The 138,536-nt window shown below is 34.3% G+C and overlaps 12 protein-coding genes, 1 long non-coding RNA gene and 2 other non-coding genes across 25 annotated transcripts; 7 read left to right on the top strand and 8 right to left on the bottom strand.

Moving 5' to 3' along the window:
- The first annotated feature begins 25,619 nt into the window (after positions 1-25,619).
- On the top strand, positions 25,620-28,444 carry LOC145642223 (uncharacterized). The gene is made up of 5 exons (XM_081693330.1): positions 25,620-25,758; positions 25,906-26,053; positions 26,185-26,292; positions 27,680-27,754; positions 28,058-28,444. The coding sequence occupies exons 2-5, from the start codon at positions 25,920-25,922 to the stop codon at positions 28,287-28,289; spliced, it is 549 nt and encodes a 182-aa protein (XP_081549456.1). The 5' UTR covers positions 25,620-25,758; positions 25,906-25,919; the 3' UTR covers positions 28,290-28,444.
- A 1,044-nt stretch (positions 28,445-29,488) lies between these two features.
- LOC145642224 (auxin transport protein BIG-like) lies at positions 29,489-50,112 on the bottom strand. Its single transcript, XM_081693331.1, has 14 exons — positions 49,768-50,112; positions 49,557-49,663; positions 48,139-48,304; positions 41,977-48,041; positions 41,234-41,851; positions 40,926-41,106; positions 40,059-40,293; positions 35,418-39,974; positions 35,116-35,338; positions 34,600-35,004; positions 33,203-33,346; positions 31,499-32,524; positions 30,871-31,374; positions 29,489-30,461 (listed from the first exon to the last, which is right to left on the bottom strand). Exons 1-14 carry the CDS (start codon positions 50,018-50,020, stop codon positions 29,676-29,678), a joined length of 15,270 nt encoding a protein of 5,089 aa, XP_081549457.1. The 5' UTR covers positions 50,021-50,112; the 3' UTR covers positions 29,489-29,675.
- A 1,920-nt stretch (positions 50,113-52,032) lies between these two features.
- On the bottom strand, positions 52,033-52,105 carry TRNAV-UAC (transfer RNA valine (anticodon UAC)). Its single transcript has one exon. It is a non-coding gene; the product is annotated as a tRNA-Val (tRNA).
- A 144-nt stretch (positions 52,106-52,249) lies between these two features.
- On the top strand, positions 52,250-53,574 carry LOC145556513 (thioredoxin-like protein Clot). The gene is made up of 3 exons (XM_081618171.1): positions 52,250-52,503; positions 52,781-52,935; positions 53,116-53,574. The coding sequence occupies exons 2-3, from the start codon at positions 52,791-52,793 to the stop codon at positions 53,370-53,372; spliced, it is 402 nt and encodes a 133-aa protein (XP_081474297.1). The 5' UTR covers positions 52,250-52,503; positions 52,781-52,790; the 3' UTR covers positions 53,373-53,574.
- A 3,230-nt stretch (positions 53,575-56,804) lies between these two features.
- On the top strand, positions 56,805-58,168 carry LOC145556514 (thioredoxin-like protein Clot). Of its 2 annotated transcripts, none has more exons than XM_081618173.1 (3): positions 56,805-56,909; positions 57,327-57,478; positions 57,720-58,168. In XM_081618173.1, exons 2-3 carry the CDS (start codon positions 57,334-57,336, stop codon positions 57,974-57,976), a joined length of 402 nt encoding a protein of 133 aa, XP_081474299.1. In that variant the 5' UTR covers positions 56,805-56,909; positions 57,327-57,333; the 3' UTR covers positions 57,977-58,168. The 2 variants fall into 2 exon arrangements, with proteins under 2 accessions (XP_081474299.1, XP_081474298.1); XM_081618172.1 differs by lacking the exon at positions 56,805-56,909 and adding an exon at positions 57,016-57,077 and having other exon boundaries at positions 57,318-57,478.
- Positions 58,169-61,022: 2,854 nt separating this feature from the next.
- LOC145642225 (uncharacterized) lies at positions 61,023-63,547 on the bottom strand. The gene is made up of 2 exons (XM_081693332.1): positions 63,179-63,547; positions 61,023-62,417 (listed from the first exon to the last, which is right to left on the bottom strand). Exons 1-2 carry the CDS (start codon positions 63,366-63,368, stop codon positions 61,336-61,338), a joined length of 1,272 nt encoding a protein of 423 aa, XP_081549458.1. The 5' UTR covers positions 63,369-63,547; the 3' UTR covers positions 61,023-61,335.
- Positions 63,548-66,917: 3,370 nt separating this feature from the next.
- LOC145556515 (AUGMIN subunit 5-like) lies at positions 66,918-76,475 on the bottom strand. Of its 7 annotated transcripts, none has more exons than XR_014091879.1 (12): positions 75,702-76,474; positions 73,871-74,413; positions 73,489-73,630; positions 73,082-73,252; positions 72,490-72,699; positions 70,918-71,103; positions 70,228-70,387; positions 69,578-69,764; positions 69,079-69,211; positions 68,008-68,317; positions 67,489-67,654; positions 66,918-67,250 (listed from the first exon to the last, which is right to left on the bottom strand). XR_014091879.1 is itself a non-coding variant. In XM_081618175.1 (10 exons), exons 1-10 carry the CDS (start codon positions 76,166-76,168, stop codon positions 68,189-68,191), a joined length of 2,322 nt encoding a protein of 773 aa, XP_081474301.1. In that variant the 5' UTR covers positions 76,169-76,475; the 3' UTR covers positions 67,735-68,188. The 7 variants fall into 7 exon arrangements, 2 of the variants coding, with proteins under 2 accessions (XP_081474301.1, XP_081474300.1); XR_014091881.1 differs by having other exon boundaries at positions 66,920-67,250; positions 67,489-67,576; XR_014091880.1 differs by lacking the exon at positions 66,918-67,250 and having other exon boundaries at positions 67,307-67,576.
- Positions 76,476-78,188: 1,713 nt separating this feature from the next.
- Positions 78,189-83,366, top strand: LOC145642226 (E3 ubiquitin-protein ligase At3g02290-like). Its single transcript, XM_081693335.1, has 5 exons — positions 78,189-78,430; positions 79,233-79,604; positions 81,302-81,725; positions 81,895-82,004; positions 82,912-83,366. Exons 2-5 carry the CDS (start codon positions 79,461-79,463, stop codon positions 82,936-82,938), a joined length of 705 nt encoding a protein of 234 aa, XP_081549461.1. The 5' UTR covers positions 78,189-78,430; positions 79,233-79,460; the 3' UTR covers positions 82,939-83,366.
- Positions 83,367-84,000: 634 nt separating this feature from the next.
- LOC145556516 (uncharacterized) lies at positions 84,001-92,070 on the bottom strand. 2 transcript variants are annotated; one of them, XM_081618177.1, is made up of 8 exons: positions 91,915-92,058; positions 91,474-91,629; positions 91,281-91,400; positions 91,130-91,173; positions 90,894-91,019; positions 84,554-84,638; positions 84,414-84,470; positions 84,001-84,316 (listed from the first exon to the last, which is right to left on the bottom strand). In XM_081618177.1, the coding sequence occupies exons 2-8, from the start codon at positions 91,612-91,614 to the stop codon at positions 84,239-84,241; spliced, it is 651 nt and encodes a 216-aa protein (XP_081474303.1). In that variant the 5' UTR covers positions 91,615-91,629; positions 91,915-92,058; the 3' UTR covers positions 84,001-84,238. The 2 variants fall into 2 exon arrangements, with proteins under 2 accessions (XP_081474303.1, XP_081474302.1); XM_081618176.1 differs by having other exon boundaries at positions 84,004-84,316; positions 91,474-91,637; positions 91,915-92,070.
- Positions 92,071-92,601: 531 nt separating this feature from the next.
- On the bottom strand, positions 92,602-95,767 carry LOC145556517 (uncharacterized). The gene is made up of 8 exons (XM_081618178.1): positions 95,623-95,767; positions 95,064-95,225; positions 94,844-94,963; positions 94,699-94,742; positions 94,483-94,608; positions 93,759-93,843; positions 93,024-93,080; positions 92,602-92,931 (listed from the first exon to the last, which is right to left on the bottom strand). The coding sequence occupies exons 1-8, from the start codon at positions 95,728-95,730 to the stop codon at positions 92,854-92,856; spliced, it is 780 nt and encodes a 259-aa protein (XP_081474304.1). The 5' UTR covers positions 95,731-95,767; the 3' UTR covers positions 92,602-92,853.
- A 1,059-nt stretch (positions 95,768-96,826) lies between these two features.
- LOC145642227 (ultraviolet-B receptor UVR8-like) lies at positions 96,827-102,011 on the top strand. 2 transcript variants are annotated; one of them, XM_081693337.1, is made up of 9 exons: positions 96,827-96,932; positions 97,534-97,801; positions 98,572-98,765; positions 98,854-98,901; positions 99,661-99,733; positions 99,953-100,124; positions 100,565-100,996; positions 101,086-101,277; positions 101,667-102,011. In XM_081693337.1, exons 2-9 carry the CDS (start codon positions 97,549-97,551, stop codon positions 101,770-101,772), a joined length of 1,470 nt encoding a protein of 489 aa, XP_081549463.1. In that variant the 5' UTR covers positions 96,827-96,932; positions 97,534-97,548; the 3' UTR covers positions 101,773-102,011. The 2 variants fall into 2 exon arrangements, with proteins under 2 accessions (XP_081549463.1, XP_081549462.1); XM_081693336.1 differs by having other exon boundaries at positions 96,853-97,105.
- Positions 102,012-102,870: 859 nt separating this feature from the next.
- Positions 102,871-106,770, top strand: LOC145642229 (uncharacterized). Its single transcript, XR_014115662.1, has 2 exons — positions 102,871-103,789; positions 106,485-106,770. It is a non-coding gene; the product is annotated as an uncharacterized LOC145642229 (long non-coding RNA).
- An 83-nt stretch (positions 106,771-106,853) lies between these two features.
- Positions 106,854-114,010, bottom strand: LOC145642228 (agamous-like MADS-box protein FUL-L). 2 transcript variants are annotated; one of them, XM_081693339.1, is made up of 8 exons: positions 113,237-114,010; positions 109,912-109,996; positions 109,039-109,103; positions 108,331-108,430; positions 108,097-108,138; positions 107,960-108,001; positions 107,731-107,843; positions 106,854-107,281 (listed from the first exon to the last, which is right to left on the bottom strand). In XM_081693339.1, exons 1-8 carry the CDS (start codon positions 113,422-113,424, stop codon positions 107,170-107,172), a joined length of 747 nt encoding a protein of 248 aa, XP_081549465.1. In that variant the 5' UTR covers positions 113,425-114,010; the 3' UTR covers positions 106,854-107,169. The 2 variants fall into 2 exon arrangements, with proteins under 2 accessions (XP_081549465.1, XP_081549464.1); XM_081693338.1 differs by having other exon boundaries at positions 109,912-109,999.
- Positions 114,011-124,365: 10,355 nt separating this feature from the next.
- Positions 124,366-129,709, bottom strand: LOC145556518 (agamous-like MADS-box protein MADS2). The gene is made up of 8 exons (XM_081618179.1): positions 129,517-129,709; positions 126,241-126,319; positions 125,909-125,970; positions 125,663-125,762; positions 125,194-125,235; positions 124,835-124,876; positions 124,563-124,708; positions 124,366-124,465 (listed from the first exon to the last, which is right to left on the bottom strand). The coding sequence occupies exons 1-8, from the start codon at positions 129,699-129,701 to the stop codon at positions 124,366-124,368; spliced, it is 756 nt and encodes a 251-aa protein (XP_081474305.1). The 5' UTR covers positions 129,702-129,709.
- On the top strand, positions 126,380-126,452 carry TRNAE-CUC (transfer RNA glutamic acid (anticodon CUC)). The gene has a single exon. It is a non-coding gene; the product is annotated as a tRNA-Glu (tRNA).
- Positions 129,710-138,536: the final 8,827 nt, after the last annotated feature.

Raw genomic sequence — 138,536 nt, forward strand, 5'->3', positions numbered from 1 at the left:
CTTTTATTTCTTTGTTTACTCCTTATTTGTGGTGGCCATCACATTCATCTATTCACTTTTTCTTCCTTTTTTAAATAAATAATCTTTCTCTTTGCATAATCATTAACCACCCTGTTTCGATCATTTTTAATACTCCGTATGAAGGTTTTTTAAATTTTTTTTTTTAAAAAAATAAAAAATAAAATTCCTAGTAGGCTTTTTTTTCATCTCCTAATATTTATTTTTATTATTATTATCGGAATCAAAATATATAAACCTCTTATTCCGTAACTTCTTTCTACTATATAGATTAAAATTGATCTATAATCAATAATAAAACATATTTCGTATTTCAAAGAGTATATAAATCGATCTTTGGCTTCAACGGCATCAACCAAGCTGATGGTTGAAGCCCGATATATACGCTATCATTACTGATGGTTGAAGTGTAGAATTGGTTTATATACTCTATCAATGCTATTATCAATTGAATTAGCTAAAATTTAACTTATTAAAAATTATTTTTACCTACCAATGTTCTTATAAGGTGAAAAGAACATGTGTTTTGTTTACCCATATACAAATATACAATATATGTATATTGATAAGGGATAATGCGTGATTAATATACAGTGTTGATCCAATGAGGATATACTATAGGAGGAATAACTATAAATGTAAATGATTCATGTGCATGTGATTTTTTTTAAAACACCGTTGCTATGCGTGCTTCAAAATAATATTCTCAATACTTTTTAATCGTATGCATGGATTATGTCTAGCATAATCTATCTAATATTAGTTGATATGTCCATTAATAGATAATAAAATTGGAGTAGTGACCAACTGATTACCGACCAAAATATTTATTTAGCAAAAGTATTACTTATACATTTTGCAATACTAGAATTGAAGGAAATTCTAAAAGCAATGCTATAATAATACATTCTCTTATATTGAAACTAGCAATTGAGTAAAATCACGTATAAGGGTTTATACTTTGACTTGCAATAGAATGGGACTTATTGTTCATTATTAAAAAAATTGTACCCAAAGGTATATCTCGTGAATTTCTTATATATATATATATATATATATATATATATATATATATATATATATATATATATATATATATATATATATATATATATATATATATATATATATATATATATGTTTCGTTTATTTTACTTTCACTTATTTTAGGTGTAATAAGTTTAAATCAGTAATTCAGCTTAGTTTAGTTCAGTTAAGGAAAAATACTTTTGACAATGGTTATCCAAATATGTATAAATTACAAATAAAATAAATTTTGATAAATAATAAAGTATAATTTAGATAAATTTATATAAGAATATATAAGTTTAGATGAGTAAAAATCAGATAATTAAACACACCCATAATCAAAGGATATTTAGTGCATTATTTAAAAACCGTTCTATATATCTCATCCATCGTAGAACTTTCCCCGTTAAAATAACAAGTACTCCGTACTTAACTAGGCGGCTATATAATGCACGGGAAGCAAAATGTTGAATATAAAACGGACAAATGAGATGTAACTTTCTTACACGCGATTTGGTCGTCGTCACTTATAATAGAAGCTAATCAAATTGAAATTTAAAGCGTGTTTGACATTTGACAAATATGAACGTTAGACTCATATCATAATCTTGTGTTTTACTGTCTGTCTTATTTGTCCTTGTATAATTTGTAGAGAGCAATAATATTACATCAAGTCGTATTCATTTCTTATAATATAAGGTTGTAATATTTAATTTACTCAGCCGTCACAATCTATTGTTGCCGTGTTGGTAATTTATGGTCAAACATTTATGTCATTTGTTTTAAACTATTTACGTTAATCTAATCCACATGCAATACTTGCTAACTAATACGAGTATATATGATTTACTTTTTTTTTTTTTTTTTTTAAAAAAAGGGTGTTTATCTTAATATGGAGTACTACTTTATTACTTTACCTTTGTTATTTTTACTTTTCTTTAAGAAGAATATTATTGTCAATTTGTTAGAATGACCTATTTGTCGGTCAATTATTGTTGACAAATTACCAAACTATAATACCCCAAAAAAAGTTTTTTTTTTTCTTAAAAAATGTACTCTAATAATTACTACTTCGTATTATTCTTCCAACTCCAATAGTAATTAACTATTTTTTTTTAATTTTTTTTAATTTATTATTATTTTTATTTTTTTGTGAAAAAAAAAAATTACTATTGGAGTTGGAAAAATAATATTCCATTCTACAAATCAACACACTCATATAAGTTGCATTGCTAGCAAAACCTTAACTCAATAAATATAGTTGTGGATTATATATTTATTGAAACATTAAGCTAAAAGCTAAGATATTGTAGCCACTAGCCAGTCAATCATTTGAAGATTATGTGGTTTGAAAGTATTATACCATGATAATATGATGTCTATTCCCAAAAAAAAAAAAAAAAATGATAATCTGATGTGGTATTTTTGTCATTAGAAAAGTTCCACAAGTTCTAATGTAGCAATAAATTTAAAATTTTGTCATATAACACTTAAAATATTCAAAAGTTACATATAATAATGTAATATGATTGAAATGGAGGTAGTTAAAAAATCTTTAGAAGCAACATAGTGACAAACTCTTAAAAGAAAGGGAAAAAATGGTAACCTAATGAACAAAAAAAGTACAACTTAGATTTCACTTCACTTTCTAATTTCTTTCTGTTATAAACAATTCTCAGAACAGGCCCTATGTATCTACTTTTCTTCTCAATTTTTTTAAGTAAAATAAAAGGAAATTTTGACAATTACCACCTTCTGTTTAGTCCATTTTAGCAATTACCACCTTCTATTTTTTTATTTGAAAATTACCACCTTCTATTTTCAAAAAAATCAAAAGTTACCACTTTCTTGCCTCCCAACTACCACATGACGTCATTTTGGGCTCATTCTTTCCCTTTCCTCCCTATTTCCCTCACATTTCTCATTCCTAACTCGATTCCCATCCCCCCCCCCCTTTCACTTTTTTTCCCCCAAACAATCAAAAACGCTTCAATTCACTCCTCCAAATCAAAATTGACGAACAATTATTGGTGATTTGGGGAAAAAAAGTAAAAGGGGAGATGAGAATCCAAATAGGAATGAGAAATGTGAGGGATATAGGGAGGGAAGGGAAAGAATGGGCCCAAAATGGCATCATGTGGTAGTTGGGGGGGCAAGAAGGTGATAACTTTTGATGTTTTTAAAAGTAGAAGGTGGTAATTTTCAAAAAAAAAAAATAGAAGGTGGTAATTGCTAAAATGGACATAATAGAAGGTGGTAATTGTCAAAATTCCCAAAATAAAATGACTGATTTACAAATTGCCTGATTAATTAGTCTTCCTCATAAACTGATAAATTTATCATTGAATGATCAATTTTCATCATTAGGAAGTCTGTTCATAAAAATTAAAACTGTGAAAATTCCTTAAGTTACAATAATGTCAAATCACAGTCCTACCATTAAATTTGCAGCCCACTTACGTGTCATAGTCTTAATTATCAACGTGGCCTCTCTATAGCTAGGGGTTTTTTTATTTTAGGGCCATATATACCCTTATTTCTATTTATAGTATGTGGTTTTGTGTCGGTGACATATGAACCATGCTAGCTTCAGGTTGTTTGGCCTTTTTAACTTGCCAAATTTCGTTTTTTACACCTATAAAAGTTGAATACGTATAATGCCTAATACAAGTATTTGTATAAAAAAAATGTCTTAATATAAGGCCATAAGGGTATAAAGAATAATTAAAAAACATTAAAAAAAAAAAAAAAAAAAAAAAAAAAAAAAAAAAAAAAAAACAGATCACAAGTACGTAGTATAAAGTAAAGTGTAAGGAAAAAAGTTAAACAACAAGAAATAGACACATTCCATAATACGGAGTTTTTTTTTTTTTTTTTTTGAGAGGGTGAGACTAGCTAAATTATGAAATAGAGAGAGTACTTAATGTAATTTGTGAATAGATGATATAAATTTAGGTTTTAGGCTTGGAAATATGGATACTTCAAATATTCTTTGAGGTTGACCATCAATTTCCCACAACAATCATTAATAATAATCGTGGTAGTTTTGTAAGAGATATAAATATCACATGATATATTTTTAAAAAGTTTTGTGAATTAAAACTTTATTATATTTTCCATATGACAATTAATTGAGATCCGCATCCTTTAAAATTAAAGAAAGAAAAATGAAGGTGAGAACGATCTTCTTTCAAAAAAATAGAGGAGAGAACGATCTACTACTACAATTAGCTGACGTATTGCAACAAAATAATGATGTATAATGTCACAAGGAGATGTCAACGAACCATACATAATTCTTTGGTTTTGGGCGTAGCTAATTGTTTTGGCTCTCAAGTCGATCACTTAAACTATGCTCAAGTTCCGGTTTATTCTCAAGTCAAGTTATGAGTTGCGAACTTCCGTCTTTTAATATCTATAATACAATTAAGTCGAGTTAATTCATGTTTAAGCTCAATATATTGGGATGATCAAGGGATTTAATTATTGTGTCACCTTGACTCCTCCATAGAAATTAACTTTTATTTTAGCGAAATATTACTGGTGTGACTTTGTCACTTTTAATCTAGTTCTGTTCATTGTTTATTTAGATTTCATTGGGCAATTCAGTTGAGCTCAACAATTGTCACTACAACACTAACTTGAATTATATTTATTGATTCTTTTACGAAGTATATAAAAATGTCAATATTTAGTTTGATATGGAAATATAGTTTTTGTTGTTTAACTTCGTTGTCGATCAATGCACTAATCAAACTTAGCCTTAGGTTTTCCTTCAATAATAAATTATACTACGCGTATCTGTTGCTTCTTGATCATAAGGTCATTTTAATGCCCCATACTCTAGCTCATTAATTGCGCATATTATACAAGCTAGGCAACCTTTTGGTACCTTGTCACAAACTCAAAAGAGTTGTCATGTAACTTGCGGTTATGTTTGATGCTAATATGCTATGTGGCAAATAAATTCATCATAATATAATATGGTACTCTGTATATTAGGACAAAAATAAACTTTATATATGTTTACATTCCTCATGCCCTTATTTACAATACAACCCGACTTGTGTGTAACCACTTACAAAAATGCAAAGTAACCCCCTATAACATTGACCAACAAACCCCTATGATACTAATCGGGTAACCCTTTTAGCACTGACCGAGTAGAGTAACCCTATAAAAGTGACAAAGTAACTCCTTGTGAAAAATGACCTTTTAAGTGGTGTCGACTTTTTAAAAAAGGACCTTTTAAGTGAAAACTTGTGAAAAAAGATCTTTTAAGTAATCTTTATAATGGCTAGCCACATGGTGTGGCCAACCACATATAAGAATTGTGTTTACAATATATTTGTCAAAACTAGTTCAAGAAAAATTATACTCTTTATTTGAAGAGATTTACGTTAAGGACTACATATCTTAATAGTCCATATATCCAATTATTTGCATTGAAAATGTAAATCTTTACTTATAATAACATCAATCATTAATTAAAAATAAAAACTGTAGAAATTTAACTTAAATAATCTGTAAGAAAGACCAAGACAAAGAAATAAATATATAAGTTTACACAAATAATTAATAGCTTGCTTAGAAGTTAGAGGCAATTATACAGCATGTCTTATTTACATGCATCATTTATCACATTGACGTACAATTAATTAAGTTGGAGGCAATAACTCAACAAACACTCAGCTCAAATATGGTTACATTTGAAATTACTTAAAGTAATTAAACAGCTAATCACAGCACATAATTGCTTGTACATGTGATAATTCTTACTATTATTTATAATAAAATTCATGTAATTATTTATAGTCTAAAGTTTTCCCAAATTGTGGAGGCTAAGTAAATTTTAACATATACAATTGAAGTCAATGACATTACTCACACCAACCATATATTCTGTTGTTATAGAAAATTCTTAATGACTTTATAATATAAAATATAGTTATTAGCACAACACGGCACTTTATTTCTGGAAATATTGATAATATTTTCATAACAATAATAAAAAATAATACACCTTAATTAAGTTAGTTCTTGGAATATCATATGATTAGAAAGGTTGGTGATTGACTGACCTTTGGATTTGTTGTATTGTACAATTGTACTATAGTATAGTTTTGGATGTATGTATGTTATATATAACTTGCAAGTGGACAAATGGACAAATCAAAACTCTTTAAAACTTTCTAAATGAATTAAAAATAAAGATTATGAGCCCTACAACTTAAGTTCGTGAAGTTAATAGGAGAGAAAGTAAGAGCCAACTATTTTTTTCTAGAGAGGTCCTACCTCTAGGGGTGGCGGCCGAGCAATAACGGGAGGATGTCCTAAGATGAATAGATGATAATGGTGTGCTATGTGTCTATAATGAACTACCAACCTCGAGATTGGAAGGCTATATCTATCGGATTGTTATATTTGACTCCAACACAAACAATTCTAGAATTGTGTTGGTGATCATAAAATAATTAAACTGGTGTTTATATTAAATTTTAAAGAACATTATATGACCCCAGTCTGGATGCATTCCCTACCACTACTTGAGTTTTTGACACTGGGTCCCAAAATCTCTGATCTTTACCCGATTTAGTTCTTTGAAAAACATATTAGAACTCGGAAATGTTATGCATTAATGTGTTTCCTAGGGCTCTTAGAGGTCCTTGGAAGGCTTACTTGGTGCTCAGAATTATCTCATTCATGCCTTGCCCCACTCCTAGCTCTCGTTATCATGTCTTTAGATGCATTGTCTTGTATTGCCTTAGCTTGGCCTTGTGTTATTGCCTTGCCTTAGCCCTAAAGCAAACCAATTCAATATGCTACTTTAATTTTTATTTCCAACAATAGGTATTCTTAAGGTTGAGTAGTTCAGTTCGAGTTGAGTTTAGTGTACTAGCTTGAGGTGAATTTCACAAAGTAGTTCATGAATTGGTCCAAGTCATTGTCATCAATAATAGTTTCAAGTTTCTTTTTATGTCTTATAAGGTTTTATAATAGCTAAATATCTATCTAAGAATTCTAAAACAAGTATACTAATAGAATGATTAATAACTAATAAATCACTCAGAGTCTCAAAATATCCTCCAAATATTGACCCTTTATGTAAAATTATGAACCAAATTTCTTCCATTGATACAGTATACATAGATAATACTAATTTTATATAACAATTTTAAAGTTTTAAGCATCAACATTTAACAATTTTAAAGCTATTTCTCTAATTCGATAGGGATTTATAACCTGTCTTGATTTTGATATAGATACTAATAGAATCACAAATCACTTTGTTAAATCAATACCCAAGATATGAAAGGTACGTGATGACATGAAATATTGAGTTTGGACAATATTAAATGACGATTTTTAAGAGGCTTAACAAGAAAAAAATTTAATTAAAAAAATAAAAAGTCCATTAAGAATTTGACACATGGACAATTGTGGAGAATTATTATGGCTTATTGTCAACTTCAACCTTCATATTTCCAGCAACTATTGCTAATTTACTAGTGCCATTTCCATATGGACGTGGTCTCTACTCTCAAGTTGTTATTAGACTTTAATTAATTTAAAGTCTTATGAAAAATAATGTCAATAATAATAATAGAATTAAATAGAAGACACAACATGTATGTTCTAATGTTCTTCTTATTCTTCTATTACTCTTTTGGTTTCATTATGACAATTTTAAATTATAATTGTCGTCTAACATCATCATATGTAGCACCAAATTCAATGCTTGACAAAACTAGTTCGTATTATAATTATTTATATACCTCAATCAATATTTTATTTACTAAACAAATATAAATAATACTTCATTCCAGCAAGCTAAACATGGAATAAGTCATGTTAGATCTACTAAATTTTGAACCTTTTGCTATAATTATTTAAAACATGTAATTATCCTTTAGATCGATGTTGATTGATTTTTGGATCTTAATTACAAATATACTCTTATAAATATTTATAAGTAAACATCAAACCTTTCATTCATACTTGGGTATTGTAATTCGTTGATATAATTGTAATCTTGAGATTAATATATTTGTTTATTCAAAGCTTGTCCACTAAATATGAAGTATATTACATCTTATTAGCATTCTTAAGTGTGTGTTAAAATAAAAACAAAAAACATTCTTAAGTGAATACACCCATAAAGAGCACTAGAATCATATCATATTATATAACTAATATAAAGTTAAACTTTTAGTCAGGCCACGAGACAGCGACACTTGGCATTCCAACTTTTTGTTAAGTGTCGCGCCACGTTGGATTTACTTAGATAAACTTCATAAGATAAATTAATTAGTTTCAATCAAATTTGGATGAAATTTTAAAAATTATTAGTTGAGAGTTTTATTTTCGAAAAAATACCAATATTTCATAGGCATAAATTGAATTATAATTTTATTCAAAAAAAAATTAGATTATAACTCTAAAATATTTCATGTGTATAAATTGAATTATAATTTTATTCAAAAAATTATTAGATTATAACTCTAAAAAAAAAACACCTTTTTTTTTTTTTTTTTTTTTTTTTGGTGTTTTAGAGAGCCCATAAGGGCAGGGGTGAAAATTGATCCCAAGACCTCCTAGGTTGGGAGGGAAGCTCTAACCACTTGAGCTATCCCTCACTCACATAAAATACCAATATTATTATTAGTCATTTACATGTCTACTACATAATTAAATCGTTACATAATCACATTAATTCCTAACTAATTTCATATTAAAGATGTATTTTAAAATTAGACATAGAGATTAATAATTTATTTCAAAATTTAAAAAACAACCCGGCCATCACACGGGCACAAAACTAATAACTAATATATAAAGCTAAACTTTTAGCCAGGTCATGAGACAGCTACACTTGGTGTTTTAACTTTTCGCCAAGTGTCGTGCCACGTTGAATAGATTTAAATAGAGTTCATAAGATAAAAAAGTTCATTTAAAACTCTATTAGGATAGAATTTTAGGATAAAATTGTTAGTTTAGAGTTTTATTTTTGATAAAATACCAATATTTCAAATGTACAAATTGATTTATTATTTTATTCGAAAAAATTATTAGATTATAATTCTCAAAATTATCATATAAATTTATTTTTTTGTATCATAATATTTTTTGGAATGTAGGAAGTAGTTCAAAGCGTAAAATATCCATTTATAATATATATTAATCGGTTAAAATAATATATATACTTCACAATCTAATAGAAATTTATTTCTATGTAGACCTGTCAATTAGGATCGGGTCAGGAGTTATCTCGGATTAAAAATTTATCTTAAAATTCAATAAACAACTCAGGCATCGCACGGGACACAAAACTAGTATATATATAAAGGGAGTTTTATCCCGAGTTTTTAGAGAGCCACGTAAGATTTAATTTTTTTCAGCGTGCCATGTAGGATAATAAATTTTAGTGGTAGCCCCAATTAAATACGAGATTATTAATTTCTTTTAGAATAAAATAATTTATATGTCACGTAAGCAAAATTAGCGAATGAGATTTCCCAGTTAAAATTAATTAAATATAAAATATTATCTTTTGATATCAGGAATTTTATCAAAATATATAACAAATTTTAGCACATAAATATATATATTAACAAATTATAAATTTGATTTTATAATTATTAGTTTAGAGTTTTATTTTTGATAAAATACCAATATTTCAGATATACAAATTGATTTATAATTTTATTCGAAAAAATTATTAGATTATAATTCTCAAAAATTATCATATAAATTTATTTTTTTGTATCATAATATTTTTTTGGAACGAAAGAAGTAGTTCAAAGCGTAAAATATCCATTTATATTATATACTAATAGGTTAAAATAATATACTTCACAAACTAATAGAATTTTATTACTATGTAGACCTGTCAATTAGGCTCGGGTCATGAGTCATCTCAGATAGGGTCATTTTTGGTTTTGAGTCAAGAAATGTTCAACACTTGAACCCTTGCCCAAAGTTTTGGGCTCGGGTCAACCCAATGGTGCTTGAACATTATTTTATTTATTTATTGCTTTTTATTTTTATTTTTTTAATGTATTAAATCGAACATTTTCACCAACATTATTATTAGTCATTACATGCCTACCGGATAGCAAATCGTCACAAAAGCACATCAATTCTTAACTAATATTGTATCAATTATATATTTTAAAGTTTGACATTTGGATTAAAAATTTATCTTAAAATTCATTAAACAACTCGGGTAACGCACGAGGCACAAATCTAGTATTTAATAATATTTTTTTATTGAACTTACATCCGTCTCTAACTACGGCATTCTATTTTTCAAAAATAATAATATGACTAAATTATTTATCTAGTAACTGTCATGATTTATTAGTGTAATTGAATATTGGGATAACTACTTCTAAAAATGCAATAGAACCTATGTCACAAAAAAAAACATTGAATTAAATTAAAGATGGTAATAGACTTATTGGCATGAGTTTATTTAAAGGATGTTTTATTGATATATTTGTTTATGTATTAATTATTATTATTATTATTTTTATTAGAAAACCTACAAAGTCAATCAATTTACAAGAAATTGGGGGAAGCCGAGATACAATTTGGGCCCCACCCCTCTAGCTATAGCAAACCCGATCCTGCTGAAAATGTGAGCAGCTGCACGAGCACCAATACCCTGACTCTTAGCGAACACCTGTACATGCTTCAAGAACGCAATAGAATCCTTCTCTAATTCCCCTAACGAAGAAAAAGAGGAAGGAAGAAAACCATAGCCAATAGCCCTGCAACGTGCCCCATACTTGTCCCGCTTCCGCTGAGCCACTGCCGACACAACACAACCAGGAACGAAATCAGATAACCTCGATTGCGTCAAAGGTGAAGACCCCGTCAATTCAACACATACATCAAGGCCTCTATCCCAAGAATAAAGCAACACATCTGCTGGTCGTAGAGCCCCGTCGTTACCTTCAGACAACCCAGCCCCGTCTATTATTATTATTATTATTGTTATTGTTATTGTTATTGTTATTGTTATTGTTATTGTTATTGTTATTGTTATTGTTATTATTATTATTATCTCAAAAACAAAAGTCATACAACCTACAATAAATTAGTGGGAAGCCGAGATACAATCTGGGCCCCCATCTTTTTACTCGCAACAAAGGAATATTTTATGTCTCATAAATAATACCCCTTTGCTGCAAGTAATAAAAATCGGAGGTAGTTTTGTTTATGCTCTCACATCTTATTAATAAACAAGATGAAGCCCGTGCAATCGATACACATTTTGTCATTATTTTTTTCAAATAAAATATTTTACTAAATATATATTTATCTGATAAATTTTGTGGTATATGTTGGTGGTCACACCGTGTGGTCGGTACTGTCAGGGGTTACTCTCACTAGTAGAAAAATACAAATAGGCAACCCCCTAACGGCACCGGTTCAGGCCAAACCGGTGCCAAAAACCGGCCTTAAAATGGGCAGGTTTTTAAACAAAGAGAAATGGCACCGGTTAAGCTCAAACCGGTGCCAAAAATAAAAAGGGCACCGGTTTGAACCGGTGCCTTTACGAACCGGTTCTTTAATTATTAAAAAAAACCGCCCATTTAAACCCCCCCCCAAACCCTAAAATTCCTGCCCATTCTCTCCCCTCTCCTCTCCTCTTTCTCTCTCCTCCTCCTCTCTCTCCTCCGCCTCTTTCTCTCTCCTCTCCTCCTCTTTCCTTCTTGCTCACCATCTCCTTCCTCTTTCCTTCTTGCTCACCATCTTCTTCCTCTCCACTAGAAGACCAAAAACAAATCGAAGACATTTGTTTTTTTTTTATTTCTATTTATGGGTTTTGTTTTTCAATTTCAATTTTGATTGTGTTGTTTTCGATTTTGATTTTGTTTTTCGATTTCAATTTCAATTTCGATTTTGATTTTGTTTTTCAAGTTGCATGCAGTTTTGGGGTTTTATTTTCGCGATTTTTAGGTTTTTTTCTTGGTTTTTTTTTTCCATTTCAATTCTCTTTTAATTGGGTTTTTTTTTTTCCGATTTTCATTTTTTTTTTCGATCTCTGGGTTTATTTTATTTTTGTTTTCACGTTTGTTTTAATCAATTTCGATTTTGATTTTTTTTTTTCTGACTTCAATTTTTTTTTTCGAAGATGGCTAGCTTTCTTGCTTGCTTGAAGTGCACGCATGCATCATCACTCCATCCTAAAAGGCTTCCGCTCCTTCAAAGAAAGCGAGTCGCGCTAGAAGAAAGATTCGTACAATTTTTTTTGTTTTCTGGGATTTTTCGAATACTGGGTTTTTTTCGATTTTAATTTTTTTTCGATTTCTTTTTTTTTTCTGGGTTTATTCGAATTTTGTCATATTTATTTTTTGGGTTTTTTTTTAATCGAATTTAAATTTATTTATTTTCTGGGTTTTTTTAATCGAACTTAATTTTATTTATTTTCTGGGTTTAATTCTGTTTTAACTAATAGATGTTCTGGGTTTTTTTTTTTCTTTTCAACTGATTTTCTTTTTTTTTTCGATTTTCTGGATTTTTTTTTTGAATTTTTTTCGCAGCTTAATTAAATCATTTTAATCGATTTATTTTGGTTGTTTTAATTGGTACAGGTACATGGATTTAGATCTTAAATTGAAGAATCAAGATGCAAGTATATTGATTTAGATGTTGTATGGGTTTTTTTTTAACTTTTTTGATTGTGAAGTTGTAAATTTTTATTTTGATTTATATTGTAATTTTTTTTTTTGATTTATATGTTGTAATTTTTTTATTGATCTATATTGTAATTTTTTTTTTTGATTATATTGATTGTGATGTGCCATTTATATTTTGTATTCTCATTTAATTTTAGTTTATTTAATTTTTAAGTTTTAAAAAAAAAAAATAATTTTTTGACACTTTTGGCACCGGTTAACCGGTGCCAAAAGTGGTGAATTAATTTTTTTTTTGTAATTTTAGGCATCGGTTAACCGGTGCCAATTTCAAGTTTTGGCACCGGTTTGAACCGGTGCCTTTTTAAACCACTTTTTGGCACCCCCCCACATTGGCACCGGTTCAAACCGGTGCCTTAGGCCGGGTTTGAACTGGTGCCAAATTCATTTTTTCACGTAGTGTCTATCGGTTGGACAAGGGTTACTCGGTTGGAGAAGGATTACTCGATCGATCAAGAGTTATTAGGTTAGTGTTTTGATATGTCTCAGCCGGCCACACAATATGATCACCTACACAGAAAACGCGCTAATTTTTTTAATAATTAATTTAAAAGTTTAGATATAAAATAAATTGCATTTCTTTTTTTTCATTGGCTAAAATGTAAAATTTTCCTGGATGACGCCATAAAATATCTTGAAAAAATACTTATTTATGTCATTTTTGTAAAAATTAATCATAATATTGGTTCCATTAATCACCCAAATAAATCATTTAATTTTTTTCATGATAATCACACTGATATCTTTAAAAAAATTACAATCATATGTAGCGTTTTTTTTTTTTAAAAAAAAAAACCAATTTTACATGGCATTCTCCTATTGTAGTGCTTTAAAACTTATAATCTTACTTGGCACTTTTTTTATTATTATAATCCTACATAGCGGATTATAATCACTTCCCATGTTTCATTATTTTTTTTATCTCATCCATTTTTTTAAAATAAATTGAACGTGAATTTCATTATTTTAATTGTAATTTTTTTTTTTAATAAAAAACTCCCACAAGATTATTATCCGAATATCTCTTTTCAATAATTTTTAATTAGTTCCACAACAAACCCTACCAACACACAATAGTTTTATTCAACTCACCTATCTAAATCATTATAGTCAAGTCACATCACTTACATATACTTATGTGACATCATTATAAATATATGACATCATTATAGTCAAGTCACATCATATTATTACACTTATATGACATCACTATATATATTTCATGAATTTAATTCAAAATAGAGTCAAAACTCATTCTTGGTACTTTATGGACATGTTTATCGGGTTCTTATGGTTTCAAAGCTCCTTGTATGACCCCAGGAGTCAACCAACACATTCAGTTCATTTTTAGAAAAAATATCAAAAATAACCCAAAATCATGTATTATAGCCTTCAATTTTGGCCAATTTTCCACTTATTTTGACCTGAAAATAAAAATTACCGAGATGTTTACCATGGTCCCTAATATCTTCCGGGAGTCCATTTGGGTGGGTAAAACCATCCAATATGCTTTTAAATGGTCAATTTACCCGTTCGCACCTTGCACCGATTTCGTGAACTCAAGCCTACCACGGATATTTATGACAACATATAATGATCATAAATGGTTCCAAACGGCATTATATGACCTTGAGATGTATCCTCTAGGATCTCAACACTTTTCGCCACCGGGCCCCGTAACCTCAAAATTTCTCAAAAATCGTGAATAATAGCCTTTAATTTTGGGGATTTTTTTACCTTTTTTCGCCCAGAAATAAAAATTACCGAGATGTTTGCCATGGTCCCTAATAAACTCTAGGAGCCCACTTGGCTGCGTAAAACCATCCAATATGCCTTTAAACGGTCAATTTACCCATTCGCATTTTGCACCGATTTTGTGAACTCAAGCCTACCACAGACATTTATAACAACATATAATGGTCATATAAGATTCTAAATGGCATAAAATTACCGTGAGATGTATCCCTTAGAATCTCAACACTTTTCGCCACCAGGACCGTAACTTCAAATTTCCTCAAAAAGCGTGGATAATAGCCTTTAATTTTAGGATTTTTTTGACCTTTTTTCACCCGAAAATAAAAATTACCGAGATGTTTAACATGGTCCCTAATATCCTCCGGGATCCCATTTGGGTGGGTAAAACCATCCAATATGCCTTTAAACGGTCAATTTACCTTTTCGCACCTTACACCGATTTCGTGAACACAAGCCTTCCACGGACATTTATGACAACATATAATGGTCATATATGGTTCCAAACGGCATTATATGACCCTGAGATGTATCTTCTAGGATCTCAACACTTTTCTCCACAGGGCCCCGTAACCTCAAAATTTCTCAAAAAACGTGAATATAGCCTTTAGTATTGAGATTTATTTACCTTTTTTTGCCCAGAAATAAAAATTACCGAGATGTTTGCCATGGTCCCTAATACCCTCCGGGAGCCCATTTGGCTGCGTAAAACCATCCAATATGCCTTTAAACGGTCAATTTACCCGTTCGCACCTTGCACCGATTTCGTGAACTCAAACCTACCACGGACATTTATGATAACATATAATGGTCATACATGGTTCCAAACGGCATTATACGACCCTGAGATGTATCTTCTAGGATCTCAACACTTTTCGCCACCGGGCCCCGTAACCTCAAAATTTCTCAAAAAGCGTGAATAATAACCTTTAATTTTGGGATTTTTTGACCTTTTTTCGCCTGAAAATAAAAATTACCGAGATGTTTACCATTGTCCCTAATACCCTCCGGGAGCCCATATGGGTGAATAAAACCATCCAATATAATATACCTTTAAACGGTCAATTTACCCGTTCGCACCTTGCATCGATTTCGTGAACTCAAGCCTTCCACAAACATTTATGGCAACATATAATGGTCATATATGGTTCCAAACGTAATTATATGACCCTGAGATATATCCTCTAGCATCTCAAGACTTTCCGATACCGGGCCCCGAAACCTCCAAAATTCTTCAAAAAAACGTGTAATAGCCTTAAATTTTGACAATTTTTTACTTTTTTTAGGCCGAAAATAAAATTTGCCGAGATGATTACCATGGACCCTAATATCCTCCGGGAGCCCATTTTGGTGGGTAAACCATCCGATATGCCTTTAAACGGTCAATTTACCCGTTCGCACCTTGCACCGATTTCGTGAACTCAAGCCTACCACGGACATTTATGACAACATATAATGGTAATATATGGTTCCAAACAGCATTATATGACCGTGAAATGTATCCTCTCAGATCTCAATACTTTTCGCCACCGGGCCCTGTAACATCAAAATTCCTCAAAAAACGTGGATAATACTAGGATGATTATTTTCTTGCAGATGTACACTTATATTTGCATTCCACCTTTTTAAAATTATTGTAAAATATATTTAAGAAAAGAAATTGTGCTTCACATATTGTTCCATCTGCATTAAAAAAAAAAAAAAAAAAAAAGGGTTTAATATTTCTAGATAAATCTTATCATTTGCAACTGAATCATTTCTTGTCGTTTATATATGAAAAAAAAAAAGGAATTATGCTGTGAAAATCTTCAAAGCATTCAAGTGTGCAGTATACACATTTAAGTTCCTGTGATTGATTGTTTTTCCTTTTGATTTAGCTTGAAATGAATATGTTTGTGATTGAATTTGTTTTGGCTTTCAATTTCACCATGATTAGTGAGTAGATTAGTTGCTAGGGAGAACATTTAGTATGTTAAATGAGCCATAAACAATGGTCAAGTTGACTAAAGAAAATATGTTTGATTGTTAATTAGTGTAATTTTTCTCCATAGTTTGTTGATTCTTGATTTCTATAGTTGTTAATTGATTAGATGGTGATGTTAGGGTAGTTGTTTGGATATGGATTCGGTTGAATTTAAGTCGGGTCAATAACAAGTCGTGTTAATCGAGTCGGGTTAATATTAGATCGGGTTGGACTCTGGCTAACCCAATGGATTGGAATTCAGGTTCTATACAAATTTTATCGAAAAGTACTATGTTAAAAAAATGTAATCTGGAAAAAGCTAAGTAATATCTACAGCCTATTCGTAAACACAATTTTTTTTTCTTTTTAAATAATAATAATAACAACATATGAAGTATAATTTTTATTTTTATATTAAAAAAAGGCATTACATGTTTTTTGTTAAAAAACCAAAGAACATGCCAGTAGCTCGTAGTGAATCGAAGAAACGAAAGCTGGAGGAACATGAGGATCAAGGCTGGGAGGAATTGGGTGAAAAGATTCAATTGGAAAAGACTCCATCACGTTTGATGAAAGCACATATCCTTACACTAACTTGAGCAAATTTAGTTTTGCAGACTTTAATATTTGAGTCATGATGACTCCTCACCATTACTCACCCATTTCTTGATAGGGGGTAGAAGAAGGAATGCACCAAAGAGAGGTGGGATTTATGAATTGGAGAAGGTTGGATCAATTGCAACATCAAATTGATCAACTAACAAAAGGGCTTTCCATCTTCAGTCGCGATTTCAGCTTCATATGCAACTGCGCTTTCAGCTCCTGCTACCACAACATCTACATCAGCAAATTTACTGTTTCGGAGTCAAAGGGAAGAAGAGAAAAGAAGAAGCATCTTTATACGAAAGTATATATAAAAAAAATAATCAAAATTAGCCTTTAATTTTGGAAATTTTTTACCTTTTTTCGCCCGAAATAAAAAGTACAGAGATGTTTACCAAGGTCCCTAATATCCTCCAGGAACCCATTTGAGTGGGTAAAACCATCCAATATGCCTTTAAATAGTCAATTTACCCGTTCGCACCTTGCACTGATTTCGTGACTCAAGCCTACCACGGACATTTATAACAGCATTTATAATGGTCATATAAGGTTCTAAATGGAATTATATGACCATGAGATGTATCCTCTAGGATCTCAACACTTTTCGCCACCAGGCCCCGTAACTTCAAAATTCCTTAAAAAGCGTGGATAGTAGCCTTTAATTTTGGGATTTTTTGACCTTTTTTAACCCGGAAATAAAAATTACCGAGATGTTTACCATGGTCCCTAATATCCTCCGGGAGCCCATTTTGGTGGGTAAAACCATCCAATATGCCTTTAAACGGTCAATTTACCCGTTCGAACCTTGAACCGACTTCGTGAACTCAAGCATACCACGGACATTTATGACAACATATAATGGTCATATATGTTTCCAAACGACATTATATGACCCTGAGATGTATCTTCTAGGATCTCAACACTTTTCGCCACCAGGCCCCGTAACCTCAAAATTTCTCAAAAAGCGTGAATAATAGCCTTTAATTTTGGGATTTTTTGAACTTTTTTCGCCCGGAAATAAAAATTACCGAGATGTTTACCATGGTCCCTAATACCCTCCGGGAGCCCATTTGTGTGGGTAAAACCATCAAATATGCCTTTAAACGGTCAAATTACCTTTTCGCACCTTGTACCGATTTCATGAACTAAAACCTTCCACGGACATTAATGAAAACATATAATGGTCATGTATGGTTCCAAAGGTCATTATATGACTCTGAGATGTATCTTCTAGCATTTCAAGACTTTCCGATACCGGGCCTCGAAACCTCCAAAATTCCTCAAAAAACGTGGATAATAGCCTTAAATTTTGACAAAATTTTTACTTTTTTTAGGCCGGAAATAAAATTTTCTGAGATGATTACCATGGACCCTAATATCCTCCGGGAGCCCATTTGGGTGGGTAAACCATCCAATATGCCTTTAAACGTCAATTTACCCGTTCGCACCTTACACCGATTTCGTGAACTCAAGCCTACCACGGACATTATGACAACATATAATGGTCATATATGGTTCCAAACGGCATTATACGACCCTGAGATGTATCTTCTAGGATCTCAACACTTTTCGCCACCGGTCCCCGTAACCTCAAAATTTCTCAAAAAGCGTGAATAATAACCTTTAATTTTGGGAATTTTGACCTTTTTTCGCCCTGAAATAAAAATTACCGAGATGTTTACCATGGTCCCTAATATCTTCTGGGAGCCCATTTGGGTGGGTAAAACCATCCAATATGCCTTTAAACGGTCAATTTACCTTTTCGCACCTTACACCGATTTCGTGAACTCAAGCCTTCCACGGACATTTATGACAACATATAATGGTCATATATGGTTCCAAACGTCATTATATGACCCTGAGATGTATCCTCTAGCATCTCAAGACTTTCCAATACCGGGCCCCGAAACCTCCAAAATTTATCAAAAAAAAAGTAGATAATAAACTTAAATTTTGACAAAATTTGACTTTATTAAGGCCGGAAATAAAATTTTCCGAAATGATTACCATGGACCCTAATATCCTCCGGGAGCCCATTTGGGTGGGTAAAACCATCCAATATGCCTTTAAACGGTCAATTTACCTTTTCGCACCTTACACCGATTTCGTGAACTCAAGCCTTCCACGGACATTTATGACAACATATAATGGTCATATATGGTTCCAAACGTCATTATATGACCCTGAGATGTATCCTCTCAGATCTCAACACTTTTCGCCACCGAGCCCCGTAACATCAAAATTCCTCAAAAAACGTGGATAATAGCCTTTGATTTTGGGATTTTTTTACATTTTTTCGCTTGAAAAAAAAAATTACAGAGATGTTTACCAAGGTCCCTAATATCCTCCGGGAACCCATTTGGGTGGGTAAAACCATCCAATATGTCATAAAACGGTCTATTGCACCGATTTCGTGAACTCAATCCTACCACGGACATTTATGACAACATATAATGGTCATATATGGTTCCAAACGGCATTATATGACCCTTAGATGTATCCTTTAGGATCTCAACACTCTTCGCCACCGGGACCCGTAACCTTAAAATTTCTCAAAAAGCGTGAATAATAGCCTTTAATTTTGAGATTTTTTTTGACCTTTTTTCGCCTGGAAATAAAAATTACTGAGATATTTACCATGGTCCCTAATACCCTCTGGGAGCCCATTTGTGTGGGTAAAACCATCAAATATGCCTTTAAACGGTCAATTTACCCGTTCGCACCTTGCACCGATTTCGTGAACTCAAGCCTTCCACGGACATTTATGACAACTTATGATGGTCATATATGGTTCCAAACGTCATTATATGACCCTGAGATGTATCTTCTAGCATCTCAAGACTTTCCGATACCGGGCTCCGAAACCTCCAAAATTCCTTAACAAAAGTGGATAATAGCCTTAAATTTTGATAAATTTTGACTTTTTTTAGGCCGGAAATAAAATTTGCCGAGATGTTTACCATGGACGCTAATATCCTCCCGCGGCCCATTTGGGTGGGTAAAACCATCCAATATGTCTTTAAACGGTCAATTTACCCGTTCGCACCTTGCACCGATTTCGTGAACTCAAGCCTACCACAGACATTTATGACAACATATAATGGTCATACATGGTTCCAAACCGCATTATATGACCCTTAGATGTATCTCCTAGGATCTCAACACTTTTCACCACCAGGCCCCGTAACCTTAAAATTCCTCAAAAAAACGTGAATAATAGCGCATTTAATTTTGGGATTATTTTTATCTTTTTTCGCCCGGAAATAAAAATTACCGAGATGATTGCCATGTTCCCTAATATCCTCTGGGAGCCCACTTGGCTAGTTGGCTGCGTAAAACCATCCAATATGCCTTTAAACAGTCAATTTACCCGTTCGCACCTTGCACCGTTTTCGTGAACTCAAGCCTACCACGGACATTTATAACAACATATAATGGTCATATATGGTTCTAAATGGCATTATAAGACCGTGAAATGTATCCTCTAAGATCTCAACACTTTTCGCCATCGGGCCCCTTAGCTTTAAAATTCCTCAAAAAGCGTGGATAATAGTCTTTAATTTTAGGATTTAGGAAAATTTGTCAATTACTACCGCAAGTTAATACTACTTTGTAAATTAATACCGCAAATTAAAAAAGTTGTGAATTACTACCGCAAAAAATTTTAAGATGTTGCGATTACTACCAAACCCCCATTAAACCCAAATATGACGTCATTATGGTTAAAGCCCTTAACCATGACGTCATTACATCCTTAAACCATTTTCTTTTTTGGGGGGCTGGTTAAAGCCCTTAACCATGGTCAAACACGGGTTAAAGGGATATAATGACGTCATAGTTTGGGTTTAATGGGGGTTTGGTAGTAATCGCAACATCTTAAAATTTTTTGCGGTAGTAATTCACAACTTTTTTAATTTGCGGTAGTAATTTACAAAGTGGTATTAACTTACGGTAGTAATTGGCAAATTATCCTAGGATTTATTGACCTTTTTTCGCCCGGAAATAAAAATTACCGAGATGTTTACCATGGTCCCTAATACCCTCCGGGAGCCCATTTGGGTGAGTAAAACCATCCAATATGCCTTTAAACGGTCTATTTACCCGTTCGCACCTTGCACCGATTTCGTGAACTCAAGCCTTCCACGGACATTTATGACAACATATAATGTTCATATATGGTTCCAAATGTCATTATATGACCCTAAGATGTATCCTCTAACATCTCAAGACTTTCCGATACCGGGCCCCGAAACCTCCAAAATTCCTTACAAAAACGTGGATAATAGCCTTAAATTTTGACATTTTGACTTTTTTAGGCCGGAAATAAAATTTTCCGAGATGATTACCATGGACCCTAATATCCTCCGGGAGTCCATTTGGGTGGGTAAAACCATCCAATATGCCTTTAAACGGTCAATTTACCAGTTCACACCTTGCACCAATTTCGTGAACTCAAGCCTACCACGGACATTTATGACAACATATAATGGTCATATATAGTTTCAAACGACATTATATGACCCTGAGATGTATCCTCTCAAATCTCAACACTTTTCGCCACCAGGCCCCGTAACATCAAAATTCCTCAAAAAAAAACGTGGATAATAATAGCCTTTAATTTGGGATTTTTTGACCTTTTTTCGAACAGAAATTAAAATTACAGAGATGTTTACCAAGGTCCCTAATATCCTCCGGGAACCCATTTGGATGGGTAAAACCATCCAATATGCCTTTAAATGGTCAATTTACCTGTTCGCACCTTGGACCGATTTCGTGAACTCAAGCCTACCACGGACATTTATGACAACATATAATGGTTCTAAATGGCATTATATGACCCTGAGATGTATCCTCTAGGATCTCTACACTTTTCGACACTGGGCCCCGTAACTTCAAAATTTCTCAAAAAACGTGAATAATAGCCTTTAATTTTGGGATTTTTTTACCTTTTTTTCGCCCGGAAATAAAAATTACCGAGATGTTTTCCATGGTCCCTAATAACCTCCGGGGTCCCACTTGGCTGCGTAAAACCATCCAATATGCCTTTAAACGGTCAATTTACCCGTTCGCACCTTGCACCGATTTCGTGAACTCAAACCTACCACGGACATTTATAACAACATATAATGGTAATATAAGGTTCTAAATGGAATTATATGATCGTGAGATGTATCCTCTAGGATCTCAAGACTTTTCGCCACCGGGCCCCGTAACTTCAAAATTCCTCAAAAAGCGTGGAGAATAGCCTTTAATTTTGGGATTTTTTGACCTTTTTTCCCAGAAATAAAAATTACTGAGATGTTTACCATGGTCCCTAATATCATCCGGGAGCCCATTTGGGTGGGTAAAACCATCCAATTTGCCTTTAAATGGTCAATTTACCCGTTCGCATCTTGCACCGATTTGGTGAACTCAAGCCTTCCACGGACATTTATGACAACATATAATGGTCATATATATGGTTCCAAACGTCATTTTATGACCCTGAGATGTATTCTCTAGTATCTCTAGACTTTCCGATATCGGGCCCCGAAACCTCCAAAATTCCTCAAAAAAACGTGGATAAAGCCTCTAATTTTGACAAATTTTGACTTTTTTTATGCCGGAAATAAAGTTTGCCGAGATGATTACCGTGGACCCTAATATCCTCCGGGAGTCCATTTGGATAGGTGAAACCATCCAATTTGCCTTTAAACGATCAATTTACCCGTTCGCACCTTGCACCGATTTCATGAACTCAAGCCTACCACGGACATTTATGACAACATATAATGGTCATATATGGTTCCAAATGGCATTATATGACCCTGAGATGTATCCTCTCAGATCTCAACACTTTTCGCCACCGAGCCCCGTAACATTAAAATTTCTCAAAAAAACGTGGATAATAGCCTTTAATTTTTGGATTTTTGACCTTTTTTGCCCGAAAATAAAAATTACCGAGATGTTTATCATGGTCTCTAGTACCGTTCGGGAGCCCATTTAGGTGGGTAAAACCATCCAATATGCTTTAAACGGTCAATTTACCCGTTCTCTCTATTTATTTTCGAATTATTTTCCCACAATGCATTAGTAGAAAATAAGTGATGGGAAGCCCCAAATGACACATATTAAATGGTTAACATCTGACTATATTCTAAACAAATGACACATTTTTTTTCAACTATTCATATATTAAATTTGATATCAGTTTTTTTAGTAACATATTAGAAATAAATTTTATCGCAAAATACATGGTTAAATAGACGTAAACAATAATAGTATAAAGTTTTATAATATCAACTTATTTATATATATTTTTTTTGTCAAAAAAAAAAAACTTGTTTATATTTGTTACTTTCATTTGTTTAATTATATACTACTACCTACATATCTAAGGTTTAATACTGTATTGACATGTGTGTCAAATTTGATTGTATCATTTATTTTGAAACAAGAGAGTGATTTAAAATGCATTGGTAGTAAAATACTATGAGAGATGGTTTCAAACATCGACTTATATAGTGTTATTTTGAGCTTCTGGGCAAAGAGAGAAGACTAGGTGTCAGTAAAGCATATTGAGTCAGCAAAGCATTATTCAACAGAGCTAAGCAGGACCTTAATATTCTGAGATCACATTCGTGGTATAATTTTATACCACGGTGTAAATATTCAACCAAAATATGATAATTTTTGCTACAATGGTGGTGTAAAAGTATACCATGGAATGGTATATACCATCCTATGGTAAACATTTGCTTTGGTCCCCGTGTAACATGAACCAACCAGGTCACGCCATGTGGCCTGATTATCATGTATCTTATATATTTTCAATTGCATTTTAAGAAAAAAAAAAATAAAGTAAATAATTATGAAAAAATTACCAGTGTTCATAATTTTTCAAGACCTAGATAGTTAGACACCCATATTGATATAGTTTTATACATTTTTTCGAATTCGCTTTTTACTACCTAAATTGCTTATTTTATTTAATTAACTTTACAAACTTTAATTAGTTATTTCCATTAATAAAATAAAATAAAATATAATTATAATTAAATTAATTATATAATTATCAATTAAATTCTACTAAAAGCGAATCTAAAGACACACTTGTCAATATATTATTAAATAATTTCCCGCCAAAAGTTCCTTCTAAAAAAATTATTGTTATGTAAGGAAAAAATAAATTATATCTAAATTATGACATAATTTGTTTTATATAAAATATAAATCTTTTCCTAAAAGATTAAACTATCCATTATAAATTTATAATTATTACATGTATTTTAAATATTTTCTCTTACATGCTTTTATTTTTAGTATACACTATAGTTTTTACAAAAACTTTTGCATGCCCCCGGTTTACAATAATTTTATTGTACATCGAGCATTTTGCAAAAAGTGACCCTTTTTCTAATAAAAGTGACCCTTTTTTTTTTTACAAAATTGACCCATATTTTTATAAAAGTGACCCCTTTTTTCACAAAAAGTGACCCTTTTTTTCACAAAAAGTGACCATTTTTTCATAGAAATAACTCTTTTATTTTCACAAAAATAACCATTTTCATACATAAACGTTACCCTTTCTATCCACAAACGTTACCTTTCATACATAAACGTTATCCTTTTTACCCACAAAAGTTATCCTTTTCATGCATAAAAGTCACCCTTTCTACCTATAAAAGGGTGAAGTAACTCTTTAATGCACGTACAAAAGTGACCAACCCCATAAAATCACATAAGAACTTACAAATAATACTTGTAATTTTTTTTTTAACACTGAAAAATTAATGAAACTAATTAAAAAATATACGAATAAAAAGATTAAAAAAAAATCAAATCGGAAATAAATTCAAACAATATAAGTTCAATTTCGTCGTTTAGATTAGTAGAATTGTTTTCTTCTTCATAAGCTTAACATTTACCATATTAATCTAAAACTGAAGAAGAGGAAGAAAAAAAATACTCAAATTTGGCTTTAGAAAAACGCAAAAAATTGAGATAACAAATTTGATGGAAGAAAAAGATTGCTTGAATCACCAAAAAAAAATGGAAGAAAGAAGTACAGTAGTTCATCAATGAAGAGGAGAGAGGAAAAATACAAGAAAAAGAATCTTTGAAAGTAGGGAAATGGGGTAAAAGAAGTACTTTGAAGGGATGAGAGAAAAAGAAAGGAGAGAGAAAATGGAATATTGAGTTAAAAATGAGTTACTCACAAACCCACACTTGCTTTATATGGTCCGATTTACAATGGATTTATTGTAAACCGGCTTTTTTTAAAAGTTTGTGTAGTTTTTAATACTCAAGTCATTATATCAAAAAATTTATAATAAAATTATCAAAAATATTTAACAAACGTGCATTGCACGGGATTTAACCTAGTTAATACATATAGGAAAGAGAAAGTATGAAGGAGTGAGAAAGTAACAGAGAGAGATGGATGGTATAAATTTTTATACCATGAGAGAGAAGGGGATATTGGAGTCTCTTTGGGAAAAAAAAAAAAAAAAAAATCAAAAAATCCTAACTTTTATTGTTTACCCTAACAAAAATCTCCTTCACGCCTAGTTTAGTAGTTTCACTTCGCCTCGAGTGACTCTTCACACTTTGCCTCGTTGCCTGTTTCTTATTCTCTGAACTTCGCCGGAGTTTCACCGGAGCTTCATCGGAGATTCATCGGAAGATTCAGTCATCACTACTAATCAGGTATTCATTCTCTCTTTTCCACACTTATTCCCATTTCTCAGCCTTTCCCATTCTCTTTCCCCACCTCATAATTTGGGGTTTAGGGTTTAGGGTTTATGTTCTGATTTTTAGGGTTTTGCACATTTTCAAATTCTCTCTCTTTCTCAGCTAAATTAGGGAAGATGAGGAAGCTCAAATTTCATGAACACAAGCTTTTGAAGAAATTAAACATCTTAGAATGGAAAAGAGAAGGTGGTCACAGAGAAGCCTCTGTTATGCAGCGATACCATATTACTGACCGTGACGATTACAAGAAGTATCAATCGCTTTCCTCTTTTGTATTCTCTTAAATTCTTGTTCTGGGTTGCAATTTTTGATGGGTTTCTCTTAATTCTTGTATTTTTGTTGTTGTTGATTGGTCTCTTCTTTTCGGGTGCCGAAAAACAGATATAATAGCTTGTGTAGGATGACGCAGAAATTGGTTAGCATTTTGAAGCAGATGGACCCGAAAGACCCTGATCGAATTGAGATGACTGATAATCTCTTGGAAAAGCTGTGAGCTTTCTTTCTTGTTTTCTCTTTGATTTTTGGTGGTATTGTATGGTGGATTTAATACTTGTTGATTTTAATTTAATACACTGTATCATGTTGCGCTTTTTTTTTTTTGCACTGTTGAATTGGTTAGTTGTTGATTGTGGAATCATACAATATTTGGGGATTCGAGTTCGTAGTGTGTGTAATTCGGAACTATTGGTGTTGTTTTACAACCAAGAGTCGAGTTACTGCTAAATTGAATGGGATTTCGCTGTTTGATTAATATTGATTTTAGGGAATAGAATGATGGTTGAATAGAATGATGGTTAAGGAAGTCTTGTTTTGCTCAATAGTGTGTAGCAATCGTTCTGTGATTAATATCCAGGTGTTTATCTACTTAGCATATATCGTGGTATGATTTTAGTTTGAGGTTTGCAGTTAATATCATATGATGATAGATATGTTTAGGGGATTAATTTGTAGTTTGTTGTTAGAAACTTGCCATGCCATTGGTCACTGATCATGAGTTATATGGCAATTAAGTATTGTCATGATGCTTCTTGAGTGATGCTGGTTTTAAGGATTGAAATGGAACGCATTACTAATCCACTTGACAAATTGTGTTACTCAATGCAGCATATCATAAACTTTCTAGATGATAAGATGTGGTTTCCTATATTAGTTAGAACCCCAGGTTACCTGCCCTAGGCAATCATCCTCACCCCCAAAACCACACATACACCCCTCTCCCCTCCTCCCCACAATGGGTTGCATTTAACCAAAGCTAGTAACTTGGTTATATGGGACCACTGTGCTATCCCTTAACTCTATTTATTATATATATACTACATGGTTGTTTGTAGTTTTCACATTCTCGCATTGTCATATTGCATGATTGTTTCAATAAATTGTAATGTGAGGATATGGTTCTCAAACTCCATGATAGATTGATAGGGGACCAGGCCAACTACACACGGCCAAGTTGACTTCACAACAACAACAAAGCCTTAGTCCCAAAATGATTTGGAGTCGGCTAACATGAATCGCCTTAAGGAATTGTCGAAATTGACTTGACCCAGACCAAAAATTATAGTTCAGGCTTTCTGTCTATGTATTGCTGCCATTAGTGTGTGATGATTATTGTATCCATTAGTGTAACGGACAGCTGCCTGGCATCAAATGTTTGTCCTTTCACTTAGTTTGGATTGTATGGAATTATGAATGATGTATCCAATTATTGTTTCTCATTGTTATTCATATTTGTTCGAGCCTTGTACTGCAAAAGTGAAAGAAACCACAATGGTAGAGCTGTTTTCATGTGAAAGAAAACATGTCTTCTATTTGTATGATGTTGTTAAGATGCAAATTTCAAGTTTGTCTCACATACCATTGTATTTCTTTTTTACAGATATAATATGGGTGTAATACCCAACAGGAGAAGCTTGGCTGTTTGTGAACGGTTGAGTGTGTCATCTATCTGCAGGTTAATACGCGTTTTACTATGTATACCTGTTACTGGATCCATGGCTTTTCTATACTTTTGTTGCTCTATTTTGTCTAAAGAAGGGATTGCATAAGGGCATAAGGCTGTATTCATGGTTGACACAATTCAAATTTCTTGCAATGGAAACCAAAAATTATACTATTAAACATTATTTTCTTGGCTGACACCTTGAATTCCTTGCCCAAGGAAACAAATACCGCTATATGTGTATATAATAGCATAAAATAAAAAAAAGTAACCCTTGCATGTAAAGATCCTGAAGTTCCCCTTTTTTGTTTGCAGACGGAGGCTATCATATATACTGGTGCATTTGAAGTTTGCAGAGTATCTGAAAGAAGCTGTGACATACATTGAACAGGGACACATTCGGGTGGGTACCGAGACAGTGACAGACCCAGCTTTCCTTGTTACCAGGAATATGGAAGATTTTGTGACCTGGGAAGATTCATCCAAAATAAAGAAGAAAGTATTACAATATAATGACAAATTGGATGACTATGATCTTATGCAGTAGTGACTAGTGAGCTATGGTGAATACTCATGGTTCTTTCTTTTTGTGGGGTAGTCCTTAATTTTGAGGCCTTATTTTTTTACTTTGAACTTTTATGAAATTGCTGTACTGGTTATAAGTAGAAGAAATCAAATCATATATGAAGTATTATTGTTCAATCAATTTGTGCAGTTGTATGCAGTAAATTGACTGATTTTGGATTGGAACCAAATTGTGTAAAACAGTGGACCTCAATTGTTTTGGTTAAATACTACTCTAGGTCCATCTATTGAAGTTTTGGCTTAATGGTCTATTTTTACCACTCAACTGTACTTCATTTATGATCAACGTATGAAGAATCTGACTACTTTCTGGGTAGGGACGGCAATCTAGTCCGGATCCGACCCTACTCCGCCCCGATCCGAGGTAAAATATCCGCTCCGAGTCCGAGAAAAAAGTAATCCGAGTTCGACTCCGTTAAAATAATCCGACTCCGAGTCGGAGGAGGGTCGGAGTCGGATCCTACAAAAAATCCGAGAAAAAAATCTGACTCCGACAAATGTCCAACTTTAACGGATTATCCGACTCCTACTCTAATAGATAGTGGATTTTTGTATGGGTCATGGTGGCATTGGGTGTGGGTTGTAAAGGCCCAAATAGTCCAACATCTCAAAGTATATTGAATAATGAAAAAAAAACTCGGAATCGGGTCAGATCGGAGTCGGAATCGGAGGTCGGATATTAAAGTCGGAGTCGGATGTCGGAGTTGGATGTCGGAGTCGGAGTCGGATTTAACCTCCGACTTCCTGTCGGGTCGGAGTCGGATTTAGCATAATCCGCTCCGAGTCCTACCCGTTGCCATCCCTATTTCTGGGCCTTAATTCCTGTAATCTTTTTTCTTAATGTCTTTTTCACTCTCAAATACGTTTACTAATGTCTTTTAGTCTGATAAATTCATATATTAATGGAACACGAATGCTTCCAACGTCTATTGGTTATTAGTCATCCCTTTCATCCAAGGCAAATTCAACAAGTATTACCTTGGTTTTGTGTCAACCGTGGTAGCTACTATCCTGTGAACTGGTTGATAGAGAGCACACGTAGATTCACAAATTGATGTGGCTCGCACGCGTGCAGATGCACAAGTCGATGTCAATTAAAAAAAATTCCAGCATTTCGTATAAAAGCATACTCAACAGTCAGGAAGGTTGATAGATGGGATATTCCATAATCAGCTCAGCAAATTGAGACTTCATTGATTATAAGATGAAAGATTCAAATGCAGTTTATTCAATGTACCAAAAATCGACGTGAACTTGTAATAATGTACAGCAAAAGCCCAGAAAAATAGAACTCTTAACACTTGAATTGTACATCAAAAATACAATCTGCCGATATATACGTTTATCTTCAGCTCTTCCCTGCATTTATAGCTGCCTGCACAAATTCTTCACAGCTTTTAAACCCACCGGATAACACATCTGCTAAGGCACCAATAACATCAAAGGCTTCCTGCAAATCCCCAACAGAATTCATATCATCCAACCATGATAAAAGCTCCTTCGGAAGACTGATCATCTCCTTCATATTCAATACTTTCTCCTTCATTACTACTTCCCAACTCTCCAAGCCATTCTCATCATCCCCTTCTTGTGATGTTCCTTCACCTTCAGAAGATACCCCAGCAGTGGACTTTCTGGGTTTGAAAAATTGATGGAGTTGTTCAATTAGACCTGTGTAGACAAGCATGGGTTGAATGATAGGCAGTAGAGCATCGCTACCGCTCGTGCTTGATATTTCCGATTTCGTTGACCCCGATCCTCTGGGCAGAGATTTGCTGTGTGCATGTTGCATGTATGCGTGGTGGATCCCTCGCTGAATGAAGGCACGTCGGTGTAGGAGCCAAGAGTCATAGGACTCAGTAAGGAGAGAGCTCACCATCATGAATTGTACAGTTTCTTCAGTTCCACCAGAAGAAGGCTGCAATGGAGATGAGGGCGAAGGTCGAGAATCTGAGGATGAGGTGAGATATGTCGAGATTGTCCTTGCCATTGATCGACGCTGAGAACCGCTGCCTTGATCTAGCAGGTGACGAGCCATCTGGATCATAAAAGGCAGAAATTTGGAGTTGCTCTCTTTCCCACCACCTTTGCAGTCAGAACTGAAAGATGCTCCTGTTGCAAAACGGGCCAGCATCTGTGCAGGGAGCAGAAAAATGGTCAAAAAGGGCTACAAGAACAAGGAAAACATATATGATGTTAAACTCACTTATAAATGAGGGATTTCTTTTTTCCCTAGTGTGAAGCACACCAGATGTAAGTAATAGAATATCGTGTCCAAGGACTAAGAACTCAATGACTTCAGGAGGCAAAACTATGTATCCATCTTAAAAAGTTAACCATAGCCCAGGTATACGTCATTACATCTCTAAAAGCAAGTTGAGATTATGAGTATATACGTCATCACATAAAAATTCGTGGCAAGATTTAATAATTGGTCATTGCAACTGCATGACTAGTGAGATTTCCTATCCTCAAATCAAACTTTAGGAAACTGAATAATAACACAAGGAAAAGAAGCTTGAAGGCATAAACAGTGGCCGTACCAGAACAATGTCATACATCAACAACCGAAGGCGACTTCCATCAGCACGTCCCAGAGCATTCAGATTATCCCAGTACTGGTCAACATAGCGAACATATTGACCCAATGGAACAGCGGGGCCTCTAATAGGAAACAATGCATTACAAAGAGTCTCATTGTTCCTGAGGGTAGCCCCTTCCCACTCTTTCTTGGGATTCTTTAGAGCAGCATCTGCTCTTTTAGCTTCCTGATGACACTGAAAATGAATAATGTTGAAATGACTCACAGTCGTGTAGACACACTCTCTTCTATCACTCCCTGAAGTACCAACACCTAGGTTTACCCGCTTGCTGTAGGTGTAAAGTCCCATCAGATCATTGGGCCTCAAACTGTAACCCTCTCTGCATACCATACATGCTAGGCCATCTTCTTCTTCCTCCACATCTTCCAAACCTTCAAGATTTGGTCGAGAAACAACTATACGCTCTCCACCATCAGAAGATAACTCCCGCCGCATTCCTAGTCCCTGTAACAAGCCACAATGAGTCAAGTTAGCTACCTAACAAAACATTTATAGCCATAACAAAGAAACAAGCCTTGGAAGATGAAGCAAACAAAAGATGTTCCCTAAGTCACCTATCATAACATACCTGCAGCAGTTCTTCCCTTTTCCTAAGAGCACGGCGTCTCATCTCATCCTTAGTGGCATGCCGTAACTTAAGAATTTTCTCACTTAAGAATCCGTCTCCATTCCCCTCTTTGTCAGATAGTGTATCCAGTAAATTCTCAGCTCTTGCCCCAATCTCGTTCTCCCCTGATACTCCTTCCAATGCATGGAGCAAAGGCAGGATGCCTCCGACATCAATACAATTTTGAGTGGTCAAGTGACCCATGGATAATCCTCTTAGCATAGATAAGATAAGTGGAACAGAAGGAAGTTGCAAACCCAGTGTCCACTCTTCCATAGATTTATAGCCAGGAAGCCCAGCAACTGCAAATATCTCTCTAAGGTGCTGAACTGCAACTTCGGTAATCCCCCTCTCCAGTACAATATCCTTCAACCGCTCACCACAAGAGCTTGTTTTGAGAGACTCGGAGACCCTGACAAAGTTCTCCACTGCAAACCTCTGATTTACAGCTTGCTGTGCAATGCTCTCATCTTTTGGATTGTCTTCATGCTGCTTTTGTAGCTTGTCAAATTCTGTCCAATTCTGTAAATAAGGATCAAAATGCTGGACAAGAGCTTCCATGGCTGCAGGTTCACCGTAGGTCAAATAAGGCAATATTCTAGCCACCATCTCAGTGTTTCTTTGTTGTTTACTTGATTTCTTCAGGCCAGAGGTATGAGATAATCGTTCCAAGAACATTAGTACAATCTTCTTGGCCTGTTCACCAGCACCACTCTCCTCACTAGTGATGGTAAGACCACCCTGTGTAATGTTAATATTATCACTCTCATTAGCCTCCAAGGTCAGTGCTTCAACAATCAAAAGGATGCCTTCAGCAGACTCCATAGCATCAACAGAGAAAGCACGTCTTGCTGTTTCAAGTAGTAGACCTAAAGCTCCCAATTTTAATAAGGCTCGTCTATTCTCCCTTATCTTACAGCAATGCATCAGAAGATTGAGCACTACAGTCAACTGCTCATGGTTGGACTTCAGATCATCTCGCAAGCGCTGTACATTTAAAACAAGTTCAACTCTTATCATCATGCATAACTTCAAGAAAAATCAATTTGGTCAAATTAAACACTGCTAATATATGTTGAAAATAAAATAATCAAGATTTAAAAAAGAACACTAAAAGAATATTTTATGACAGCTGAGTATACTGAATAGATGCATAAACCCTCAAAGCAAATTTCACAGCAAGAATTGCACCGTTTGTTTGAAGCAACATTTAGCAAGCACCAAGCATTACTTCAAATTCTACATCAGCATATTTATCACTCATTTAAGAATTGGGTGAAAAATGACATTAAGTCCAACTTATGGCTGTAGCCTAAAAGTAGAACAGTAGAGAAGCAGCTGACTAGCTGAGCATAGAAAACAATCTACTTGACGTCAGTTATTTGCCTACAATAGTGAAGCATATACCGCACAAGGAATAAAGTTATTTGCCTACAACATTCTTATTGAAGCTACAGTCAACTAGATGTTCAAAGAATAACATCTTGATTCATACCAAGGCCATTACCAATTTATTTGCAATTTTTTCTTCTTATAATTACTCAATTGTCTCAATCCTATCAGCCCCATAAAAATTCTGCGTAAGATACTTGACGACAATCCAGACAAGAAAAAATGCGAGCGGTCGGAAAGAGAATCATTTAAGTAAGATAAATTTTGACTTACCTTAATCATGTCCAATATGATTTCCAGCCCTCCATACTCCCTAACTGCACCTGCTATTGCAAATTCAACCTCTGGATCTTGAGACTCCTCTCTATCTTCATCCAGCTCTTTAATCATTGGCTCTGTGGCTTCACCATCCAATCCCTATCATTGTTTCAAAAAGCACAAGAAATTACAGATAAGATTAGTACTGCTAACAAAGCTTAGAACAATATAATCTATATCTATACTTATATATTAAAAACCGTTCCTAAAACAGAATATGTTCCACGTGTCACCTTTTTTAAATTCGACATGTCGGCAATATGCGCCACATGTCATTATAAACATGATATGTCACTTTCACATGTATTAGATTTGCATCTAAAAAATGCTTATAACAAGACTTGAACTCAAGACCAACAAGTCTTAAGAGTCTTACCATCTTAGCCATTTATTAAATGTGTTTTTTTATCCAACAAAATTAAAGTTAACTTAGATAAGTTAATTTGTGTCATATTATTCTATTTGTTTCCATTATGTGATGATAGAGTTTGACAACTAAAAAATGTTTATAGCAAGACTTAAACCCAAAACCAACAAGTCTTACTATCTAAATAGCCGAATTTGATTAGCAAATTAAACAAGTACAAACTAGCAACCCGGGGCATCGCCCGGGCCACACACTAGTTTTATAACATATCAATGTGGGAACATGGCATTTTCAAGCCCTTTTAAAAAGCTCAGCTCACATCTACTTTAGTTACTTTTACTATTTTGTCCATCCTACTTCACATAGTTACATTATTTATACGTTTTTATACTCTCTTACTTTATCTACCTATTTCTATACACCCATCCACCTTTTTACTCCATTTCTCTTACTTTATTCACTTTTTTCTTACACCCAGAAAAAAGAGTCTACAACTCATGCATCCTTCTCCCATTGGTTTTGTTTCACAATAGACAAAGGACGATAAAGATGGAAAATAGAGGAAAATCAGGATTGATTATCTACGCTGTATGTGTTATAAAAATTGCAGCAAATGGGCAAAAATTGGATGATAATAAACCAAAGAGAAAATAAAAATTTTTAAAATAAGGTCAGGTAGATGTTTTCTTTTTCACCAAACCCATCATCATTGACAATTTCTATACAATCTAGCAAAATGGTTTAATAGACATTCGGGGCTTAAGTACTTTCATTAAATACTAGAAGAAGAAGATTTTTAGTCAGCTAATCAGAAACTCACTCTCATGATTCCACAGGTTACTAGGGAGGAAGTCACAGAGACAAACTAATAATTTTACATGAATATTTTCCACTAAATTCATCAGTTCCAAAATTTTAAGATATATGCAAGAGACAGTCAAACCAGCCTCCATCAAATTAACTAACAGAAGGAGGTAGAGCTAACCTGAAGACGGTATGTCACTATCATAGGAGAACAATCCCTTGTAGAAGCAGTAGCACCAGTGGGTATCATAGTCGCACTAGTTACAGTATTTGAAGATTGAACATTGGCCTTCTTCCACACTTGCTCATAAACTTGTGAAACACTCAGATCTAGAGAAATAATATTCCCAGCAACTAGCAATTCCATTCCATAATCATCCTCTACAAGCCCGACCATATCCAACTGATTGCAAATTTTATTTTTTACATCACGCATCAAAGGACCAACCTCAGCGCTGGAATAGGGATTTTTGGTCATGGAACCCCTGATAAATTCTTCCTGAGTGTGGGCCTTATTAAGAATCAACAAGTACACAGACTCTGGTTTTGATGGACAGATCAGATTGCAAAGCTGCTCTAAGATAAACTGCAATAGATACATTTTAGATAGAGACATCATGAGCAAGTTAATTACATGGGTTTCCAGAAATAATAACAAAGAATGCTACAAAGGGTTAGGGGGGCAGATATGCTTTACCAAGGAAGTTTGTCCTTTCTTTTCATCTCCATGAATTTGCAGGCCACAGATACAAGCACGTATGAATTGTCGCTTATTCTCACTGCTTTCCTGCAGAAGACTGTCCAGAAGATCTTTCAACAGACGATTGCAATCACTAATTAGCTTTGTCTTTTGGACCACCAATCCCCGAATGACAATCAGGGCTTCCAAAACTTCGGAGAGCAAGTCGTCTCGCATAAATCTGAAAGAAGACAAATAACTTAAGGATTAACAAAGTCAGTTACCAATGAATTTCAAAATTAAGAAGATTTTTTAACAACCTTGCTCTAATTTTTGGGATCTCCAAAAATTTTCCAAGAAGCTCTATTAATTTGTGAAGTATGAACCCTTGTGAAATATCAATATGCAGACTCCTCTCCAGGGATTCTATATTTATTACTTCTTGGGTAATCAGCTTGCATATAGTTCTCAAACATCCCCTGACAGTAAGGAATAAGCGAGCATCTTCTGTCTCTATCATCTTGAAGAGCAAGTCAAAATATTCCACAGCATTTTCAGCAGCGGAGAGAGTCAAGGGCAACCATGCCATTAACAAGTTCAACAAGCGGAACCGTCTAGTTGAACTCTGAGCACAGAGCAGGTTAACCAACATACACATTTCTGATCTTATTGATTGCGAACAAGCACTTAATATAAGTCCTGAAACCCATGATCCCAGTTCAAATGATGACAAGTTACTCCGAGAACAAGCACGGCGTTTCCATCTAAGTCCATACTTCAAAGCTAAGAAATCAGACCTTTGAGATCTTGACTTGTGACCAGAACCTCTGGATGCCTGTGAAACTTTGCACTGCCTCCTGACAAAATCAAGATATGATGCTCCCCTTTCCCATTCTGAATAACTCAACAATTGAATGTCTTGAGTTTTCTGTGAACCATTCCAATTTCTCTCCGATGACTCTAGTGTAGACTTGCTCCCATTGGCTGGGGCACCCAAGGTACTAGGAACATCTGAGCTATTGTCATCTTTTGAAGGCTGAATATTAGAAGACTTTCCGACTGTTTCTTTTTCCAGCAAGTCAGGTTTTGGAGGCGTACAAGCCTGAGATACAATTCTCAGGCAAGGAAGTATCACATGTTCTGATATGACTGGATGATTTGAGCCCACTTTTATTGAGGTAAATAGCAACTGAAAAACAACACGTAGCCTAGACTCCCAAAATTCATCAGTTGACGAACAAACCTCTGAAAGCAACAACATTTCTTCTCTGGTGGCCACAGCAATGTCCATGGATCGATGATGTTCAATGCAGTACAAAACTTTCTTCTGTATCAGATTATTCAACTGACTGACAGCATTTACATCGCCCTCTGAAAAAGCACAAAGAACAGCTCTTGCTTGTGAGCGAGCAGACTTTGGACCTTGATGAATGTTATTCTCAAACAATTCCGTTAAGATTCCCAATGCAACAAGCTGTTTCTTAGAACTGGGATGCTTTGATAGGACTTGCAATACCTCAAGACACTGAACAACAAATGTGGTAGCACAACCATAGCAACTGCTTGGGGACCTGGACACCACAAATCTTGAAGCTTCTGTAGTGTTAGCATAGTGTTTTTGGTGCAAATAATTCATCAGAACCCGACGAAGACCTTGCAGAGTCTGGACGCTTTTGCTCACAGAATCAAAGGCTGCCTTGCACTTTTCGCCATAAAGTACACCAAGAAGTGCAATTTTACGGTTAATCTTACAAGAAGGTCCAGGCAATGAAACCATCATCTGCTGGACAGAATCCTTTTGCTGTGAGTCTATGTCGCTCTCACCAATGCTGGATACAATCTTTAGTAAAGGTTTTTTGAACCCTAAAAGCTGTTGATATCTCCTGTGAGCATTTTCTGATTCAGATTCTATTGCTGCAAGTCCTCTCTTCATATCTTCATCATTTTCCATGTTATCAAAAGTAAAGCTAGGCTTTGCCATGAAGTTAAACTCAAAACGGCCATATTTGCTGTAACCACATTCATTACACAGAAATGAGTCCAGATTCTCATAGTTGATGTTACGGCATTGCCTGCATTGATATGCATTCTCATGGCAGTTGCCGCAAATGCCATGGCGGTCAGTGACAGGCCGGCTGCATCTTGGGCATTGCAAAGGCTCCATTGATGAAGCCTGAAGATTTTCGTAGAACGAATCAAGTTCAATCATGAAATTGCAAGCAGTAATAGGAATAGGGAAATCCACTTTCAGCTCTGTCTGATTAGATGCGAGGTGGCAACTTTTGGCACGCTTCCACAAAGACCAATTATTTTTCAACTCCGATAAGTCCGTTACAGGCCTGTTATTGTAATACAAGTTCAGAACCTTCACAGATTTGGACTTACGAGCATCATGAACATTCATCGTAACCGATTGGATGGTGTAGCTGCCCGTACATTTTACTATTATACGGTTGTCGGTGAACTTGGTCTCAGATTTTAGGCTCTCCAGCTTCATCCTGCTGTAGGGCACCTCAGGAGAGCTACAAGAAACACAAGGCTCACTCTCAAGATAATATCCATCAAATTCTACAAGACCACTCAATGTATTGTATATACGAGAATTGGGATGATTAGCCAGTAGTTCATTCTGCATATGAAGAGTCTCATAGAAGCACTGGATGACATCAGAAGTCAAACATTTATCTAAAAGTTCAGCATTTAGCTGCTTTGAGCTGACATCAGGGACCTTGCCCAGCAACCATGTCAGCAATTCCGTATATTCAGCAATGTTTGGTCCATACATCGGCAAACACTTCACTTTCTCAAAAAGCACCTTTAACATATTCTCCTTGAACAACTGCTTCCCATGCTGCCAGATGCCGTGAAGAACACACTTTGCTTCAGAGCGAACAGCACTCGAATTCCACTCCAGCAGGAAGCAATCAATGAACTGCCTCAAGACTTCACCATCCTTCTCAGTGAAGATGTTGACAGCCACTTCCATGTCCAAGCAAGATTTTTCAGAACTAGACTCCAGACCATCATCTCCTTTCTTTTTCTTCTTCGAATCCTGTGGCTGAGCAGCTGATTTTATTGAGCCCACTGAAGCATCCCCTGATTCACCTTTCTGAGAAGAAATGTTCATATCCTTTCCAGTATAAAAAGCTAGATTCAGGAGTTTAAGTGTCTGGATAACAGATTCCTCTCCAAGATAGAATATCCACTTCAACAAAAGTGGCAAAACATCTGCATGCCTCAAACAATACTTCTGCCAGTTTCTAGGACGTGCAGCAGCAACCTCAGCCATGGTGCACAAGCATTTGATAATTTTAACACTTCTCTCATATGGTACAGGATTCTGAAACCCACTCGTCTTGTTAACATGTTTGTGCAACCTCTTAAGTTCACTTGAGAACTGCCAGGAGTCCCGAACACTGTAATAATGAGACTTGCTTCCACATAAATGCAAAAAGAGTCTTCTTGCATACCTTCTAACAAACGTTGTATGTGGATTATTTATATAACTACAAAGAACATCTTGGTATCCTTCTAACTTCAAGTCTTTGCTGGAAGACATCTTGTACACCTTCTCTTTTTCCCCAGTTTTGTCGTGCTTTTCAGGGCGAACCAGACTGTAGACCAACCGAAAAGTGTTTTCCAACAAAAGTCTATGGTAGTCAGCAAATAGGTCTGCTCTGTGGGCTTTTGCATATGAATCAGAAAAGAAAGGAGAAAAATTGCCTGCTGGTAGCTCTCTCCGAACACTTAAAAGAGCCCCACACCCAGAACCAGGGTGTGAATTAGATGAACTTTCAAGATTACCAGCTGATGACTTGAAAACATAAACTAACTGCTGCAAGATATCCATGAGATAATTAACAAAAGATTGTTGGCGAAGAATATTACAAGCTCTCAGCAGCTGCGAAGCAAAGTCATTCTTATCTTGCATGTTTGAAGATAATGAAGCAGCAATTGAAGCAGACAACGGATTCTGAGTATAACTTTTATCAAGTGCATCAGATGATCCACCAGATTTCGGACCAGAGCCATCGCTACCAGGCTGGTGCCAGTTTCTTAGCATTAAGGTAAAGAACATAAAGACTAGGATTGTGATTTCACCACAAGAAGATCGATTTCTGGCCACAAATGGTTTCTTAAGATTAATCTCATCCAGAAACCACTTAATCAGTTTCTCCAGATCTAAGCTTTCAGGGTTTGAACTGTGTATAAAAGGTCCACCAACAGCAGAAGATAGCCTGTAGAAAAGTTGCATGACGGGAATAGCTCGAACACCAGAGGTTGTCTCCATCCAGCCTCTCAACTGTTCTAAGAGCTCAGAAAGAAGCAAGGAATTCACAGCTCGCTTAGATGCAGAGATCGAAACAGGATCCAGAACTGAAGGTGAGAAATCCTCAAGCTCATCAGGTTCTAGCACATGAATAGATGGTGTAGAGTTTTGCACATTTGAGTTCGATGAAGTAGGTAAAATGCTTGAATCACTTAGCTCATCAGCTGGAAAATGGATTTCATTGCCTTCTCCACCTAATGTCTCCACCTCAATTGGGATTGCCGTCATTGGATGATCTCGGCAATGTGGTGGAGGAAGCCGATCAGAATCAAGCACTTCATAGCATGCTTCGCATAAATCAAAATCAGGACAAATGGTGCAATGCCATCTTCTCCTTAATATAGGGACAGTGGAGCAACCATCACAACAATATTGTACCGAGGATGTGATAGAATCTTCTTCCATCATAACCTGTGCATTGCCTCCAGATGCAGTTACTGCACTAGGATGAGCAGATGCAGAAGTAGCATTGTCTGGCGCATCATCAGTAGCCAACATAGTTTGTTTTGGAAATGGAACCTGGAGCAATCTTGAAGAAATTGCCAGGCTACTCATTGCATGAAGGGAAATATGTCAGTAGTTTATACTTAAATGCAAACTAAAAGGCAAGAGGCAAAAGAACATTGTTTACCTGCTTGCTGTTTGGACAGCCTCATTTGGAGAAACTAAGAGCTTCTTTAACAACACAACTGCAGCAGAAACAGAATGTCCACCTGCCTCCTTCCCATTTAAAGCCAAACATTCCGCATAACAATAAATGAGTTCCACAGAAGATATAACAATATTATTCATGGTCTGCGTGTCTGGCTGCTCTATCTCCAAAATTCCCCACAAGACTTGCATAAGACCATCTACTACTTCAGAACCTGCAATATCAAAATAAATTCACACTATCAAATATCAGGTTTACAACTAAGCTATTTTTGTATGACCATGAAACCCTTTAACCTAAATATCCCCAAACTTAAGTGTAAGGAATGAAATTTGCACATACTGGCAGTAAAATAGATTGATCACAAAACAGCGGGCAGAAAGTTGTAGTAGACATGTGGAGTAAAGAGCTAATGTATCAAGCAGTCAAGAGCAAAACTAGAGACAACAACAATCCAAGAAAGTGAACAGAGGGAAATTGCTCTAGGAAAGGGCAATGTATAAAATTTGTCTTAATTTCGTATTTTCATGCCTCCAAGAAGAAGAAAACAGGATTTTAAAAAGGATTAACAAATATAGAATTAATAGACATACTGTAAGTTAATCAACAGAAAACACCTATACAAATGCTTTCTAGTAGACTTCATGTCAAGACTTAAGCATAATAAATGACTAAAATCTCAACAACATGATGACTGCAGCATAATGTAATGCTAGGGAGCTTCGGCTGCAAGAATGTAAGCTCAACAACCAACTAAAGTGTTACAGTAATAAATAAAAGGCAACCACAAAGACTAAACACAATATAAATAAAGAAGAAGCAGCGAATTTACAAAACACTTCATACCATTTGTCTCAAGAAAAGCAGCCAAATTTGACCTTCGATGTAGAGCAATCTTAGATACAGCACGCATCTGAGCAGTAAACTCCTCAATGATCCATGCAGACGTAGAACCACCAACCCCCAACCTTGACAATAGCAAAGCAGCAGATTTTACCACTCCGAGAAGGCGCATACTATCCTTAACCTGAATAAAAGTTAATTCTGTACACATCAGATCATGAGACACAAATCTATTTTCTAATATTAGCATGAGATGTAAGATGAGAAAGAAAGGCATGGAAAAATATAGTGCTGTGTGAAAGGATTTATACTTGGTAGTAGTCTTCTCTTTTTGGGAATAAAGCCTGCAAGATACGGCATGCAGAAGACTGCAGTAATAGCTCCCGGTCACTTTCGAAAATTGTTTCTAGCAGCTGCTTGCACTTGAGCAAGCTTAATTCTGGTTTCACATCTTCAACATTGGTGCACCCCAGAGGCTTGCACAACAAATACAACTTAGATAGAAGTTTAAACCCGTCTGCTAGTACTTGTTCCTCAGGAGGTGCAGACTGCATAGAACGAATTTTTTTCCTAGAAGGCGTAGCCCATGAATTACTTCCAAGTACACGGGCTTCCATATCAAGAACTGCATCCATTTTCTCTTTCCAACCAAACTCATCTTTTGGGCGTCCATAAACCTCCAGGGAATCTATTCTAGGCAATGCAGAGCCATTAAAAGTAGGTCCAACAGAGACCGTGAATTCCTCATCAGCAAGGAGAGACTCAGCAACAGTAAATGGAATGTCATACCAACACCGCATGCCTTCATCAAATTTAATCACCCTCTGAAAAATGGTCAAATCAGAAGGGATGTGATTTGCTGAGGTGTTTCCAACATGTACACGGATGCCAACCATTACTATGTCAGGGTTTGAATTTGACACTGTAATCTGAACCGAAGAACAAAGTAGTTTATTCACGGGCAATAAAGTTACAAATATCGAGAAGCATAAATAGACAGGAAAATTAATCTTTAAAGTGCTTGAAGAATTACTGCAAAGCAAAGTGGTCATACCTTAAATCCAGAAGGGTTGGGGCTTTCAAGAAACCCATCCTCAGATGCTAAGCTCTGCTTAGCTCCTTCAGAATCGCCATTTCTGACAGCATCACCACCCAGTTTCACATCAGAAGTGATGCACACAGTTTTCTCAAAAAAATCAAGAGGAAATTCAGGATTTACACCAGAGTAAGCCTTATTACTAAGGATGGTTGGACCCAATTTTTTAACTTTCTCAGATGTCGCAGTTGACCCGAAATCAGTTCCAGATTGAACATGTGAAAATATCTGAAGGCTGCCATCATCATGCAGGACAAGAGAATGAAACTTGTCTTTGGATATAGGTTTATATGCAGTTGCACCAACCACAGGTGAATTTGAACCAACTGCATGTCGTACATTCTGAGCGTAAATGTCCTTAGCCCCTATGGACACAGCAAGTGCAGAATTTGCCCTCCAACTTGAAAAGCATACAAATAATCCACTACCAGAAACCAATTCCTTCCAATGATGTAACCCAGCAGGTCGCCGCTTGTCATCTTGTTCATCCTCATATACAGCAGAAATCTCAGTTAAAGAGCTCGCATCAGAGTTCAGCCGACCAATAAACGTACTTCCATCCTGATATGATACAAAAAGTAACTTATAGGTAGATGAGAAGTACAATGACGACCCTTTGACATTGACATCTCTATTGGGAATCTCAACCTTTTCATTTAGTTGTTTGGTCCCCACGTTAACTTCAGTTGACAGCTCAAGCTTGAACAAACTTCCCAGTTCTGAAAGCACGATGAGATACACCTTACCCTGAGATGCCACAGACAGCACAGCATCCGTGATCATTTGATCCGACAACGTGAAGTAATGCAAAGGGCTGATATTGTCCTGTGAAAGATCATAAATCTTAACAAACCTATTAGTGACCACCATTAGTTGCACTTGAGAGCCCGGGACCCATTCAACCCGCCTGATATAAGCACCCTGAAGAGCTAGTTCAATGGCAAGACGATCTGTAACTTCACCCCGAGGACTAACAGTGAAGACCTGGCAGTCTTCATACCCAGCTACAGCTAGATAATTCTCAACCAAGGGGTTAAAAGCAAGATGTACAATTTCAAAGCGAACTACATTCTTGGAGAGAGGCTTGACATTAGTCTTGTCAGCCGTCACAGGTGCAACGGTGGCCTGTCCAATCAGCTGTCCAACATCAAATATAGCAACTTTGTCACCTTCCCCCACAGCAAGCCTACCACGACTGCTCACACTGAGCAAGGATTTCATAAGAGAACCACTAGAAAGAAGTGATCGAAGTTCCTTTGCATTGGAGTAGTCTGCTTTAATCTTTAGATCTAAGGAACCGCTTTTGTAAGCTTTCTTCAGCTGCAGAAGGTCAGATCCATATAATAGTACTTTATCTTCTCCTAAGACCAGACTTTTATCCCTCGAAAGGTTGCCATCCCTTCTCCTTGTGATGGAAGGAAGAAGCGAATTGCAAATTTTAAGCACCTGCGCCTCAAGGTCAAGTTCTTCATAAAGGCGGGGAATTGCACCTTGGATGTCATTGGGAACCGAAAGCCTCAGAGAGTTATCCGCTTCAATAAAAACATCTTCATCAGGATCTGAATCACTATCTGGCAATTGATCTCCATCCTCTGAGAAAGGCAATAACGGTTGGAAATTGCCAGCACCCCTAGCTGGTGCAGCTTCAGTTCCAGTAAATTTCCTTGGCTTCAAACACTGGCAAGTACTCCCTCTAACACCCCCAGCTCCACAATCACAGAAAAAACGACTGGAACGTGAGTACACAACACGATGACCACGGTGACATACTTTTGCACAAACAGAACAACAGCCTTTTGACACAGTTAGATCACACGTATAGCAGAAATACCAATGTTGTTCCATGAAATTGCTGCCACTAGAAGTAAATGTGCAAACTTTGGAAGCAAGGGCTCGTTCACTACTAGAATCCTCTTCATCTTCCTTGTCTATGCTAGCTGCCTCCCCATCAGAGGTTCCATCATCCTCATCTTCGTCAATAGATGCTGCATCACACTCAAAAGGCAATGAACTACCATCCTGATTGGCACTTAGAATCAAACTCTCAGAATTTTTTCTAGAACTAGCTGGTCTACTAGCTATAGATCCCAGCCCATGACTGCTTCCAGACAAAGATTTCCCAGTACTTTTAGTTGGCATAGTTGTTAAAGATCCAGATTCATTCAAGATAGTCTCAAAGAAACTGAAAAGGAATTTCAGCCCCTGTAGCTTACTTTCATCAACAACCAGTTTCTCCATCAAAGAGAGACTACTCTGCAGCAGTAATTTCATTGATGCTTCGTCTCTTATAAGTTGGGTCACAAAACCAAAATAAGATTTTGCAGCATGAATATCATATATTTTAAATGCTGACTCCAACGAAAGCAGCAAAGCGTTAAACAAATGGTTGTATAATTCTCTTGAAAGCGAGTCATCAGGAGATACAAGGCACAAAATGAAGCTCATGGTTGATTCTCTGAGGGTCATTGAACTTCCTTTAGCACATGTAACTGATGAAAGACTACCAGAATCTTCTGTAGGAAAACTCAACAACCTCTTTTCAAACCACTTGGACAGACAGCTTAGATCCACCCCAAGGAATTTCTTTTGTATCCTCTGTTTCACATAAACACCCAGCTCCCCCGATAACACATCAATAAAGAAATTGAGAACCTTTGCATTAACTGACTCAGAGTAGCAAGTATCCAGAGAGTCAATCAGAATAAGCAAATCACCACGCTGTGAACCATAAAGGTCAACAACCTTTTGAGGAACATCTTCAGCACCAAGATAAAATCTGAAAACATTGATCCCAAGGGAATCTCGCTGTAGACTTTCCATCATATCAATGGCTTTGACAACTAGCTGTTCAACCTTAACATGGTTAACATTTCCTCTGATATTAATATCCAAAAGAAATCCTTCAATTTGCTTCATCAGGAACAACAAGCTATAATCCGGCCCTTCTGCACCAGTACACCCACGGCATATATCTTCACACTTGCCACTCAAGTTCTGTAAAACCCTGTCATATTTTACTGTCATCACCGAACCAAGAATTTCATGAAGCATGTCAGTCTCCACAGAAATTTCTCCACTTGTACCTCTGATTTTGAAGAGCAAATCAAAAAGACAAAGTATTCCTCTGATACTGAGAACAGAGGAAACAAGAGCACCACTAGAGGCTTGAGGGTGTGCAGGGAAACCATGGAGCATGCTTTCAGAAGATATAACACACAGTATGTGAGAGGCCCTCTTGCTGATGACATTGTCAATTTTTGGAAGGAGGTCACAAACAGACTCCAGCCCCACATGAACAAGACCGTTTTTCACCAAAATCTCATCCTTCATGAGCTCGTCAAATTCAGTATGTTTGAGAAGCAAAAGAGGAGAGCAATTCTGGGCATGTGACTGGTTTTCACTAATAGTGAACAAGAAGGCCCTCTGATATATTTTGATATATTTTGCCAACAATGAAGACAGGCTTTTCAGTATCACTGGGACCTTGTTAGTCTCCAATATCACAGAGATGAAGCCGTGAGCAAAAGCAACAAAATCTGAATCAGATGCATCTTGTGTCCAAACAAAGTTGGCTCCAGAGACAGAATTCTTAACACAGTAGCTCCCAAAACCTGCATAAAGGAAAGAAAGAACCAGGGAAAGCCACTGCCCACTTCTCATCGAGTCCCAACCGAACTCCAGAATGTCATCGGGCATGGAAACAGAACACAAGTGTTGAAGCAACCCAATGACAATATCTACAAGGTTCACATCCCTATTCACAAGATCATAGTGTCCCTGTCCCAGCAGCAAATGGCTAAAAAGAAAAAAATGTTCAATACTTGATGTATCAAGGTTGCATTTGGCACTCCAGACAGAAGACAGATGATTTGGGGACAACTCAGCAGCAGGCATATCCCAGCAAAGCAGAAACATGTACCTCTCAAGAACCAAATCCTCAATAATTGCAGCCTTCTTACCCTTCCAGAACTCTAAAATCAGTGAAAAGACAACATATATATCATTCCAACTCAAAGACGAATGTACATGGGCAGCATCAGAACTAAACAGCCTCGCTGGCACAGATTCAAAATCAATTAGGTGATTAAGCAGGTTACCAAGGAGAGGCTCTTCTTTAATAAACAAATTCATAACATTATTGACTATCAATGAGGACCACGATATCACAGGATCATTGAGATGGTGACAATGGGATCCAACAAATCGCGCTGCATTCAGCTTGGATCTGAAATCCATGAGAAATGATGTTGGACAAGCATGCATATTCAATAGCATGTGTCGAAAAATTACAATCAATCGAGAAACTATCAAAGCCCAGCATGACAGCTGCGAACTGCTCAATCTTTGCGAAGTGTAAGCAAAGGTCTTTATATTGGAGAAGATAAGGTCTACCAGGGCAACCTTTTCACTTTCAGAAGACAGATGGAAGGCCAAAAGAATAATCTCCATGTGGAAGACATTGGGCAGAGTAATGAGAAGTTCCCTAAGTTCAGGGCAATTAGAACGCACATCTTTTTCTTTTTCAACAACAAAATTCACAAACTGCTGGTAGACCTTAATCCTCAAATGGCTGCCAGCTGAACCAACCCTGCAGATTAAAGTCTGAGCTAGCAAGATAAGGGTTTGATCATTGTAAACGAAAGAACCATTTTCGACTTCCAAAATTTTAAGGACAATGTGCTCCTCCAGCACATCAGAGAGAGAATGCCGCTTGAGCAAACCGTGGAGCATCTCAAAGCATACATCTTGAATTTGCTCTATCCTCCTATGCTCATTTACAGCAGTATCATTGTCAAACCCCTCAGAGTAAGATGTTTGAGGGCCAAGCATTGACAGAAGAGAATCAATATGATAATTGCTAAGCTTCTTGCAAGCATCCTCATAAACAGGGGCAACCCATTCAGGAGAGAATATGCAGGACCTGAGGAAAATGGATAATTCTGCAGCAGCTTGTATTATCGTGTTGTAGAACCCGGTGAGTGGATTAACAGAAGGTGCTTGCTCATACCCATCATTTGATCCAACTGAACGACCACCCTCAGAAAAGAGATCCCCAAAGAGCGCTTCATCATCATGGCAACCAGTGTTCTCCAAATCAGAAATGGAGCTGGTTTTTGCACCAGAACAAGATTTCTCAAGTTTTGGTTGCAATTTCCCTCCCTCGGTGTGCAAGAAATAAAGAAGATGTATTAGATTATCCACCCACTGAACTGATTTAGGAAAAATGATTTCCAATAGTTCCTCGACCGTGTAACTCTTTGCCAACATAATTTTGTCAGACCGAACATGACAAACACCTCTGGCCTCAGAATCAGAGATACTAAGTGAGAGGTTCACACCAGAATCCTTCACTGCATGCATCTCACTAACTTGATTTTTAACATCTCCAATGAGTTTGACAACATAAATAACACAGCGAGGGAAGTATATCAAAGGAGGTTTCAAATTATTGACTGACTTGTTGTATCTCCATACACTAAGATCCAAAAGATCAAACATAGAAGCCAGTAGAAATGCCCTAACATTTTGAAAGACACTCTTACCGCAGTTAAGTAGTTGTACCAAATGTAGAAACTCTTCAAGGATATTAAGCACAACACCTTCATAGTAATTATCGGAAGTTAAATTGATACTTAGAAACTCAATCCCTGGTCTAAACAAACCAGGAAGCATGTCAGCAAAATCAGCTATACTCTGCAGCAATTCAGAGTCCAGTTCAACAAAAGGGACACTCCGTGCAAGATTTCTGAGTAACTTCAGAATATTCAATGAAAGAGACAATTTCCGGCAAATGCTCAAATCTGCCATTTTAACATCCAATGTTTCTGGAAGCTGAATAAGTTCTTTACAATATATAATGAGCCGATGGATGCATCTTAAGCGAAGAACAGCCCACTGCTGTGAAGAAGACACTAACTTGTTGAAATCCTGGGAAAAAGAGGAATCTGTAGGCGATTGTATGGCATTTTTAATTTGCATGTCTGAAACTAATGTCATAACAAGCTGATCAACAGGTTGTTCACCTTCACATACAACAATCGAGAAAATCAGAAACGTTAAATTGATAAAATGCAGAAATATAGAATGCAACGACAATATAAAAGTACAAAAGCACCATACCTTGCAAGTTCCACCGAGTGTGCTTTTCTGACAGAGAACCTTTATCATCAAAGGAGACAAGAGGCAAGCCATCCACAAGGAAATTGGCTAAGCCAGACTGAGATAAATCAGATTCATTATCAATCTGACCCAGTAATCCTGTTTCCAGCAACTTTACTGCAAGATTCTGGGATGCATATGGAAAAAAAGCAGGTTAGTGCTTTGTCATTCAATCCAATACACATAATGTAGAACAAAATCCTTAACAGAAAATAAATAACATAATATTCCTTTCTCCATTCCACTGAAGATGGTAGAAATGGAACATGAGAAAGGAAAAGAACAAACACTTTTCAGCTTCAAGTGTGTACAAATATTATGTATTGAAAGTTTCACAAAGAAAGGAAATGCTTATATAATATGCAGTGTCATGATAAACAGTCAAATGCAAGTTACTGATTATCCAGCCACTAATACAGTAAAGGTACAAAATAGAAAAGAGATGTGTGATATCCATGAACCTCACGAAATTAATTGCCATAGAAAAAACCTAAGAGCAATATATCTTTAATAATTTAGTTTATCTTTAAACAAACCAAGGAAATACCACTTCACATAATAAGCCAAAAGGCAGATATCATAAGTCACAGAATTCTTCTTAGAACGCTTCTAATACTTCCTAAAATTGAACTACTTCACCAATTAAGTTACAAAATGATGTTAAGAAGCAAAAATGATACGCTATCATGAACAAACACAGCACAATTATGACATACAAACAATTTTATGTGCTCATGACATTTTTAGGATTATTCAGTAATAATTGCTACAATAGTAAATCTTAAACATTCATCAAACATACTATATATCTATATGTTGACTAGATGTACACAACACGGAAAACATTGAATGTTCCTAAATCCATATTGAATTTTCCCTCTTCTTCTTCAAATAATCCTCGCATAAATAAAATAAAAATCGCCATCAACCTTCCAAAATTTTCAAAATCGTTAAAATGGAATCAAACAAAGAAAATCACTCACTTCGTGTGTAGCTCACAAACTATCTCTTCTCTTTCATCAATTACAAATAACAGAAAATTTCATAACATTTCCCCAATAACAAGGAAATAGATGCACATTTCTACCACAACAGTTCTCCAGAATTCAGCATATGAACTACGCATAAGCTTAAAACAAAAAATAAAAAATGACAAATCCGAAATGCCATAGCATTTACCAAAAGGCAGACTACAGCATTTAAGTTCAATTTTTCTACTATTTGTTCTATATATATATATATATATATATATATATATATATATATATATATATATATATATATATATATATATATATATATATATATATATATATATATATATATATATATAAAATAAAAATAAAAAAAAATATTGCAATACAAAACAATTCACTGACCTGCAAGCTCAAGTCATCACTGTTAATCTTCGATTTCTCCAAGCAGCACAAAGCGAACTCCATTGATTCATGTAAAGTAGCAAAAACCACAGGCTCAACATGCTCAACTGCTCAAAAAATCCACAGAAAACAACAAAATATATGAAAAAAATCAAAAAAAAAAAAATCCAATAATCGAAAATTTAAGTGATCGAATTGAAGAAGAAAGTACCTGAAAGAGATCGATTGGCGGAAGCAATCAAAAGAGCGAGAGAACAAACAGAATGAATCTGAGAATGACTCCAACTCTGAAGACCTAACTTGTTATCAAAATCATCGTCATCGATCGCTTCAACGCCGTAATTGAGGATAGAGTAGAAGTGGTGCAACCCTAATTTAAGTGAACCAGAAGTTCGAAGTCTCAAAGAGAGATCGTTTTGCGGAGCCGATAGAGCTTCGACGAGTTTGGCGAGTTCTTCCGCCATTGATGCACCTTCAAAGAGCGATCGGATGACAGAGAATTGACGATCAATTCATCGAAGTAGCGAGAAGAGGGGAGAGAAAGCTAGAGAGAGAGAATTTTAGAGAGAGAGAGATTTGTGGTGGTTTGATGTTGTCGTGGAATGGGAGAGGAGAGAGAAAGACAGGAAGAGAGGGAGGGAGAATTTAGAGGAGGTTTAAGAGAGGTGGTGTTTTTAGATGCACTGAACTGGAACAACGGTGGAAAGAAGAAATGGGACTTTTATTTTCGTTTGAGTTTGATTTGGACAAGTTCTTTTGGGTTCTTTTGGTTATGTTAAACTGTTTAAGTTTTCTTGATGAAGGAAAGAAATTTATAGAGTTAATTTAACCGACTTTAAATCTCTTTAATAAAAGTCTCATTTTCTTTTTTCTTCATACGTTTTTTAAATAGTTAATAAAAACTGAACTGAACTTTTATAAGAGAAGGAAGTTAGGAGCTAAATTAACTGAACTGAAAATAAACGTATGAGAACATACCCTAAATAAAAACAGTTAATAAAAGTCTAATTATTGATTGAGAATAAGGGCATGTTCTATTCAAAAAAAAATAAAAAATAAGGGCATGTTCTCATAGACTGAACTGAACTGAACTGAATATTTTATAAGAAAAGGAAGTTAGGAGCTGAATTAACTGAACTGAAAACAGACCCTAAATAAGTTTTGCCCTTTTGAGTAAAGGTGATTAAGAAAAAAAATGGGGAGGTACATTAATTAAAAGCGAATAAAACATTTATAAAAGGTGAAATGAGACTTTCATTTGAGAACAAATCTTTCACGTGAAATGAGAAGACATTTACTTGAAATAAATGAAGTACATAATTCATATTCAATCTTGACAAAAAATGGAGAAATCAAAAAGGGAAAAAAAAGAAATTGAAGAAGTTCATCATTAAATTATTTCAATTTTCATAAGTATTGGGAGAAAAAATACAATTTAATCTTCTTGAAAACAATTAGGGTTGCATTGGTCTTCGTACCCTATACATTGAGGGTATTTGTGTAATTACCAGGTTAACCCCAAACAGATTTCATTAGCGTTGTTTTGCATCTCTTCCATTAACATCACAAATCTCTCTCCTCCGATCCATCACACGAATTTGATGAACTTCAATGGAGAATTAGCTAGCTACAATGGAAAATTGAAAGTAGATGACATACACTACCCTTTAGGGTTAACCATGCTCTATATTTCACCACGTTTTCATAGAATTTTCGTTTGTTTGCCGCCAAGATTGGTGGTGGCCGACCCGCTTGTTATTGTTGGTGGTGTTGTTGGCGAATTTGAAAGTGGTGGTCAACCTGTTCGTGTAGTTGGTCGTGTAGTTGTTGGTGTTGTTGTTAGAGATAGGAGAAAGAAGAATAAGCTAGTTAGTTGTTAGAGGGGGGAGAAGATGAAGCTAGTTAGAGGAGGAAGAAGGTGATCTGAATTAACGTCGTTAATATTGCATCTTTTATCACACATGGTCACACTGTAAGTACATGATATGTCGCATTTTACTGTTGTCAAAATTCACCGAATTGCCACTAAATAAACAAACTGCTCTATGAGCTTTTTCAAAAAAAAAAAACAAAAAATGTTTATCTCCAAAATAAATGGGGGGTTTCCCAAGTATTGCTAACATACAATTGCTCTCACTCTATTTAACAAAAATGTCATCATTTGCTTCCCCATCAAAATACATAGCATGATAGCACTAGGCCAATAGAGCATCCAACACAAACTTGGTACGAGAGCAACCCTAACACAATTGGTAAACTTTGAGAATATTGAGATATGTCGCCTTTTCAATTAAAGCATCTTTCCACTAGAACAATTTTTGGCTTTCTTTTCATGAGAATTACATTAAAAAAAAAAAAAATCATAATAAACCATTGCACTACACTCTACATACCAAAATGATTATTACGGATTTACAGTGTCACGAAGATAAGTTTGCCAAAAAAAAAAAAGTATAAAAATAAAAATTAACAAAGTTGTTGCTGCCCAGGATCGAACTGGGGACCTTTAGTGTGTAAGACTAACGTGATAACCACTACACCACAGCAACTGAATAATGTAAAATCTGTGTCTTTGTTTGATAGAGACCAACCAAATTTTCAGATTTTTTTTTTTTTTTTTTTTTTTTGGAATTTTCAGACATTTTACATGCCATGAATTGACCCGAATTTAAAGTCCACAATGGTAGCATTAGTAGAATTTGGGCCGGCATTTCCCATGAATTGGGTTTCGAAAAGATATCCAGATTCCAGAGTTCCGAATCAATCTATTATCGGATTAGTTAGAAAAATAAAAACAGGGGAAAAGCTCTGGTGGGAAACAAAAGATTTTGATTCCTGAAATTGTGCGCTTGAAACATCATAAATACATTTTCGTTTTTAGGGTTTTTCTCAGAAATTACTTGGGAAATTCACCGATTCTACGATCAATTTCTGGAGTTTTCTCGAGGTAAATGCTTCTTCATGCAATTTAACCTTTAAAGATTTCATCTTTTATCAGTTTTTTATTGTACAAAACCTATTGTATAATTCTCTTTGATTTTGGTTTGTTGAATGGATTGAATTCTTGTGTTTGATTTATCTAGGGTTTTTGTTTGTGTGAATTGGTTGGAATTCTGGTATTTTGTTGGGCATACTAAATTAAAATCATCTGCCATCATTCTTAATTTTTTATAGAAGATAAGATGCATTCTCATTATTCTAATAATTTCTAAGAAAATTATCAGGCATAAAAAGATGGGGTTGAAGATAATGGATGCTACAGTGGCAAGCTTTAATGGGGTATTTGATAAGTTTAAAGAAGAAGCTGCTAATAACAAAGCTAATCTCATCCTCTTTTTGGCTGACAATGACCCTTCTACTAATCTCAGTTGGTGTCCTGGTAATTCTCTATTTTTTTGCTTTGATTTTGATATTAGGTGTTACTAATGATTACACATTATAATTATGATTCCGATGTACACCTTTGATCATTAATATGACAGTACTTCATAGCTCTTAATCAGTCGTACGCTCGTATATATAAAGATTGTGTATTGTGTGTTTGTGCCACTAAGTGCAGATTGTGTGAGAGCTGAACCAGTGATATTGAAGAAGTTGGAAGAATACGGAGAAAATGTGGCACTTTTGAGAGCTTATGTAGGAGATAGACCAACTTGGAGGACCCCTCAGCACCCTTGGAGGGTAGATTCAAGGTTTCAGCTCAAGGGTGTTCCAACCCTTATTCGCTGGGAGAATGATGCTGTTGCTGCGCGTCTGGAAGACCATGAGGCTCACATTGAATCAAAGATCAGTGCCCTTCTCGGCGAATCCAAGTGATCAAATGTACGTTGTTTAGTTGTAGATGCAGAGTTTTTAAGCTAATGCACACACTCCCTAATAAACTTGCTTAGATGGTTGTATCTGAGTGACAGTCTGAACAAAAAATCAAATCATAAGATTCATAACTGATGTCTGGTTGCCAGGCTATTCTGCTTTGTAAGGTTGTTACTAGCTAATAAATGTTCAGCGTTACATTTTATCCTAAGAAAATAATCACTATGAGCTCACAAGCTGTTCATCATTCTTTGGACTTAAGATCTGAACATACGTTGGAGGGAAAAACCATGCTAAATTGAGACATTAAGTTGTTAGTGTGCATCTCATTTAGAAGCTTACATCATCTATCACTTTGTAGTATGTGGCTCGTGGTTCATGCTAGTAAACCCATTTTTTAAATGTAAACATGCCTTCCTTAAAAGAAGAGGTAGAATAAAAATACACTAAGAATTACCATGTGGTCTTTGTTGATTAATTTATTAATTTTCCTAGAAAGACATTTTATGCTGCTAATGTAACACAGATAATGTGTTACTTCGGATGCGAATGTGTGCTGGTGTATCAGTATTACAGCTTTTGTGTGAGGCTTTGTTATGGTGGGCAGCTCTGCAGCTGTTTAGCAATGCTGTTGCTGAACTATGGCTGAGAGAGTTTTTCAGTGAGGTTGCTAAAGTATATACTGTTATTTCCAAAATTTAAAATTAATGCAAGATTAAACATTAAAAAACTTTGTATATCTAAAACCTCAAAGGCCTGTAAATTTTCAGTTTGATTCTGCTAATTTCACATCTTCACAGCAATGAGCCTGCAAGAAGTTCTAGTTATCAAAAAGCGAACAACTATCTTGATTATCAAACACTTGTTATTTATGAGAAATCACACACTGTCTTTATTTAGTTAGCACGTCTTTTAAAAGAATAAATGAAATCAATCCACACCATGTTAAAATTTCAAATTACAGTCGCAGTAGCGGCCATGCTCTTGGTGACAGGAGTTGGCCGAAAAGGTGGACAATAATGAAACAATTTGAACCATGGGAGCGAAGTAGATACATTGGACTTGAAGTCAGCGAGTAATTGCACATTCTTGCTTTTCAGGTTCACAGAGAGTAGACATAGTTCCTTAGACAACACGTATAGCACGTCTCCATCATAGGGATCAAAACCTTTGATAGACATGCACACATCGCTACAGAGCCAATTAATACTTGTAAGATCCACAAAGTGCTTTATACTCCAAGTACGGTTATGGCCATTGGTGTAGTCCTTCATATCCCAGACAGTGAGTGTTTGAGTAGAGGCGGTCACGTAGCTCCAATGATAAAGCCGCAGGTTCTGTTCAACATTTGCTATGCATATTCTACGTTGATCAACTGGTGAAAGTCTCTCATTGTACATCTCATTGAGTTTAGCTTCCTCGGGAAGATCAATAAAATCGCAGTGCTGGGGGTTCTCTTTGTCGAATGGATTATATACCATTATCATGTTGGTGCACCAAAAAAGCGCACCATCCAACGTGGTGGTGTATTGACCAATTTCTTTATCTACCATTCTCACCGAAACAAAGTCTTCTGGGGGGTGCACAAGAAATTTACACCAACTGCTAGTATCAGAAGAGAAGACGTAAAACGTCATAAACTCGCTACATCTTACAAAGTTACGTCCGCGCCTACTAGGCGCGGAGTTTCCTTAACAAGCACCACTTTGTAATGGGCAGGATCATCGACACTACATACGATGTCATTTAAATCAGTAATGCCGTTGGAATCAGTAATAGGGTTATACGAGAGACAGGGCGGAGGTTTGGGGAGTCTATAAGATTGCTTAGTTAAGGGGTTTGATACGTTCAGATATAACGAGGGAGTATATAGGCCAAAATCTGACACGGTCAAGAGTAAATCATTAGATACACAAGATATTATGTTCATAGGCCATTGTTGATTGAAGTGATCTAAGGATATTAAGGGTTGGCTCTTAGGTAAAGCTTGGGCCTCTATAGTTCGGAAATCATTATTGATCGGAATAAAAGGATCAAAACTAATGCTACAATGATTGACAAGTTGTAGATGATGGTTACCTTGACGTTGAGATGCATCATATTGTCGTCGATAGCAATCGTTAAAGTGTGGATCAGAAATCAAGGCGAGCCAACGCTTGGAGACGAGCTTACATTGATGGACTGATTTCACTGGTGCTCGAATAAGAATCTCCATTAAGGTCTCATCACTTAGATCTTCTAATTCTGTTTTTCTCCTCTTCACACATAAATCTTCTAATTCTGTTTTTCTCTTCTTCATATTCATTGCCATATTTTTTACCAATGCAAATAATTTTTGGTGCTCGAGTAATACTTTTGTATAATTGTATGTGTTTGTTGAAGGCAGGAGGGGTATATATAACCTCAACTACACCGACTCTTTTAATTCTAAATATCAAGTCTAACAAAAAACAAAAAAATAAAATAAAATAAAATATCCAAGATAAAGTCCTAATATAGCTATATTTAGTAATTACATAAAATTGCCAATATCTGTTTCCTAATTGTTGTAGATAACTATTGGTTTGGGAAATATGTTTACTTGTTTTCCAAGTACACGTCTTTTTCGAACTATGATATTTGGCAAGTCTCGGCATTGTGATTGGACATAATATTTTAAGAACAATAAAGGTGTATGAACTATAAAGTCAGTAGTAATAGGCTTCCTTGCAAAAAAAAAAAAAAATGTAGTAATAAGCAATGACAATTAAGATATTTTATGTGGAATTGTGGATAATTCAGAAATCCATCAATGTTTTAGTGTTCGTATGTACAACATTAGTCTAAAAAATTACTCATATATTTTTTATTTAATATATTATTGTAAAACAAACTTGTACTCGTAACGATTACGAGAATATAAAGATTATACAAAATATATTTTTAAAAAATTACATAGGTTTAACCTAGTAGTTTAAAATATTACTCCGTAATGATAGAAGATTTACATTAACTAGTCGTGAAAAAAGTACGAGTATTTAATTAATGAACTTCGTAATAAAAGATTAAAAGTAGGTAAGTAGCTATTACGAAACCTGATATCTAGATAAGTTCAAAGTCATAATGTCTACCAACAAGAGTTGACTCAAGTGAAGTGGTAAGCAACTTGATGTCACTTAAGGGAGGTTTCAAGTTCAAGCCTCTAAAAACTCTTGTTGGAATACTTACCCACCATAAGCCAGGTGTGTTACCCGAGTCGAATCCGGATGTAGTTGGAGCTAAGCTCCGGTGAACCGGATGAGCATCCCAAAAAAAAAAAAGAGTCATAATGTGTAGCATTTGGGCCTGTATTTTCCATAGTTTGAGTCTTATTCATATCCAGATTTCCGAATCCATCTGTTATTCGGATCTAATAGAAGAATGAACAAAAACAGGGGAAAAGGCTCTGGTGGGAAACAAAAGATTTTGAAAACATAAATTTTCATTTTTGGGGGTTTTGCAGAAAATATACTTGGGAAAGTCACTCAAGTTTACAATCAATTTCTGGGTTTTTTTCTAGAGGTAAATGCTTCTGCATGCAATTAACCCTTTTAAAGATGTCATCTTTTTATTAATATTTTACTGTATAAAACCGTTGAATAAGTATAATTCTCTTTGATTTGTTGATGGAATTCTTGTGTTTAATTAATTCACTCAATTTTACAATCAATTTCTGGGTTTTTTCTAGAGGTAAATGCTTCTGCATGCAATTAACCCTTTAAAGATTTCATCTTTGTGTTAATATTTTACTGTACAAAACCGTTTAACAAGTATAATTCTCTTTGATTTGTTGATGGAATTCTTGTGTTTAATTAATTTAGGCTTCTTGTTCGTGTTAATTAATTGAAATTCTAGGGTTTTTGACTTCTTGGGCATTCTAAATTACAATTTGTAAATTTAAATTTCTGCCATTATTTTAATTAATCTCAGAATTATCAGGAAAAAGATGGGGTTGAAGATAATGGATGCTACCGTTGCAAACTTCAATGGGGTTTTTGATAAGTTTGCAAAGGAAGCTGCAAATAACAAAGTTAGTCTCATCCTCTTTTTGGGTGACAATGATCCTTCTACAAACCTCAGTTGGTGTCCTGGTAATTTATATACAGTACTTTATTATTATTATTATTATTATTATTATTATTATTATTATTATTATTATTATTATTATTATTATTATTATTATTATTATTTTAAATTTAATGGTGGTACTGGATGTTAATGATGGTTGCACTTAATGGTTTTCGTGTCCAATGTACATCTTTGATCATTAATACGACGTAGCTCTAAATCAATCGTATGCTCATATCTATATTGTTGTGCCACTAAATGCAGATTGTGTGACAGCTGAACCAGTGATTTTGAAGAAGTTGGAAGAATATGGAAAAGACGCGATGCTTTTGAGAGCTTATGCAGGAGATAGACCAACTTGGAATAACCCTCAGCACCCTTGGAGGGTAGACTCAAGGTTTCAGGTCAAGGATGTTCCAACCCTTATTCGCTGGGAAAATGATTCTGTTGCTGCTCGTCTTGAGGACTATGAGGCTCACATTGTATCAAAGATCAGTGCTCTCCTCGGCGAAGCCAAGTGATCAAATGTATGTTGTTTAGTTGTAGATGCAGAGTTTTTCAACTAATGCACCCACCCCACCCCTTAGAAATAATAAACTTGCTTAGTGGTTGGGTTTTAGTCTGAACAAAACTCGAAACATAACTGATGTCTGGTTGCCAGTCTGCTGAGTAATATAACAATGTTACTAGCTGATTAATGTTTAGAGTTTGCATTTTATCCTACCTAACATTTATTGTTAATATTGAATGATTAAAAGGGATATAATTATGAGATCACTAGGAATTCGTCACTGAAAAGTTGTCTGATCATACTTTGGAGGGAATATCTTACTAAATTGTGAGATTATGTTGTTTGTGTGCATCTAAAAGGTTTTGCGGGGCTAGGGTGGTTTTTGCGGGGGAGGGGAGGGCGGCGAGGCTTGGGGGAGGATCGGCGGTGGTCGGGGGAGGAGTGGCGGTGGTCAGGGTAGGGGCGGCAGTGGTCTAGGCTGGTTTTCCGGTGGTGTTGGTAGGTGTGAAGGTGGTGATGTGGTGGTGTGAAGGTGGGTAGGGAAAGGGAAGGGAAAAGTCTAGGGGGGGTGGGGAATGAAGTTGGAAGGATTTGGGGTAATGAGGAGGGTAAAGGGAATGATTAAAAGTGCTAAACAAACATTAACAAAGGGAATCGGGCCAGTTGATTCCCATTCCCTTTCCCTTTCCCTTTCTTGGTTACCCCCAACCAAACTACCCCTACGTAGTCTAACAAACTAGATAAATTTTTCATTCAAATTCAGGATACGTCTTGACTTACGGCTTTAGGTTTTTCGATAATTAAGCAGGCTATTTGCCCAAAAATGGTTTAGCAGTCCAAACACATTTTTAGTATTATTCTATTTAGAAGACAAGAGGCAAGGAAGGATATTGGCATGGTGAAGTGTGTCAAAGATAAGAACCAAATGGTCCTAGTGCAAGAGGAGGGCATCAAGGACAGGTGGAAGGGGTACTTCGATGAATTATTTAATGGAAGTAATGGAGTTGTGATAGGAGATACCTCTATGAGTGATGAAGAAATCAACATGGAGTATGTGCGAAGGATTAGGAGAGTAGAGGTGGAGATTGCACTGAGGAAGATGAAACCTAAGAAGGCGGTTGGCCCTGATGGGGTACCGATAGAGGTGTGGAGGTGTTTGGGTAAGATTGGTATTGATTGGTTAACAAACCTTTTCAACAAGATATGGACGGCTACAAGGATCCCACAAGATTGGAGGAAGAGCACCTTGGTCCCGGTTTATAAAAACAAAGGAGACGCTCAAGATTGTTCTAACTATCGAGGAATTAAGCTTATGAGCCATACTATGAAGTTGTGGGAAAGGGTGATTGAACAAAGGTTGAGGGCATGCACAAGCATTTCAGATAACCAATTTGGTTTTATGCCTGGGAGATCTACTATGGAGGCAATCCATTTGATAAGACAAATGATGGAGTTTTATAGGGTAAAGAAGAAAGATCTTCATATGGTCTTTATTGATTTAGAGAAGGCATATGACAAGGTGCCAAGAGAGATACTTTGGTGGGCAATGTTGAAGAAAGGTATCCCACGAAGGTATGTAGACCTAGTTAAGGATATGTATCGGGATGTGTCAACAAATGTGAGGACATGCGGAGGGTTGACAAAAGATTTCCCTATTACAATCGGATTGCATCAAGGGTCTGCATTAAGCCCTTTTCTTTTTGCAACGGTTCTAGACGAATTAACTAGACCAATTCAAGATGAGGTTCCATGGTGTATGCTGTTCGCAGATGATATCGTTTTGGTGGATGAGACTAAGGATGGGGTTAATGTCAAGTTGGAGCAATGGAGGCAAAGGTTGGAATCTAGAGGGTTTAAGCTAAGTCGGAGTAAGACTGAATATTTGGTATGTCGTTTTGGCACTCAGAGGGGGACAAGCAATGAAGTGGTGAGTTTGGATGGAAAGGATTTGACCATGAGTGAATGTTTTAAGTACCTAGGGTCGATCATCCAGAAGAATGGTGACATTGATCAAGACGTGACCCACAGGATTAAGTCAGGGTGGCTTAAATGGAGAGCGGCCACGGGAGTGCTATGCGACCGCAGCATTCCCTTAAAGTTGAAGGGAAAATTCTACAGGACTGCCATAAGACCAGTGTTGCTTTATGGTACAGAATGTTGGGCTTCTAAGAAAGAGCATATTAAAAAGATGGAGGTTACGGAAATGCGCATGTTAAGGTGGATGTGTGGAAACACTTTAAGAGATAGAATCAGAAATGAGGTTATTCGCAAGAAAGTAGGTGTGGCGGGCATTGTAGATAAATTAAGGGAAAATCGTCTGCGTTGGTTTGGACATGTAAGACGGAGACCCGAGGGTGCACCGGTGCGAAGAGTGGAAGAGTGGGACCATGGAGGGATTAAACGAGGAAGAGGGAGACCAAAGATGACTTGGTTGGAAGGAGTGAGGAAGGATATGAAGTGCATGGATTTACGTGAGGATGAAGTTTTGGATCGTAAGGGATGGAGGAGAAAGATTTATGTTGATGACTACACGGAATAATCAAATTTGGTTCATGTTAGCCGACCCCACTTTTGGGATTAAGGCTTTGATTGATTGATTGATTGATTGATTCTATTTAGCAAATGAAGCAATGGAATGAATATGATATATTGTGTGATCATATAATGTACTAGTATAAGTGTAGTGTTCGTGATAGTTCTCTATTGTTATGCATACAAAAGATAAAAACTCATATAGCCCCTTTATATAGATTACTATAGTTTCCTCGAAAAAAAAAAAAAATATAGATTACTATAGAATCCTAAGTTCCTAACCCTTCAATTCTTACGTGAGTAGGAAACTTTTTCCTAGACTAAATTCAACTAAATAAGATGTAGTTATAACTAGATCGAAATAATAGAATCCTATATCGACCAAGCTAATGAAATTGAGCAACAACAAGCAAAAAAAAAACACACTTGGACTCTGCTAGGCCACGGACTAGGCTGCCCTTCCTCATTTACGTGTTGGACTTTCAGGCTTGCTAAACTGTTAACAGTTTCCCTTCCAAGAACACTTTACTCATAACTTGGATGACTTATTTTTTCAATATTATAGGAAAATTTTAGCTCATCAATCCTTTAAAATGATTGAATTAACAAAACTAACACAAGCAGACATAATGTAATTTGAACAAAAACATGCTAACTTTGAGTAAGAAAACATGTTACAGTCTTACAGACCTATATATGTGATAATGTGAATTGTGAAGTAGGCCAAATCTTTTTTGTTTCCCTTCCTTGTACAAGAGAAATTAAAGTAGGGATGGAAATGATAGGAGTAGTAGAAGATATGGATTACAAGAATTGTACATGCTAGCTAATAGCTGTTCAAGGGTTCACTGTCTTGGTCTTAACCGGGGGAATGCCAGGGAAGAGTGGCGTGGGTGGTAATGGGATGATCGGAGGAAGGGGGAACGAAGATGCGGGTGGAGGTGGTAAGGGTGTGGGAGTCAACCCAGGAACTGGTGGTATAAAAGGCAATGGAGGTGTTGGAGGCAGTAAACCTGGTGGTGATGATGAGGGTGGAGTCAATCCAGGAACTGGTGGTATAAAAGGCAATGGAGGTGTTGGAGGCAGTAGACCTGGTGGTGATGAGGGTGGAGTCAATCCAGGAACTGGTGGTATAAAGGGCAAGGGAGGTGTTGGAGGCAGTAAACCTGGTGGTATGGTCGGGGGCTGTAATGGGTTCGGGATGAGTGGTGGAGCCGGGGGCTGTAAGGGGTTCGGCAATAGAGGTGCTGGCTGTAGTGGGTTGGGTGGTAATGGGATAGGACCTTGTGGGGAAGGTAGTATTGGTGGAATAATTGGAGGGAAAATCTGTTGTGGTTGTCTCACAAGACCATTCTCCACCTTGTTGTCCTTGTAAGGCCCCACCGATGTATCAGGAGTTGTAGCTGGGAAAGGCGGTAAGAGTGGGACCGAGGGGAGTTTAGGAAGTGGTGGAAGGTTAGGCAAATTTGGCATGATAGGTGTGTCTGGGTTAGTTGATGTAGGAGGGTTTGGTGTAGGATTTTCAGGAGTTGGAAGTGTAGGAATTTGAGGGTTTATGCTTGGAATTGTTGGGTATTGAGGGTTTAGTAAGCCTTCAAGAGAATTCAGCTGAGACCGTTGTTGGTTACATAAGCCGGGTTGTTTAAGTGGTTTGAAAGAGAAGAAGCCAGCAGAAAAGATGTGTTTCCTTCCCTTTCGGTTCTTCAGATGAATCGAAGATGAAGTAGCAGTCGAGGCCACAGCACAGTATGGCTCGCTGCTCTTAACCAACTTAACGGTACAACCTTCAATCTTGTTGACATGTTTGCTGACCGTGAAGGGTAGCTGCACCTTAAAATTGCCCTGTTTATCAGTTTTCACCTCTTGGTAAAATGCTGGCCTTGAACTCCCTTGTGCACATTCTACTGCAACAGTTGCACCTGAAAATACCAAATTTCAGAAATAATGCAGGGTTAATGGTTTTTTTTCTTTATCCTTATCTTAATGTATTGGAATGAAAGAAACAAACAACTGGAGAAAGAGCTGTATTTACACAAACAACTTAAAGTCTGATTTGGCTGCTTATTGCCTAATAATGCACCTGTCTTCTCTAGGCCATGTTACTATTAACCAATTTATCATAACTCAGAACATTGTTTTTCCACCCTTTTTGTCCTTTTATTATTACCAAAACTAAAGAATCAAAATATCAACATTGAAATGCTTTGTGCCCCTAGTTTTTCAAGATAGGCACCATCCATAACCAAAGGTGCCTCAGCTCTATCCTCCATGACTTCTGAACATAGGACCGTGACACAGCTAAACGGACATAGCATTAAAACTCGGCCATGATATGAAGTCCAGGGACATACACAGTTTTGTTTAAAACTTAAACAGGAGGGAGCATAAGAAATACACATAAACATAGTCTTTCACTCCCACAAAAAATACAGCTATACTCGAATATCTTTTCCAAAGTCAATAATATGCCGCCTAAAGTCTTAAACATATGAAAAAGTCTATGTGATCGAGCAACTAACAGGGGGTGAAATGTCATTAAATAATAAATTCTCTTAATGAACTAACTGTAGTTAAAATAACTTTTAAGGTCGTGCTCAACTGTTGGACAATTAACCGGACTCTTAAGAAACTCGAGAAAGTGACCAAATTATAGGATAAAATGAAGGGATTAGTGATTTACCTGAGATGTGATGGCTGCCAGCTTTGGAAAGGTCATCTTGAAAGCAAGTATCACAAAAAACAGCACCAACTACAACTGCAGAAGGCTTCTTCTGATGATGATGATGCCTTGCTTCTGAGCAGCATGTAACAGAGAGAATCAATATTATTACAAATGAGAAGGGACACCAATTTCTGAACCCTCTCATCATAAAATTAAACCAGTCCCTCTGAAACTAAGTATTATAACATAAAGCTTCAGCCTTTTTTTTTAATTTTTTTTAAAGCTATGCTTTTTATATTTATTATTGTATAAGAAGAGCTTCTAAACTTATAGAGAATGAAACTATGAAAGAGCAAGTGTCATCTATTTATGTTATTCATGCTGAGGCCAGTCAACTACAAACTAGATGCTGTTAATGCTACAGTAAATCATGCTCCTCATATTTTTTTAATTCCTATTATATTTTATTTTATTATTGGAATTATGTAGGTTTTACTACATGCTACATTTTACTGAAAGTTAGTAGTTCTTTTATTGGTGGTGTACATTGCAATAGGTAGAAATCCCAGTTGGTTCACGAGATAAGTTGAGTAAACCACATATTTCATGAGTTTTGACTTGGGACTTGTAGGTTAAAAAAGCTAAAGTGATTAGATTGATTAGAGTAATACTTCATATCACCATTTTTCATCATTTTTGTTTTTCGGATTCTCCAATGTTGTTTACTCCATCCCCTGAGATAGCAGCTAGTCATGTCTACTATTTTAGAATGTCCGGAAAAAGTTATTCCATTATATTCTATATTAATTTAGGAATCAATGAGCAAATGATCGCAGGCCACATTCACACGTACTTTACATTAAATCAGTTTGTTCCCTCTTTTGTAAAAGACAGTCATTCATAATGCATTTCTTCCATGTATCTTCTTTTTCATTACTGTTGTACAACTCTGAGATTTATCCTTTGTAGGTTTACAGCATCAAATATATGTGATGCATTTCTTCCATGTATCTTCTTTTTCATTACTGTTGTACAACTCTGAGATTTATCCTTTGTAGGTTTACAGCATCAAATATATGTGATGCAGTGAATCGACATCTAGTTGAGGTTGAGGTTACAACGTATGTGAACAAAATACGATCAGAGGCCGAAAAAATATTAAATTCTCTGCTTGTTATATAGATATGGTGTATTTCTTGATCGAGGTATTTTATGAATAATCCGAATATCTTTTAGAGTCTTGAGCTTATGCTCCATTCCATTTAAATAAAATGAACTTCTACATATCATCGCAAAATAAAGAAAGAGGTAAGCCGAACATGTTACATGTACAAACATTTTTTGTACATACTTAACCAATTAGCATACTTTGCATTAAGTTTTACTCCGATATAGAGGTTATAGATTGAAATAAGGTACAGAAATATATGGTGGATAAGGATCCATTTTTAGATAATTCTTATCTTCTTTAAGGAAAAGGGCAAATAACACACATAGAAAACCATTAGACCACCCTAAGGCAGACAATAAGTCACTTCTTTTTTTTATTTTGGTATTTACTTCGTAGTTATTACAAAAGATACAAAAACATCTTCAATTCTTGTGGCATTTTGCTAAAATAAAAATCTTGTTTTCAGTTTATGCAGAATATTACTGATTATTTGTGTGATTCAAAATACATGTCTCAAGCACCACAAATTTTATATTGGTAAAAAACTAAACATACGACATATTTTTTAACATAAGTATGCACCGATTGCTGAATTGGGTGGGGGAATTGATAAGTAAATTTACGTACGAAGTATATTGTGTGGCTCAATTTTTTGGTGTGTGTCTTTTAGTGATAATTTAAGATGACATTATTCCTCGAGCAAATAATGCAAGATTGTTGTTGATCGGCCAAAAAAAAAAAGTTGTGAGATACAACCCTTACTATTAGGTTATATATTTGAAGTCGACGTTTAGAATTATGTAATAATTTTGTATACATGTATGAACTAAGAAGTACGGAGTACTTTGTAATGTGAAAGAACTAAAAAGAGCAACCCTTTTAGTCATTCTAATTTAGTCTATAACCATCCAAAGGTCAAAAGAAAAATGAATCTTTAATTAATTAATCTTTTAAAATCACAATAAGAACATAAGTTTGTGTATATAAATTAAAAGAGGGAGATGATATTAATGAAAAGAGGCATTTCATAAGTACTTTCAACAAATTCATACAACTATTTATGGTTTATTAATGATATTTAATTATTTATCTACTTCCTTCCCTTTATATAAGTGCATGGAGTAATTTTTAGAATCAAGCTAGCTAACCAGCTAATAATTTCACAAATCAACCTTTTTTTTTGTTTTTTGGGGGTGGAAGAGGGGGGTAAATCCCTATTGATTTATGTATTTAATGCCTAATAGTGGTTGTAACTTACATACAAGGCTTACATAAAGTAAAGATTAGGTAAAATAAAATAAAATAAAATAAAAAGATAACTCTTTAAAATCTAGAAAATGATTCCCTTAAAAAAAAAAACTACCACACATACAATTTTGAGTTATAATAACACTAATCGACACTTGATAATTTCTTCCTAAACTATTTTTTTTTTTTGATTCATATGAGCCACAAGGGCGGGTACAACGGAGGGGGGGGGGGGGAATTCCAGCATATGCTGAGGGCAAGGATCAATCCCGTAACCTCGAGGTTACGAGATGGGAGTGGTACCATCAAGCCAACTCCACATCCTTATTTCTTCCTAAACTAATACTTTATACAGTACCAATGTACAAAGTACCTAATGATTAATTGATCATCGTTATCGCTTATAATAACGTACATTAAAACCGATTAAACATCACTAAAAGAACACTTATCACAAAATAATTCTAGTAACAACATTTGATAGTGATCAAGAAATTAATGCTGATTTTGTAAAAAGGGAGCTTCCAATTCCATAGTTCACGGGTGTCCAAAAAAGTTGGCCACCTTATCTCACAAACTCACGGGTTGAATTAACTAGCACCTCACGACATAACAAATTACGTACTAGTATGTCTGCTCTTCTAAATGAATGTTGTTTTTTCTTTTGGATCATGAACATTCTATTAACTTTGGCTTTAGGATAACGAATATATTCTGTTATTAATTACACATAAAACGACGTGTGTTTGTCAATTAATTAAATGCTGAATGTCATTGTATTACAAATTTATACGACTCCAAATGATGTGATAACCAATAATTAATCATAAACAATATCTTCCTTCATTATCATGTTATTCCAATATCCAAATCGTCACGAAAAAGATTTATAATTTTTTTTTATCAAATATCTTCTTAAATGGATTTGTATAGTGTTCATTCTTATTTGAGAGAAACAACTCTCTAATTATGATACAGTATTAAAAAATCTAACTTCCTTCGCACACTCACTTTTAATTGCAACACTTGAAAATTTACACTAGTCATATTCTTACATTTGGCCTTCTTTATTGATTTATATGTTAGGCAAAATATATTATGTGAAATCTTGTTAGATTCGTTTCAATTTAGATCCTTATAATATCTTATTTTAATTTTTTCTAATCAAAGATATGAAGCGTTAAAACCGTACATTGACAAATGTGAAATTCAAAGTGTTGCAACTAAAAGTGAAAAAAAAAAAAAAATCGTGAAAATTAAATATTATATAGAAGCTGTACTTACAGCGTCTATAATTAACCAATCCGTTCCCAAAAAAAAAAAAAAAAAAAAAAAGAAAAAAGTACTTATCTTTCAGATAAAGGCAGCATGTGACATTTGTATTGCAATAAGATTACATTGGGTTGCATCACTGTTAACCCAGTTTACATCGGTTTTCAAAGGGTAGGCCCGCAAGGGAGAAAATATGGTTCATATTTTTTAGCCCTACAGACGCAAAAGGCCAAATGATAGAGCTATGTGATGTAGTTTTGGTCTATGAACACCTTAACAACATAAAGATGGAGCGAGATAAGACTTGAGTGGCTACCTCATCAGTCCAAAATAAACGCCTCAAGTTAAGAAACTTATTGAACACCATAAACTCGAGGATAGAAAACATCATCTGTCATTCTAAAAGATTGTTCATATTCAGGCCGACTGCATGATCACCGAGATAAACTTAAAGTTGCTCAGTCTATAGATCATACATTGACACGATGCATTGTTACTATATGTGTGGAAGATGGATAATCCCACAAGGTAGGTATAGTACCCCCTAGTTCGTACTTGTACTGAAGAAATCCAGGACAATCTGTAACTAAAATGACAGTTCAAAAAACCTTTTGAAATTTAGTAAATTATGGGGTACCTGTTATTAAAAAGCTTGCAACTGATCATCTTGGCTCAGCTGTTGCCATGTTCTTCGCACTTCACAGGAGCAGCAGCTGTAAATTCCTCTGGTAAACAGCAAATGATGAGTTGCTCATCACAGGATCCCTTCAGCAGTAATGTCAATAGTAATAGTTTAAAGAAGACTTTATGCAGAGAAAAAGGAAAATGTGTGAGAGTTATGATTTACTTAACAACAGATAGCAGAAGCATTAAGAATGGTAAGTACAAAAAGAATGGCATTTCATTAGCATTAGAGTAAACTGAGGTCTACAAGTACAATTCTTTACATTATAAATCACGCAACACTGCTCTACTAAAATAGAGAAATTAGGTGAAAAATACACTGCCCTTTTAGTGGCATTTAAAGTTGTAAACCCAGCGTAAGAACTGATACAAAGTTTATACAAGGGGATAAGATGCTGTACAATAAGGAGGGTTGAGAGAGAGAGGAAAAGGGAGGGGGGAACAGAGAGTGGGAGGGAGATATTTCTTGTACCTCAGATTTGGAATGAGATGATTCTACCCACAGTCTCCAAGAACTTAATATCTGGTATAATTGCACAAAATCTGTTAGTTCAAGGTTTCAAGACACCTCTTAGCCGAAAGTTGGATTTGCAAGTGGCTAGTGGAGAAGAAAAATGTCACGAAGTTGGTCCACTGAGGATTATCAAAACCACTTATAACAGTTCCTTGTCATAAAATGCAAGAAGCTGCTTCACGTGATTAAGCCAAGCACCAACGTTTTGACCATCAACTGTAACCCAGTCAACAACAGTTGAGGCTGGTTGTTCCCACCACTCATCAAGCTGCAGAACACATCAAAATTGGTTAAAACAGAAACAAAACTGCCAATACAGATCAGACAAGCATAGCTTGTAAATTGGGGTTTTACTAGTATATGATCATTTTTACACCTTAGGCACTGGACAGGCATGTGCTTGGATTTTCAATAACAAATTATTTTTAATCTTTGTTAAAAATAATAATGCACAATCTTAAATTTGCATCCAGAATATTGTTATACAGAGACAATGCAGAGTTGAGGGCTTGAGGCAGTGCTGTCAATCTTTCAATTACGAGTCATTCCAACACAAGACATCACTATTTCCATAAAGCAAAGTTTTTCATTCATAAATTTAACAATCCCAATCATCAAATACCATCTACTGACAGGGAATATTAAGGAATTCTGAGAAACAGCCATCTATATCTATAATTATCTGATTATTAAACTGATCCACCATACGTTTCATTTGATTGTAAGAATTAAGACCAGACCAATAATGCCAATAAAACAACTCCATATCGAAACTAACCATTAACAATCTAAACACGCAGCTTAACAAGCTATCCTCCTTTCTAAGTGTTATAAGGTTCAATATAAACCCTTCAAGAGATGCACAGAAACAAATATAATCTTATTCTATCTGAAAACTACAAGTCTAAAATTAGAAAAAGTAACATGTGGTTAAGAGTGGAGGGTGTATACTATCCTAATACACTCTTATTACATGCAGACCCTCAGAACACACATATGATTTCTGCTAAACGCACAACAATTACTTACCAAGCCCTTGACATATTTGCAATCTTCCAAGCTCTTCTGAGCATTTATTACAGCATTTCTGAGCTCAGGCAACCATTCATCAGTCACAGTTCTTTCTTGTTCAGAGGCCAATGACAGACAGTACCTTGTAGTTCTGCCAAATTCAATTAGAAAATGTTAATTAGTGAATGGCACACGCCCTAGGACAACGGGCACACTGACCACAGGAGAAGCAATGCACATCATTTTAACAAAATTTAAAATGGTTATAGACCATATAAATACAAAAGATAAGCTTATCTCAGTAAGAAACTTAATAAACTCAAAACTCCGAAGAATACGAAGGAAAATATAAATTTTGTTAGTGCAGCTTCAAAAGAATAATGATTCATCATACTAAAAAAAAGACAACCTTATTTATGTGTGGGCTCTAATGTAATAGCACACTGCACACCAATGCATAAACAAAAGCAGGAGTTCAGAGAATCCTACATTGAAATAGAAAAGGAATACATGTTACCTTTCATATTCCTGCTGTGCATGGTGAGCATGGTTTAACACTGTACGACCACTTTCAACAAGGTCTCTTCGGCTATGAACCAAATTGATTGCCTTTGCTAAGTCCTCCAGCACACAGGCCTCGGAACCCCGCAGTTTCAAAGAGAACTCCAAGGCTTTCAGTACTGATGCCAAACCATCATCTGATCCTTCAACACAAAATGAAATTATTTACTACACAACCTAGAGAGGAGATATTTAAAGTGCCAATCATAAGAAACAAACAGAATCTCCAGAATATCAATGAATAATCAATATTATCATTTACACAAAGATAATGCCTCAAAACATGAAAAACTTAAAGAGACTGGACCATAACTCACTGATAACTACTTTTTAAACTTTCTGAATTCAACTAAAATAAAGACTTTAAACAACTGTGTCAAAAAAAAAAAAAAAAAAAAAAAAAAAAAAAAAAAAAAAAAGAGACTTTAAAAAGAGCAATATATAATTGTTACTCAAGTACTCAACTGCACTTAATTAGTATCAGGAGTTTGTACCAACTGAGTTACATAGTTGAAAGATCCCAAACACAACACTCCGTCACTTACAAAGTTCTTCCTTTTTTTCTTTTAATTAATTTATGACAGGTATTAAGTGATGGAACCTTACCAGAAGGATAATGAAGAGCAGCAGAAATGCGACAGATTGAGGGAATTGCAGATGGATCCCTTGCACCAGCTCTTGCAGTCAACAAAGCAGCATTTTTCTCAGCAGCAGCTAGGGCCTCTGGTCCCGTGGACCCACTAGAACCCATGGAGTCCAAGAGTGCCTGATAACAACCAGAATACAAGTAAGAAACTGATCAAGACAAGATATTTAATTGCCACATTAACAAGAAAAGCCTACAGTCAGAAATGAAATCTAGACCACTTCATAGCTTTTGTAAATACATTACTTTGGTAGCTGAGACATAAGAAAATCATTTGGGCAGGAGGAAACTACACCTTGGTGCTAAACTTACCCTCAAGATTCTAAACAGTTAAAAAAACTCAAAACTCAAAGAGAAGCAACAGAGAACACAAGGTCATAACTCATTAACTAAGAGATACGCAGAAAGTCATGCAGAAACCTAAGTTAAACACTCATCCCTTTCTCTCATGTTTAGCTCGCATTCTCAACTTAGCCCATTGCTACTACTGTCAAACATAACATATCCATTGTGCCTCACTAATTTGATCAATAACACTGATTGAGAAAAACTGAGGCATGTCTGATATCTACATAGTAGAAATCCTTTATCCACCCTTAAACAAATATAAGAGGAAAAAAAACAATTAACACAACAGACTAATTGTTTACCTGTGGGCTAGCTGGCAGCATGTAAAGACTGTTATCAGGACTTTGCAGGAATGATGAAACTTCTTTTTCAATAAGATCCTTTGCACTGTTTGATAGATCTATCACAATTCCAGAAGCAGGGATGATAGTACTAGATGCAAATTCACGAGCAACCAATGGCTGTTGACTCCAAAATGCAGCAGCAGCCTGGAAGAAATTTAAGATCATGTTAAGGGTAAGAGAAATTCAAATGTTTATAAACCACTGAATTTGCTTCATAAAGGCCCCAACACAGGTTATCATACATAAATTTGCCAACAAATCCACAAAGTGTAAACAGCTATAAGAAAATCCATATAATTTGAATCGCTAGTCTTTTATGCAATCATTGTGATCCCACAATCACCTAAATACTACCTCCGTTAACTATTATTTGCGACAAAGGGGTATTATTGTGAGATATAAAATATTCCTTTGTTGCAAATAATAGTTAACGGAGGTAGTAATTTAATTTTCTATGCAACCTTCAAGAGTGTCGAAAAGTGTGGTCTTTGAAATCTCACAGCAAAGAAAGTAGAGTAAAAAAAAACCTAACAGCAGAAATGATCTATATGCTGCTACCTCCAGCCCTAACTAGTAGGCCACATATCTTATATAAACCATCCCAAAATAATGGGCCAATTTCTAAAATTTGATGTATAGCACTAAAATTTCCACATATTACTTTAAATGTAACCCCTCACTTAAAAGTTCTCAGGAAAGACTATGTAGTAGCACAACAAAGACATGTAAACTTAAACAGAAAATAACTAGTATGACAATATATCCTCAAAGATAACCATGATCAATGTGGCTTATAATTTAGAGATTGATAGAGTATTTACAAAGCAAAAAATGGAGACAGCACATATTAATAAGGGCTTTCAACATATAAACATAACATGAGGCTTCAGATGCCAGCAAGAAACAAAATGAAGCACAGATGCTACCAAGAGCATATGTCATGCCTGTAAGATAGAAGCTTAAATTGATAGATTTTAGTAATGAAGTTTTACTGGGCATGTAAGCTCAGGCCGTTATTTGAGAGAGAATAAAAAAAAGGGGGGGGGGGGGGGGAGGGGGGGGGGGGGGGAAGCAAGAACAAAATTAATGGAAGTCGCCTTTCAAGCTGTCAGATAAACGTCCATACTCAGATAATTTAATAGCCAAGAGTGGAGGCAGAAAAGAGTCCAAAACCAATGAGCAACTTCCATAATCCCACTTAAGTGAGTCATACACACAGCAATCACATAGAACTAGCACTTTTAGGGATGTGACTACTGTGTGGATGATCCAATGATAAGTTTCTTAAATTTTGAAAAAATGATACAAAACAGCATACCTATGGACACAACCCTAACAAGTATCCAAGTGAATAAATGATATCGAAAATTTATAAGACTCTGTAATTCTGTATACAATACTGAGTCTTGAGGCCATAAACTCATAAAGAATGCATTAGGTGAAAATTTTATTACACATCAATGTCAGAAACAGTTATCGATCTTTTAATTTTCTAGGCAATCAAAGACAGGCTCCAGCTCAATTACTTACCTTGTTAGCGTCAAGAAGAGCAGTATATATAGATTCAAGTTCAGATCTTCGAGAATCAAACTCCTCAATCTTTTTCCATTTCTTTTTCAAAGAATCTTCGGCTTCTTTCCTCTCAGCACATAACTTATTCAAACGCTGCACCTCAGACATTAATGTGTTTACACTTGCCCTTAATCCAGCAGCTTCTCTCTCCTTCATCCACACTTCCAGCTAAAAACAAGGAAAACAGTTAGCATACACCCAACAAAGTCTAAAGCTTGCTAGAATAAGTCTACATAAGGCACCTATGCAACCAAGAGTCCAAGAGTGACAAACTTAAATGTTTAAACCCTGTATCAGCACAGCTCTGTTCTCACAAACCAGGAAAAAAAAAACAGCTAGACAGGAAAAATGGGTAAATTTAGAAGAATTTGTGCTAAGCAGCTCGATAATCAATGAAACTTTCAAACTTCAAGACAAATTCAAACCCACAAACCTACAAGGCTATTTAATTGCAAAATTAAACACCTGTTGCATATTCTATGTCAACCGATAGTGATCCAATGAATTACCGGACTTGAAATTTTTTGCAAACTGTTTTAACCAAGGTTACCTGGAATTGCCTGAGACTCCCAACATTTTGTGACGCTCCTCCAACAACGGGCAGGTGAGAATTAACATCACTTCCATGCAGACGAATTAGAAGCTTCTCAGACATACTTCGAGCTTCTGCAGATTTATTTAAAGCATCCTCTGTAGCTATAAATTGCTGAACATGAGCTTTCTGCGATGATGAAAGAGAGAAACTCGTTAAGAAAGCAACTCACAAATTCAAAGAGTTGAAATGTAAAACCATATAAACAATTAAAGAATCTCAATATAACATGTGTCGATCAATAAATCACTCACTTCCAAAGGAAAAGGAGACTGACAAACATAATCAGCAAGACATCTACACATTCCAAATGTAAATAATGTAATAATAAAAACAATATGCTATGTGTCAAGGTAGAACCAAACCTGTCTTTCAAGAAGCTGATTTTCACTTCCCTTTGAAGGTAGATCTTCCCCAATCTTTCCATTACCATAAAGTTGATAACTTAATGGTGAGGTCATATCTGGGGATGAAGCATCCATCACTCGGTTGTTCTCATACTTATACCTGATCAATACAATCAAACTTACAATTAGTTTGGTGAGGATTACAAGACATGTAGATATACAATGCTTGTACCCAAGGCATCAAATAAACAGTACATTCCACACAGGCAAATGTGAGGATTACAAGACGTCAAGACATGAAGACAGTGATATTAACATCACTTACCAATCAAAATAATCCATAGAGTAATAAAATAAAAATAAATTGCCACTAAAGATAGTAAGGAAACATTACAAGTACCTGAGTGCTTCAGCATCTGCTCTAACATCAACTTTCTCAATTTCTCTACCAATTAATGAATTCAACCGCTGAGTATATGCAGTAATAGCTTGAAGTAACAAAGGTGGACTTTTTAGACAATTTCCAACAACAATACTAACTTCCTCGGGTATTTCACCATCAAAATCATAGCCCAACTTAGCAGTTTCTAGCTGAGGATTTGAGTGCACACCACTTCCTTCAAAAGCAGGAAAAGAGCTGCGTATTCTGTCAAGCGTATGTGATGCAAGAAACTCGCATGCTTTTCTGATGTTCCTTTCGCGAGTAGTTTCAATAAGAATGACATCTTCAGCAGCTTTGGCTCCCTTGACAGTTGAGTAAACACCCTCTTTCTCACTGCTTGCATGCAGGGTACTAGCTACTTCAGTAGAGAGATCAACACTGGACCTCTGAGAATTCCTAGCCTGACTGACGTAATAACGAAGACGTTTATGATATTCAGCAAATATTTTTGCTGCTTCATCACATTGTTGATCATATGTCTCCAACATAACCTGCTTATGCCTGCATTATATATAACACATCATCAAAAATTGCCCATATTTAAACAAATAAGTTTCACATTTTAATATAAAGTAACACTATTCAGGTTAGTATATTTACTGTCATCCACATCTTATGCAAACTGTCAAGGCTGAATAATGAAATGTGCAGTCAAGTTTGTTTGGTTCTTTATGCATTATACTTCTCATGCTACAATAGCAATTCAATGTTGAATCTTGCTAAAGAGCCCTTCTGTTTGAAAGGATCACCTTTAGAACATAGGAGGCCAAACTCATACGAGCAACTAGAATGCTTGACTCTTTATAAGAATACATAGTTCATACTACAATGCCTCAAAGATGCCTCTTGGCAGTTGGCATGAACAGTGCAAGTACAAATGATTCACTCTCCATTCCCAACCCAAAGTACAAACCCTCAACACTCAATATGATATGTAGACAATACTACAATAAATAGTGTACTCAACTAAAGTAACTAATGCCCAACCCTCTCCAATTATACCCACACATTATCCTCCTTCCACGTCCTAGGAAATTATTACAGCAATGCTCATACATCCACCACATCAAATCCAGATGATTCTATGTCATTCCCTCCATCCCATATTCAAGTTGTCCCAACTCATCATATACTACCTTGGTTTCATATTATTTGCAACATATGCCAAAAATGGATGTTTCATACTATTTGCAACAAATGTTTTCTTTCCTTATTAAGTTATCATTTATCTCTATCTCTATCTCTATCTCTCTCCTCATCACATCCATCTCTATATTTCTCACTCCATTTAACACTCACAAACAAATTTTGCTTCAAACCGTGCAACCTTCCAAAGTTGCAAATATAAGGAACAAAGGTAGTATAAGGTTAGATATAGTTAAGCTCAACAACCATTACGATGGTTGTGTCCTTTCAAACTTCTCACACACATTCATTTCAAATGAGGGTATTAGTTGATATCCAATCATAAGCCTTTTCAGGAAATGTTACATCTTTCATTGAATTCCAAACTACTCTACAAACTATAATTTCCAAGCCAAGTTTGCTCCAAAAATACCATTTTGTCAAAACCAATACCTTCAATAATAAATCACAAAACATTGATAAACACAATCATAGTCATGCACTTCCTAATGTGAAATTATAACTTACAATAGTTATGTCATGGCCTATATCATGAAAACTCTATATCATACTACCAATGCCAAGTCCAACCAATCACAAACTAAAACAAGTATTGAACAATTGACTCCAATATAATCAGCTACAAAGAGAAAGCAAGCTATACCTGAGATTCCCTCGATCATCGAGCATTCGCTTCCTCTCGGCCTCCTCCCTCGAAACCTCCAACATTTTAGCCTTCAACTCTTTCCTCTGCCTCCTAAGAATCTGCCTCAACCTCTCAACCTCCTTCTCGGCGGCATCTCTCTCCTGCAATGCCTCCAATCTCCCTCTCTCTTTCTCTCTCCTCTTCCCAACCTCCTTCCCCTTTCCACCACCATCACCTCCATGAACCTGAATATTCCTTCGAATCGTCTCCGCCGTCTTCTCCGATTTCACCCTCTGAAGCAAGAAACTCCACACCGGAATCATATTCCCTCTACAAACCTTCCTAATTGCATCCGCCGATGGGCCCACTCCGGCCCGACTTGAGCCCGTGTACGGGCCCGCAGGTCTATACCCCATCTCTTTCTGAAGCCACTCCAAAATCGCCTCTGGTTGAGCCGCCATTGCCGAGCTCGTCGAGCTCTGCATTTCGTAATAAAAAAACACAAAACAAAAACCCTAGAATTTCAAATCACGACGAAATCATCGGATTTTTTGGGGATCGTATTACCAGTAATTCCAATTGAAAAAAAGGGAATTGAAGCTAAAACCCTAAAACAGATCTAATGAATGCAAATGTCGAATTAATCGGAGGAATTTGTATGAATTGACGAAGAATGTAAGAAATTTGGAAGCAGATTTGAATTGATAGTGTGAGTATTGGAAGAGAGAAGAAGAGGAGTGAGAGAGTGGATGTTTTGTCTGAGTTTGAAAAAAAAAGATGGAATTTGAAGAAATTGAATAGAAATGGAGTTTTCTTTTTAATTTTTGAAATGGGAGGTCCCGCTATTGGTACAAACATTATGATAATTGTAGCGTACAATTACGGTTTTAATTTCGTTTAGCTACTTAATTAAGTTGTGGATTGGACTATTAATTAAGTCGTAATTCTGTTGTGTTATGTCATGCTTGCGTTTGATCTCGTATTAATTTCGTGTTGTTCACAAAACCTATAAAAGATTATGCAAGTGTAGGATAATTGCATGATTTGACCACATTATCTAAACGGATCGAGTTCGAGTTGGTTTCGTATCGTGTTGTGTTGGCTTTGTGTTTTCTCTCAGTAACTTCGTATCCGTGTCATGTTAGTTTCGATTGTGTCGTGTCAGAGATGGTCAGTTATGTTGTTAATGATTAAAGTTAATCAGTTGATTTATGAAAGTTTAGCTAAAGAATGGGAAGAATGATTTTATTGGCTTTGATTGAGCTATTAAGTTAATCCTGAACGTTGTCAAAAGTCATTCACACAAGAGATTTGAGGAGGTTACTAGTGGATCCAATATTTGAAAATGGTTAAAGATTTGGTTGTTTGTGTTGTCATGTTTGAGGGTTGAAAGCTGAATATTTGTTTCATCTAATGAGTAATGACTACTATTCTACTTAGTTACTGTAATTCTCTATGGTTTATGTTGAAACTCATTGTAACCCACTTGTGAGTGTCCTACATTGGAGAAAGAGGAGAGATGATTCCACTTTATAAAGTAGATGAGTTACTCCTACTATTGCCAATTGGTTTTAGTGTGAAAGCTCTAAAACTTAGTTTGTGGACCAAATTCTCCTCCTCCTTGTTCGAGTTGTCTAGGCCCATTTCATATAGTTTTGAAATTTAACATGGTATCAGAGCCCAGGTTTGTCTAACTTAACATGTATACTTCCTCTGCTCTTTAGATATCGCACCTTACTTTTTAGAAAAAGTTCTATAAGAAATTATATAGTAGTATAAACAAACCCTTTTTTTTTGGGGGGGGGGGGGGGGGTTTGGGAGACTGGGAATGATTTTCTCTCTATTAAAGAATTTTGGGCTCTTTTTTCCTTTGTAAAGAATTTTTGGGCTCTATTTCAACATTACGAGGACTGTGTAATAATACTCCATTTATTCAATTTAATTTGATTGTCCTATTTGAAATCTCTTGCGATTCCATTACTTATGGTTAGATTTGTCTTAGTTTCGAAGCGTTTATGTATACATATCAATTACCTAGTCATAGTGTAATACTCCGTAGTTAACATCACTCTTATACAACACACAATTTTTATGTCGCTAACATTATTGTAAGTTGTAACTAGTCATTTATTGTTCCATTCAAAGGAGTAACCTTTTGCTCTCTACCATCCACCCTCTTTCCCTTTGTCCTTCCTTTTTCTTCCCACTATATCAAAACAAATTATGAAACATTGAAACACAAGTTGCACTATTATACTCCACTTTTTTAAAATCACTCCATACCAAATTGGCACAATACTCAACAGTTTTTGCACTTTTTTTTATCCTAAAACTTAAATTGAAATTAAAAAATTTGCCGTACACAATATTCTAAATTTTTCCGACATTAGACGTGACAGGTTAAGATTAATCCATAACAAATTAACAATAAACACAATATTAAATTTAAAATATTAATTAATAAATTAAGTAATTTAAAAATGTAAAAACCTTCGTTAAATAATAAAGTTAGTCAGTGCGTCTTCTTTCTTCCATCCACCCACCACCCTCTCTTCAAGGTCGCTTTAATTTTGCGCAAAAATCAAACCTTAATTTTTCCAATTTTCCCCCAAATTTTCTCCTCCTATTTTTTCTCCGAAAATTCATAAACCCTCTTTTTTATTTTATCCTTCCTAATGCAGAATCATGAGTTTTTGATTTGGGTTTTCTAGATTTTTCCCGGGTATATCTTTGCCCCATTTTCCAAGGTACCTTTTTTTAAAAAAATTTATTTATTCATTGATTTGTTGGATTAAATTTGGTTTTGTTGCTGAATTACTATATTTTGAGTTGTTGATCATATATTTGCATGATTATCTGAATTGGGTATTTTCTATTTTGTTGATTTCTTGATGCATCATTTCTTTCTGTTCCGCAATTTCGACGCTTTTTCATGATTTTCCTTTTTTTTTTTTGAGCTGTTGTGGATTCTGGATTTCTGGGATATACTCCAATTATCACTGATTTCTACCTTTTTACCAAGATAAAATTTTTGCATGTTTTTTCCAAAAAAAAAAAAGATTATTTAGAATTTTAGTCTTTTGGGTGAAGTTTTTTATGATGAAATTGATGCTAGAGTGAGCAATACAGTCATGAAGAAGATTGGAGAAAATAATCTAAAAGATGAAATTTTTAATTTTTTGTGTATGGTATTAATTAATTTCATGACTTTAAGAAATTCAACCATGCTGACTGACTATTATCCCTTGAAAACAAGGTTTGAACAATTCTACTAATCTTGTTTTTGGCTGCATTGACTCCTTTTATTTCGTCACAAAGTTCTTGTTGATTGAAAATGAAATTCTAAGTTGAATGTCTGTCGGTGGAGGTCTGTCTGAAAGAAAGAGGTTTGAGTAGTCTCACTGATATAATCACCTGCCTTTTCGGGCTCGAAATTTTTGTGATATTTGATAATTGAACTGCTATGTGTTGTTTTTGTTACAGCCTTTGATTGTGCATGAGACCATGAGTAGTTTTTTGAATTATGTTTTGGGTTGATTCCATTTTCAGGTTAAGGAATTCAGTATTCTGTAATCAGAAATCACAAGGAGAGAGGGTACTAGTTCGTGGAGGTAGCGAACTTCTACGGACTGAGCGCCTTTCTTATTCTTTACTTGCCAGTTTCATTCCTTAACTGCTGTATGGGATGCTCATGTCCTTGGAGACATTGAGGAGCAGTTTGATAAATGTTAATGAAGCAGTGGGGTTTTAGTGATACAAATTTTGGTGTATGACTGTATGAGTGAGACGTTGGCTGCAATTATGGGTTCTTTATGTTCTTGCTTTCGCATGGAGGATATCGAAGACTATGTGAACAGAAACAGTTCCGTTTACCGGAATTGTGTCTGTCTCAGTTGTTTCCTTCAAAATTTCTTTCATATGGTATGATTTTGACTTGCTTGTACTTTTTTTGGTTTGTCTTTGTTTATTGTCTTAAGGGTCAGGCCCTATATACATCTATGTCAGAGATAGAAGTATAGATATTGTATTGATTACTGATTCAAGTTACTGCTTATTTGTACTTTAACAAAATGGGGAGCTGAAGAAGGAAGGTGGTTTACTAACTGTCATGAGTCAGGGAAGTGTTCTGTATGATGGCGGGCTGACGTATATTGTGTGATTTTATGCTATGATTTGAAAGTTGTTGCATTGTTTCTGAGGGTTGCAGATATATATTTATTGATCTCTCGGTGTGAAGTGTACTGTGCTTTTTTAAAGTCATCTCTCTCTAAGGGATGGAAGGAGTTTTGACTTTTGACAGAGGTGCTAGCTTGTTTGTCATTCTTCATAGCAGAGAACAATTGTTTTTGAGTGTGTCTGACCATTTTTTCTTCTATTATTTGGTTGGAAAAATGTATATTTCTATTTTACATTCACCTTCTCTCTCTTTTTGTCGCACATGTGTCACCCCTCTGCCAAAAGGTCTATCATTTTCATTTATCACAAGCGTCGGCACCAATAAACATGATCTTTGTTCATTCTCCTATGCTTGTGTATGGTGGTTTTATGTTCTTTTGTGAATTTTCTCCCTGTTTCTTCCCTTTTGTTGACCACTAAAGTGACCAAATCTTTTGCCATTCATCGTCAAATCTAAGGCTTCCTAATTTGTAAGCTTTGAAGGGGAGCTAAAGGGGAAGTGGGAGACTTGAAATTGGTAGTGGAGTGGGCTATTGTAAATCTGCTTTCATGTTAAGCAATATCTGGTTGTTTTATTGCCCAAACCCACTTTTTCTGTCAGAACTTCTGGACTTCTAATGGTGATACTTGGTAGTGATGAATGGGCTGTGATGATGGGGTCTGAGTTGGTACCCCTGGTGCGAATTTTTTCAACAGAAATCCGAAATAGTAACAGGGGGAAGAGAGGGAGGGATCAGGTAAAAGCAATTTAGTGAACCCATTGATGGGAAAAGATGTTTATGATGATGTATCAAGGGATTAAAGTGGTTGTATTGAAATTTCGGAATACATATCGATGTAATGGTGTATTGATTCTGCATATGAACTTCCTTGTGATTGATTTGCAGGTCTTGATTTGAAATTTGCACTAAAGCTTTCTAGTTTATTGTTTGTCTTCGGCTGTCCTTTTCTCTCCTGTATATATAATTGGAGATATGATTTGCGATTATTATATATGCCGAACTAAAATTATCTTAAAGAGACCAGTATGTCTGAGCCCTGAAGGGACTATGGTAAGTTGAATTGGCAGTTTTTGCATGGTTTGATTAGTCTTGGGCCAGTAGTTAGGAAATAGGAGGAGAGATATGATTGTCAGTAGTAACAGTGAGGAGGAATTGGACTATTGGATATTGCAGTGATAAGGTTTTGTAAGATTTGAGGTCGTGATGAAACATTTTGGCAGGAGTTACCAATTTGCCATACCCAAGTATGTTCGGTCTGCTCCTAGATGGCTTGGGGAAAGGGGAATAATTTTTTATGGATCTATTAAGAGGGCTATAATTTATAGGTGTCTAAGTGCCTGGTTATGGGCTTATTTTTTTATAAGTCTATGCACACCATGTACTTGTTTGCTGATTCTTTGCCTTCAGTTAAGTAATTGCTTCATCTTACTGTGTCTGTAGTATTCTTCATTATTTCGAAGGGGGGAAGTTCAATCCTTACCTTCATCCATCCAAGGGGCTTCTTTGACTTCTGTGGTGTCAACAGACAACTCTCTTGCTGATATGTACCGCTCTCCTCCAAGGCCTTTGCCTTATGATGCAGATCCTAGATTTTATCGCATGCAGCGGGATGGGTTGTTCTCTAGACGTGAAAAGGGTTCCAGTCATTCACATGATGAATCAGAACCTCTGAGGAGAAGTGATATTGATGCAGATTCTGACCCTCTAAGTACAGGGGACAAGTGGACTGAGTCAACTTGTGAAGATGGCACAAAAGAAGGTCGTAAATCATCTGTAAAGCTTTCATCAGCTAAATCAACGCAAGTGATGGGATATTTTTACTCCTCTTCTGAGGATGAAGATGTTTGTCCAACTTGTCTTGAAGGTAATTATATCCATAAATTTCTTTGATTCTGTACAGGGCCATTTTATATGTGTTGTCAGTTGTCCATCATTTCTTAGTTATTGATTTCCTTCTGTTTACACTTGTACATCTAAATTTATTTCTTTGTGCCCCCAGAATCTTTATAGTAGTTTACATCTTGTTGATGCAGAATACACCGAGGAGAATCCAAAGATAGTGACTAAGTGCTCCCATCATTTTCATCTGGGTTGCATTTATGAGTGGATGGAGCGAAGTGAGAACTGCCCCGTCTGTGGCAAGGTATCAATTTTCTCATCTGTGAGCTCTGTATCTATATATCTTGTGGTCAGCAATGACTTATTTTGTGTGTCAGTGTTGTATGTGACGCTAGAGATCGTATATATGTGCTGGGAAGACAGTTGGCTGCAAGTTTGCGGAAAGATTTAGTTTTGTTGTCAATTGCACTATGACTTTCAATACCACATATTGCTGAAATTCCCAGCCTAATGATCTTGGCTTGTGTGTCTCATGCTTCTTATATTGTGAACTTCATGTTCAATGATTTGAAGTAATCTTTATGTAGAGTTCTTGAGAAAAGGTGGGATATTACATCTATTTTGGAAATGTTTGTGATTTATCTGTGGGGTGTCCTCTGTGACTTGTCAGAGTGACTTTTATACGAAGTATGTTATAGGTTTTGTTTAGGTGTCAGAGTGAAGCTTTTCTTGCTCTATAATTGCTCATGAGTTGTGACCAGGATTAGCTTTTGTTGGAGCCTCTTATCTTGTACAGTGCGATAACCTTATTCCTCCTGATTAGGCAGAAAGATGATTTTATGAAGTGAGACCAAAATAGAGCAAGTTTTTGCTCCAGAGTATTTTTTTCCATTGGATGATAATGGAGCAACCTGAAATAGCTCATCAAACTATTTGTAAATCTTATATATTGTGATGTAGAGGGTTATTGCAGCTCGAATCAAAGGCCCGTTTAAATTCTCCTCTACTTATTCCCCTGCCCCCAATGGTTGGAGCTTTTTTAGAGAACTAGATAACTTTTGGTGTTATTGTATTGATTGTTCTGGTGGTCTTCTTCATCGTTATTTAACTTGTTCATTGAAGTTGGACAACTTGTTTGCTCATATCATGATATAAACTGTAGGAATGAATTGCTCAGTTAAGACACTCGTTTCTTTGAAAAATTTCTGCAGGTAATGGCCTTTGACGAGTCCCCTTGACTTTGTTGTGGCTCATGTAAGGAGCAGCTGAAGGCATAAAGGAGGTAATTACAGAGGAAATCAAAAACTGTATAGTCGTTGTGAATATTGCTGGTTTGAGGAGGTGTTTATGTCACCTGTCAACAAGTACATAAAAATGAAAATTGTTCTGCATAGTCGTAACCACAAGCACATTATCACATAGCATCTTGCCTTTCTTCTTTCGGCTCATTTTTAGTCATTTCTGGGTATAATTCTATATAATCATTGAGAGATGAATATTACGGGTTGGGTTCGTATATGAACCAAAAAATTGGGTAGTTGCTTGTAAAATTTCCACTTTTGGTTATGTATTGTTCGGAACTTGTGTAAAAGGCTTTGAGCCACTGATTACGTGCAGTTGATATACATTCTGGTTAAAATTTAAAATCAACTCTCTTATTCTTTGAGTTCCTTATTTTTATTGCTTTACTTCTCCTTATTTGTTAAAAACCACTTGTAATGGAGTGTTAGTTTTTAGATTACATCAGATCAATATTTAATTTTAAATAGCCTAGTCATTACATGGGCTATGCTGTGTAGATCCACCTTTGTCATTTGTACCCTATCATGGGATTCATGGCGTGAGCTTTGGGAAGGCATTGAGATTTGAATGTTTTATCTTTTATTCGGCATAAACTTTTGTGTACACCTGATTTACAATCATATTAGTGTTCATCGAATTGTTTGAGGTATTTTAAAGACAATTTGAAACTTAGCTGATATGATACTAATGTAAATATGCAATGAAATAAATTTAATAAGAGAAAATCCAAGTTTATTACTGTGTAAACAAATTTGTTTATCACAAGGGAAAAAGGCTAAATATTGCGATAAAAATGGGTAAAACCGCAATCTTTAAAACGAAACGTTATTGCACTTGAAGTAGTGGTTTTACCCCATGATAAATGAAACTTATATATCATGGAGATTATCGGGGTGAACTTGTTTTATAAGTTTGATACTTGTATTTTTTATTCATTTAAAGATAGCGGGTAGCTTTTGAGCATTCTATGACAACTTTACAATGGAGGGACCCCCGGTTATTTCAAATACTCACTTCAGTTGATCATTTCATGTGGAGCAAATCACTCAGCTTCAGGCTTCTGGGATATATCGCTAGATGCCTAGATCCAACCATGCTAAATGGCACCAATATTATACAAGAATATCATAGTGATTACACACTTTTAAGTTCATAATTTGCAAAAAGAAAATGTACAAATTCAAATATAGTGGATCAAATACTCGTACAAATGGTGTGTTATAAGAATTTATGGCATTACTTAGTAGCAACTTGAAAAGCTCGAAGGAAGCCTTCCGGCGGCAGACCACCACTGAACTTGTGCTTGCCATTGATCTGTTAGTAAAAAGGACGAAAAAATGTTGAAAAAACCACATTGAAACATTTGATCCTTCACATTTGATCCTTCAGCTCAAAGTTTTGGAATACTCACTACATAGTAGGGAACACCACCAAGGTGTGCTGAATATTTTTCGAAATCTTCGTTCACCTTCAACAATTACACAAAACAAGCTTAATGTTTTACATCAAATTTACAAATGCCATCCATTTTAGTAGAACTGAGAATGATACCTCCTTTAAGCCATTGTTTGGATCCTCAAGAAACTCGGCTGCTCCTTCCACACCAACCTTCTTAGCACATTCCACAAGGAACTCCCTGTATCAATCAAACCTTGCAAAGTGTTTGTCTCAAAAATCATAATCAACCTCTAATAAATTGAAGGAAACGAATACATACCGTGTTGGAAGTTCTTGATATAAAACAAGAGTGTTGGGAAAAATAAGAGAGAAAGAGAGAGAGAAATAAATGGAAGGGGAAAAGTCCCACATTGATTGGGGAGGAAGGTTTTTCCTTGTTTTTATAATGTAGTGCTTTAGCACTACTTAGTTGAGTGAGTTGGAGGTGTGTGTTACTCCACACACACACGCGCGCGCCGAGCCGAGCCGGGTCGGGTCGGGTCGGGCTCGGGCTCGGGCCTCGGGACTTGGGGTCTTGGGGAATGCGATGCGCGGGCGTGGGTCCTTGTTATCTTTTTGGAGAAACTTTATTTCCCTTTTCTTTGTTAAACAGAATATTCCTTTTTGTCTGTTGGGTTTATTCTTTTCTGACTGTTGTGAGAATTAATCAGCCATTAATTCCTTGATTGTAGCTGACTGATTAATTCCTTGTTTCTTGCCTCGGTTGTTGACTGACCAGATTAATCTGGTCGTTTTCTTGGCCAGATTCTTCCCACCTTTCATGCTTTCCGTTTTTCCTCTTCACCCTATAAATATTCGGTGGTTTTCTTAGCCAAAACACACAACAAAATCAGTCTTCTCTTTTCTCTAAACTTATCTAAATACATGTTCTTTCTGTTCTGTTTTCTGGGCAAGTATTCTGAGTTCCAGTCGGGTTTGTGAGTGCACATAAACTCCGGCGCCGTGCTTATCCTGGAGGGCGACCGCAATTGTCTACTGCACCGGGAGGTAGCGCGGAATCGTCTTTTAGGTCAGTGGTTCTCCACGACGCGGCTATTGTCAGTTTGGTTCACGCATCAAGAGATAAGTTATTTCTGGTTTATTGCTTATTAGTATAACAATCTAAAAGACGATTATGGCTTCCAAATTCCTTGTTCCTGATATGTCTAAACTAGAACCTCTTGATGGAAAGAATTATAAACGTTGGGCTGTTAGGATGCATTTTTATTTGGAGCAGATTGATGTTGCATATGTTCTTGATGATATTGTTGAACCTGTTGATAAAGATGATTTGTCTGAATCTGAGATTAAGTTTTCTAAGGATGATAGAACTTGTAAGGGCATGTTGTTGCATTATATGTCGAATAGTCTGTTGGATATTTATATGGGTTTCTATCATGCTAAGGATATTTGGGATGCTTTAGAGAAAAAATATGGAACTGATGATGCTGGTACTAAACGTTATTGTGTTAGTAAGTGGTTAAGTTTTCAAGTTGTTGATGATAAGCCTATTATTGATCAGATTCATGCTTATGAGAGTATTTGTATTAATATGGCTGCTGAAGGTCTGTCTATTTGTGATACTACCCTTGCTATTGTTCTTATTGAGAAACTCCCTCCCTCTTGGAAGGATTTTCGTAACCAACTCATGCACAAAAAGAAAGACCTAACCTTAGAGGAACTTGCTGCCCACCTCAAAATTGAGGAGGAAAACCGTATCAAAGACAAAACCCCTTCTGTTTTTCCTTCCTCTTCTTCTGCCAAAGCCAACCTTGTTGAACCCAAATCAAACAACCAGTCCAAAGCCAAAAACAGTAACCTTAAGCCTAATGGGAAAATTCAGAAGTACAAGTTTAAGGGAATCTGTTATGAGTGTGGTTTGACTGGTCACAGGGCTAGAGATTGCAGGGTCAAGAAGAAGAATGGGCAAAGTCAAGCAAACCTTATTGAGGATTCTGACGTTATTGTTGCTGTTGTTTTAGAAGCTAACTTTACAGGTAATGCTGCTGAGTGGATTGTTGACACTGGAGCTACCAGGCACATCTGCGCCAACAAGGACATGTTCACTACCTATGACAAGGTTGAAGGTGAAAATGTCTTCATGGGCAACTCAGCTTCTGCTTCTATCCAAGGCAAAGGGAAGATCGTTCTCGCTCTCACTTCTGGAAAATTGCTTACTCTCACTAATGTTTTGCATGTTCCAGAAATGCGCAGGAATTTAATTTCTGGCAGTTTGCTCATGAAAGCTGGACTGAAGCTCTCCTTTGATTCTGATAGATTAGTTCTTACTCGCAATGGGGAATTTGTGGGGAAGGGCTTTTGTAATGGGGGGCTTTTTACTCTTGATGTTAAAATTGACACTATGAATAAGAATGCTAGTACTTCTTCTGCTTATATTGCTGAGTCTATTGATTTATGGCATGCTAGATTAGGTCACGTTAATTTTGATTCTGTTAAAAGGCTTAAACACTTAAATTTGATTCCAAGTTTTTCTAAAACTGATTTTTCGAAATGTCAAGTTTGTGTTGAAGCCAAATTTACTAAGAAGCCATTTAAATCAGTAGATAGACAGACTGAAGTACTAGAACTTGTTCATAGTGACTTAGGTGTTTTTAATAATCACGAAAGTAGAGGGGGTAAAAAGTATTATATTACTTTTGTTGATGATTGTTCACGGTTTTGCATGGTTTATCTTCTCAGGTCTAAGGACGAAGCTGAGGAAATGTTCCTCAAATATAAAGCTGAGGTAGAAAACCAGTTAGACAAAAAGATCAAGAGGGTTAGGAGTGACAGGGGTGGTGAGTACAACCCTGACACTCTTAAGGCATTTTGTGAGCAACTTGGCATTGTTCATGAGACGACGGCTCCCTATTCACCCGAACAAAACGGTATAGCTGAAAGGAAAAATAGAACTTTAAAGAATATGATGAATTCTATGCTTATTAGTTCTGGGCTTCCTAATAACATGTGGGGGGAAGCTATTCTTTCTGCTTGTCATGTTTTGAACAGGGTTCCTCACAAGAAGCTTGACAAGACTCCATACGAAATATGGAAAGGTCGAGCGCCAAACCTAAAATACTTGAAAGTGTGGGGGTGCCTAGCAAAAGTAGGCATACCTAGCTTCAAGAGGGATAAGATTGGTCCCAAAACTGTTGATGCTATTTTTATTGGCTATGCTTATCAAAGTGCAGCTTATCGTTTCTTTGTTAAAGGTGCTAACAATTCTTATGCAGGTGGTCATATCATTGAAGCAAGAGATGCTGAGTTCTTTGAGAACATTTTTCCTTTGAAAATGTCTCCTTCTAATGATAGTGAATTGCATGCTAGTAGTTCTGTTAGTTTACCTATTGCTAATGCTCCTATTACTAACGATGATTCTGTTTTGGAGCCAAGGAGAAGCAAAAGGGCAAGAAAGGAAAATAGTTTTGGTCCTGATTTTATTACTTCTTATTTATCTGAATCTTCCTTAATTGATGATGATTTTGTGCATATTTTTGTTTTGGAAGATGATCCAAGAACCTATGATGAGGCAATGAGGTCAGTTGATGCTGTTTTTTGGAAAGAAGCAATTGATAGTGAATTACAATCAATTCTCAATAATAACACTTGGGAATTGGTTGAACTTCCTAGAGGTTGTAAGCCCATTACTTGTAAATGGATCTTTCGGAAAAAATTAAAGGCCGATGGATCCATAGACAAGTATAAGGCAAGGATAGTGGTAAGGGGTTTTACTCAAAAGTTTGGCATTGATTATTTTGATACTTACTCCCCCGTTACTAAAATTGCAACCATTAGGACTTTAATTGCTCTTGCTTGCATTTTTGGTCTTGTTGTTCATCAAATGGATGTCAAAACTGCATTTTTGAATGGTGACTTGGATGAGGAGATTTACATGGTCCAACCTGAAGGGTTCGTTGTTCCAGGACAAGAGGAGAAGGTTTGTAAGTTAGTCAAGTCATTGTATGGGCTTAAACAAGCTCCAAAGCAATGGCATGACAAATTCGATAAGACTATGACTGGTAATGGTTTTCATGTTAATGAAGGTGACTCTTGTGTTTATTTTAAGCATGATAGTCATGGGTGTGTAATTATTTGTCTTTATGTGGATGATATGTTGATTTTTGGGACTAACTTGGATCGTGTAAATGAGACAAAACAGTTTTTGAGTTCGAATTTTGAAATGAAAGACATGGGTGAGGCAGATGTGATTTTGGGAGTAAAAATCAAGAGGACTCCAAATGGCATCTGTCTTAATCAGTCACACTATGTTGAAAAACTTCTTAAAAAGTTTGACTCATTTAATGTCGATCCAGTTAAGACTCCCTATGACCCAAGTTTCCACTTAAGGAAAAATAATGGTAATCCAGTTAATCAGTCTGAATATGCTAGAATTATTGGTAGTGTTATGTTTCTTATGAACTACACTAGACCTGACATTGCTTATTCTGTTAGTAGGTTGAGCAGGTACACTCATAATCCAAGCAGTGATCATTGGATTGCTCTAAGGAGGTTGCTTAGGTACCTTAAGGGTACTATGGATTGGGGTTTGCACTACTCCAAATTTCCTGGAGTTTTGGAGGGTTTTTGTGATGCCAACTGGGTATCCGATAATGATGAAGTTAACTCCACTAGTGGCTATGTCTTCACCCTTGGGGGTGGAGCCGTATCCTGGAAATCTTGTAAGCAATCTTGTACTGCTATGTCTACTATGGAATCTGAGTTTATTGCTCTTGAATTAGCAGGTCATGAGGCAGAATGGTTGAGGAACATGCTTGCAGATATTCCACTGTGGGGGAAGCCAGCTCCTTCAGTTGCACTTCATTGTGATTCGCAAGCTGCTATTGCTGTTGCACACAACCATGCCTATAATGGGAAGAAGAGACACATCCGTCTGAGGCATAAAGCCGTCAGAAATTTGTTGTCTGAAGGGGTGATATCACTGGACTATGTTAAGTCCGAAAAGAACATTGCGGATCCGTTAACTAAAGGCCTATGTAAAAAACTAGTTTTGGAAACATCGGAAGAGATGGGGCTAAAGCCCGTTGTATGAATTGTGAAATAATGAACTCCTACTCACTATGAGTTCAAAGGGGAACGTTATGTAATAATTCGGAAGCACATTTTTATTTTATTTGTCCATCTCTAGATGTTTGTTTTGTGCTTAGCTACATATGAGAAGGAGGTTGAGCATACGGCTCTTAATGAACCCATATCCATATTTTTGGAGGTGTGTTGTAGCTCACACTTGATGGAGTTCACCTACTTAGGTGTGGAAGTGTGGCCGCTTCCTATGAGTATTTCGTGGGCTTATACTCTAGAGCACCTATGAGCATCCAGGCTGGACGTATGGCCAGTATAATGCGTCATCTTTATTCGCGGAATTTCAGAATATTATACATGTTCAATTGTGTGGCTCAAAGTGACGGGTCCCTAACTCCCTATTGAGTTCAAGACGAAGGTCACTTGTTAGGTGAGGGATCATAGCTTGATGTCCACTATGTGTTAATTCAAGTCGCGAGACATTGACACTTATGCAATTGTTTTGTTTTGCCCAGAATTCATTTTTCCTTTCTTTCTTTTTCATATCTTCGAACCTGTGGGGGATTGTTGGAAGTTCTTGATATAAAACAAGAGTGTTGGGAAAAATAAGAGAGAAAGAGAGAGAGAAATAAATGGAAGGGGAAAAGTCCCACATTGATTGGGGAGGAAGGTTTTTCCTTGTTTTTATAATGTAGTGCTTTAGCACTACTTAGTTGAGTGAGTTGGAGGTGTGTGTTACTCCACACACACACGCGCGCGCGCGCGCGCCGAGCCGAGCCGGGTCGGGTCGGGTCGGGCTCGGGCTCGGGCCTCGGGACTTGGGGTCTTGGGGAATGCGATGCGCGGGCGTGGGTCCTTGTTATCTTTTTGGAGAAACTTTATTTCCCTTTTCTTTGTTAAACAGAATATTCCTTTTTGTCTGTTGGGTTTATTCTTTTCTGACTGTTGTGAGAATTAATCAGCCATTAATTCCTTGATTGTAGCTGACTGATTAATTCCTTGTTTCTTGCCTCGGTTGTTGACTGACCAGATTAATCTGGTCGTTTTCTTGGCCAGATTCTTCCCACCTTTCATGCTTTCCGTTTTTCCTCTTCACCCTATAAATATTCGGTGGTTTTCTTAGCCAAAACACACAACAAAATCAGTCTTCTCTTTTCTCTAAACTTATCTAAATACATGTTCTTTCTGTTCTGTTTTCTGGGCAAGTATTCTGAGTTCCAGTCGGGTTTGTGAGTGCACATAAACTCCGGCGCCGTGCTTATCCTGGAGGGCGACCGCAATTGTCTACTGCACCGGGAGGTAGCGCGGAATCGTCTTTTAGGTCAGTGGTTCTCCACGACGCGGCTATTGTCAGTTTGGTTCACGCATCAAGAGATAAGTTATTTCTGGTTTATTGCTTATTAGTATAACATACCGATCACCTATATATCTTCCCTGTGTCATGTATCCGCGAAAAAGCTCCTCAACAACATCGTGTTGCTTATCAAGTCCTTGTTTTCCTGCAAAATATATGAGCCTATGGCTATCCAGAGTATATCCCCTGCATTTTTTTTTATTTATGTTCCAGGTGAAAATATTAGCCAATTTCTTGAATAGTACATCATCTCAAATTTAAGTTACAAAAGATGAATAATGTTGCCTTCAACTTACGTTAACCCGTCCATGTTATAGTTCAGGCCAAGGCTCTTATATGCCTGAAGTTTATACTCAAACAGACAAATTAGTATTTAGTACAGCAAAAATATTACTCCGTACTCCGTATTGACCGTATCATATAGGTGTGACGTAGATGAAGATATACCTGAACTGTGTGATCTATGATTTGCTCGTACCGAGAACCAAACTTCCTTTTATAGAAATCCCTCTTGTTCACACCTTCTTTCGGAGCAGAAGGCTCGAGGAAATACGGGTGCCAATGTATCTATATAAAAAAATTGTGTTACATCAAAGAAATAAATGATGAAATTGGGATTATTATGTTATAGAGAAAAAACCTCAATATCGAATTGATCTTTTGATGCTACAATAGCTTTATCTAGATTAATTTTGCCCACATAGCACCAAGGACATAGATTATCTGAACTGATATCGATTCGAACGAGCTTTTTTGTTGTATTGCTAGCAGACTCAGCCATGAATTTGAGGTTCACCTGTAATACTACAAATATAAAGTTAATTGCGAGAATAAACACTAGAATTAAGCTTTTACAGAATACTACCTTCGTTCCTAAATAATTGACACTACTTTTGCCACTTAAATTTGACTTTTGACAAGAAAATTGATAGGATTACAGAGATAATTGAAAATATTTTGTCAATTTGCACACAAAAATGTGATCGAGGATGACAATCAATAGTCAAAATTCGATCTCGAAAAGAAAAGGAACACTTAAATAATCTGATATAAAAGGTTAAGGTTAAGGAATTGAAATTACCAGTATTTAATCTGCAGAAAAAAGAGACAAAGTTTTGAGAATTGGAAAAAAAAATGGAAATTTGATCATCAATAATGAATTGAGAGAAAGACGTTATAACTTATTTGGGGGGGTCGTTGACTTCCCGCGGCCGTTATCTCTCACCAACCACCAATTTACCATTATCGTTGGACTTTACCAACTTTGTCATCATAATTGTTTGTAGTAACATTGATTATAATGGAAAAAAAATTAATTTTTTTACAATTGAAATAGATTTTGATTTTTATTAGTGTAAATTCATAAAGATAGAATAAAGGTTAATAAGTTCAAATAAGACAAGTTAAGAACTAATAAGAAGAGATGATATGAGGACGATACCATAGTCTTTTTGATTTTAGAAAATTGAGAAATATAGATGTTTTGGTACAGCTAACCTAATTAGTTCTTCTTTATCATTAATGCTAAAGAATGACCATTGTTATGTTTGCTTGAGTTTATTATCCCCATTAAACAAGCTTGGTTTATAAACATCTATTGTGTGTGATCTTTTAACTAGGATTTGCATTTGATTTGTATTTTAACTGTTAAAGTTGACAAAAATAATTCCTTTTGACGCAGTACAATCCCTTTTTGATTTTAGGAGCATTAGATGAACAAGAAACCCTCTAATCTGGTAGTTTAATGGATAAACAGCAATTGAATTCGTCACTGAATAAATCATATATTAATGCAATAATGCATTCATATTTCATGTATATACATCACCATAGTTCAATTGCTACTCAAAACACCAACAAAGAGACATTAAATTGAACTACTCCAAACAAATACAACCTTAATTACATAGAACACAATTCACAATTTCACACTTTTATTAAATATTTACCCTCTTTTTTGAGAAAACTATTTCCAAGCAAATAGTAGCAGAGTAGCAGCCTTAAACAGTACATAGAAGAGTTACTTTGCTGTGAGTTTGAAAGCTCTTTGGAAAACCTCAAGTGGTTGTCCACCACTCAATTTTTGATCGTTGTTGATCTGTCAAATTGAAACCAAACCCTCGTCAATGATACCAAGATTAGTACAAGGCGCAGACTAAAGTTTCTCAAGTACTCAGTACTACTACTCACCACGAAGTACGGGACACCACTTATACCTGCAGAGTATTTCTCAAGCTCTTCCATCACCTTAAAAACAAGAAGTGAAGATAAAAACAAATATAAGATGATGAAACAAAAAAAAATTGTATTGTAGACTCCAAAAGGCATGAGAGAGCTTGTCTTCAAGCTATTACATTTTACGTAGGCTGCCTTATAGAGTGAGATAAAGTAAAATTACAGTTAAATCTGACTAAACAACAAAGGTTAAATGAAATGCAATTTGGTGCCTTATATGTACCTTGAGTGTAGAAATGCAATTTATGACAGAAAACTATAGTCTAATGATCACAAACTAATAAAAAGGAGGCTGTTCATCAGGACGCGGCTAGTTTGTTGAGCCGTTGAGGAAAGGAAAGAGAGCAACAACAAACTAAGTCCTAACTCCTAACCCATTAAGGCAACACATATTTGATTTCCAAAATCCAAAGAAAGCTGTGATAGCTAGTCTAAAATTACGTCCCACGACAAAATGCTCAATCATGTACTTAGGGTACCTTACTAGCATGCTCAACAACTTGAGGACAGGTGGATACTATGAAAACTTTCTCAGGTGCATCCGGACATCCGGAGATCTGGAGTGATGAAACAGGATATGGAATACTAATTGTTTCAATCAGCAACATAATTTGCAGAGCTATCAACCAGTGCTAAGAAACCAAAGGCAAGAGAAAAAGACATAAAGATAATGGATGGAAGAGCGTATACCTCCTTGACACCATTATTTGGGTCCTCTAGAAACTCAGCAGCACCTTCTATTTCAACCTTTTTAGCAGACTCCAACAGGAATTCCCTGCAAGATGAACATCAAATAAAATGCAATAACTGAAAAGACGAAAAAAGCCATAATGAATCCAACAAGACAGCCCTGCAATATTGAGTTTTAGGCACAGGTCGATTGTAAAGAGAACTCCCATTCTCTTGTGCTACAGTAGTGTTTGATTTGTAATGATTCTCGGTATCTTAACTCAATCCTCCAGAAATGTCACCCCCGTCCCCCTCCTTCCCCAAATATAAAAAAAAAAAAAGACCCTCACGGAAGGCTTCCTTAATACAAATCTCTAATCACTTACTTTGTGTTTTCAAAGAGCCCAATCTTGCTTAGCTTCAGTCTTGTTAGAGCTTCTGCTTAAATTTGTTAAATCTCCAGATGGAGCAGTAAACCAACTTTTTTATACCAAAACCCTCTATCCAACTATATATATAAGTAGCTACAGAACACATTGTTAGATATGTAACCAATTTTCTTGCAGAAGGATGACAGACTATTGACAGTTACCAGTGAACATATTAGAGTCTCAAAACACGGTCAACACATGGAGATCAATACTTGATGAAGGCAATAAGGCGCTCAATTCGTGCAATTTAGAAACATCACGCATGCATACAAACTACAAAGTGAAGATAAGAAATGCTTTGAAAACAGACATACCGTTCTCCTATGTACTTTGCCCTCGTGAAGTAGCCCAAGAATAGTTCCTCAACAAGATCATGTTGCTTGTCGAGCCCTTGCTGGCCAGCATAATATATAAGCCTGTGACTATCCAAAGTGTTCCCCCTACATACATAAATCCCAAATGTTATGCCAAAATTATTTAGTAGAGTTGAAGATTAAAAGCTTATATAGTTATATATGATAATTCCTTACGTAAGCCCATCAATGTTGTATTCCAAACCGAGTCCTCTGAATACCTGCAACACAAATCGGCATGTGAGTTAGTGCCAAATGTAACTATAAATTGTCTTAATGAAATTAAAAAAAAAAAAACGGCTTAATAAATATTCTGCCATACATCTGTCATTCGCGCTATTATCTGTTCAGATCGCGCACCAAACTTCTGTCTGTAAAAATCCCTCTTGTTCACACCCTCTTTTGGGGCAGAAGGATTGAGGAAGAAAGGGTGCCACCTGATCTGCAATACAAACTGATGACTTAAACAAGCACGAAATAGAAAACAACACGAGTATAAGCAATTTAAAAAGAATTGGGGGAAAGGGTTTCAGGAAATAAACCTCAAAATCAAACTGATCTTTTGATGCAGAAATAGCTTTGTCTAAATTTCTTTTGCCTACAAAGCACCATGGACAAACAGTGTCTGAACTGATATCAATTCTTATAAGCTTCTTCGCCGAAGCATTAGCAGCAGCCTCAGCAGCCATGAATCTACAGTTTATCTGCAGTTTTTTGAAACTTAATTCCAATATGAAATGCAACAGCTTCTTCCACAATTTCACGAAATATAATTCATTCTAACATTCCTATATACATAATCAATTTCAAAAGCAGGATAACATTAAGCAAAAATTAGGTAGTCAAAAGAATAAGCAGTTTAACCAAATATTACAAGTGTCAGGCAAATTAATCAAGCTAGAACATCAAATTAATCCCAATTCGTAAGTTCATAAACCCCCCACCCCTAAAAAAAAAAAAAACCCGAATTCTTTCTAATTCATAATTATAAAAGGAAAAGATCAGAACTTTGATTAAATTAAAACATATAATCATGAATATTTCAGCTAGTAAACACATTACATGATAGAACATAATCAGGAAAATAGAGAGAAAGATTACCGGTATAATCTTTAAAAATGTTGTTTTTTTGTTCAGACAATGGTGAGGAAACTGGAAATGTATGGAGTGGAAATTGGAGAAAGTTCTCTGAAAATTAAGACCAATCATCGGGCCATCGGGGTAAATACATACCGTTTTTGCACACAGAAGAAAGTCAATGTATCACCAAATATTAGGATATGTTCTCATGACTGAAATGAGCTGAATTGAGGTGTAGTAAACGGAAATGAAATGAATATTTTACGAGAGAAGGAAATTAGCGGTTGAACTGAACTGAAGTGAACTTATTAAAGCTGAATTGAACTGAACTGTACTGAACTGAAAATAATATGATGAGAACAATGCCTTACTTTCACTTTCATTAAAAAATAAATTCACTTTCAACAAAATTTATTTTAGTTCAATAAAAATTAATCATTATTTTAGATGAAATACAACAACTCAAATTTGTATCGATATTAGAGTGCAGTTTTATTTAGTTACTTCCTCTGTTCTTTTTTACTTGACATGTTTCTTTTATCACGCTTGTCAATGCAAAACTTTAACGGTCAATAACTTTAATTCTCCATTATTAAAAAAATATAAAAGTTATATATTATGATAGTACTTATTGAGACGAATTCAAAATGATCCAACGTAAATATGTTTTTCCTTACATATTATTCACAAAACACGGTCAAAGGAGGGGTGATGAATAGTGTAAAAGTCAAAGCGGGTCAAGTAAAAAAGAACGGAGGAAGTATTATTATCATTCTCCTATAAAAACTTTCTTAAAGGTTTCTTCTCTTAATTTAACAATAAAGCTGCCTAGAATATAAGATGTAATTTCTAATTTCTAATTAAATTCTATATCAAATGAGTATTTAGTCTTTACAGTCTATAGACATATACATTGAAATATTGGATGAAATTAGAAAGAACGTCACAAAGGATAAAATTGTAAATGAGACTCAATCTCAAGCTAAGTTCTTAAGGTACCCGTTGTAAAAATTAAACCGAGACAATATTGTAAATGAGACTCATCTAAATCTTAGATACCCATTGCAAGAATTAAAACAACTACGATAGACTCGATCTCAAGTCTTACCGAACTAAGGTGAACTAAACTGAACTAATTGAAGCTAAACTAATTTGAATATTTTACTAGAGAAACTAAACTAAAGTGAATTGAACTGAACTAAAATTAAACCGATGTGAAAAATTAAACCAACCACAAAAAACTCGCCATCCCACAAATCCAGAAATTCAGAAAAAGGGTGTTTGTTTCTTGCCAGTATTCACGACCACCGACCACTTGCTAGATTCCCCAGGTAATCGGAACGCTATCTTTCAAATTCCCTATTTTCTCTCTCTTAGGAATCTTGCAACTGTTAAAAGTCACCTTCTTTCTCTCTTTTTATCTTAAAAAACCTCATCATTTTGTTCATTTTTTCAACGATTTGCTCTTTTTGATCATCTAGAAAAAATTTCTAATCAAACTAAGGTAATTTTCTACCTTTTTTTTTGTATGGAAGCATTGCATTATATATATCCTGCATTTCGAATTTCTTGCAAATTTTCAATATTTGTTTGGTTTTATGTTGCTGATTAGTCGTGCGATGACAATTACTTTTCTGCTGTTTGTTGTATTTTGATTGATATATGAAGCTATAAAGACTGTAACTTTCGCAATTTTAGAGGATATATACAAAAGTTTATCTTGCTTACAGTCTAATTTTGTGATAATAATGATTATTTCAGTTTCATTTTTAAGTAATTGTGAAATTTGTTGCAATTAATTGACGGTTTTGCATTTTGAGGCGTAATTGGGTATATTGCGTTGCAATTGATTTAGGGTTTGAATAGTGATTTGATTCTAAATAAGTATTGCAAAATTTCAACTTTAATTGAACTTTTGATATCGATTTGCAGTTTAATTTGTAAAAGATGGAAATTGGTGAAATCCTTGGGGAGTCAAAACATGTGTCTGTGCCAACAAAGAGTGCCATCTATGTGTGGGGTTACAACCTACGAGGGCAGACTGGGAGGAAGGATAAGGACCAAAAGTTGAGGATTCCGAGGCAGCTGCCACCGGAGCTATTCGGTTGTCCAGCTGGGATCAGTACTAGGTGGCTGGATGTTGCTTGTGGCCGGGAGCATACCGCCGCTGTGGCCTCTGATGGGTCGCTTTTTACTTGGGGTTCACATCTCTTACCTCAAATCCATCCTCCTGCAGTTTTGAACCTCTGTGTAACCTCATTATTCTTCCTATAAATTTATACGCTGGGAATAGAATAGCTATTAGTTTCGTGTTAATTCTCTTTTCAATTGCACCTTCGTAGTTGATGCTAGATAGAGGATAGTTGATTGTGATTTTATATTATGCCTGAGTGTTTGTGGTGAAATGGTGGGTAGTTTGATTTTGCCGCTGGAAAGAAGAAAGTAATATGATTGCATAGTGTGGAAATGAAGATTGATTTGTTTATACGTGAATGTGTTACAGACATATTGACTAGGGAAATACCACCTCCTTTCCTTGTTTGCGGATTTTGCGTTCAGATCTCTGTAATTTGTTTTATTTGGACTGTATTACTGCAGGGGCTGTGGTTTATGTACAGTGATATTTACTTGTAGTTCAATATAAAGAAAATTAAAAACGAAAAACTGACTAGTCCTTTAACTTGATTATGATTGAAGTGTGATGTTCTTGAGTGCTTCTTCACTTTAATTATCTATGGGTGACATTATTCTAAGGCCATGCATTTAGTTGTTTGTTTGGTCTGATTACTATGGACATACATTTCCGTATGTATCACTTCTCAATTGACTGGTGGTTGATAGCTTATGAAAAATTATTTTGACCTTTTGTTGTCCGCTCTTCATGTAGTAGTATCGGACATTGTTGCTTCTGATGTCTATTGCCCTTGCTAGAATTGGACTTTGATTATTATGTTTTACTATCTTTGGCAGGAGCAAATGACTTTGGGCAGTTGGGAGATGGAACTGAAGAAAGTAGGAAACACCCGAAGAAAGTAGACCTATTAGATACTGAATATGTGAAATCTGTTTCTTGTGGAGTGAACTGTACAGCTGCTATAGCAGAGCCTCGTAAAAATGATGGGACTATATCAACCGGGAGACTATGGGTGTGGGGCCAAAATCAGGTGACGGCCTAAGTCCCTTCTTTTCTTGCAGTTATTCACTTTATATATTTGCTCCAATATTTTAAGCTCTTTTCTTTCATTGCTTCAGGGCTCAAATTATCCTCGTCTATTTTGGGGAGCCTTTGCACCAAACACTGTAAGTCTTTTATAGTGCCATGTCAGCATTCTGATTGCTTGAGTGACTAGAGATGTGAAAATTATGTGACTTGTGTATAAATAACTGCTTGAGTGGCTTGAGTGCAATTTTTATTTCGATGTTTATATGGCTAATTCTCAAGATTAATGGACAATTCACTGTATGAATCACCTTCCTGGGGAGGGGATCATATAATGCAATAAGACTAGTATCTGGAGGAAGAAGATGATTTAGTTCATTAGAAGAGGAATGTTATATAGAGAGCTCATTAGGGAGTAGGACGAACGATGAATATTGATGAGAAATTTAGGGAAACAGGACGTAGGATGAATATTGATGAGAATGTTTATCTTGTTGGTTTTATATAGTGAAAATCTGAAAATGTCCACCCACTTAATCTGTGATCGTATGCTCTATCAGGTAATTTATCGCATCGAATTCAATCTACTATCAATCCTTCCCCAAAAATTTTCTTCCTAATTTATATTTTTTCTGTTTATTAATTCCATAACAAATCTGTGCCAGACCAGACTGTTCTGGTAGATTCGATTGCTCTATAAATATTGTGTTGATCCATATTTGAGCAGCTGTGTGTATGTGTATGTTTGTGCGTGTGTTGCATAACCTATGCTGTAGCTATTGTTATCCTGCTCACCTGCTGTTATTAGCGCAGCTTGCAAAGTAATTGGTACGCAGTTGTTTCCTTGTGCTTGTTAGTTCAATTTGCTTATCCATATGTCAATGTGTGATTGTGTACAGGTTATCCGTCAAGTTTCCTGTGGATCTGTTCATGTAGTGGCCTTGTCGGAGGATGGTCTTCTCCAATCTTGGGGTAATGTTCTGCAGCGTGTCTTACTAGTGACATCACTTTTCTCTTAAACTTGCTCTAGTCTTTTTCTTTTTTTATAAAAACAAAAAAAAAAATATATTTATTAAGGTGATGGGGCCATGGGAGGGAGGAGGGGGTGGGTGCTTTCCGTGATGGGGTTTTCATAATATACTTTGTATAATGTGGGCTGTACTAACTAGAATGTAATTGATCTTCTGCTAGGATACAACGAATACAGTCAACTTGGCAGAGGATTTACCTGTGAAGGATTGCAAGGGCCAGGTATTGTGAAAGCATATGCAAAACACCTAGATGAAGCCCCTGAGCGAGTGAAGATCACTCAAGTGTCTTGTGGGGAGTACCATACTGCTGCTGTATCTGAGACTGGAGACGTGTAAGTGATATAAAAGTACCTTCTTGTCCTTCACTGACAGAGTTGTATATTTAGCTCTCCGTTTACCAAGCTGAACCGCTCAAGGTTAATATTTACCGAAAAAGGATTTCCCAAGACTCCCACTTTTTTTTTTTTTTCCCAAGACTCCCACTTAAAGTTTATTACTTGTACTCACATTTCCTTTTTTACATTATTTTCTGAAATTTGGACTCACATTAACCTACCTACTTCCCCTCCCTCCTAAATCCTTGCGTGTCAACTCAATGTGAGCCTTGAGCTGGGATGGATTATGTGCTAGTGATGATATTGCTCACATGGCACAAGTAAACAACATTGACTCTTGTAAAAATATTATTTAGGGTCTATTATTCTATCACATGGTTAAGTAGGCATGGCTGTATGGATATTATCCTGATACGAGTCTATCTCTGCTCTGGCAGGTATACTTGGGGTCTTGGCAACATGGGTCAACTAGGGCATTGCTACCTGCAATCAGAAGATAAGGAATTAATACCCAGAAGAGTGGTTGCTCTTGATGGGATTCATATTACAAGTGTTGCATGTGGAGGTGTCCATACATGTGCAGTGACTGCAAAAGGAGCTCTCTATGCGTGGGGTGGTGGGCAAGTTGGTCAGCTTGGCCTCGGTCCACAAACTAGTTCAGCATCTTTTGTTTTCAAGGATTCTCTATTGATGCTTCGGAATATCCCGGCTTTGGTTATCCCAAGTGGTGTGCAGCTTGTTGCTTGTGGCCACTCTCACACACTTATCTCTACCTCAGATGGGAGAATTCATGGATGGGGTTATAATAGCTATGGTCAGGCATCAAATGAGAAGTCTACATATGCGTGGTACCCATCACCGGTTGATTGGTAAGAACCTACATTGATGCAGTCTGGTGTGCGCCAAGTTTGTTATTTGACTGTATATGACTACAACTATAAACAACCACCATTTGTAGGTGTGTGGGAGAAGTTAGAAAGCTTGCCGCTGGTGGTGGTCACTCAGCTGTGTTGACTGATGCTTGTTCGTTGAAAGATTTATGTGAATTCAGGCTTGCTGAAAGTGTTACTCTGGCAAATGCTGCTCACATTGAGGATGTTGCATTCAGAACCAGCTCTGATGCTTTAGTACGCCTTTGTGGAAGATTGAGGTAATTTTCCTGCTCAGAATTTCTTAGGCTACTATTTTTAAGCTTGTATTTTATCTGAGACAATTTATGTTTCATTTACAAAAATCTCCATTAGAGACCACCTTCATTTTTCATACTTTGTGGCCTTACTTTCACCAACATAGGAGTTTGAAATATGCTTTCAGTTTAAAAAGTTATTGGTTTGAGTTAAATTCTCTCCTAGATAATCAGTATTCACATATGCGGAGTACATGTTTATGATGTTCGGAAAAAGGGTGTTACTTTTTCTTTGAAAGTTTGGTGCCTAATTAAGTGATGATTAGAGGATAGGCAACTGATTTCAAAAGAGCCGAGTGTGAATTATCAATCGTCTGAGAAGCTTAATGTTGACGTCATTTCTGTGTGACCAGGGAGCTGCAATGTGCTGGACTGCTGGTGGATGGGAATCGGAAGATGATGGGTCTGGTCTGGTTAGACCTTGACGAAGCATTTGCTGCAAGAACCTGGCTTCCTTAGCATTTTAATATTTTATTGACTTGGGGAGATTGCTATTGGCTGACAGCTGCCGTCGCTATTAGGAATGTTTCAGCTGTTGTATGACTTGTATCTTTATTCATTCCCCTGTAGGTTTTATTATCTGTAAACCTGAAAATAATGAACTGTTGTATTTGTCTGCATTCAACAATTGTAATATCCTTACCCTGATACTTATTGATACTGAATATTAATGTAATCTGCTCCAAGTGCTTAGTGTATGAATTGAATAATCAGGTCAATGAAATTATCTTTTCCAACAAGAGCAGATTTAATAGAGGTTATTTTGCTAACAATCTTGTAATTTAATCATATTTTTCCATAAAACCAAGTATGTGTCGATTTCCAAGAAAATTGAAAAGTTCAGCTAATTCAGAAACTTTATACTTTGTATTATACTGAGTATTTCGTAATTTTTAATTTATTTTTTTATGAAAAGGTTTATTGTAAAATCTAGAGCTGGTAAAAAGTCAAGTCGTGTTCGTGTTTGGTCTTGTGTCAATTTCATGTTATTCATAAAAATTTTCAAAAACTATGTAAAATGCAAGATAATTGCATAATTTGACTACTTTATCTAAACGGGTCGTGTTCGGGTTGATTTTGTGTCGTGTTGTGTCGATTTTGTGTTTTCTCTCAGTAAGTTAATGTTTGTGTCGTGCCGGTTTCGGTCGTGTTGTGTCAGGGATTGCCAGCTCTAGTAAAATCCAAGTGATTTAAACTGTTTTCAGCTACTTTCCTCGAAAAAAAAAAAAATTTACATCTACTAGGAAAAGTAGGAATGTAAATTTGTGTTAATAGGCTCATAGTCACATCCCAAAGGCTACTAAATATTCAAGGAATAGCTCCTCATACAGGTCAAACCCAAGTACTAGTTGAGGTCTGTCCATTTAGTTTATACTTAAATCATGGTTTATTTGATTATGTACAATATCATTTTTCGTGAAAATAATAGTTTAACTCACTGACTAGCAAGAAGGTGGTGCATACTTAGCATAGGTGATGAATTATACCAATTTTATTGTGGCTAATCAACTTATGATAATCAGCTTATTCCCATTAAATTCATGATTACATACATCTAATTAAAGAGAATTCAGGCTAAAAACAATGAATGAAGCCTTAAGTACTCAACATAATTAACCCGATTTATGTATAAACAAATAATGTGAAAAAAAGAAGTGATTTGCTACTAATCAGGCTTTAAAATCTTGAAGATAAATTCTCCTGCAATGCAAGGTGGAACCTTTGCAGGCCCGGCTAAGGACCTGTGCAAACAGGCCCTTAGCACAGGGCCCCCAAATTGGGAGGGCCCAAAATTTTGGACTTTAAGTTTTAAAAAAAAAAAAAAAAAAAAAAAAAAGAAAAAGTCAGCAACTCATACTCCTCACGTGAATACAGCTGTTCCTCACTTCCTCCATTTACTCCCCACTTCTCTAGATTCTTCATCTCCTTCCTTGGTAATTAGCTCCATCAAAATAGCCCCAATTCCCAAAATTTCTGAAATTTTCTTTAATTTCCTTTCTTTGATTCTTTGAATACTTCCTATTTTGTCATTTAATTTTATTGTTTTACCCCCAAATTTTTAATTTTCCAAATTTGACATTTTGGTTTCAAAAAAATTACAACGGGTATGAAGAATTTTTCCTCAAATCTCGAATTGCTTTCAATGGAGATATTAATTTCGTGTATTCCACAATTAAACCCCTTAATTTTCGTTTATCAAACGGTAAAATTTTTTACCCCTTATAAATTCCATTTCAATCTTCAATCTTTTTCAATTACTTGTGTTCTTCGTACTCAAATTACATTTAACAAATAAAAAAACAATTAAGAAATTGGTTAACAAGAAGATCAGAGATTCAAAGCCAAGGGGGTTGGGGCAAATCGTGAATCGGCAATCGGTTGTGCGAGTTCGTTGCTGTCCTTGCGGTTGTGTATCCACAGTAGCACAAAAATTACTAAATTATCATATATCAATGGCAAGTGGATCAATTATCAGGTTGTTTCTATCCTTTTGCAATTTTAATTATTAGATTAATTGTATAATTTATTGTTTTTTGGGTGAGTTGTTTGATTGTTTGTTTAATTAGTATTTATTAGATTAATTGTATTGTTTGATTGTTAGTATTTAGTAAGTACTGTTAATTTTGATTGTATAATTAGTATTGTTTGTTCGATTATCAGATTGTTTGTTTTTTGCAATTTTTTTTTTTGTCTTCAAAAAATATACTGTTAAAATTTTATTTTTATATTTTAATTATGCCTCCCAAAAGAAAGTATGTCTGTGGTCATGATAAACGTATGAAAAAGAAAAAAAATGAAGAGTTAACGCAATCTCTAAGAGGATCCCTTCACAAATTTCTAATAAAAGAACCACAAATTTCTGTTGAAAATCAAGATGTTGATGATGTTAATGCTGAAATTCCTGAGAATGTTGATGATGTTGATGATGTTAATGCTGAAATTCCTGAGAATGTTGATGATGTTAAAGCTGAAATTCCTGAAAATGTTCTTACTGAGAATGTTAATAGTGTTGATTTTGATGTGCCCACTGAAAATGATAATTTGAATAATTTGGATGATGATGAAGAGCATGATACTGATGAAAATGGTAATAATAATGAAGAGCAACCAACCCAATTTGATTACTCTTTTGATATATTTGATCCAAGAAATTGGGATGCTCTTGAATCGAAAATGATTGATTTAGTAGTGACGAAAGGCCCTAAAAGAGACCATTCTATTGTAAAGGGTCCTAAAGATAAATTTTCTAGACGCTTTACGGCTAATTTATATACTAGAGTTTTATCTAATGGAGAGAAATGTGATCGAGATTGGCTTGTTTATTCAAAAGAACTTGATAGAGTATTTTGTTTTTGTTGTAAAATTTTCAAAAAAGGAATTGGTAGAGGTCAATTAACTAATGATGGTTTTAGTGATTGGTCACATATTGGTGAGAGACTTAAAGAGCATGAAACCGGTATTGAACATGTTAAGAATATGACAACTTGGTATGAGTTGCGTCTAAGGCTCAAAAAGAATGAAACTATTGATAAAACGGCTCAAAGACTAATTGAGAAGGAAAAGGATCACTGGAAAAATGTTTTAAAAAGAATTGTTTCAATTGTGAAATTCCTTGCTAAACATAGTTTGGCCTTTCGTGGTTCTAACGAGAAATTATATCAAAATAGCAATGGCAATTTTTTGGGCTTGATTGAAATGTTAGCGGAGTTTGATCCAATTATCCAAGAGCATGTTAGACGTATCACAAATGATAATTTACACTTTCATTACCTTGGGCATAACATCCAAAACGAGTTAATAATTTTGCTTGCTTCTGCAATTAAAAATGAAATCTTAAAAAAAATCAAGCGAGCAAAGTATTTCTCAGTGATACTTGATTGTACTCCTGATATTAGTCACCAAGAGCAAATGTCTTTAATAATAAGATATGTGGTTGTCTCTAGATATTCAGTTACTGTTGAAGAATCTTTTTTAGGATTCTTAAATGTGAATGATACAACTGGTCAGGGGCTTTTTGATGTTTTACAAAAAGAATTGAAAAATCTTGGTCTTGACATATTTGATGTACGGGGACAAGGATATGACAATGGATCAAATATGAAAGGAAAACATCAAGGTGTACAAAAGAAACTTTTAGATATAAATCCAAGAGCCTTTTATACTCCTTGTGGTTGTCATAGTCTTAATTTAACATTGTGTGATATGGCTTACTCTTGCAATAAAGCTAAGGATTTTTTTGGAGTTATACAACGCATATATACCATTTTTGCTAATTCTACTAAGAGATGGCAAATTTTGAAAGATAATGTAAAAGTGTTAACTCCGAAATCATTGTCATCCACTCGTTGGGAGAGTCGTATAGATAGTGTCAGAGCTATAAAATGTCAAATGTCAGATTTTAGAGAAGCTTTACTTGAAGTGTCAGAGAATGATCCCCTTGATTCTAAACTAAGTAGTGAAGCTAAATCTTTGGCAACAAATTAAATGAGCTAGGTGATTTTGAGTTTTTAATGTCAATTATTATATGGTTTGAGATATTGTCTGCAATTAATATGGTTAGCAAGCTTTTGCAATCAAATGATATGGTTATTGATGTTGCTATGGAAAAAATAAAGGAGTTGATTTCATATTTTGAAAAGTATAGAGATGCTGGATTTTATAGTGCCTTGAATGATGCTAAAGAAATTGCTATCGAATTGAATATCGATCCAATATTTCCTCAAAGGCTTGCTATTAAAAGGAAAAAACAATTTGATGAGAATTTAGATACCCCTTCTGTTGAGTTATTTGGGGAAGAATCTTTTATAGTAAACTATTTTCTTATCCTTGTTGATCAGGCTATTGTTTCTCTTAATAAAAGATTTGAGCAATATCAAGAGTATGAAAGTATATTTGGTTTCATGTTTACTTCTGAAAAGTTAGAATCATTAGATGATGCATCTTTGAAGTTATGTTGTAGTCATTTTGAGCAAGCATTAAGACATAATGGGCAATCTGATATTGATGGAAATGAACTCTATGTGGAGTTTAAGCTATTAAGAGATATTTTTCCATCAATGCCAACAAAAAAGATGGGAGCTATTGATATATTATCTTTTTTGAATGATGTAGAGTGTTTTCCAAATGCTAGTATTGCTTATAGGATCTTATTGACTATTCCTCTGTGACAGTTGCTTCTGCAGAAAGAAGTTTTTCAAAATTGAAGTTGTTGAAATCTTATTTGCGGTCTACCATGTTATAAGAAAGGCTTAATGGATTGGCGTTGTTAGCAATTGAAAATGATCTTTTGGAGAAGGTGGAATATGAAGATGTGGTTGATGAATTTGCTTCAAGAAATGCTAGAAGAATAGCTCTGTTTAAATAGTTTGATCTTTTAATAATTAAGATTGTATTTTGATATTAATCATATTATTTACAATTTAAATAAAGTACTTTGTGTTTTTTGGCTTCTTTTTAATATGTTGTTATATGATAATTTCGTTAAAAAAAAATTTTAGGGCCCAATTTCTAAGTTTAGAACAGGGCCCCCAAAATGATTAAGACGGCCCTGAACCTTTGTACACCAGAGATACATACATTCGAATAAACCAGATTACATTCATATTAATATACTTACTAGTAGATATTTTACTAAATTACTCGTAATTTACTAGCTAAGCCGTGAATTTATAATGAGGTACGGTTGTTTGGCAGCAACCAAACACCTTTGATTTTGGTTTTTGCTGTCTAATATTATGATTTACAAATAATTAGTAGAAGCTAGGAAACACACACTTTCAGCATTTTAATCAGAGAGCTGAATCATAGAGCATTGATCGAGATCGAGGGGGATCAACAAATTAATCAAACTTGTTATTAACCAACATGACTAAACATCCATGCCGGGATGTTAGTGTTTGTTCTGGCTGGAATTTCGGCTTCCGGGTTCGCTTGCTCCTCTAATTCTCTCATCTCCTGATAAGCACCTCTGTATGAAAAAAAAAAAAAAAAATGATTATATTTATTAATCTCTTAAGTGTATTTTAATAATTTTATGCTCCACTTCCATTTTCAAAATACTAGTACTGAATTAATTGTCTTGAAACCACCCAATTCAAAACATAAAAAAATTACTAAACAATGGACATTATCATATGACCTAAGTACCTAACAAAATGGCCTTTTCAAGTACTTAATCAAGTAGGAAGTGCATTGTTAAAAAAAAAAAAAAAAAAAAAAAAAAAAAAGTGAAAATGCATAAAACTTATGAGTCCTAAAATATGATAGATCTAAAATGGTTGTTACATAATTTGAGTGTTAAGATAAGGTGAAAATGCAAAACCTAAAACTCCTTATAAGTAACTCTATGATATGGTTGTTACATCATTTGAGTGTTAATTAAGATCTTTCGCGTGTGCTAAGACAAGAGTTGCTTACCCAATGGTGAGAGCAGGAAATGGAAATGGATTTGATGTTGGTAACATGAAGAGTTGGCTAGGGTTTTGATCGTCATTTTGTGGTTCCTCAACCTTCTTGTCATTCTCCTTCATCTATTTCATATTGCAATGTATACATATCAGATAAATACAAGTACAATATAAATTATCACATGCTAAAAGAAAATCAAAGATGAAATTTTATGTATAAGAAAAAATAAAAAAAATACCACTTTAGATAATTGGTTATTTTGCTCCTGCATAGCCTTTTCCTGCCAAAAGTTTAAACTAAGCTAGTTAGTGAACTGAAAGATTTGATATTCTTAAACAAAGGAAAAAAAAACACAAATTGAAGGGTGTCGTGTACTTTTTTGTGGAGCTGAGAAATGGATTCATGCATCAGTTGATTCTGCAATTGAAGACAAGAAAGTATAATTATATATAAAGTAGCAAGTTATACATGTTTTACAAGATGAAGGGTGCAATAGTTGAGTTGAAAATAAGTGTTAATAAAATGTTCAGATTTAGTTGTCATACTACTAGTTTGATAAAATTTCACTATTGCTAAAGGTAATGTGTATATCTGTAACTATATATATACCTTCTTGCTTCTGATTCTCTTAAGAGCTATGTCAAGTTGTTGCTCCAAATGTTGGAGCTCCCTCAGGCTCAATGCATCAGTATCTTCTCCTACATAATGCCTGAAAAGTGCGCCAATTATAAATTATTGAATACCATTGTATTTAGTCCTTAATATTAATAAATGTTCAATTCTGTGTAATTTCTTAGCTATCTAATTCTTTGTAAATTGTTCTGTGTTAAGCTGTTGTTAAAAAAATAAAAATAAAAAAATAAAAATAAAACTCTTTCAAACTAAGGGAGTAATGGATCAAACTAAACTAACTCCGAGAGTCTAATTTGTAACAAGTCTTTTTCATGTCAAAGTTCTAATTAGTGAAAACCATTAAGCAAGTGTAGATAGACATACAGTTAGGGTTCTTCATTCTGACTAGGCCTTAATGACTTTTTTTGGAATTAAAATTCATAATTAGCCGTTCTGGTAAATACTTTTGTAAAATTAGCCATTTTGGTAAAAGATCCTAGTTATATTACTTATATGTAGAGGAAGAGATGTCAAGATGTATGCCAAATGATGCAGATTACAGGTTATAACACAAAGGGAAACTTATATGGTAGCAACTTGTTTACTTAATCAACAAATTATATGTACACCAGTGTAAGCTATCATTTTCTACTCACATAAAATTGCTAATGCAGGATAAAAACGAGGGAGATTTGTATTCATTACCTCATGTTCCTTTGTAAGACTTCGAGTCTAGCAACGAGCTTTGGATATTCCATAGCCCAGCTTCCCTATTTGTAAGTCAAATAACACCCAGAAAAAATAAATAAAAAGAGGTCAGATATTTCATTCAGCTATGTAGGGGGAAGACCTAAAATAATAACATCATCTATTCAATTATATAAAGTTCAGATATTAAACATGAATTATATATTCATTATAGCTTATTAATACCAGCACTTGTACTATGTGAAGGCAGTTTATGTCAACTTAGCTTAATTAGGTTGGCTGCTTAAGCATCCAAGGGAGTAAAAGTTTTGAGATGTTTTGTTTCTTATGTTTTACACTACTAAGGTGTATGTCATCTTACTCAAATATTGGCTCATATTAGACTTTAGACGGGTGGTCAGATTCATTGTCACCCCTGTTACCTCTCTTCTCTTTACGCGTGTTGAGAATACTGAGAATCGATCCCAGGACAAAGATCCTAGTGCTAACCTAACATAACCTCTCAATCAATTCACTTAGAATTCATGTTTTGCCCATTTTATAGGAACTATGAAATTGATAGAAATTTCTTTTAGAAAGAATCTACTGCATGCTTTACACTTTTACATGTATAGTTTGAGTACACATATTACCTACACATAATGAATTAATCAAAATAATTCTGTTACATTATATAGTACATAAGGCTTATATATTCAACTAATTGTATTAGTAATGATTGATGAATATCAAATGTTGAAAGGTCATGCATAGAAGGTAAAAGTAACCCTTCAAGATATTGTAAAGTCACATAATTAGGAATGATTAAGGTATAAAACATGTAATTAAGAGTTAACAAGAACATCGTCGTACTAATCCAGTATAATATACCTCTTGTTGGGACTCTGAATCAGTAGCAACAAGCTGTCTCTCTGCATAACAGTACCTCTCATACCTTTCCAGGATTCTTTCCATGCTGCTGCCAAAAACAGTAAGGTCTTTGTTTAATTATACAATTATATCAAGGAATAAATATGAAATGCTTAATATAACATGAAATATATTTACTACTATATAGTATATTGTTAGATTATGCTATAGTTTCCATGATTAAAAAGCTTTTATAATCATTAGTGAATGTAACACTAACTAAACTCCGGATATATGTCTGCTTATAGTACATAGTGGCCCCTTAATGCTAATATTATTTCTGTTTTACACTGATTAGTGATTACTTAAGCACACTTATAAAGTTTATCATCATTGGGACCCAAAAAAACCCTATAATTAGAAATTGATCAATCAAATTAAACCTACCTCCGCTTTTTCGAATGATCTTTAATTTCATGCGTGTAACTTTGAAAGGATAAAGAGAAAAAATAAATCTATTTCATTATAGTTGCAATAAACCAATAACGTTCTAAACATAGATGGTCTTCAATTTATCTGTCAAGACTTTGACCAATGAATGAAGCTAGTTGACATTCATAGAGCGAGATATATAACTTATTGTATACAATTGATTTGTAGTATGACCGTCATAGTTATAAAACAATAAGTTTGCGTATAATTTTACAAAAGAATATTGTGTGCTCCTTAATGTATTATGTCATTTCCATGTGTGATAATATACGGGAAAAAAAAAACTTAGTACAAATAGAGTTGCATAAAATACAATAACTTAAGTAAAGTGGAGTGTGACGTTTAGTTGTGTGCAGTAGTCTTGATTATTCATACAATTGCATATATAGAGAGGATTAGTGTTTGATTATATATACAAGCTAAGCAACGAAAGGTAGTCTGCTAAACTTGTTTTGAAATACTCGATTTTGGACAAAATGGAAGGAGAGACAATTTAGACTTTGAACTCGGTCTAATTTTCAATTGGTTCATACCAAAAAAAAATAATAAATAAATAAATTTAGAAAAGTTAGATTTTAGGAAATTAAGTTCATATGAGTAAAAATTAATTTAGAACAGGTGTAGGACTTGTCAATTTGAATTGGGGAGACAAAAAATAGTTTAAGGGTATGCAAATCGGTTAGGGTTTTGCATATCTATCTGTATTACGGAGTACTATAGTAATTTAAGTTGATCGACAAATTCATATTACAATTTTTTTTTGCTTTAAAAGGTATTTGAAAAATCGATAATGATGCTTTAAAAGGTATTTTTTTTTTGCCGGATTTTTTATTCAGTCTAGTTAAGGAAATGATGCTACAAATTTGAAATTTTTTTCTCTACCAACAATAATGCAACGAATTCCTCGCCCTATTTTCACTTGTTCATATTTATTAATATGAAGTTAGTCAAGTTCCAACATACACATAAGATATGGGAAAACAAGTCAAATAAAATAGGATAAGATTTAAGATGCTCAAATGAGTAAAAAAATACTACCCAAGTAGATCACAAGTAGCTAGAGAGTTAAAAGTTTTTTCCTAAAAAACAAAAGACAAAAATAAATAAAGTATTGATTCAACTCCAAAACAAATAAGTCTCCCTTAATTCGATTTATGATTGGAGCTTGAGACTGACCATCACTATCAAATTAAGTAAATAAATAAGCCAAGAAAATGACTAAACAAAACTCAAATTTGTTTTTTAAGAGCCACACAAAAATATAAAGGGCTAAAGATTTGGATTAAGCAACAAAATTTTAACCTAGTTCTACAAGTTGTGTACATGAATATAAAAGCCATATTTTGATAAATAATAATATTAAACAATTAATTTGACTGGCTCTTGGATCAAAATATTTATATATATTAAAATTCAGTCCCCAATGTAGAATTACTCCTAGATGTATTATCTCACTTATAACAATGGCGATCAGCAGCCCTTTTCATATAACACATGATGATATATATAGAGTGACCCTAACCCTAAGTTTCATCAAAACATAACATCAATTATATGAAATAATAAAATTATTTAAATCAATAAAAGGGAAAAAGTACTAGGTTTTAAAAGGGGTGGCAAAGTTGGGAAGAGCCCCATAAAACCCACACAAAGCTCAAGATCACAAGGCTTGGCCAAAGTTTTGGACACTATTTAGATTAAGTTTGGTCCGTTATCCAAGATTAAACTTAAGAAGCACTACTACACAATACACTTCAATACATAATATCTGACCACTTAACTAAACTTATTGAACTTTTTATAGTATAACTCGTTACGTTATTAAAAAGTAATGGTGCACTAATATTTGTCGGTTTAAAATACCAATACGGGATTTTTTATTTTTATTTTAAATTTTTAAATTTGAGACAGTGATTAGTTAAAATTTTACAATCCCTACTTGACAAGCTCAAAACCTTGAAGATTTATTTTAAAGTCAATAGCTTTTGCTTAACCAATCAGAGATTTGTTATGTCCGTCAAATCTAGACAACTGGATAAAACCGATAGATAATGATCATATCCACTGGATCAAGTAGTACTAGTATTGGAAATTTTATAATTATTTTATTGCACCCAAAAAATATCAATTTTAGTAAAGATATCAATATTAATGTTGTTATTTAATCAACAAAAAAAGTAAAATTAATAAAATTTCAAAATAATAAGGAATAATTAGTAGTCAAATCCAATGCATAGCTCCTGCTTATAATTTAAGCTAACATACATTTGTAGTTTGTTAACATTAGATAACCAAACATCATTAATACTTGATTTTGAATCACTAATTTAATCAACAAAAATAAAACAAAACAATCGTAAATTCGTAGCAAAAGAAGAGATTAATATGAAAATAAGATTTTGAAATGTTGTTCTCGACCAAAATGAGGGGAGAAAAAAAAGAGAGAATGTTAAGGTTCATGTACACAAAAGAGGAGAGAATTGAAGAAAATAGACATAACGAACTTCAAATTGTACATAAAATTCATGTCACATAGATTTTGTTGATGATATTATATACGGAGTAAATAAATTTAATGAGTTTTTGGGTCCCCGCCCGCCTAACCTACTAAAAAGAGTAAAAAGTATGTACATCTTGACATCTTTAAACTCTGTTCCTAATCAATAAACAGAATTCATACTGGGTACCCGATAATACCATATCGAAAATCTTATATATACCGCATTAGAACACACATACACCACATTGATTTTCAAATAATTACTTACATATCATATCATTGTTTGTAAATTTAATTATAAAAAAAAATAAAATAAATCGACGCATGAAATTATAAGAAAATGAAGAAACAAACCTGGAGTCAGTACTAGCATACTCAAAAAGTTTTCCTTTAGTAGAAAAAACAATCAAAGCAACTTCAGCATCACAAAGAACAGAGATCTCATGAGCTTTCTTCAACAACCCAGATCGCCTCTTTGAGAATGTTACTTGTCTACTAATCTTATTTTCGATCCGCTTTAACTCAACTTTACCCCTCCCCATTTTCCCTAATTCGAGATTTATTATTACTTTCTTCAATTTCTCCCGGTTAAATAAATATATAAGACGACCACCACAAATTAAACTTGGTTATACATATTTTGATGTACAAATTTTTATATTTGTCCCAAATTAAAATATATCAAGACTTGCTAGTAAAACCCTTGTTTTTTTTTTTTTTTTTTGAAAAATAAAATAGTAGTAAAAAGATTTAATTTTTCAATAGAGGAGAGAGAAAATGAAGAAAAAGATGAGCCAATGAGAGAACATGGTTGGTTTCTATTTATGAATGGAGGGAATGAAGTGGAAGTGAGATTTTATTTGTAGGGGAGAATGAAAATGAAGGGAAGTGTTAGTAAAACTTACTAGAGAAAGGGTATGCTTGTTAAAGATAGTTTCTCAAGAAGAGGGAATTTATGGTAAAAGGGTAGTTTTGGGAAAACTAGGTTGTTTATGCTGTCGCTTTTGTATTGGTTGTTAACAAAATTATGGAGCATATATACAAGATTTACAAGGTACTAGTACTACTCTCTCTTTTAGTTTTCTTTAAGATTTTATTTTGCCAAAATTGTCTATGCTATATTTACTTTTATGATTGTCTTCTATGGAGTACTCACTCTCCTTGTTATGTTCGATTTGTTGTGAATTTATCTGAACTTATATGAAATACTACACGAGCAGTCGATTTTGAATATGAGCTTTATAAATTAAACCTATTCAAAATACTTGTGTTATTGGTCGAAATGAACTTGTGTAGCTCGTATTTAATGTTGTTAACACTAATCTTAAAACGGGGTAAAATTTTTAAATAGCTTATGTTTTTAAGATGAATAGACCATAGTTTATTACTCGGTGCTTAAGGTCAAAATGATAATCAAAAGTCAAACTATTTACTCATTTTTTATTTTTTTTTATAACTTTATATCTAAGAGGAGTTCATTACATAAGTTTTTATGATGTTTTGTCTGTTTGTGGTTAGTGTCAAGGCAGTTATCACATAAATGCATAATTCGTAGTTGTTAATGACTCTCAGTATTGACGATACTAAAAATGAGTCAATGGAAGAAAACATTAAAGTGATGGTCGTGGTGAACTGGCAAATAAAAGAGAGAATGGCTAATTAATCAAATTATGTGATAAAATTATGTATGAACTTTGGCAAAATTTACTGTTAATAATCTTGCCGTCTAATTTGACATTAAATTATTTTAATCCCTGAACTTATAAAAAAATTGACAAAAATCTTATAAATAGTGATGTTTATATTCTTAAAAATATTCTTTTACATATTTGCCTCCATTTAATTCAAAAACTATAAATTTGTCTCTTGAATCCCCTAAATTGATTAATTTATTCAATTTCGTCTCAACAAGTACTTAAAATGCAATTTCATCTCAATTTAAACATTTAGACTTCTAAAACTCAATAATTTTATCATTTCTTCGCTAAACCAAAGTAGCTGTACTAAAGTTTCAAACTTTGTACAGATACACAACATACATAGTCAAAGTGCATTGCTCTCACTAGAATTCCTAACATATCCAAACATTTACTCCGTAGTGTTGAAAGAATTGACTTGGGTAACTTGAAAATAAAATAAAACCTTGAGTTCCTATTCATAGTTTTTTTTTTTTTTTTTTTTTTTTGAAAACTCCTATTCATAGTCAATATAATTAAATGGCTTATTTATTTGATAAAAATTTAGTACTGCATTTATTCTCAAAACTAGTGTTCACACTTCTCCTTGTCATAATTATAACAAGCTCTTTAATGGTACTACGCAGTACTTTGCAATAATTCACTTCTTCAGTTCTTCCTATGAGAAATGTATTTACGTATTTGCAAAAATGGAACTTGTGCCTATTATTTTAGCCAATAGAAACATGCCAAATTAGAGTTGTATGTAGGGACCACATACAACAATTGTATGTGTAGCATTTACCGTATCGGTATCTTGTGAAAACACACTATTGAGTATTAAGGTAGGTTGTTGTAATTATTGTAAGCATTATCATGAACTCATTGGATAGTATGTAACAACTTAGTTGAGGAGCTATTACTCTTGTGTTTAATAACCACTCCATTTAATGAGTGATCCCAATTTTTCTATGATTTCCTCCCCTTTAAATTAATTAACTATCACTTTCACTTTCATCTTATGTAGAGGCATGGCTACAAATGCTAACACTGAAAATGATTCAGTGCATTTTTATTATATTGGGCCCTAATCATTTCTTTAAGGAAAAATATTTTACTTAATTATAAATTTTATGATAAAATTGAAGATTAGATAATTAATTAACAAGTTTTCTCTTTACTTTGTATAAGTAAATTTTAAAAAATAGGGCCCTCTTATAGTAGTTTCACTTAGAGGCTCTGTTCAACCGACCACCCCACACATGCTCAGAACCACCCCTATTTTTATGCGGTAATAAATTACTTCCTCTTTTTTTAGGTATAATGTACACAATAATAGTTTGGCTTTTATATACTGTATAATTTTGTACATAACATTCTCACTTTAATAAAAAATTTATACAATTAAATAAATTTTACAAAGTAATAATAAGGTTTATATAGTTAATTTAATATAAGTAAAAATCAAGTCCATAAGCTATTTTATTATTGGAACATTTTTAATCAAAGTTTCCCTTCATAATATAAATTCACTTAACACGAATACAAGATTATACTGGTTTAACAAAAACCTGTCCGGTTCTCGATGATAAAAATTCAATACTTCCTAAGTTCTAAAAATATTGCACCACATTGATTTTTATACTTGTCATCGCACAAGTTTAATCGTTTATATGTTCAACTTAAAAAAAAAAATGAAATCATAGAAAAAAATATAACAATGTGGTGCAATATTTGTCATCACAATTAGGCCTATTCATTTCACCTTTAAAAAAAATATATATTTGGTAAAATTAATTTTAGGGTCTGTTCACTTTAGCTTAATTTCAGTTCAATTCAATTTAGTTCAGCTCCTAGTTTTCTTCTCTCATAAAATATTCAGTTCATTTTAGTTCAGCTCCTAATTTCCTTCTCTCATAAAATATTCAGTTCAGTTCAGTTCAACTCCAATCAGTTCAGTACATTCAGTTAAGCTCAATTCAGTAAATGTGAATAGACCCTAAATTCAGTAAAAATAACTGTATGTATTTTTTCAGTTTTTATTTTTATAGTTGCAACACTTCTCTTTTTACACTTGTCTATGAATGATTTCAATCATTAATATCTTTAACTACGAATATGTAAAAATTATAAACATTTGATATTAAAATAGTACTCCCTCCGTTTTAATTACTTGCTCCATTTCTACTTTTTGCACTATTGATCGTATCATTTGTGATACTTTGACTAATGTCTGTGATTTATATATAAGGAAAAATATAGTCTTGTAGATACTTATTGAAATTGTTTCAATGTATAGACTATTAATTTTCAATTGTTAGATTTTATGCTTATTAAGCATTAAAAATATCAATGATCAAAGATTAGCATCGATATACGTGTCTAAGAAAAATGGATCAAGTACTTAAAAACGGATGGAGTATAAATTGAGGCGAATCTAAGATATCACATGACTCTACATTTGCTTAGGTATAAATCATCAAATCTATTACAGTACGTAAAAAAAAAAAAAAGTAGTAAAAAAAATGGTAAAAATAATTTCAATTCAGTAAAAATAATACTTCGTAAAAGGTAAACAGAGTCTTATTAGCTATAAATCGAATAATGTAGTAATGGTGTAAAAGTTAAGACGGTGTAATGTATCGAAAGCAGATTGGTTAATCTTAAAACGAGAGAAGAGAGTGGCTTAGTTGGGATGTGTTGTCGAGAAGTGAATGGGAGTGTACAAAAAATGTGGTTAATATTGACAGCTAATTAAGATGGTTGTGAGAAATCACTGTTCATTCTTCAATCTTTTCCATCAGATAATAGTACCTCTTCTTCCTTTCTGACCGTTTTCGTTTCGCTTCCTAATTGGACGCTGCTCTTTTACTATTTCTTTTTCCTTTTTTTTTTGGCTGTTTCATTTTTACATGCTACTGTAATATTGCATATCACGTACATAACAGTCATCATCATCTTTTTTACCTGTTTTTTATGTCAGCCAGATTTATAACATCATTTTTTTTATTTTAATTAATTAATTACGAGTATTTAACATAAACTTAATGCTTTTTTGGCTGCACTTGTAATCTTGTTTGACATTTGTAGTATGGAGTATAATTTATTAGATCCCTTAGAGCCTATTCATATTTACTGAACTGAACTGATTATAGATTAACTGAACTGAAATTAAGCTGAAATGAACAGATTCTTATAACATCATTTTTTTTTAATTAACTATGAGTATTTAACATAAACTTAAAGCTTTTTTGGCTGCACTTGTAATCTTGTTTGACATTTGTAGTACGGACTAGAATTTTTTAGATCCCTTATTATTTGGTTAACATAAATAATGTTTACAAAATTGAAGAATTGCAAGTTCTTAAGAATTTTGAGTTTCTACATAAATCATAATTTGCATGAAAGGTAAATTCTCTCATGTCAAAAAAAAAAAAAAAAAATGTATGGCAAATTGCAATGAAATTTTCAAGCTTTATCTTGCCTTATGTTGTTACGCCTCACACATTGAATATTTTATATACTTTGTAGTTTGTAATATATTTTAACAAAAGTATTACTCCGTAATTTAATGATCAAATAAATGCATGATAAATTGTCCAAAAAGTGAAAAAATACAATATTTAATTTCATTTAAAAGTAAAAACAGTTCATTAATAAATTGTCATACAACATCTACAAAAGGAATATGAATTATACAAATACATTAATCAATTTGATTGATAATGGATTATCTTCAAAACTACAACTACAATCATCGAAAATATCTTGTACTCCGTACTGTAGGACATATTTTTACTCTTATACACAAATCACTGAACGACTTATTATATGATTAAAACAAGTAGCAAAAACGACTTATATTTTAAATTAAAGGAGGACGATACATCAATGTTTAGACTTTTTATCCTTACACATCTTTCCAACATAAATCCTAATCAATAGTGGAACACACATGGAAAAAGAAGATTACTACAAACTCTTCTTTTTAAAGGCCTTCAACTTAGACAGCAATATTTACATTTGATTTTCTTGCCCTAATGTTTGGATTGAGATGTGCTTTTCGAACCTTTTTTTTTTAAGAAGGATAATTGTAATAGTAACTAGTAACAGGAAGAATGGTAATACGAATAATAGTCAACCTGTCCATTTCAATTGGAGCTTATCCAATGAAACTAATCAAGTACAATTAAGCGCTTAAGTATGAAAATTACAACCTAGATAGCCATCAAATGGTGATATTTTCACTATTACGATAAGCAAATTGTATTAGATGATGAATTGATGACACAAGACATTTAAAATCTTTCAATCTATAAGTCTTAAATTTATGTCACGCAACTCATAATTAAACATTAGAATTCTTTATTAGGATTATTTCAAATCTTTTATTTGAAATTACTTAGAGTTTGTGTATGTTGGATTCCAAAACCATCATGGCCACGTCTAAGCACCATGTACGCTCATTTCAAGTGTACAACCTTATACATGTGCTCCTTAGATGTCTACATATACAAAGCTCGCGCTTTAGCCTGCTCATGCTCCGACAACCCGGCCTTACGCCACCACTTGTAATTCGTGACAACCATCCACATAAACCGATCAACACATACTAAATTTGGGTTTTGAAGTCTGGACTCAGGAGTGTGTTTGAGACACCACCTTGTCTGATCCATTTAGGCCTAGTATCTGTAGACCTCTGGGGTTTTAGACTTTAGTATCTTGAACGTTACTAAAAATATTCTACTTACCATTTACGTATATACTTTTAATCATCAACTCTTAAAAATTAAAATTACCCCCACCTTCAATCGAAATCAAGCTAAATTGAATTTGCATTGTTATTAATAGTTCAGATAATATATTGTCAATTTGTCATATTTAGTTATTTGTATAAAAAATATATATATACCTTCCCTCACTTTTTAATTTTTTTTTGCTTATTTTGTTACTTTTTTTTATTATCCCTTGTTTATCAAATACCTTTATTTTACTTTTGTTTAGGTCAAAATTTTGACCTATAATATTCCCTTATCTTCAGTTGGAAATTTTCTTCATTCATTTGACTTAATTACCTTTTACAAGCACTGATTTCGCCATCCTAGTAGCTATTAGCAATCTCTTTTGATCTGTCAAATTGCTACATTTTATTCTTAAGGTACTAAAATTTGTTGCCGTTGGTGCGCACTTTGGTAGCTTGGCAATGTGTCTTTCTTGGCCACAATCACTCTTTCTCAATAAAATTTTCATTAAACACCCGAGTGCTCGTATAGTGTATTATTGTACACCCATATCTATCCGCTATCATATTTTCTTAATTTTAGTCTTTTAAAATTAGATAAAAATGTTTATTCCATGCACCAAATTTTATTTTATCTAAACTTATTTGAGATTCACTAAACTAACTAATTTAAATCAATCGAACTTGAGATCGAGTATCCCTTGCTCTTCCTGAATTTATCATATTTGATCACATATATCTTTATCTAAACTTTTTTTTTTTTTATAAAATCTAAAATAATATTAAGCGAAATAAGGTAAAATGAACTCATCATTTGAAAAACTGAACTATTGAAGTAACCAGCTTGTTTATATAAATAAATACTTCTAGTAAAAGCATCAATTTATTCCTGATTGAAATCTTGAAACGTGTCTATGTGTAAGATAAAATCGAAATTTTATGAGGTAATCTCAAAAATAAATAGCAAATTAATATCATCAAATCATCTTTGTTGTCTTAGTCTTCTTCTCCTTTATTTTGCTATGACCACTCGTTATCCTTCTATTATAACTTTAATTTGTTCAGTTTGCCTCATACATAGTGGTCACTCAGTTGGAATTATTTGTAAAGTCTTAGTCTAAGGCAAAATGCCTTCATATTCCATTCTACTCTTAAAAAAACATCATTCTATCTCGGAATTTCTTATTTCAAACATATAATTCAATTAACTGACGACAGTTGGAAGCAAAAAAAAAAGCTATAATAATTCACTATACATTGAGAATCAATGAATCTTATTTTGTTTCCTATGCAATTACATAACAATCGAAGAAACTACTTTATTAAGTTGCGCGAACACAATAAATACCATCCCTAAAGGTAACAAAAAGATCATTCAGGTTAGACTCGATGTAGGTTATATTCGATTATTCGTTTAAGATCACTTATTTCTATTACCAAAATAGAATGGAGTATTAGGAGCCGGCCAGTTTAAGTCTAAGGTTTGCTTTGGAATAACGCATCCTTCTAAAAAAGATTAACTACAAACTAAAACCATTCATAAAAATTCTCTTAGTTAAAGCCTTGGATCATATTTCATGGCTAAATTCAAGGATATCAAAGCATATGTTCTTTGGTGGTCCAAGTTTGTATTATATATACTAGATTATATTAAAATGTAACACATCTAATTGTACTAAACTTTGGGTACAAAAAGCTAATACATGGTTGAATTGAATTCAAAGGTAAATGTGGTCCCCATAATTTTAGCTTAAGCCAATGGTAATTTATAAATAAACAGGTAAACATGAAATGAAATAAAACTATGTTTTAAGATTAATTTGCAGGGTATTAGGGGACCATACCACAAAGCCTGCATCAAATGGACTAATTAATTTTCATAAAATACAAGATTTATTCTCTTAAAAATCTCTTTAATCACACTATCTTTGGATTCTTGGACATTTTAAGTATGGGGGACCATTGAAGCAACAAAGGAAATTTCGGATCATAAAAAGAAAGAATTAAGAGGACCAACAAAATTAATTATTTGAAGGGTTGTTTAATTTTTATAATCTTGGTAAATGGGGTGCAAACAATCTTAAAACACGCTGCGCAACGACCAAAATCATCTAATTCCATTTATCCAATTACAGTACAATTTTTTTTATTTTAATTAAGGATGAAATTTGGTAGGCAAATATGTTTGCCATTGTGCACTGAACCTAGGTTTAATTATACTCCATTAGCTGGTTCTACTGAGTACTACAAGTTTAGCAATTTGTATAAGGCCGGGCATTTAATAGATAACTAGTGTATGGGCCGGGCATATAACATGACACGTGAGTTACTTAGACTCAACATGCATGAAATTGGCCTAATCCGACATATGTTCATCACTATGAATAAGTCGACAATTAGGCACAATAACTAACAATAATTCATAAATTGGAACATCTATCAATATCACAACCTCACTCAATACAACACAAAATTATCTTGGACCGTTTCAAGCATGTTCTGTTTAAGCACGAGACTTATATAGTTATATACACAATACATGGGCTGTATATCAAGCCCATGCCCTCATATCCCATTAGAACAGTCCTATGATCAAATTATTAGGTTAATCAACGGTGTATTTAACTGAAAATGTTGAATAAAATTAAAAAAAAATTGATAATAAATAACAAGGGAATAAAAATGAAAGTATAGGGATGCACAAAGAGTTGGAAATGGTAAAGTTTCTATAAGAAGGCAGGGGAAGAAGGAGACATGATATACGAAGCTAGGACCTACGTTCCTTGCCTACGCCAATAAGTCCAACACCTAACCCAAAAACCATGTTTTGCATGTTTACCTTTAAAGTTTGATCCGTACGCTAATTCCTTATTTTTATAGGTGCACTAAACTATACATTTGTTATTGTAACTTGTAAGTTTTTATATCTTAGTGCACTGAAATGAATAATTTTTATCAATTGCTAATTAACATATTGTTAGTTTTTGAGCATTTCTAGCTAGTGACTCCTTGTTACCAAATTAGGTTACACTTAATTAGTTTCCATCTACACGCCAAAAAAACCGATCAATTTTTAAATCATTATTTATTTTTGGCGGAATTGTTTTTGTTAGTAGGATAATTTATTGTCTCCTCACTATGTACCTTGTCGAGTTGATGTTGATAGATAATATGAGTAAATTATTATGGACTATAGGATAATTTTCACTGAATATTAGTATATTACTAATAAGAGTTATCTAATTAATTGACGGAGATATAATAATCTTGCTTCTACTTTCTCGAGGTGTTATAGCCATTGTAAGGAATGCAGAGAAACAATAATTGATGGGAAAACCTCCCAAATAAGATGGAAGGCAAACCCTACAGCCAGGAATACCACCCGTGATTTTATATAATATGAGTTATTTGTATTAAACCTGTCTAATCTACTCGTCAATACTCAATAACTATCAAATATGATATTTTTAATTGTTTATTAAAATTGCTACTCACTAGAAAAAATAATGTTGATCCACACTCTACACTAATTATACTTCACTCTTACAAGAATACAAGTGGGAGTGTGAAAAGACAATGATTAAATACAAATTTCCCAAATAAATAAGACACCACTAAATAAAATAAAAAAATAAAAAAAAAACTTGGGGAGTAAAGGCATTCACAAGTTCACACAATCACATAGATGCTTTATATGTTTGTTGAGTTAAGATGGACATGCACGTGAGGTGTTGGCCATTAAGTGATGGGCAATTAGCCCAAATTGATGGTTGTACTTGACGTGATGGGCCTTTTTCGGGCATGAAAGCGAACTCAAAGACCCTGATTGGACTACCCATTTCTAGGAAAACAACGATAAGAACGCACCACTGTTCACCGCTCACCACCTGTCGACACTCAACCGCCACGAGGTCCACAGATGGCAATTATTCACTTTGCCCCACATATTTTCAATTTATACCGTGCAGAGAACATTACAAAGATTCATTAATGAGACGAGGTCCACAAATGTCAATTATATATTACTCGCTTATTCTCATTTTATATGATGCAGAAAACATTACAAAGGTTCATTGATGTAGACGAGACTTGAAATTAGATAATGCAATAAAAATTCTCATACAAATTCATTACAACTACATAGTTTTACTTATTCAAAATGTTTCACTTATTCAATTATCAACTTGATGTAGTATTTTCCTCAAAATCAACTTCATGTAGTAAAATGTTTTATAAGTTGAACTTCATTAAGGTCTCTTGGATTAGAAAATGGACATCTCAACTCAACATTAAAGTCTCTTGGAGTATTACATGATAAAACAGGACATTATTGTTTTTAAGCACACGTGCGTTTTAAATTGACCCACCTAAAACTATAACTTCCACAGTTCCACTTCAATTGCTCTCCCATTAGAATGGAGGCCTAGGGCTTACCCTCATACTATGTATTTGATAATTATCAACTTCTATTTTAATGAGTAATGATAAACAATATCATTATGAAAGTATTTTAAATATTCATGAATCTTAAATTATCGCCCCTTATGATTTTTTTTATTGTTTTAACACAAGTATACATTTATCAATATAATGACATCCTAACGGGTTTTCAAAAAAAAAAAAAAAAAAAAGTATACATTTTTATAAAATCACAAAAAGCTGTTTTGAAGATAATTGATTGAAATTTCAAAACAACTCTTTAGTAAAAGAATATCATGACAGCATATATAAAAGAGGGCCCTAATATTTCATGGTAAATAAGTAAACTTATATCATCAAGACTGAAGACTATGAATATTTCTGAGCATCACCTTAAAATATACTTCCACCTGCTTTAAAGTCTCCTTAAAACAAAATTACATTACAAATTAACAGTCAAACAAAGTCTAAAAGTTCCTTAATTAGAGTCTACTGCTCTTATGAGAATTATTAGGAGTTACACATACTTGCGGATGGAATTTACATTTTCACCCAGAAAAAAAGACAAAAGATAAAAAGGTAAATCAAAAGTAGTTGTTACATATAATAGCAATGCTTCCAATTTTTCATAGGGCAAAAAGTTAGCCCTAACTAAAGCATCCACCTTGCATCCATCCTGGTAAGAATCCAGGAACTTGTGCATGTGTTGTTGCAACACTCATCTGCTCAGTAGTTTCCGGGTTATACCTGCATCCATCCAACCAACCAAACACGATTAAATTGTAGTCTGTGTTGTGTTGTGCATTGCACGGGTTTTAAACTAGTAGTATGGTTTTGTGCTTACCCTATTTGAAGGGTAGGGTTGCAACCAAGGGGCTGGAAATTTAACAGCCCCTGAGATTGAGCGTGTTGCTGTCCATAGTGAACGTTTTGGTCGGTACCATCCCATGATTGTCGGTATTGAGCATCCTTAATCGTGATCCGATCAAGCTACGTACCAATAAATCAAATTCCAAGATGTAATTGAAAATCAGACTCATAGGACAATTTGTACAATACATCCTAATTAATTATGCATATATATGAATGTTGAAGAAGCTATGATTGTTTTGTTACCTCAGTTTTCAAAGATTTATTAGCTTCCATTAGTGCATGTTCCTGTACACGTGACTACCATATTATTTTAATGATATACAATATGATCGGTTTATTTTTTCATGTTATAACATAGACACAATTAGTCTTCTAATATCTAAAAAAATTACATAAATGAAACTAAAAATTTGTTTTAAAAAAAATGTTAATAATATTATTTTATATCAAAAATAAAGTAATATCAGTAGTTCATTTAAGAACTACAATATCATTAAAATATTATGATAGTCATATTTCAAACGACTAATATAGCATTTCCAATAAAAGTTGCATATAAAACAATTAGAATGTGATAATACTTGTACATACAAAGTACATACCTTGTGCTGAAGGTCAGTAAGTTGATCCACCATTGATTGAGTCTGCATAGATAGCAGCAGTACACACACATGTTTTTCAAGTTAGACATACTACTATACATTTCAGTGATTCCAAACCAACAAACAGTACACAAGGTTATTGCAGTTAAAAGTTGAAAAAGATAGTGGTTTCAATCTTATATCACAAAGTTAATAAAATGAGTAGAAAAGAGAACATGATGCATGCTTCAATTCATACAGAAATACAAGTACTTGATAAAATGATAAGCAATAAAAATGCAAAAGCATGAATCGGATTAATAAAATGGAAAGACATCCTAAAGTAGTACACGTGACGTGACTTAATATTTTTATATGAGTAAAGGCCTATATATGTACGCACTTACTTAAATGTATGGTGATGTAAATAAATAGCAGTTCACATTTGATTGTAATGAGATCGAGTGCTTGGTTAATGGTTACTACTTACCTTAGTCGATCTGATCTGCTTCAGAGAAGTCTCCAGCTGCCTCTCCAGCTGATCAAGCTCCTTCACATTCAGAGGCCCCAAGTCCTCTCCAAGTAAGTTTCTGAATGTATAAAATAATGAAATAATACAACCATAAGTTCATAAAACAAAAATATTACTAGTCTCCAAGTAGTACTACATTCAAAATACTATAAATCACTAAACAAATTTGTTTCACAAAAATGATAGAGAGTACAAATATTTAACCTTTGAGTTCTTTGGAGTGATTCATATCTAGCTTTCAGCTTCAAGTACTCCCTGTAGCTGCTCTGTTGAGAACAAAGCAAATAAAACAAATTAACATAAAATTCCAAACAATAAAAAGTCCAATAATATTTACACTAATAAATATCCTTGCAGCAACTGCCTTATACGCGGCGTAGATACTGGATACCCTAAGGCAGTGTGTGATGACATGTTTGCACAAGCACAACCTCGATTGGGTGCATTCGGGTTGTGCCCAGAGTACATCCGGTGTATGATAGAATGTGTACGTACAGAGATACAAATAATGAGCAAAAAATGGGAAATATTATTACCTCAAGCTCTTTAGATGGTTTGTTGACTTCTACCCCACCATAGCTGCACTTCTGGTATCTCTCAAGTGTTTTGAGCATGCTGCATGCAGTCCAAGTATTAATTAATTATATAATTTTAACAAGTATGGTTTATCAGTAATCCGTTGTAGTCTAGTTGGTCAGGATACTCGGCTCTCACCCGACAGACCCGGGTTCAAGTCCCGGCAACGGAAGTTTTTTCTTTTCTTTTTTTTTTTTTTTGGAAATTCCTTAACCATCTAAAATCTCTAAAACATATCAATTTTATATGGTGTTTTCTTCTGAACTGTGAACAATTACTCCTGCATGGACTGCAAAGTCTTAACTCCTTACTTCACATCCTCTCTACACAAAGATCTTAGTAGCTAAAAGCTCGAAAATAAACCGAGTTTTTTTTTTGTAAAGCAATCTGAGGGATGGGAATAAGCTTTATATAGAGAGTGCATGAAGCAGTCAAATTTTTAATTCAATGAATTGAAATATAGTTGTGTTAGGAAACATGAATGTAAAAACCTCAAGTTAAGCATACATGTATCAAGGCTAAGCTTTCTTCATCTTATGGTGAAGGTCTGAAGGACACAACAATGGCCGAGCTAGATTAATTTAATTAGTGAAGACAGTAAAGTAACAAGGAAGTCAATCGAATTCAAATCAATGACTACAACAAACCATTTGTATAGGTAAATTTGCATATCACATACCTACAACATTGCCCTAATTAATTATATATATCTTTGTCATTAGGTCAATATGAAACCCCCTCTTTTTTTCATTAGGAAGCAGTATGACTGTACCATGGCATGCTTATACAAATTAAAGTGCATCTAAACCCATTGTATGTGATGCAAAAACAATGTTGGTTGTATAATTGTATTAGTTACTTTGAACTAAATTAAGAGTGGATATTAATGCAAAATTAAGTCCCTCTATTATTGATAACTAGATGTAAGCCCGTGCGATGCACGGTTCTAGTAATCATTTTATTTAATTTAAAATTGTGTATATTTATGAAGAACATTCATTAAATATATGGATAAAATTCCTAATATCATAAGATAATTTTTTAATTTTAACAATGAAGTTATCTTTTGTTGTTTTATTTATTTTATGTGACGCTTGAATTTAAAATCCCAAACCTTATTCACTATTTTTGCCTATGTGACAATTTAAATTTTTAATTCAAATAAGAAATGACAAATCTCTTTTTTATTGATCAAAATAAGTCTTTTGCCTATACGTTTATTTAATATACTTATTCTGTTTAAAATGTTAGTCTCATTTATAATTGTTTAACTATAAAATATTATGTGAAATTAGTTATATGAGATTTAGTTTTATTTGTCTCGATGAGTATATCATTAAAATCAAACTTTTACAATGTTTTCTAAGGAGATATTAAAGAAATTTGCGATTAAAAATTTGCATCCACATATATTTAAATAAGATAATTATTACTTAGTTTTTTTTTAGAGAAGATAATTATTGATTTTTAAAAGTAAATTAAATTTTAATTATCCTCTATTCGTTGTTTTTACCTATGTGTCAAAATTCTTAAATCTTATTCGTCACTTTTGCTTAGGTGGCGAGTAAATTTTTTAATTCTAAAATAAATTATTAATCTAATTTTTCATTGGACAAAATAATACCTTTTTCTATGTGGCGCGCCAAATGCTCCCGAAAAATGCCTACTTTATTTATATATATTAGATTATAATTGCTTTCATTACTTATGTAACACTACCTGAGTAAAACTTGACAAGGAGATCAGATCAGGACATAAATAGGCAAATAGCATACCCAATACAGCTATTATAAAAGCACATTAATTTTATTTTTTACAAAATTTGAAAATAAGAAAAAGGATTTTTTTTTTTCCCTAAACAAGGTCTTAAACATCTTAAAGTGAAAAGACAATTTAGCAAGCATATACTCCGTATAAGTAATTCTGTGATTTGAGTATACCATAGAGAACGTTTTTGAACAATAAATTAATTTCAAAAAAAATAAAAAATAATTATAATTATAATCAACGGAAAAACAGCTTTACTAAATAAAATATCAAGTAATTAAATGCAAATAATTTACAAATCTTTTACTTTCTCCTACCAATTCAAGCCCTTTAAAATAATTTGCCTTTAATTGTAGGCAAATAAACCAATATTAGCAAATTATAATTATTACTCTGTAGGATGATTTTATTTTTTACTGCTAAAACAATAAAAAGGGTATCATAATTAAGATATAAACCAATTATGGTCAAAATTTTAGGGTTTTTAATTTTCTTGGCCTAGATCAAATTCACACAATCATGTACAGTTTTTTTTAATCACCCTCCCATCTTACATATGTATACTATTTTTAGTGAAATTGTTGGCTGAACTTGATGAATACTTGAAAATTTGAGGGAAAAGAAAATTTTAAATTATATACTACTTTGCATAAAAGAGTTTTAGATCTAGGGAAAAATTCATAAATTTATACTCTAAATTTTAACAAAAAAATGAGAAACAAATTTTAGGTTTATAATAAAAATAGCTTTGATCGAAAATTACAGAAAAATAAATAAATAAATTGTTGCACTTTAGGTTAAATCAAAGCTACGATATAACATAACTTCTTAAATAAATTAAGCTTAAATTTTTTTTTATATTTTTTAATTTTTAATTTTTGAGGTGTAATCTTGTAAGACTCAAACTCAGCTAAAAACAAAGCTGATCTTGCTATAATTCAACAAAATCATGAGAATTCATGATGAATTTTCAGAAAGTAAGAAAAACACAACAATTAAACATCCAATGGATAAAGAAATGCACAGGTATTAAATTGATCTACTAAAGTAACAAAACATCATATCAAATAAAACAAAGCTGCAATCCAAAGATCTAAAGTAGTACTGGTACTATAACATCTTTAACCTATGAATTTTTTACTCTAGATCTTTAATTTAAACAATTTTGTAAAAAAACAAAATTACTATTTTAGAAAAAATAAGCTTACAAAATCATACAAACTAAACCTATGAAATTTTTTATTAAAAAAATCTGACCAGATCTATTGAAAACAATCAAAGTTTTATTTCCATTTTAGGTAAGTAAAACATTAGATGGAAATAAAATAACCCAGATCTCAAAACTTTTAGACCAACAACCCAGAGTTCGGGTTGTTAAATTCAGGGCGACGTTTAGCTATTCACTAAATCATAATCGTGACTAAAACATAAAATTAAAAAAACCCGAAAAGGCGGTATATGATGATCACCTGGGTCCACTGCAGAATTCATAGAGTTTGCCACGGTTGGAGAAGATGATAAGAGCAACTTCAGCATCACAAAGCACAGAAAGTTCATAAGCTTTCTTCAACAAACCATTTCTTCTCTTTGCAAATGTCACCTGCCTGTTTATTTTGTTCTCTATCCTCTTTAGCTCAACTCTTCCTCTTCCCATTATTTTAATCTTTACTTTTTTTACCTCTTTTATAAATATATATTTTTTTTCCTTAACAATTTTATTTTCTAATATTATTTGGTTGAATCTAACAAACCTACCTCTTCTTGTCTATAATATTTTTGCTAAAAATTTCCCTTCTTCTCTTAGACAAAACTACACCAAATTTGTGAAATAATAAAAATTTATAGTAAGAAAGAAGTTTTTGAAACCCTAAACAAAGCTATAAATATTAATGTGAAACATTGAAAAATGAAGAAATAAAAAAGAGGAGAGAGAAAAATGGGAAGAAAGAGAGAGAAAATTGCAAAGGTGAAGATGTGTTTTTGCCAGAATGAGGTCTAACAAGAGAGGGTTAGGGTTGGTATATGTGCTTTCATCACTTCATATATTAACTCCTGTGTTTTTTATTTTTTATTTTTTTTATTACTTGTTTTATTAAATTTTTCCCATACTATGTAATTTGATGCTTTTTCCCATTTTTATGTTTTCTTCTACTTTTGTTTATCCAAGTTGCATTCTTTAGAGCGTGAAGGTTAATTCCTTAATTTAACTTCAATTAAGTTAGCTAAGGTTATTTCCTTCAACAACAAAAAAAAAAAAAAAAAAAGCTAGCTAAGGTTTTAATTTATAAAAGGTAATCATAATTGGCTTTCGAGATCAAATTAACTAATCTGTAGATGTGATCATGAGCTAGCTAAGTGAGTATGAGATTTGGATCATACTGGAGCAAATTATAATTTTGGATTGGACTTATATTTGACACAACAAGTCTAAAAGTCGGGTCAGATCATGTAGTAAGGGCATGTTCTAATTTACTGAACTAAACTAAACTAAAATGAATTAAACTAACTAAATTAAACTAAAATGAACTGAACTGTTTATGAGAGAAGAAAATTAGGAACTGAACTGAAATTAATTAAGCTGAAGAGAACAGGTCCTAAGGCCATGCTTTGTAGATCGACTTTACTAAGAACATTCTCACCAGGCCCTAAAAATATTACATTCATTATCTAAAGCATAATTATTGTCTTAAATAATACCCTACTTTGTATAAAGTACTCGTATTAATTATTTTTTGAGAGATCGTTAACGAATAGACTATATATATGAGAAAAATCAGTGAATAGTTTGAAAGAAAATGTATGTTAGGATGACAATTTTAGCTAGCTCCAATTATTAAAGCTATTAAGTGATAGTTAGAGAACAAAACCATCATCAAATTAGAAGAGGATGCATGCATGCATGAAGCTCTAAAAAGTGATACATATATACTGATATGATGAGTATGATGACTAATAATTAGCTTATTCTTATATTATTAGGTAATTTTGTGAAAACAAAGGTAATACCGGGCATTAATTAATTTCAAGACAATTTCATGTTATATATTGTTCAAGTAAGTCTTTATTTGGTCGTACTAATATTTTTATTTACTTCTAATGTACAATTTAATAATTATTTAATATTCTCTCGGAATTGATTGCAACATATTTTTAATTTTGTCACCAAAAACATGAATTGGCAACTTTATGGTTTAGAACAATTACCCAAAAAGGTTACTCGGTATAACTTATAACACATACACAAGTCATGAAGTTAAGCTAAAAGAATTGTAAGTCCTCAAGAGTTATTATCAAAAGAAAAAAAAAAAAAAAAAAAAAAAAAGGTACTTGATCACTCATATTTTATTTGGAAAAAACAATAATAAATCAGAGAATCGCACGGATTGCTGCTCTCAATAGTTAAGCAATTAGTTAGTTTACTAAATGCAATAGATCTTACGAGTCGTACAAGCGTTATGATGAAGTTGCTAGGGTTGCTGGCTTTTGTGTATGGAAGTTCATTCAAGTCCATTTAATCCGAGCTTTAACACTCTCTAAAGTGACGTGACAACAACCATGCAACATTGATAATTAATGTTAGGGTTCTATACTTCATTTTGTGGTCTTCACTAAGTTAATCATAATATACCGTCAATTGTGTGACTGTGTCCAGTAATCCACACCTAAGATTGAATCGCATTCATATTGAAACACGATACACCATGTTCACTTTACTTTTAAAAAATTCTCAATATTTAGCAAATATAATTTTAATTCAATAAATATCTAACTATCACTCTATAGTATATTAGTAACATTAAAGAACAAATATCATAAAGAATTAGTAAAAATAAATTTTAATTAGAAAATTTAATTTTGGTTTGATAAAAATGATTTTAATCTAATAAAATAAGTTAAGATAATAGGGCCTAATTGGATTGGAGTATGATTTAATTAACTTACAAGATTAGTTTATACGAGAGTGAGGAATAGCTCAAGTGGTAAAGCTTTCCTCCGAATTCAATGGATTCTGGGATCGATTTTCATTCCCAGCCTTTTGACTCTTAAACACACATACCAAAAAAAAAAAAAAAAGAGTTTATGCGGAGTAAGTAATGATTTTATCCGATTACACCTAACCCTTTATGTATCCAAGTACAATAATATGAGTACACAATTAATGTGAATTCCGACGAAGGATATGAAACAGCGCGAACCCTTAAACCTAGCCGTTGGACTCTACCTTTTTTTTTCAAAATTGATTTTTATGGAGTAATATTACTGATTAATACTCCGTACCTTTTTAATATGTACTCCGTAGAAGTATTATTGATTAATACGGAGTACTTCGTATGGAATCGTAGCGTTAAATGACGCGCTTTTGACAACGTGATGAAAATACTGGTAGTATATTTATCTCCTACAAATTCTGTACTACGTTTATCTACCGTCGTTGTTAAAAAATCTTAACGTTTCTTAAAAAAAAATAAAAAAAGAGAAAAGAAAATTCTTAACGTCGTCACATAACTTAAAATGGTTGTCCAAGTGTCGTTTCCTGAATGGGTAGCCATCATTTTCATGCAGCATCCTTTTATTTCACTTTCACCATGTGACACTGTAAAAAAATTAAATCCTCAAAATGGTATGCCCACTTGCATTTTCCTTGCCACTTTTTTCATGTACATAAACTTATAAAAGTCCATCATAGTACTTGTAATAAAAGCGTTACATGTGAGCTACTCACTTCAATTTCATTTTTTTCTCACCAAGAAAACAAAAGGTGAACTAGATGCATATATATAAGATTAATTATATATATTATAATTAAATCACAATTTTTTTTTTTACTTTATGTAAAGCATTTATGAATTGTGATTTAATTATAATATTTCTGAACTGCTTTAATTTTTCATTGCGTGATAGAGTAGATCATGGAATATGAAACGAAAAGAAAAGAAGCATTCACACCTAATGATGTTGATGCAAATGTTGATTTGAAATAATGCTCTCTAATATAAGATCCAAATTTGGTTTTGATTAGCTAGTAGCTATATTATTACTAAATATGGTTGTTGATAAGTGGTATAGTACTTTATAGTAGACATAATCTTTTAAACTCAATTTAGATATTTTGTGACTTTTTAAATGCGTCTAATATATACTTCTAACTTAATTAGGTTAAAGAAATTAGTGATCTATCCGAATTTACTCATAAAAGTTAGTAAAAGCAGTACGTTAGCTTGTATAATTAGATTTCTCTCTTTCAAGTGAGGCCAACCTTAAACATCTTTTCAGACTATAATTTCATGTACCTTCGAGAAGCAACAACCCTAATCGAGCTACCACTTAAAGTAATCTAAATCCACTACATAATTAACTTCATGTAAACACGGTGAATGAAATATGTACCCAAAAGACCGTGCAAAACATGTATTGTTAACTAATTACTCCGTAGCCTTCATATATGAGATGAATTTACCGCCGTATGTATACATCCATGGCTAGCTTTATTAATTAAAATAGAGAACCATAATTTCCCAAAAGCTTTGTCATAATATATATTAATAGAAAAAAATAAATATTTTTACTTGATAAAACTAAACTGTACTGTTTGGCTCAAATTAGTGCATAATTATGAAAAGTTTGTTTCTTAAGTCTCTCCAATGAACGCATACAACATAAGTACATGTGTTATGGAGTGTCTAAATTATGTCGCTAGAAACGTGTCCAATTAAAATGTATTGCTAGTTGAATGTTGAATTGCTGGTAGTCTTTAAGGGAAATTAAATGTTGAAAGAAACGTGCTTCGAATTATTTTTCCTCAAGGATTTTGTATTTTTATTTCGATTTTAATTTAGTATTATTCAGAATGAATCTCGGCTCTAATAAAAATCCGATTTGCAACAATTTTGTAAAATTCGGAGTAACTAGATATGCATGTTAACATACATTTTTTTTTTCTTTACTTGGGTGCACTTAAAGATAATTTTGTATTCAAATATGTAAATTTATTTGTACACTGATAGAGTATAAAACATATTTCTGAATCACAATCATGAGTTTAATATTTTTGGTTGAGATGGTCCACTAACATGGTATCTGAGTCCAAAAGGCCTTTCATGTGAGGGGAAGTGATACAGTATAAAACACATTTCTGGGCTTCAACCATGAGCTTAAGCTTTTGGTTGAGATGGTCCACAAACATACACAATACATTATTGTTACATACTGGTTTGGGTTAGATCCATCACCAAGAAAGAGTCTAATTCACAAGACCAAAGCAGGTTACATCCTTAAACAATATGCCGCGGCAATAGGAGAAGTAGTCCCTTAGCCTTATAAAGTGTTATCCCACTCTGCTTTTATCAATTTGAGACACTTGTATATGTTGTTTGGGATGACTAGCTATATTTCAAAAATTATGCTTATTTACCCGTACAATTTATGCCGATTATTATGTAAATGACATGAATTGATCAAACTTGAAAAATTAGGTTTTACAGATTAACGCTTAAGATTAGGGGTTAAGTAAAGGAATCTCAACCACCTTCCCCGAATCCCCCCCCCCAACAAGAACTACTCCCAAGCACAACTGCACAAGTAGATAATTGAGCTTGTTTGGTTAACCTTCAAGAGCGTAGGAAATTTTCATGGGAATTTACATATGGGGTGGTTGTTTGACTTGGCAATAAAATTTGATAAAAGAGGAAATAGAAAATCTTGGGAATTTGAACTTCTCACAAAATATGGAAAATAAATTACCACATCATTCCTTGGTCAATCAAAATTCAAGGGAATTTCAAATGCCCTTGTTCTAAGGGCCTGTTCTCTTCAGCTTTTCAGTTTAGTTCAGTTCAGTTTCAATAAGTTCAGTTCAGTTCTTATCTTAATATCCTTCTCTCATAAAATATGCAGTTCAGTTCAGTCAATCAGAATAGACTCTTAATCAAACAAAATTCCTAGGAATTGCAAGTGAGAACTAATTTCCGATCCTTTGTAATATGATTTTCTATAGGAATTTACTTCCCCTTGGAAACCAAACATGCCAGACTTGAACATGTAACATCTAATTAAGTCATAAAGTGCTCTACCCACCATGTCCATCAAGGTCATCTAATGCAATGGCAAGATAATTAGTATAGGTAGTACAATATGGATCGAAGTACTAATGTAGATCTTTTGAATGAAGTCACTCTTTTTCGAATAAAAACTTACGATGGTTTTGTTTAAACCATGGATACACTAATACACCATGTACGTGTACATGAATAACTGCTCACCTTGTGTAACATTATTATGGTATAAAGGAAATGTTACATCTTGTATATCAATCAAAACGCTAATCTTATCGTATATTAAATGAAATTTACATTTACAAAGAGAAATTAACATCATTTACTGTACATGTTTTGGCATTGAGAAGTAGTTTCTCCAATCGATTGTCAATCACTCAAATAAATTGAAAATATCTGATAAATAAATGTTGCAGGAGTCAAGACACATACTACAGTTTATGGTTACAGATAAAGATCTCTTAGGTAAATGATTGTGCTAACCCCCTAACAAACTTAGAACAACCTTTTACGTAGTGTACAATTTGTCACCACCCTCTCTGTAATTTTTGTCTGTAAAATCAATGAACAGTGCTAATTTCCGAGGTTTTTTTTTTTTACTTTCTGATTAATATAAAATAAAGTATTTTTTACTATTTAAACAAAAAAGAAAAAAGTATTTTTATTTCTTTCAATTTAATTTGGATATGATTGTTTTTACCTTTGTCCAAATAAGCCGCAAACATCACGTACGTGTCAATTTATGAGTGGCTAATTGGAAGTTATTTGGAACAGTAATTCAGGTGATTGAAGTGCCGTGACATGTTAATGAGTGACGGCGGTGTCTGAACAGTAATTTCGGCCGTTGGATTTCCGTTTTTTTTACTCATAAATTTTGTGCTCTGTTTGGCTTCTTTGCTTGACATTTGTCCTGTAAAATCAGAAGAAATAAAATTACCCCTAAAACTCTAGTGAACTGTAGTAAATTGGGCAATATTTGCACAAAATTTCATGAATTGTAGAAATATGTTATTTTAAGATTTGTTTGTTTGATATAATTAGAGATGCAATATGAAATAGTCTACCGTCTTAAGTTTGAAATTTACTAACGGGGTACGGAGTACTTTTCGTGAACACATTTTCGATCTTAAAATAATTAGAGTACTAATAAGGAATTAAGGATAATAAGGTTGTGAATGATCGATTGACTATGCTTTAGGGTTATTATGCAAGCAATAGAAGTACGATCACAATAATCTTTAAGGACTTTCTAATGTAGATATTGTAGCGTTGTTATGTTTAATACAAGTAATCATCTGATTGTTTAGTAGTTTGGGCACACATATATCACTTTTTAAAGCAAACACAAAATATTTAAATTGGGAACGTGACAATTTATTTATGGAGTATAACGAAGAAAAACAAACACTCATAGCGTGATTAGCGTCACAATCGAGGTTGACATTCAATTTAATGGAATAAATTTCGAAATCGAATACTTGAAACCAAAAAACTACTAAGAATTTTTTTTTATTTTTATTTTCAATTTTTTTGGTTCTTTTTAGACATTTATAGTAGATTTGAAATAGTATTATTGAGTACGTACATTATAAGCGACACAACATTGTCTTTAGATCTTTACAACAAAATAGTAACCTAAACACTATTATTGACCCCTGGTAGTTGTGGTGGTTGTGGTTCCTCTTGATCAACCAATCGCGGTCTAGTACGTAAATACTCTTGCCAATCACGGTCGAGTATAATTTCATTCCTCTTAATTCTCTTTTTCTCCTCCCGGTGAATAGAGCAACACAGGCAACAGGCGCAAAGAAATAAAAGAGCCACAATGCAGGCTTCTACCACTATTATTATTGCTCCATCATGGCACTTTAAGTCCTTTAACCAATGCTTAGCTATGTTATAGGAAAACTTCATTCTTCTTCACCCAATCAATATAATTTCTTTAATTTCTTCCTTCAACTTTAATGTTGTTGAAGAAATTATATTAACAATGTAAATCAATTGATGTTCTTAATTAATTACATAATGATTTAAAAAAAGCACTAACGATTTCTTACTTTTTCTAAGTACAATGATTTCAAAGTTAAGTAATTTTATCTCCTCTTTTCGGACCTTAATTATGCATTATATAGATTTAATTTTGGGAACTATTTGTATAGAAACATTTTGTGGAAATTATAGTTACTAAAATATTAACCCCAAAAGAGAACTAGTCAATAAGTCATATGGCATGGAATATCAAAAAAATATCCTATTTTGTTAAATTTCTAAAGTTCTTGATTTATAATGATGTGAATAATTTTGGCTTCCAAATGAGGAATTTTGGTCAATTCATAACTATTATGAAGAATATACTTTTGCATATAACAAGGATTTTCTTACCATGCTTAATCCGATTTAAAAGATAAAATAGTTTAGATCCAATTTGAAAAAAAATTCTGTTATATAAAACATTAAACATACTTTGTGTATGATTGTATGAATATGACTAGTTTATTAGATGCCGTACATGTCATATTTCATATAAACTATGTCCAAATTAATAAAATGTCCAAAAATCTATATGACTTACTCGTATGTTTTAGGAATGCAAAGCATTATAGAAAGTTTAATTTTATGGACATTTTGGTTTCAACGTGTTTAGAATTGTTATAATTTTAGGTTCTAGCTAAGCCAAAATGGTCGGGAAAATGTTTCTTTGATACTAAAAAAAAGGCATACACTGTGACGTGCTTCCACAAGCAAATGCCTAATATGGCTATCAAACTTTGACCTTCTACTTACCAATTTACCATAGTCACCTCCAAAGCTAGAATTAATGCTATGTTGAAGTGTACGACCTTTCATGTTTGCCTTTTACACACGCTTTTAAAGTGGTGGAGTTTGATTGAGTAAAGGAAATTATGAAGATTAGTGAAATTTGTTTGATTAGTGAAAAAAAAGCGAGATTTGTTTGGTTAAAATTGAACAAAAAATTGATTTAACCAATAATAGATGATAGAGGGTATACGATTAATTATGATACGGAGTAATATCCCCTCAAAAATACAAAAAATGATACGAGGTAATAACTTTTAGTTGGAATTTTTTTTATTACCTCCACTTCATATATTTTGTAATATTTGGGTATTATTTATGACTTATAAAATATTTCAAAGTTACAAAAAAAATATAAAATGGAGATAGTATTAAAAAAAAAAAAAGATAAAAAGGAAAAAAAATAAAAATGACCCACATTGATAAAAAAAAAAAAAAAAAAAAAAAAAAAAAAAAAAAAAAAAAAAAATTTCTTAATTGGACTGAATATGGCCCAAGGAGTATGGGCCTGCATGATCGTTCAATTTAGATAGGATGCCACAATGGGCCCTTATTTTTACTCGCAGAAATCTCTAAAGCCATTTACTTCGGACTGAGTATAATTTTGTACTTTACGTTTT

This window comes from Chenopodium album, chromosome 8, assembly GCF_948465745.1.
Source record: "Chenopodium album chromosome 8, dcCheAlbu1.1, whole genome shotgun sequence".
NCBI lineage: Eukaryota > Viridiplantae > Streptophyta > Magnoliopsida > Caryophyllales > Amaranthaceae > Chenopodium > Chenopodium album.

Excerpts from the sequence above, each read along its gene's own strand:
- LOC145642224 (XM_081693331.1), bottom strand. The coding sequence starts at position 50,020 with ATGGCGGAAGAACTCGCCAAACTCGTCGAAGCTCTATCGGCTCCGCAA. Across the intron at positions 48,042-48,138 it reads CACTCGGTGGAACTTGCAAG|GTGAACAACCTGTTGATCAG; the intron begins GTATGGTGCTTT and ends TTGTATGTGAAG. Across the intron at positions 33,347-34,599 it reads TAGTGACATACCGTCTTCAG|GGATTGGATGGTGAAGCCAC; the intron begins GTTAGCTCTACC and ends AAACAATGATAG.
- LOC145556514 (XM_081618173.1), top strand. The coding sequence starts at position 57,334 with ATGGGGTTGAAGATAATGGATGCTACCGTTGCAAACTTCAATGGGGTT. Across the intron at positions 57,479-57,719 it reads AAACCTCAGTTGGTGTCCTG|ATTGTGTGACAGCTGAACCA; the intron begins GTAATTTATATA and ends CACTAAATGCAG.
- LOC145556515 (XM_081618174.1), bottom strand. The coding sequence starts at position 76,168 with ATGCAGAGCTCGACGAGCTCGGCAATGGCGGCTCAACCAGAGGCGATT. Across the intron at positions 72,700-73,081 it reads GGAGTCTCAGGCAATTCCAG|CTGGAAGTGTGGATGAAGGA; the intron begins GTAACCTTGGTT and ends CCTTGTTTTTAG. Across the intron at positions 68,318-69,078 it reads GCAAATATGTCAAGGGCTTG|CTTGATGAGTGGTGGGAACA; the intron begins GTAAGTAATTGT and ends TGTGTTCTGCAG.
- LOC145556513 (XM_081618171.1), top strand. The coding sequence starts at position 52,791 with ATGGGGTTGAAGATAATGGATGCTACAGTGGCAAGCTTTAATGGGGTA. Across the intron at positions 52,936-53,115 it reads TAATCTCAGTTGGTGTCCTG|ATTGTGTGAGAGCTGAACCA; the intron begins GTAATTCTCTAT and ends CACTAAGTGCAG.
- LOC145556516 (XM_081618177.1), bottom strand. The coding sequence starts at position 91,614 with ATGGCTGAGTCTGCTAGCAATACAACAAAAAAGCTCGTTCGAATCGAT. Across the intron at positions 91,020-91,129 it reads TATAACATGGACGGGTTAAC|GGGATATACTCTGGATAGCC; the intron begins GTAAGTTGAAGG and ends AAAAAAATGCAG. Across the intron at positions 84,471-84,553 it reads CAAACAATGGCTTAAAGGAG|GTGAACGAAGATTTCGAAAA; the intron begins GTATCATTCTCA and ends TAATTGTTGAAG.
- LOC145642226 (XM_081693335.1), top strand. The coding sequence starts at position 79,461 with ATGAGTGAGACGTTGGCTGCAATTATGGGTTCTTTATGTTCTTGCTTT. Across the intron at positions 81,726-81,894 it reads TTGTCCAACTTGTCTTGAAG|AATACACCGAGGAGAATCCA; the intron begins GTAATTATATCC and ends TTGTTGATGCAG. Across the intron at positions 82,005-82,911 it reads ACTGCCCCGTCTGTGGCAAG|GTAATGGCCTTTGACGAGTC; the intron begins GTATCAATTTTC and ends AAATTTCTGCAG.
- LOC145556517 (XM_081618178.1), bottom strand. The coding sequence starts at position 95,730 with ATGATTGGTCTTAATTTTCAGAGAACTTTCTCCAATTTCCACTCCATA. Across the intron at positions 94,743-94,843 it reads TAATAGCGCGAATGACAGAT|GTATTCAGAGGACTCGGTTT; the intron begins GTATGGCAGAAT and ends TTTGTGTTGCAG. Across the intron at positions 93,844-94,482 it reads GCAAAGTACATAGGAGAACG|GGAATTCCTGTTGGAGTCTG; the intron begins GTATGTCTGTTT and ends TTCATCTTGCAG.
- LOC145642228 (XM_081693338.1), bottom strand. The coding sequence starts at position 113,424 with ATGGGGAGGGGTAAAGTTGAGTTAAAGCGGATCGAAAATAAGATTAGT. Across the intron at positions 108,431-109,038 it reads GTCTTACAAAGGAACATGAG|GCATTATGTAGGAGAAGATA; the intron begins GTAATGAATACA and ends CGCACTTTTCAG. Across the intron at positions 107,844-107,959 it reads ATAACCAATTATCTAAAGTG|ATGAAGGAGAATGACAAGAA; the intron begins GTATTTTTTTTA and ends AATATGAAATAG.
- LOC145642223 (XM_081693330.1), top strand. The coding sequence starts at position 25,920 with ATGAGGAAGCTCAAATTTCATGAACACAAGCTTTTGAAGAAATTAAAC. Across the intron at positions 26,054-26,184 it reads GACCGTGACGATTACAAGAA|ATATAATAGCTTGTGTAGGA; the intron begins GTATCAATCGCT and ends GCCGAAAAACAG. Across the intron at positions 27,755-28,057 it reads AGTGTGTCATCTATCTGCAG|ACGGAGGCTATCATATATAC; the intron begins GTTAATACGCGT and ends TTTTGTTTGCAG.
- LOC145642227 (XM_081693337.1), top strand. The coding sequence starts at position 97,549 with ATGGAAATTGGTGAAATCCTTGGGGAGTCAAAACATGTGTCTGTGCCA. Across the intron at positions 99,734-99,952 it reads TGGTCTTCTCCAATCTTGGG|GATACAACGAATACAGTCAA; the intron begins GTAATGTTCTGC and ends ATCTTCTGCTAG. Across the intron at positions 100,997-101,085 it reads TACCCATCACCGGTTGATTG|GTGTGTGGGAGAAGTTAGAA; the intron begins GTAAGAACCTAC and ends CACCATTTGTAG.
- LOC145642225 (XM_081693332.1), bottom strand. The coding sequence starts at position 63,368 with ATGATGAGAGGGTTCAGAAATTGGTGTCCCTTCTCATTTGTAATAATA. Across the intron at positions 62,418-63,178 it reads TGGCAGCCATCACATCTCAG|GTGCAACTGTTGCAGTAGAA; the intron begins GTAAATCACTAA and ends TGGTATTTTCAG.
- LOC145556518 (XM_081618179.1), bottom strand. The coding sequence starts at position 129,701 with ATGGGAAGAGGAAGAGTTGAGCTAAAGAGGATAGAGAACAAAATAAAC. Across the intron at positions 125,971-126,240 it reads AACCATCTAAAGAGCTTGAG|AGCAGCTACAGGGAGTACTT; the intron begins GTAATAATATTT and ends TGTTCTCAACAG. Across the intron at positions 124,877-125,193 it reads TTACTGACCTTCAGCACAAG|GAACATGCACTAATGGAAGC; the intron begins GTATGTACTTTG and ends TCACGTGTACAG.